The sequence below is a fragment of the Haliotis rufescens genome, unplaced genomic scaffold, assembly GCF_023055435.1.
Source record: "Haliotis rufescens isolate VD_foot unplaced genomic scaffold, xgHalRufe1.0.p SCAF_14, whole genome shotgun sequence".
Classification (NCBI taxonomy): Eukaryota; Metazoa; Mollusca; class Gastropoda; order Lepetellida; family Haliotidae; genus Haliotis; species Haliotis rufescens.
The window spans coordinates 12,752,325-12,896,503 of NW_025963824.1; the positions used below are offsets into that span (position 1 = coordinate 12,752,325).

At 40.0% G+C, this 144,179-nt stretch overlaps 1 protein-coding gene across 1 annotated transcript; it reads right to left on the minus strand.

Annotated features, from left to right (window-relative positions):
- Window positions 1-10,638: 10,638 nt before the first annotated feature.
- Window positions 10,639-117,803, minus strand: LOC125371666. Its single transcript, XM_048395421.1, has 4 exons — window positions 117,410-117,803; window positions 116,470-117,318; window positions 115,937-116,013; window positions 10,639-11,262 (listed from the first exon to the last, which is right to left on the minus strand). Exons 1-4 carry the CDS (start codon window positions 117,777-117,779, stop codon window positions 10,639-10,641), a joined length of 1,920 nt encoding a protein of 639 aa, XP_048251378.1. The 5' UTR covers window positions 117,780-117,803.
- Between the last annotated feature and the right edge of the window lie 26,376 nt (window positions 117,804-144,179).

Consider the following 144,179-nt stretch of genomic DNA (forward strand, 5'->3'; position numbering starts at 1 on the left):
GTCTATTTTAATTTGATTTGTGTTCAAGCATATTCTGTGTAGAAACTTTTACATCCGCTTAATAAATATCCTTATTTTTTAACTATGCGTTTCTTTTTTTTTGAAGTGTGTATATCAACTCGCTAGGTGGGTGGGTGGGTGGGTGAGTGCGTGAGTGAGTGAGTGAGTGGGTGAGTGAGTGAGTGAGTGAGTGAAGGACCGATCGTCTACAGGTCTACAGTCCATTGTCAGTAGTTGTTAACACATGAGTTCCTAAGCACCATCGCATGGTGTATAAACATTGACATGGCTAGCTTTCAGATATTGTAAACAGAGGACATAAAAAACTTTAAAGTAAGATTTTATGAAAAAAACTGTCGATTACTCATTTTACCTAAATTATTCGAAAACTGAACCGAAATTCTATTCATCCTAAATTGCCTTTCAGTACATTGTGCACACATTCTCAATTATTTTTGAATGTTCAAATATCTCCAAAACTCAGTCAAAATGCTCTATGCGAGCTTCACTGAATTATGCTCTGTATTAACTTTAAGATATGTCCACATTCATGTCTCCTAATGCTGATTGGTCAGATGAAGCAATTAACGGTACACTCAAGATTCTGGAAGTAGAATCAACCATGATATGGTTGATATATATTAATAACCAATTTATATGCATAATGACAGACTAGTGAAGATCCGGGGTAGAATAGGTCTTCAGCAACCCATGCTTGCCGTAAAAGGCGACAATACTTGTCGTAAGAGGCGGCTAATGGGATCGGGTGGTCAGGCTCGCTGACGTGTTTGATGCATATCATCGATCCCAATTGCGTGGATCGATGCGCACGATGTCAATCGCTGGAATGTCTGGTCCAGACTCGATTATTTAGAGACCGCCGTCATATAGCTGTAATATTGCTGAGTGCAAACAAACAAACAAAACAAACAAACAAAACAAACACTCCACAATGTTACGCCTAATATTTGACGTCATTCATGGACACGTAACCAATCCAAGAGAAGGTCAATGAATTCATGGTCATTTACTGTAGAGGAGCAAACATTGTCATTTCCTCAACTGTAGACGGTCTCATATCCATGTACAGAGCTAGAATTAGAGGTGACATGAACAAATCTTGTAAGTCCATTTGCCTTGAGACAGATCAGTAATTCCTCTTAGCTTGGCGAGTACAGCACAGGTACTCAGTGAGGGACATCATGCCTGTCTGTATACGGAATTACTCATCTCCGTAGGGCCTACTATTGACAGTGAACTTATATGTTTTAGACTAATGAATTATATTATCCTACAACTAATATTAGCTAGAGTAGGCGACGGACCTGACGAAACACTGACCCTACACTTATGTGACACAGTGTGCTTACGCCCCCACGCCCCCACGCCCCTACGCTCCTACGCCCCCTACGCCCCCACGCTCCTACGCCCCCACGCTCCTACGCCCCCACGCTCCTACGCCCCCACGCTCCTACGCCCCTACGCTCCTACGCCCAAACGCTCCTATGCCCCCACGCTCCTACGCCCCTACGCCCCTACGCCCCAACGCTCCTACGCCCCCACGCTCCTACGCCCCAACGCTCCTATGCCCCTACGCTCCTACGCCCCAACGCCACCACGCCCCCACGCCTCTACGCCCCTACGCCCCTACGCCCCAACGCCCCTACGCCCCTACCTCCGTAGTCGTTATGTTGTCCAAGAAGAAGCAGAGGTTAAATCAGTCTGTTTGTAACACAGTAATTTATCATATAAAGACTTGTGTTATTGATGGGACCGCCTCCGTGGTCTAGTGGTAGAGCGTCCGCCCGGAGAGTGGAAGGTCCGGTGTTTGATCCCCTGCCGCGTCATACCAAAAGACGTTAAAATATGGTATTTGTTGTTACCCTGTCTGGCGCTCGGCATAAATGGGCTAAAACAAGGACTAGTCGGCTCGGAGTCAGACAAATATTCATGGGGTATTCATGTTAAACTGTGGCATTGTATCTTAGTTGGCTAGCACTATAAAAATCGCCATTATTACGAACTATTACAAGCAGCCACACATACACACACACGCACACACGCACGCACACACACACACGCACACACACACACACACACACGTGCATGCACGTCGCTATAAAAATGTTATGATCTTGAACACGACGTTAAACCCCATTTCACCTCCATTTCCACCGTGTTATTGATGGGAAAACCAATGCCTTAAACTTAATTTCCGATCCGTTGTATAATGAAATGAGATCGCCTGTGGCTCTATACATCAATGCACCGCCTTTTTTCTCATTAAACTATTGACCAACGTTCCTAATACGCTTCGATAGAGCTTCACAAATGTGTAACCAAACTATGGTGCCAAACATGGCTGCAAGCCATTGTCATCCGCGACCAACTCCGGGACAAGCCGATTAACCACTCGTGCCGCTCTTATGGCCATTTTCTGCAACTGATGTCCGTCTAAGCGAAAACGGGCATAGCTGAAAGAATTGTCAACTCGTTGCGTAATGATTCACGTATATATTTCCCCATGCTACCTAAAACACAACGGGACTTACGGTAATATACAGCACGTCTGAACGCATTTAACCTTAAGTTGGGTATATTGTTAGAAGCAAGTCATAAATTATTCCTGAAGGATTTTTTGACTGAAGTACTTGAAGTCATACGCGCAGTCTGATTGGTTTGTCGTATGTTCGCACATAACATTCATCGATAGGGGCCGAGTCTTCTTGCAGGTTACGGAAAGGGGCGAGTGATGACGAATGAAGTCATTGTGTTATAAATTGGGCGGTTCACTCAACAATTGTAATCAAGCGCGGTTTCTGAAGCTACAGCATTGAGTAACATTACGTTTTAAACATCCATTATTTTTGGAATGACACAAGACAAAGAGATTAGTAGATTAGTATCCTCGTGTGTTTCCGAATCATAGATACCATATGTTAAATGTGTGTGTGTGTGTGTGTGTGTGTGTGTGTGTGTGTGTGTGTGTGTGTGTGTGTGTGTGTGTGTGTGTGTGTGTGTGGGTGTGCGTGCGTGTGTGTGTGTGCGCGCGTGGGTGTGTGTGTAGGGGATAAATTTTTGTTACCAAGGGCTCGCATAATACAATTTGTATTCCTAACATACATATATAGCAAAAATTGAAGGTAGATCCAAATTCAAATGATGCGATTAACTTAAGGAATCTAATTAATTCAATCTGTCTTTTTCAGGCAATATGTGTGTTGACTGACAATTGCAGTCAACATGTACATTGCCTGAGTGGATTAGTCAATATCCATATCGGCGGATTATAGACATTGACTGTGACATATACGTATGTGTGCAGACACAGCAGTGTGGAACAACTTGAAGTAAACTTGCTATGACTTAACGCTGCACTCGGCAATATTCCAAGTATGTGATGATCGCCTGTATACAATTAAGTTTGGACAAGACAATATATTGATTGGTATTGCGAGCAACGATCCACGATTAACGATAGCACGCAATCAACCAATTCATCGAGCCTGACAACCAATCCAGTCGGTCGCCTCGAATTGTCACCGTCAATCAAATTTGCTTATGTCACGTTCTTGTGCCGCTCTGTTCCCCGGCTTTATTTCCGGCACCGCTCGGCAAAATCCGTCGGTCGTCGTGATACTGTGTCAGAATATTTTGTTTATGAGATTTGGTGTCCCGACTATTTCATTCTCTTGTGATCTAATGACAGTCTCAAACCATGTATAGACTGGATGTATGCCATCTCTTATATGTTCGCTGCTTTATTCTTGTATTGAAAATGTTTATGTAATTATGATTTGCAATTTACATGTACATTTACAAATTTAGGATGTACAGTAAACTACGTTTATGACGAACACGCTTATAACGAACTGACGGATATAACGAACTTATTTTTAGTCCCGACCATTTGTTGTATATATGATGTATGTATGCTTTTAACGAACTACGGTTATTACGAACTAAAATTATTGGTCCCCTCGAGTTCGTTATAACCGTAGTTTACTGTATTTATGAAACTTGTTCCTCCTCAATAATTGTACAGAGCTTGTTGTATGCCATTATCAGTTGGATAGTTTATGTTCTGCGCTTTATTTTGGTACTTACGTCCTCAGTATGGATATAGCAGTTAGTTTGATGTCAGTGTTTTCCCCGTGTGTCAAAACGCACGCTGGTTTGGCGCCCTAGTCAGTTGTATTCCCGAAGAGATTGCGCGCTGTATATCTAAAGTCCTTCTAGACCTTGTGCCTTCACCCTCCAGGTTCCGTTACATCGTTCACGATTGTCTCGCTACTAAGGTTTCGTTAGCAAGTGGTTATCGGGACATAATTCGGATCTGGATTCTGACTTAGTCTGTTGTACTGAACCAAACTTAGTTACTAGGGTTTGTAATACATACTCTGTCTTGCTGGCTTTCCGTGGATAACCAACCTTCCCGTGATTGTCTAGGTACTTAGTGACTTGTGTTTCCAATACTCCGTTTTTCTTGTAATCCGTGGATAACCAACCTTGCCGTGATTGTCTAGGTACTTAGTGACTTGTGTTTCCAATACTCCGTTTTTCTTGTAATCCGTGGATAACCAACCTTCCCGTGATTGTCTAGGTACTTAGTAACTTGTGTTTCCAATACTCCGTTTTTCTAGTAATCCGTGGATAACCAACCTTCCCGTGATTGTCTAGGTACTTAGTGACTTGTGTTTCCAATACTCCGTTTTTCTTGTAATCCGTGGATAACCAACCTTCCCGTGATTGTCTAGGTACTAAGTGACTTGTGTTTCCAATACTCCGTTTTTCTTGTAATCCGTGGATAACCAACCTTCCCGTGATTGTCTAGGTACTTAATAACTTGTGTTTCCAATACTCCGTTTTTCTAGTAATCCGTGGATAACCAACCTTCCCGTGATTGTCTAGGTAAATAGTGACTTGTGTTTCCAATACTCCGTTTTTCTTGTAATCCGTGGATAACCAATCTTCCCGTGATTGTCTAGGTACTTAGTAACTTGTGTTTCCAATACTCCGTTTTTCTAGTAATCCGTGGATAACCAACCTTCCCGTGATTGTCTAGGTACTTAGTAACTTGTGTTTCCAATACTCCGTTTTTCTAGTAATCCGTGGACAACCAACCTTCCCGTGATTGTCTAGGTACTAAGTAACTTGCGTTTCCAATACTCCGTTTTTCTAGTAATCCGTGGATAACCAACCTTCCCGTGATTGTCTAGGTAAATAGTGACTTGTGTTTCCAGTTCTCCGTTTTTCTAGTAATCCGTGGATAACCAACCTTCCCGTGATTGTCTAGGTACTAAGTGACTTGTGTTTCCAATACTCCGTTTTTCTTGTAATCCGTGGATAACCAACCTTCCCGTGATTGTCTAGGTACTTAGTGACTTGTGTTTCAATACTCCGTTTTTCTTGTAATCCGTGGATAACCAACCTTCCCGTGATTGTCTAGGTACTTAATAACTTGTGTTTCCAATACTCCGTTTTTCTAGTAATCTGTGGATAACCAACCTTCCCGTGATTGTCTAGGTACTTAGTAACTTTTGTTTCCAATACTCCGTTTTTCTAGTAATCCGTGGATAACCAACCTTCCCGTGATTGTCTAGGTACTAAATAACTTGTGTTTCCAATACTCCGTTTTTCTAGTAATCCGTGGATAACCAACCTTCCCGTGATTGTCTAGGTACTAAGTAACTTGCGTTTCCAATACTCCGTTTTTCTAGTAATCCGTGGATAACCAACCTTCCCGTGATTGTCTAGGTACTTAGTAACTTTTGTTTCCAATACTCCGTTTTTCTAGTAATCCGTGGATAACCAACCTTCCCGTGATTGTCTAGGTACTTAATAACTTGTGTTTCCAATACTCCGTTTTTCTAGTAATCCGTGGATAACCAACCTTCCCGTGATTGTCTAGGTACTTAGTAACTTTTGTTTCCAATACTCCGTTTTTCTAGTAATCCGTGGATAACCAACCTTCCCGTGATTGTCTAGGTACTTAATAACTTGTGTTTCCAATACTCCGTTTTTCTAGTAATCCGTGGATAACCAACCTTCCCGTGATTGTCTAGGTACTAAGTAACTTGCGTTTCCAATACTCCGTTTTTCTAGTAATCCGTGGATAACCAACCTTCCCGTGATTGTCTAGGTACTTAGTAACTTTTGTTTCCAATACTCCGTTTTTCTAGTAATCCGTGGATAACCAACCTTCCCGTGATTGTCTAGGTACTTAATAACTTGTGTTTCCAATACTCCGTTTTTCTAGTAATCCGTGGATAACCAACCTTCCCGTGATTGTCTAGGTACTAAGTAACTTGCGTTTCCAATACTCCGTTTTTCTAGTAATCCGTGGATATCCAACCTTCCCGTGATTGTCTAGGTACTTAGTAACTTGCGTTTCCAATACTCCGTTTTTCTAGTAATCCGTGGATATCCAACCTTCCCGTGATTGTCTAGGTACTTAGTAACTTGTGTTTCCAATACTCCGTTTTTCTAGTAATCCGTGGATAACCAACCTTCCCGTGATTGTCTAGGTACTAAGTAACTTGTGTTTCCAATACTCCGTTTTTCTAGTAATCCGTGGATAACCAACCTTCCCGTGATTGTCTAGGTACTAAGTAACTTGCGTTTCCAATACTCCGTTTTTCTAGTAATCCGTGGATATCCAACCTTCCCCTTGGAATTTTAGCATTTCCTTGTTCCTTTAAAGTGACTGAAACTATATTCGATTATGCCTTGTTTATATTCAGACATAATCGTCTATTTTTATAGTCCAAGTGACTTATTTTTACGGATAGGCCCTCGGTGTTTATTTTCCGTTATAGCCGAGGTTATTAGCTCAGTAGAGTGTTGAGTTAATTGACCCAGGTGTCAATTGATCGCATCCGACGTAATTGACTGTCTACGGATCAGGTCTATATCTTGTGAAAGTGATGTTGTAGCTACTCATTTTATTACTGTAATACAATTGCTTAGTCAAGTTGCGCTGATGTAATTAATCAGTGATCCTTGTTTGCGCTGACTGTGTTTATCTCATCCTCTACAGTCATCTACCAGTACAATTAGCCGTTATCAATAAACCTGTGAACCTTTTACCACGTTTTCATTATTAGTTTATTCTTATTTAATGACACCCCTGATTATTTGAGCACAGCTCCGTGATAGTATTTCAAGCATTAATTGCAAAGAACTAATTCAAACCAGGGTTCTCTGCTGGAGTGTAGAATGGTTCGAGTCTTTGGTATTCATTCATCCGGGACAGATACTATCTTATTCTTCCAAATACTCAATAACCAGATATTTACATTAAGAAATAATATCAAGAAAAACAAGAATGCGGAACTCGAAAGAATCCTTCGTATTCTTGATAGTGTATCATGATGTAACGTCATATGTGACACGCCAACGTATAGCGGTTGGTTTATTTCCAATTACCTGTTAGATTCACTTTAGTTCGCATGATTAGGTTTCGCTGAGTGCTAAAACTCGATCTCTAAATTATAGTCAGCGTATCGTATCCATCGGAGCAGATACGACGATTTGAAATTTGAACCCTTCTTATCTGAAGGAACCTTGGCACAAGCTTTTGGTTTCTTAAAGTTTTAGGATTATTTCGCAAATTAAAGTTGTAAGGTGAGTGTGACCCTCAGCAAGTACATATTTGTTTGTTTGTTGTTTAACGCCGCACTCAGTGATATTCCAGCTATATGATGGCGGTCTGTAAATCATAGAGTCAATAAACCAGACAATCCAGTGATTGATGTCATGAGCATGGATCCACGCAGTTAGGATCAATGACATACAACAACGAAGTCAGCGAGCCTGACCACCCGATCCCGTTGTCGCCTCTTACGACAAGCTGAAATGACTCTTGTGATTTGAATATAGGTGACATTCCTACGAGTAACAAGCCGACACACGTGGAAATCACGGGAAGTTTAGTTCGTGAGTCTTTTAATACTGTGTTTCCACCTAACCCCTTATACCAGAATATAATACAGACTCATTTCCAAGAGCAATGCTAACAATACATTAGTCCCCAGCTTCTACAACTTGCCAGGATGCAACGACGGTTATCCCAACGCGACTTAACTCAATCGACAAAAGACTGACAAAACTTGATTCGATAACATGTGAGGCAAAATGTGATGTCACATCGCCATTATTTCAGCCATACAGCCACGTGAACAAGTTGTTATATACACAATTGAGCCATGAATACAGAGTTATAATTAAAAACAAACTTGTCAAACATATTTTATCATAACATTATGATTTACAACCACCCACAACTAAAGGTAGGCCACCTCGCTGGGGATCGATCATTGGGACTTACAGCGTCTCAGCTTCATGCACGATATACCAGCAGGATTTCGTCATCACTTTAAAAAGGTTGGTTGGTTTGGTTTGTTGTTTAACGCCTCACTCAGCAATATTCCAGCTATATGACGGCGGTGTGCAAATAATCGAGTCTGGACCAGACAATCCAGTGATTAATATAATGAATCGATCCACGCAATTGGGATCGATGACATGCATCAACCAAGTCAGCGAGCATGACCACCCGATCCCGTTAGTCGCCTTTTTACGACAAGCATAGTCACCTTTTACGGCAAGCACGGGTTGCTGAAGACCTATTCTACCCCGGAATCTTCACGGGTCTTAGAAAAGGTGACATTATAAGTCAGCATTTCGAATCAGGAACTGAAAGTCAAGTCAGTAGATGATTTAAAAGATAGCGTTATTGCACCTGAAGCCAATGATTTATCAGTAACAGTTTGGGCGAGTGGGAAAACGGTATGAAAACAATGGAAGGAGGCCTGCAATCCAAGAAACAAATGATGGGTGAGTTGAAAGCCATTAAAGAAGAAACATTGGAACTGAGAGAAATACTAATTGACCAAAGAGCTCGCTCTACGAGAGACAGTCTTATATTTACAAACATCAAAGGCCTAAGCGACTAGACAGGGATGGTGAAATTTGGGAAGAAACTGAAAATCTGCTCAGAAGGTTCATTCAGGATGAACTGAAATTTGAAAGTTATAAATTACACTTTACATCTGTACAGAAAATAGGAAAGAACAAGCAACAACCCCGAGGGGTGAGGATCAGTGACCCCGCCCTATCATCGCTAAGTGTATATACACTCGTGAGAGGGACGCTGTCAAACGTTGTGGAAAGAGTTGAAAGGGATTACAGTTCCCAGAAGAGATAGCCGCCTGCAGGAGAGACGTGCTCAGAGAAGCTATGCCTGGGGGAAAAAGGTCAACATGGTTGTTGACAAGCTTTACATAAATAATGCTCTCCACAAACCTGATATACCCTGTCACCATCCTTGGATCCAGCTATAAATACAGATTTGTAAGTATCATGTTCGTTCTTAACTGATTATGTTCTCGTTGATATTGTAGTTGATTTGTCTCAGATTTCTTTAGTTCAGATAAGGTAAGATCCACCTGTGACTTTATCAACTGCAAGGAGAAGAAAGGAGGCGGAAAGGAGATATATTTTCAAGGTCAATATTTGCCGCAGAGATGAATGGTCTTATCCTAGAGGTGGAATAAAAGAAGATTGTTAAGATCTTCATAAAGATGATTAAAAACGCAGTTGTAAGCTCGATTTGACTCATTGGAATATATGGTATGAATTGTAGAGATGATATTATTCGGCGTTGTTTAAGAAATGGTTCCTCAGCTCAATGTCAGACTGTCAATAGGCGAATTTCTGAAGGATCCAAGACATAGTCTTAGACCTTGATGGTGGGTAGAATCCACTTGCTTAAGATTTCTTTTGCATTTCCAAACTTTACACTCAAATCCTGCACGAGACAAATGGTGCATGTCGAGTCTATGACGTCACATGTGATGTGTTCATTAGCGTCGGTTCACACAACATAACAGTATGTTCGTTTGTGCATCGAACCAATCTAATTATCTCTTAAATATGAATACGTCTTCATATATTAAACCAACATGTATGGTGTTCGCGTTTCTTTTGTCGATGAGTATATTTATTAAACGGGGCAAACAGTTGTACTTTGACACACGTGAAGGTTCACGTACTGATAACATGTCAGTTTCATTGATTGAAACATATTTATTCACAAGGAGTGAACGGGATTGGGGGACAAGTTCTTCCAACTTTGAATGCCCTCTCCCTGGTATTTACAGAAAAAAATCACAATTCAAATTCAATATATATGCATACAGCACTATAGAGAAGACATAAGAGAGAGAGAGAGAGAAAGAGAGAGAGAGAGACAGAGAGAGAGAGAGAGAGAGAGAGATGCATTGTTTAATGAACAGTTCTTTAATCCTCTAAAAGCGTAGGCCAATGGGAGGACAACGGCAGATGGGGTAGGCGATGTGGCAGATGGGGGTAGGCGATGTGGCAGATGGGGTAGGCGATGTGGTAGATGGGGGTAGGCGATGTGGCAGGTGGGGGTAGGCGGTGTGGCAGATGGGGGTAGGCGATGTGGCAGATTGGGGTAAGCGATGTGGCAAATGGGGGTAGGCGATGTGGCAGGTGGGGGTCAGCGATGTGGCAGGTGGGGGTAGGCGATGTGGCAGATGGGGTAGGCGATGTGGCAGATGGGGGTAGGCTATGTGGCAGGTGGGGGTAAGCGATGTGGCAGATGGGGGTAGGCTATGTGGCAGGTGGGGGTAAGCGATGTGGCAGATGGGGGTAGGCTATGTGGCAGATTGGGCTAAGCGATGTGGCAGATGGGGTAGGCGATGTGGCAGATTGGGTAGGCGATGTGGCAGGTGGGGGTAAGCGATGTGGCAGATGGTGGTAGGCGATGTGGCAGGTGGGAGTAAGCGATGTGGCAGATGGGGTAGGCGATGTGGTAGGTGGGGGTAGGAGATGTGGCAGATTGGGTAGGCGATGTGGCAGGTGGGGGTAAGCGATGTGGCAGATGGGGTAGGCGATGTGGCAGGTGGGGGTAAGCGATGTGGCAGATGGGGCTAAGCGATGTGGCAGATTGGGTAGGCGACGTGGCAGACGGGGGTAGGCGATGTGGCAGATGGGGGTAGGCGATGTGGCAGGTGGGGATAAGCGATGTGGCAGATGGGGGTAGGCGATGTAGCAGATGGGGCTAAGCGATGTGACAGATGGGGTAGGCAATGTGGCAGATGGTGGTAGGCGATGTGGCAGGTGGGGGTAGGCGATTTGGCAGATTGGGTAGGCGATGTGGCAGGTGGGGGTAAGCGATGTGGCAGATGGGGTAGGCGATGTGGCAGGTGGGGGTAAGCGATGTGGCAGATGGGGCTAAGCGATGTGGCAGGTGGGGTTAGGCGATGTGGCAGGTGGGGGTAGGCGATGTGGCAGATTGGGTAGGCGATGTGGCAGGTGGGGGTAAGCGATGTGGCAGATGGGGGTAGGCGATGTGGCAGATGGGGGTAAGCGATGTGGCAGATGGGGTAGGCGATGTGGCAGACGGGGGTAGGCGATGTGGCAGATGGTGGTAGGCTATGTGGCAGATTGGGTAGGCGATGTGGCAGGTGGGGGTAAGCGATGTGGCAGATCGGGGTAGGCGATGTGGCAGGTGGGGGTAAGCGATTTGGCAGATGGGGTAAGCGATGTGGCAAGATGGGGTTAGCGATTTGGCAGGTGGGGTAAGCGATGTGGCAGATGGGGGTAAGCTATGTGGCAGGTGGGGTAAGCGATGTGGCAGGTGGGGTGAGCGATGTGGCAAGATTGGGTAAGCGATGTGGCAAGATGGGGTAAGCGATGTGGCAGATGGGGTAGGCTATGTGGCAGATTGGGTAAGCGATGTGGCAGGTGGGGTAAGCGATTTGGCAGGTGGGGTAAGCGATGTGGCAGATGGGGTAAGCGATTTGGCAGATGGGGTAAGCGATGTGGCAAGATGGGGTAAGCGATTTGGCAGATGGGGTAACCGATGTGGCAGATGGGGTTAGCGATTTGGCAGGTGGGGTAAGCGATTTGGCAGGTGGGGTAAGCGATGTGGCAGATGGGGGTAAGCGATTTGGCAGGTGGGGTAAGCGATGTGGCAGATGGGGTAAGCGATGTGGCAGATTGGGTAAGCGAGGCACACATTTACTCTGATATCTGGGACACACTCCTCACGAGGAACTAACAGCTTACACACAGGGCTCCATTGAGATTCCGTGTTAGACGATGTCCCAAGCACCGTTTTCTTGTCATGCGAGGCGACTTCAGTCAGTTTGGCTCCAAATGAAAACGATAGATTGCAAAATAACTTAAAATCGGTAATAGCCTATTAAATGTCAATATTGTACACCGCATGAATACCCTTTATCATCCAAAACTGGCTCCCACAGGAGATATCGCTTGGATTAGAGGTACAACGGTAAAAGGAACCAGCACAACACGTACTGCACGTGCCACATGGCATGCGTCGTTGTTGACTGACAACATGCGCTACTCAGCTGATGTGAAACAGTTGATTTTTAAGGTATATGATTTCTTTCAGTGCGTACCTGAATAAAAAACAGGTATCTATTACATTGTGTCTACTTTGTCATCCGTCAACTTCTAAAATCAATAACGCCGCCTCGTGAAGATCCGGGGTAGAATAGGTCTTCAGCAACCCATACTTGCCGCAAGAGACGACTATGCTTGTCGTAAGAGGAGACTAACGGGATCGGGTGCTCAGGCTCGCTGAATTGGTTGATGCATGTCATCCTATCCCATTTGCGTTGATCGATGCCCGTGCGATCAATCACTGGATTGTCTGGTCCAGACTATGTACAGACCGCCGTTATTTGGCCGGAAAATAGCCGAGTGTTGCGTAAAACAACAAACAAACAAACAAACGGGTCTCAACTTATGAGAAATGTCTTTCAAACAATATTTTGAAAGTACTTAGAGTTGTTCGCCTTGAAGTGCCCCCAGTAAATGCTGCTAAGTCGGTGTTTTGTGTGAAGGCGACATAGTATGTTTTTTTAATGAGAGAACACTTATCCACAAGAACATTTGTACAATTATCTACTCGACACGTTATGCTATCGTTACTAGGGATATAAAACTACATTAGTGTTGCCTTTGAAATTGGACAATGTCTTATTTTCCTGCGAGACAAGTTCATTGATTATTCATTTTGTATCTTTTTTTTAAACATTATATTGCCTCACGCTAATGTGCAGCGTAAAATGAACGAAAAAGGCTCCTCTTAATGGAGAATTAGACATAATAACCCAAACTAGTTTCCCTTCAAAGCGTTGCGAGGTATTGTGCAAATGCATGCGTGTGTAAGTGCATGGAAATGCATGGCTTTGTTTGTGTTTGTGACGGGTGCCACCAGTGGGGCAGGATACGTTCACCTTTTCGCGAACACCTGGTATCATCACCAAATGAAAGGTTTTCGACCCGTAAAGATCCGGGGTAGAATAAGTCTTCAGCAACCCATGCTTGCCGTAACAGGCGACTATGCTTGTCGTAAAAGGCGACTAACGGGATCGGGTGGTCAGGCTCGCTGACTTGGTTGATATTTACAGACCGCCGTCATATAGCTGGAATATTGCTGAGTGTGGCGTAAAACAACAACCAAACCAAAACCAATTGCGTGGATCGATGCTCATGATGTCAATCACTGGATTTTGTCTGGTCCCGACTTGATTATTTACAGACCGCCGTCATATAGCTGGAATATTGCTGCGTGCGGCGTTAAACAACAAAAAAACAAACAAATGAAAGGTTTTCATAAACACAATGCCATACTTTTTGTGTAGTCGGAATCGTACCGTGGACTAGTAGCAGGGCGGGAAATTACCCTTTACACGAACACCAAGTTTCAACATTGATTATCAGCGATCCATTCACCACTGTTTTGCCTAGAACACCCAGTGGAATCTGCTGAAGCGGATAATCGAGACTGGTTATTTTATGGCGTTGATGTGCTATGGTTACGATGGTGAGTGAATGGGCACGTGGTGGGTGACATGGTCACCATTTGCATGTTCTAAGTCTGTTTCATCAGTTGCATAGACTAACCTAGAACTATAACGGGGATTCGAACCCACAATCATAGGTTTCTGGCGTGCCCAAGGGACGCAACTCTGCACAGCGAATAGCGGTGCCTGAGATGATTGGGCCACGTGTGTCACCTATGATTGTAGTTAGCAGTTACATATTTATTCATGTTCAGTTAAGAAATACGTACAGTTTGTTTTTGAGGGGTAGAGAAATCTAAATTACTTTTCTGAGAGTGAGTGAGTGAGTTGGGTTTAACGTCGCTTTTACCACTATTCCACTTATATCACGGTGTCAGCTTAATGTGGGAGGAAAGCCCGAAGTGATGCAGGTCTCAGATGTTTACCACTTCGGTGAAACCCACGAGCATGGGTATGGTGCTGACAAACCTAGAAACATAATCGGGGCGAACCGGGATTCGAACCCATGTGATTAAAGGAATGGTTTTTCACTTTTTGCTCATGCACTGAAGGTATATCAGTCTGGCCTATAGCCATATTGTTTGGTGAAGGATCCGAAGATGAAATCCAAAGTCAAATTAAGCCTCTTGCTGCCTCCACTAGAAAATGTGCGTTTACTTTTATGTACTTTCTGCCGACATACGGACAACCTAACCGCTGGTAAGGACAGCGTGGAACGTCTATCATGTTTTTTACAACAGGTTTGCCTGGCCAAGACTAGATTATTTCCATACCAGCAAGAGCAAGCTGGAAACATCGAAATGATCAAAGCTTTATTAGGTCCCAAGGGAACAAAAAAACTATAACTCTTAAAAAAATAGAGGATATTCGTAAAAAAAGGGTGGTTACAGATGGTTACAGAAATACATAAAAGGTATCGAGCGATGGTAATGGATGTATAAGAAAAAGGAAGAACTAGGTGTTACATAACAATAAAAAAAAATGAAGGTTGTTCGATAATTATTGTCAAACATTCCTTTATTCGGCGTGGCTTGGTCCGAATCAATCGCCCAATTTCAATTTGAGGGAGTCTTGTCCACTCCTCTTTGACGTCGGCGTACACGTCTCCTGATCATGTCCCAGACGTGCCCTATAGGGGGAAGGTCTGACTGGCCATTGCATCCTTGTGATGAGTTGCTGCTGGAGGTATAAGTCTTAAAAGACAAAATGTGGATCAGCATGCCGCGCAAACGGTAAAGCTATTGTCCCAGCATGGTGTCTTGTAGTGCTGTCTAGTGCCTCGTGTCTAGTGTCTAGTGTCTGTGGACAATATGTAGTGACGTACTGAAAGTCACAGTGGCCCAACCCCATTTCTGTATGGTTGTCAAAGCCTATCCGGAAAGTCCAGAGCGAATAATTTGTTTTTTGTTTGTTTGTTGTTTAACGCCGCACTCAGCAATTTTCCAGCTATATGACGTCGGTCTGTAAAATTATCGAGTCTGGACCAGACAATCCAGTGACTGACATCATGAGCATCGATCAACGCAGTTGGGATCGATGACATGTATCAACAAAATCAGCGAGCCTGACCACCCGATCCCATTAGTCGCCTTTTACGACAAGCATAGTCGCCTTTTAAGGCTATCAAAAGTGAACATCGATCTTAATGGCTGTTTGAGTTCAAGTCTTTGAAATGCATTTAGAAGTGAAACACATAAGGATGAGAATATATGGATGTCAAATTCTTTATTATGAGGAACTAAACTTTTCGGAGTATAATCTTACTCCTTCATCCAATTCATTCACCTGATGAAGGAGTAAACAAATTGACTGGCTGGCTTCAGAAAAACGTATGTGTGATGAAGCCGCAAAATCTATCAGTGATTTCAGAAGTTGAGCCAGGATTTAAAACAGTTAATTATTATCGTCGTGATATTATCCACCGATATCATACATCTATTTTGAACGATCAATATAATGTCAGACCCGGAGAGCGGAAGGTCCGGGGTTCGATCCCCGGCCGCGTCATACCAAAAGACGTTAAAAGATGGTACTTGTTGTTACCCTGTCTGGCGCTCGGCATTAAGGGGCTAAAACAAAGACTGGTCGGCTCGGAGTCAGTATACTGTGTCTGAGTGGGGTATTCATGTCAAACTGCGGCATGGTATCTCAGTGGGCTAGCACTATAAATCGGCATCAGTCCGGACTAGTACAAGCAGCCACACACACACGTGCATGCACGTCGCTATATAAGTGCAATAATCTTGGAGGCGACGTTAAACCCAATTTCACCTCACCTCACCTAATGTCAGAAATTATGTGTGTGAATGACAAGACATATTATAGTGACTATCTCTACAACACCAGGGTCAGGACTGGCCCCAAGCAACGTTTGCTGGTTGTAAGAGGCGACTAAATAGAACGGGTGGTCAAACGACGGTTGTGTTCATGATATCAATCACTGGATTGTCTGGTCTTGAACCATGCTGTGAGCGGCGTTAGCCAGCGAAGCAACAAACAAAGATATCTGCGCTGTTCTCGACCTTTCAAGTTACAGCAATGCGATTGTGACAACGTTGTCTCCCTCAAAATTAATTAAATTTTGAATTTATATTTGTAACCATAATTATACGATCTTACACCGGCAAATGTCACGGGTTGAGGTCTATCGCTTTCTTTGTAAGGCACAGGTATGGTAAAATCTTCAGCTGAGCAAGGCGCTAAACATTATCTATAAATAACACGTGAGGATGACGTCAATGCATAGGGTATTATTTTGGTTTTCATATTTTTGGTCTTGGTTGCAGTATACGGATACGTCAGTTTCATACGTCAGGAAATATAGATTCTTCATGTCAATGTGCCTACCAAATGGTTGTTTAACGCCGCACTCAGCAATATATCTAGCTATATGACGGCGGTCTGTAAATAACCGATTCTGGACCAGACAATCCAGTGATTAATATCATGAGCTTGGATCGACGAAATTGGGATCGATGATATGCATCAACCAAGTCAGCGAGCCTGACCACCCGATCCCGTTAGTCGCCTCTTACGAGCAGCATAGTCACCTTTTACGGCAAGCATGGGTTGCTGAAGACCTATTCTACCCCGGATGTTCGTATTCGTATTGTAAAAAGCAATGACATGATGGTGTGATACGTACATGCCATACTCCTGCAACTCCAACCCTTGGTGTCTACATTTCACTACTTATGAGGTAACATCGAACAAGCTCTTTCTACTCTGAGGTAACATCGAACAAGCTCTTTCTACTCTGAGGTAACATCGAACATACTCTTTCTACTCTGAGGTAACATCGAACATGTCTTTCTACTCTGAGGTAACATCGAACATGTCTTTCTACTCTGAGGTAACATCGAACAAGCTCCTTCTACTCTGAGGTAACATCGAACATGTCTTTCTACTCTGAGGTAACATCGAACATGTCTTTCTACTCTGAGGTAACATCGAACATACTCTTTCTACTCTGAGGTAACATCGAACATGTCTTTCTACTCTGAGGTAACATCGAACATGTCTTTCTACTCTGAGGTAACATCGAACATGTCTTTCTACTCTGAGGCAACATCGAAGAAGTTCTTTCTACTCTGAGGTAACATCGAACATGTCTTTCTACTCTGAGGTAACATCGAACATGTCTTTCTACTCTGAGGTAACATCGAACAAGCTCCTTCTACTCTGAGGTCACATCGAACATGTCTTTCTACTCTGAGGTAACATCGAACATGTCTTTCTACTCTGAGGTAACATCGAACAAGCTCTTTCTACTCTGAGGTCACATGGAACATGTCTTTCTACTCTGAGGTAACATCGAACAAGCTCTTTCTACTCTGAGGTAACATCGAACATGCTCTTTCTTCTCTGAGGTAACATCGAACATGTCTTTCTACTCTGAGGTAACATCGAACATGTCTTTCTACTCTGAGGTAACATCGAACATGTCTTTCTACTCCGAGGTAACATCGAACATGTCTTTCTACTCTGAGGTAACATCGAACATGTCTTTCTACTCTGAGGTAACATCGAAGAAGTTCTTTCTACTCTGAGGTAACATCGAACATGTCTTTCTACTCTGAGGTAACATCGAACATGTCTTTCTACTCTGAGGTAACATCGAACAAGCTCCTTCTACTCTGAGTTCACATCGAACATGTCTTTCTACTCTGAGGTAACATCGAACATGTCTTTCTACTCTGAGGTAACATCGAACATGTCTTTCTTCTCTGAGGTAACATCGAACATGTCTTTCTACTCTGAGGTCACATCGAACATGTCTTTCTTCTCTGAGGTAACATCGAACATGTCTTTCTACTCTGAGGTCACATCGAACATGTCTTTCTTCTCTGAGGTAACATCGAAGATGTCTTTCTACTCTGAGGTCACATCGAACATGTCTTTCTACTCTGAGGTAACATCGAACATGTCTTTCTACTCTAGGTAACATCGAGCATGTCTTTCTACTCTGAGGTCACATCGAACATGTCTTTCTACTCTGAGGTAACATCGAACATGTCTTTCTACTCTGAGGTAATATCGAACATGTCTTTCTACTCTGAGGTAACATCGAACATGTCTTTCTACTCTGAGGTAACATCGAACATGCTCTTTCTTCTCTGAGGTAACATCGAACATGTCTTTCTACTCTGAGGTAACATCGAACATGTCTTTCTACTCTGAGGTAACATCGAACATACTCTTTCTACTCTGAGGTAACATCGAACATGTCTTTCTACTCTGAGGTAACATCGAACATGTCTTTCTACTCTGAGGTAACATCGAACATGTCTTTCTACTCTGAGGCAACATCGAAGAAGTTCTTTCTACTCTGAGGTAACATCGAACATGTCTTTCTACTCTGAGGTAACATCGAACATGTCTTTCTACTCTGAGGTAACATCGAACAAGCTCCTTCTACTCTGAGGTCACATCGAACATGTCTTTCTACTCTGAGGTAACATCGAACATGTCTTTCTACTCTGAGGTAACATCGAACAAGCTCTTTCTACTCTGAGGTCACATGGAACATGTCTTTCTACTCTGAGGTAACATCGAACAAGCTCTTTCTACTCTGAGGTAACATCGAACATGTCTTTCTTCTCTGAGGTAACATCGAACATGTCTTTCTACTCTGAGGTAACATCGAACATGTCTTTCTACTCTGAGGTCACATCGAACATGTCTTTCTACTCTGAGGTAACATCGAACATGTCTTTCTACTCTGAGGTAACATCGAACATGTCTTTCTACTCTGAGGTAACATCGAAGAAGTTCTTTCTACTCTGAGGTAACATCGAACATGTCTTTCTACTCTGAGGTAACATCGAACATGTCTTTCTACTCTGAGGTAACATCGAACAAGCTCCTTCTACTCTGAGGTCACATCGAACATGTCTTTCTACTCTGAGGTAACATCGAACATGTCTTTCTACTCTGAGGTAACATCGAACATGTCTTTCTTCTCTGAGGTAACATCGAACATGTCTTTCTACTCTGAGGTCACATCGAACATGTCTTTCTTCTCTGAGGTAACATCGAACATGTCTTTCTACTCTGAGGTCACATCGAACATGTCTTTCTTCTCTGAGGTAACATCGAACATGTCTTTCTACTCTGAGGTCACATCGAACATGTCTTTCTACTCTGAGGTAACATCGAACATGTCTTTCTACTCTAGGTAACATCGAGCATGTCTTTCTACTCTGAGGTCACATCGAACATGTCTTTCTACTCTGAGGTAACATCGAACATGTCTTTCTACTCTGAGGTAATATCGAACATGTCTTTCTACTCTGAGGTAACATCGAACATGTCTTTCTACTCTGAGGTAACATCGAACATGCTCTTTCTTCTCTGAGGTAACATCGAACATGTCTTTCTACTCTGAGGTAACATCGAACATGTCTTTCTACTCTGAGGTAACATCGAGCATGTCTTTCTACTCTGAGGTCACATCGAACATGTCTTTCTACTCTGAGGTAACATCGAACATGTCTTTCTACTCTGAGGTAATATCGAACATGTCTTTCTACTCTGAGGTCACATCGAACATGTCTTTCTACTCTGAGGTAACATCGAACATGTCTTTCTACTCTGAGGTAACATCGAACATGCTCTTTCTAGTCTGAGGTAACATCCAACATGTCTTTCTACTCTGAGGTAACATCGAACATGTCTTTCTACTCTGAGGTAACATCGAACAAGCTCCTTCTACTCTGAGGTAACATCGAACATGTCTTTCTACTCTGAGGTAACATCGAACATGTCTTTCTACTCTGAGGTAACATCGAACATACTCTTTCTACTCTGAGGTCACATCGAACATGTCTTTCTACTCTGAGGTAACATCGAACAAGCTCTTTCTACTCTGAGGTAACATCGAACATGTCTTTCTACTCTGAGGTAACATCGAACATGTCTTTCTACTCTGAGGTAACATCGAACATGTCTTTCTACTCTGAGGTAACATCGAACATGTCTTTCTTCTCTGAGGTAACATCGAACATGTCTTTCTACTCTGAGGTAACATCGAACATGTCTTTCTACTCTGAGGTAACATCGAACAAGCTCCTTCTACTCTGAGGTCACATCGAACATGTCTTTCTACTCTGAGGTAACATCGAACATGTCTTTCTACTCTGAGGTAACATCGAACATGTCTTTCTTCTCTGAGGTAACATCGAACATGTCTTTCTACTCTGAGGTCACATCGAACATGTCTTTCTTCTCTGAGGTAACATCGAACATGTCTTTCTACTCTGAGGTCACATCGAACATGTCTTTCTTCTCTGAGGTAACATCGAACATGTCTTTCTACTCTGAGGTCACATCGAACATGTCTTTCTACTCTGAGGTAACATCGAACATGTCTTTCTACTCTAGGTAACATCGAGCATGTCTTTCTACTCTGAGGTCACATCGAACATGTCTTTCTACTCTGAGGTAACATCGAACATGTCTTTCTACTCTGAGGTAATATCGAACATGTCTTTCTACTCTGAGGTAACATCGAACATGTCTTTCTACTCTGAGGTAACATCGAACATGCTCTTTCTTCTCTGAGGTAACATCGAACATGTCTTTCTACTCTGAGGTAACATCGAACATGTCTTTCTACTCTGAGGTAACATCGAGCATGTCTTTCTACTCTGAGGTCACATCGAACATGTCTTTCTACTCTGAGGTAACATCGAACATGTCTTTCTACTCTGAGGTAATATCGAACATGTCTTTCTACTCTGAGGTCACATCGAACATGTCTTTCTACTCTGAGGTAACATCGAACATGTCTTTCTACTCTGAGGTAACATCGAACATGCTCTTTCTACTCTGAGGTAACATCCAACATGTCTTTCTACTCTGAGGTAACATCGAACATGTCTTTCTACTCTGAGGTAACATCGAACAAGCTCCTTCTACTCTGAGGTAACATCGAACATGTCTTTCTACTCTGAGGTAACATCGAACATGTCTTTCTACTCTGAGGTAACATCGAACATACTCTTTCTACTCTGAGGTCACATCGAACATGTCTTTCTACTCTGAGGTCACATCGAACATGTCTTTCTTCTCTGAGGTAACATCGAACATGTCTTTCTACTCTGAGGTCACATCGAACATGTCTTTCTACTCTGAGGTAACATCGAACATGTCTTTCTACTCTAGGTAACATCGAGGATGTCTTTCTACTCTGAGGTCACATCGAACATGTCTTTCTACTCTGAGGTAACATCGAACATGTCTTTCTACTCTGAGGTAATATCGAACATGTCTTTCTACTCTGAGGTAACATCGAACATGTCTTTCTACTCTGAGGTAACATCGAACATGCTCTTTCTTCTCTGAGGTAACATCGAACATGTCTTTCTACTCTGAGGTAACATCGAACATGTCTTTCTACTCTGAGGTAACATCGAGCATGTCTTTCTACTCTGAGGTCACATCGAACATGTCTTTCTACTCTGAGGTAACATCGAACATGTCTTTCTACTCTGAGGTAATATCGAACATGTCTTTCTACTCTGAGGTCACATCGAACATGTCTTTCTACTCTGAGGTAACATCGAACATGTCTTTCTACTCTGAGGTAACATCGAACATGCTCTTTCTACTCTGAGGTAACATCCAACATGTCTTTCTACTCTGAGGTAACATCGAACATGTCTTTCTACTCTGAGGTAACATCGAACAAGCTCCTTCTACTCTGAGGTAACATCGAACATGTCTTTCTACTCTGAGGTAACATCGAACATGTCTTTCTACTCTGAGGTAACATCGAACATACTCTTTCTACTCTGAGGTCACATCGAACATGTCTTTCTACTCTGAGGTAACATCGAACAAGCTCTTTCTACTCTGAGGTAACATCGAACATGTCTTTCTACTCTGAGGTAACATCGAACATGTCTTTCTACTCTGAGGTAACATCGAACATGTCTTTCTACTCTGAGGTAACATCGAACATGTCTTTCTACTCTGAGGTAACATCGAACATGTCTTTCTACTCTGAGGTAACATCGAACATGTCTTTCTACTCTGAGGTAACATCGAAGAAGTTCTTTCTACTCTGAGGTAACATCGAACATGTCTTTCTACTCTGAGGTAACATCGAACATGTCTTTCTACTCTGAGGTAACATCGAACAAGCTCCTTCTACTCTGAGGTCACATCGAACATGTCTTTCTACTCTGAGGTAACATCGAACATGTCTTTCTACTCTGAGGTAACATCGAACATACTCTTTCTACTCTGAGGTCACATGGAACATGTCTTTCTACTCTGAGGTCACATCGAACATGTCTTTCTACTCTGAGGTCACATCGAACATGTCTTTCTACTCTGAGGTAACATCGAACATACTCTTTCTACTCTGAGGTCACATCGAACATACTCTTTCTACTCTGAGGTCACATCGAACATGTCTTTCTACTCTGAGGTCACATGGAACAAGCTCTTTCTACTCTGAGGTCACATCGAACATACTCTTTCTACTCTGAGGTCACATCGAACATGTCTTTCTACTCTGAGGTAACATCGAACATGTCTTTCTTCTCTGAGGTAACATCGAACATGTCTTTCTACTCTGAGGTAACATCGAACATGTCTTTCTACTCTAGGTAACATCGAGCATGTCTTTCTACTCTGAGGTCACATCGAACATGTCTTTCTACTCTGAGGTAACATCGAACATGTCTTTCTACTCTGAGGTAATATCGAACATGTCTTTCTACTCTGAGGTAACATCGAACATGTCTTTCTACTCTGAGGTAACATCGAACATGCTCTTTCTTCTCTGAGGTAACATCGAACATGTCTTTCTACTCTGAGGTAACATCGAACATGTCTTTCTACTCTCAGGTAACATCGAGCATGTCTTTCTACTCTGAGGTCACATGGAACATGTCTTTCTACTCTGAGGTAACATCGAACATGTCTTTCTACTCTGAGGTAACATCGAACATGTCTTTCTTCTCTGAGGTAACATCGAACATGTCTTTCTACTCTGAGGTAACATCGAGCATGTCTTTCTACTCTGAGGTCACATGGAACATGTCTTTCTACTCTGAGGTAACATCGAACATGTCTTTCTACTCTGAGGTAACATCGAACATGTCTTTCTACTCTGAGGTAACATCGAACATGTCTTTCTTCTCTGAAGTAACATCGAACATGTCTTTCTACTCTGAGGTAACATCGAACATGTCTTTCTACTCTAGGTAACATCGAGCATGTCTTTCTACTCTGAGGTCACATCGAACATGTCTTTCTACTCTGAGGTAACATCGAACATGTCTTTCTACTCTGAGGTAACATCGAACATGTCTTTCTACTCTGAGGTAACATCGAACATGTCTTTCTACTCTGAGGTAACATCGAACATGCTCTTTCTTCTCTGAGGTAACATCGAACATGTCTTTCTACTCTGAGGTAACATCGAACATGTCTTTCTACTCTCAGGTAACATCGAGCATGTCTTTCTACTCTGAGGTCACATGGAACATGTCTTTCTACTCTGAGGTAACATCGAACATGTCTTTCTACTCTGAGGTAATATCGAACATGTCTTTCTACTCTGAGGTCACATCGAACATGTCTTTCTACTCTGAGGTAACATCGAACATGTCTTTCTACTCTGAGGTAACATCGAACATGCTCTTTCTACTCTGAGGTAACATCCAACATGTCTTTCTACTCTGAGGTAACATCGAACATGCTCTTTCTATTCTGAGGTAACATCGAACATGCTCTTTCTACTCTGAGGTAACATCGAAGAAGTTCTTTCTACTCTGAGGTAACATCGAACAAGCTCTTTCTACTCTGAGGTAACATCGAACATGTCTTTCTACTCTAGGTAACATCGAGCATGTCTTTCTACTCTGAGGTCACATCGAACATGTCTTTCTACTCTGAGGTAACATCGAACATGTCTATCTACTCTGAGGTAACATCGAACATGTCTTTCTACTCTGAGGTAACATCGAACATGTCTTTCTACTCTGAGGTAACATCGAACATGTCTTTCTACTCTGAGGTAACATCGAACATGCTCTTTCTACTCTGAGGTAACATCGAACATGTCTTTCTACTCTGAGGTAACATCGAACATGCTCTTTCTACTCTGAGGTAACATCGAACATGCTCTTTCTACTCTGAGGTAACATCGAACAAGCTCTTTCTACTCTGAGGTAACATTGAACAAGCTCTTTCTACTCTGAGGTAACATCGAAGATGCTCCTTCTACTCTGAGGTAACATCGAACATGCTCCTTCTACTCTGAGGTAACATTGAACATGCTCCTTCTACTCTGAGGTAACATCGAACATGTCTTTCCACCAGACCCGTGAAGATCCGGGGTAGAATAGGTCTTCAGCAACCCATGCTTGCCGTTAAAGGCGACTATGCTTGTCGTAAGGGGCGACTAACGGGATCGGGTGGTCAGGCTCGCTGACTTTATTGATGCACGTCATCGATCCCAATTGCGTGGATCGATGCTCATGATATTAATCACTGGATTGTCTGGTCCAGACTCGATTATTTACAGACCGCCGTCATATAGCTGGAAGTCCGACGTTAAACAAACAACAAATGCTTTAATTTTATTGCAAGTGTTTGAAAATAATTATTTGGCCTTTCTTTCAATTATTATGATTGGCATAATGAACCTTCATATAATATAATTTAGAAATATATTTAGTATTTAGCATTTTTACAATTATAATAATAATAAAATTAACCTACTTACAACTATTTTAGAAAATATAACAGCAACTGTTTCAAAATGGGTTGACGTGTAACAAAATCGATATCAAATGCAAACGGATAAAACAAAAAAATACTTTCCAACAATTTTAATACTTTTGGGGATAATGGAAGTCCATTCTCTGGTGCAACTCTACTCGGCCGTAATGCAAGAACTGTCTTTATTGGTTCCATTAACTTTTGACACAATGCATCAAACATGTCTGAGACATCATAAAACGAAAGTAGGACAGAGACGTCTTTCCCCATCTCGATAAGCTTATTTATACGTTTTCATTTGATAAACAGCCCCTGGTCATGCATAGTTGCTTTCCGTTAGCCAAAGCAGGATTAGTTTTGTTTCGATTAATTCCAGCAGACATTAATGATTTCAGTCGCTTGTTCTCAGGTAGATACATATCCGCTTTTAGAATAAGCTGTTTGTTTTGTTTGTTTGTTGTTTAACGCCGCACTCAGCAATATTCCAGCTTTATATCGGCGCTCTGTAAATAATCGAGTCTGGACCAGACAATCAAGTGGTTGATATCATGTGCATCGATCCACGCAATTGGGATTCGATGACAAGCATACCATTATACCACTGGACAAAGTATATGGAAGTCAGTACATTGTGAATACCATCAAAGATAAGACTATGCAGCAATTTAAAGAAAATTGGAGGAACGAGGTTTCACATCAGGAAGGAAAGAGAGGAATCGGCGGAAATAAGCTAAGAACTTACAACAGTTTCAAGGAAGGTTACGAAACGGAGTATTATGTTCGAACCCCTATGCCGAGGAGATACAGGTCGGCTTTAGCCAAGTTCAATAGTGGGGTGGCGCCCCTCAAAGTAGAGACTGGATGCCACACAAACACGCCCCTAGATGAAAGAATATGTCCATTTTGTGCTGTTGGTATAGAAGAAGAAGAGCACGTATTACTAAGATGTCCTAACTATGAAACCGAAAGAGAAGAACTGTTAAGAAAATGTTGCGATGTAGAAGACCATTTCAAGAATTTCGATGATCCGAGAAAAGCCAGTTTTATCCGGTCTTCCCAAGATGTGATATATTTAAGTGCCAAAACCTGCTTTAACATTTTATCTAAAAGATATGATTGCCTTTATTCTTAATTCATGGTTTTACTTTTATATGCGTTGTAGTTTATGTACCTTTTATTTATATTTTAATATGCTCTTTTTATGAAAAGTCTCTCGTAACCCTGTATGGGGTAGCTCGTTACATTTTATACTTGTATACTTTTACATATGATTTGTATTTGAGATATAAATTTGTGTATTTTAAAAGTATGTATAAATCATTGTCATGAGGTGAGACTATACAAGTCAGCGAGCCTGACCACCCGACCCCGTTAGTCGCCTCTTACGACAAGCATAGTCGCCTTTTACGGCAAGCATGGCTGAAGACCTATTCTACCCCGGATTTTCACGGGTTTTTAGAATAAGCAAAGATAGCGCAGTAATTTTGAGGGTATGAGTGAGAAACGGTGAGTTGGATTGAAGGCTGCTTTGAACAGTATTGTAGAAATATGAGAGTTTGGCCTCTCAGCTTGGTATGAGGGGAAAGCTTGAAGAGGTGCTGGTCCCAGCACTTTTTGATAGTGGTTCTACTAAGATGCTCTGCCAGTAGATCAAAGGAGCCGACAGTGCAATAAAGTAGATCTGTTTAGCTACGTCACAATTGGTTGACGTCATACCCTGTTCAGATTACGTACCCGTGACCTAACGTATCCTTGGTAACATTATTTTCTCATTCCTGTCAACCAGTGGTTGATATTATGAGCATGACCTATGACAGCAGGATACGTTGACATGTCCATTAAGTCCCCGAGTATGACCACCCAATCCATGTTGGATCCTAATTATAAGCCCAGGATAGTGAGTGAGTGAGTGAGTGAGTATGGTTTTACGCCGCTTTTAGCAATATTCCAGCAATATCACGGCGGGGGACACCAGAAATGGGCTTCACGCATTGTACCCCTGTCGGGAATCGAACCCGGGTCTTCGGCGTGACGAGCAAACGCTTTAACCACTAGGCTACCCGACTGCCCCTCCTATCAATCAAGATGGCGCATCGAAGCACACGAACATCCCACACGGCCCGTGAAGATCGGAGTGGAATAGATCTTCAGCAACCCATGCTTGTCGTAAAAGTCGTCTATGCCTGTCGTAAAAGACGACTAACGGGGATTCCATCAAAACTTGGTCAGTGTTAAATTCGCCTTCTTAGAAAGGTGGGGGCACGGGTGGCCCAGTCGTCTAAGGCGCCGCGATTCGCTGTGCAGAGTTTTGTCCCTTGGGCACGCCAGAATCCTATGATTGTTGGTCCGAATCCCGGTTCGCCCCGATTATGTTTCTAGGTTTGTCAGCACTATACCCGTGCTCGTGGGTTCACCGAAGTGGTAAACGTCTGAGACCTGCATCACTTCAGGCTTTCCCCCCACATTAAGCTGACACGCTGCGATATAACTGGAATATTGTTAAAAGCGGCGTTAAACCCAACTCACTCACTCACTCTCAGAAAAGTAATTTAGATTTCTCTACCCCTCAACAACAAACTGTACGTATTTCTTAACTGAACATGAATAAATATGTAACTGCTAACTACAATCATAGGTGACACAGGTGGCCCAATCATCTAAGGCACCGCTATTCGCTGTGCAGAGTTGCGTCCCTTGGGCACGCCAGATACCTATGATTGTGGGTTCGAATCCCGGTTCGCTCCGATTATAGTTCTAGGTTAGTCTATGCAACTGATGAAACAAACTTAGAACATGCAAATGGTGACCATCTCACCCACCACGTGTCCAGGAAGCAGATTTCCCATTACTTGAGGGCTATACTGAAATTTCAACGTTCACATTATGAGCAAATTACAGCATATTCAGAGTAGACGATAGTTGTCAGGCGAGTGCCACGATGTGAATTTTTAGACATAAAGTTTCAACTTGAGAGCCAGGGTACCGCGCTTTCCAAAGGATGTCTGGCGGTATGAATTTATTTAAAAATTAATAAAACCTTCAAAATGACACAAAAGCCAAAAAATATTTTCAGTTTATTTAGCGAAGACGACATTTGCTAGTTAACAATGCAGAAATGTGTCAGTTTCATTTAATATGTCAGCTTGAGAGGCAGGGTAGAGCATAGACTTGTACATGACCTCTCACGTAAACATACACGCTTACTCGTCCTAGAGCTCCAACTTGTGGGACACGTGGAGGTCCGGGGTAGAATAGGTCTTCAGCAACCCATGCTTGCCGTAACAGGCGACTATGCTTGTCGAAAGAGGCGACTAACGGGATCGGGTAGTCAGGCTCGCTGACGGTTGATGCATGTCACCGTATCCGAAGTGCATAAATCGATGCTCATGATGTCAATCACTGTATTGTCTGGTCCAGACTCGATTATGTACAGACCGCCGTCATATAGCTTGAATGTTGCTGGTTGCGGCGTTAAACAACAACAAAGAAAACTGCCTTGTGAATCGTCTCTTCATTAAATAAATGTCAGTGCATCTCTAAATAACACGCATACCCTTCTCGGAGCATTCAAACAATTGTCAACTCGTTGCGTAGTGGTTCACATATATTTCCCCGTATATTATATATATTTCAGATGCAATTTAAAGCACATCTGGACATGCGGAATTATACAGTATGATTGAACTCTGTCTTGGGTATATTTTTAAATGCAAGACATGTGTAAATCAAATATTATTTCTGAGGGATTCTTTGACGAAGAACTTGAAATCATACGCGCATTCTAATTGGTTTGTCGTATTTTCGCACATAACATTCATCGATATGAGGACGAGTCTTCTTGCAGGTTACAAAAAGGTGCGAGTGGTGACGAATGTTCTCGGAGCTCTGACTGGTCCATCGTTTCATTCATTAACTTACTGCACGTGTATTAATTAACTTACTGCACGTGTATTCATTAACTTACTGCACGTGTATTCATTATCTTACTGCACGTGTATTCATTAACTTACTGCACGTGTATTCATTATCTTACTGCATGTGTATTCATTAACTTACTGCACGTGTATTCATTAACTTACTGCATGTGTATTCATTAACTTACTGCACGTGTATTCATTATCTTACTGCACGTGTATTCATTAACTTACTGCACGTGTATTCATTAACTTACTGCACGTGTATTCATTAACTTACGGCACGTGTATCTCTCTAACAAGCTTACACGTCTTGGAGCTCTGACTTGAGAATAATATCTCACAATAATCTCAGCACGTATAACGAATCTCAGAGGTCTGAGTGAAATACGTTTTCTTTGTTGTTAAACAACCCCTACATGTGTTACCCAAATGTAATCCTCAATTTTTAATGCGTCACAATCCCCGTCAGCAGACAGTTCCACCACGGAATCTCATCATATAATGATGAACCAACATCCTTTCAAATGGAAGAGTGAAAACAATCGATACGTATTTCAGTTCAGCCTGAGAGAAAACGTGCGGAAAAATACACGTTTAAAAAACAAACAAAACAGATACACTGGAACAAAGAACAAGTTCTCGTTTCATGTTCTTATATAATGACATGACCTCAAAGATGTTCACGATAACAAAGAAGATATGGTATGGGCCTGAGGTGACAAAACGGCTAACTGTTCTGTTATTCGTGCAACTATTGATCATCCATTTCATATTACCAGTAACACAGTAAATTTAAAGTCACTGAATCCGTTTCACAAGGCTGTAGCGCTAAGATTAACTTACCTCTCATATTTTAACATAGTAACATAAACATATGATAGGCTTAGTGCTATGATCCCTTTGTGAAACGGGCCCTGATAAGACTATAGGTCCCAGCAACTCATGGTCTCTTAATGGCGACTAACTGGATCAGGTGGTTAGGCTCAGTTACGTATTTGATAGCTGGCCATCGTATCCTAGTTGCGTGAAGCCATGCTCATGATGTCAATCCCTGTGTTGTCTGGTCCATGCTACTTAATTACATACCACCGTCTGGAATATTGCAGAGTTAAACAAGAAAAACAACAACATATCTAATTTTAGATTGTGTACCAATGATGTTAAACGAATAGATTTCCAGTACAAATTCATAAATAGAGCTCAAATACCAAAAAAAGGATTTTTTGAAAATGAAGTTAATGTATGATGATATATGCTCATTTTGTGTCTCTGAATCTGAAAACCTATACCATGTGTATGTAGAATGTATATTTGTAAAGGGATTTTGGTTAGAAATTGAAGTGTACCTAAACTAGAAACTTGCATATGATATTCATATTACCATTCTGGATAAGTTTTTTTTGCTACAACAAAAACAACTACCTTTTCAACCACATAATTCTTCTTGCAAAAAATACATTCACCACTCAAGCATTAAGAAAACTCCATTATGCTTTCCTTTTTTCATAAAAGTATTAAAAGATGTATGTAAAATAGAAAAAAAATCATCGCGTTGAAAATAGGAGTATTAAGAGATTCCACAGAAAATGGAAGGAATTATCAGCCTACTTATTATAATTTCTCAGTCAATCAATAACTGATCATGTTTTTAGTTTCTATGAATTGCTACACATATATACCTCATGTACCAATGTTACATTTATTTCAAACTGAATTGAAATGAATATATTAAAAAAACAAAAAACAACAACATATTTTTGTACAACTATATGCAACCGGTCATTCACATGTTGTTGCTTTTTTGTTGCGTTTATATAAACCACCTCCGTAGTCTAGTGGTAGAGCGTCCGCCCGGAGAGCGGAAAGTCCGGGGTTCGATCCGCGGCTGCCTCATACCAAAAGACGTTAAAAGATGGTACTTGTTGTTACCCTGTCTGGAGCTCGGCATTAAGGGGCTAAAACAAGGACTGGTCGGCTCGGATTCAGTATACTGTGTCTAAGTGGGGTATTCATGTTAAACTGCGGCATGGTATCTTAGTGGGCTCGCACTATAAAATCGGTATCAGTCTTGACTAGTATACAAGCAGCTTCACGCTTATAAGTGCAATAATCTTGGACGCGACGTTAAACCCCCTTCCAACTCACCTCGTTTACACAAAATGAAAATAGTGTACATGCAGTTGCTTCAAAGCTTGCCTGACAAGATTTAAGATGTTCAACACTATGATAGTTTTTTCCAGTATGATCCAGCATGGATTAAAGGAGTGCTCAGCTCCGGCAAAGCGGGCTGCGTGGGCAGGGGTGTTCCTGATTTGCCACCACCAATTGTTTAAAGAAAAGAGTGCAGCCAAGTAAGGCACTTGGTAGAACAATGAGTGAATGAGTGAGTATGGTTTTACGCCGCTTTTAGCAATATTCCAGCAATATCACGGCGGGGGACACCAGAAATGGGCTTCACACATTGTACCCAATTCGGGAATCGAACCCGGGTCTTCGGCGTGACGAGCGAACGCTTTAACCGCTAGGCTACCCGATCAAGATGGCGCATCCACGTCAAAATTAACGATAGGTGAAATAGTTTCTGACAAAGATTCTGACAAGATATATAATTCCGTTGAACAATGAGAAAAGGTTGATGGTTGTTTTGGACTGATAGTTGTGTATTTGCCTTTGGGTTGTGCTGAGGCCATTGGAAGTGTTAATGGTAACTGGGTAAGCGGGGACACAACATCCAAGTGAATATCGGTGTCTCTTCCTCTCGTGATTCTGAACTTCCAGCCCTGATATACAGTTAAAAGTCCTCACCCCCCCCCCCCCCCCCACCCCCCCCCATCAGCGGTAACCCGCCTCAGTTGATCTCACCCCACTAGCTTGTATACCACCTTGACTTATGAGATGCCCCCTCTGCTTGTACGCGATTACCGTTAATCTTGATGAACATGGTGGCAAACGACGGACAAACCTGCGGGAAAGTTTGATTCAAGAGTTCAAACAGCTCTGCCAGCTCCAAATGTGTCACTCCTCACTCAACGCTCATTGCAACATTCAATGTATATTTTTTAAGTTATCGTGCTGATATTTCTAGGATTACATCTGTGATTTTGTGTGTGTAAACGAATGCTATTTTACACCACAGAGTGACATATTGAAGTTGCGCCCCTTTCTGGGTCGTCTTCATACTCATAAAACGCAACACATGTTATATTTGAAATAACAAACTTCCTTAGTAAAGTACAAAACATAGTCCTTTTGGGGGGTTGAGTCCAATCAGGGATTCGAACCCACACTGCCAAAGTGAGGCACCTTAGTGCCAGCATACAAAGTCAGCGATCTAACCATCTCAGCCACCGATGCTTCCGACAAAAGTCCGACAATTGGTAGTCTACTCATTGTGTACCGCTCTAATAAGTGACGATTGGAACCGCTCCCATGGCCGAAAGCTATGAATACATTTAGACAGTGGTCAAGGGTAACAACTGTTATGGGTGGTGTATGGTATGATATATACAATCATTAAATGGTATGGCCTTCCGATGCCCTCTCAGGGGACAATATGTTGAAATACTCAACCCTCCCCCCCCCCCCCCATCGAGGGCGTAGCCACGAGTAATTATAGTATATAAATGATTGATATAATTATCCCTACAGCTGACAAATCTTGCAACACAGTCTGGGCGAGACTTGGATTCGAACCCAGCACCATAGGTTTCCGTGCACCACCACCCCCCCCCCCCCCCCCCCCCACACACACACACACACGCACGCACGCACGCACGCACGCACGCACGCACACACACACACACACACACACACACACACACACACACACACACACACACACACACACACACACACACACACACACACACACACACACACACACACACACACAACCCACAACTCACAACCCTCAGTAATTTAGTGACAAACCTTCAGGACTATAGTTATGTTCATTAAAAACAATACGCATACTCTTCAGCACATCTTTAGTTCATATTTCAGTTATTTGATGACAGGAATGGAATAATACTTAAATCTTTGAAATGATACATTGGAGAAATAAATTGAAGACAACTACACACATTAGTACGAGACAGAGATATGTAAACGAGATTAAAAGAACATCGGAATAAGTATTCCATCTTCGAACAAAGATCTCGAAGATAAGGTAAACGACACGAAGTATCGTGATTGCTGAGATTTGATACGATCTGTATGAATTATAATTATTGTAATCTTAAACTCAGACATCCAGAGATAAAACGTGAAGATATACACGAGAATAGATAATTACCGAGATACTATGTATAATTTAAGCAGTATCGCTCAGGAACATCCATCACAAGCAGATAGGTTTTATTCCTTCGTTCGGGTTTACAGTTGACCTGCCTGTGCATGTGTTTGTGACGGATGTTACCTGTGGTCAGGATACGCTCACCCTTTCGCGAACACTTTGTATTTTGACTATTTGATAGCGATTCATGGCCACACGCTTATTATTAGTGTCCGAATTGTATTAATGAGTGTTCTATTAGCAGATAAGTTTTATGAATATGGAAGGGGTTTTGTCGCATTTATGATAAAATCTCAGCGTTGCAAAATTGAACATGTGGGACTTCAGCTCGTATAATAACATTCATTATCCAAAACTGATTTCCACAGGAGAAATCGTTTGCGTGAGATGAAGCGATATCTCCTAGAACATATCGTTGCAATGTGATAGCATCACAATTCTTTGCAGATCACAATCAAAAGGCATCATTAACCGCTCGGGCACTGAACCTGGGTAGCTATATATCTTACATCCAAGGCAGTGGTTATTGATGTTCAAACTGAAAAGATGGACGAATAGCTTTCGAATGGAAGCCTCAGAGCTTGAAACTTTTATCAACTCAAATTTTCCAAAATACTCACGTGTGATTCTTTATAACTTGTCATATATCTAAATATCAATATGCGCGCATACATACGCACACGCACACGCACACGCACCAGCACGCACGCACGCACACACACAATGATGCGTAGTGTATAGATGCTACCGGTAGGGTCGGACTGGTTACCCTTTTCGCGAATACCTGGTGTCATCACTGATTTTCATTAAGCCATTCAAATTAATACGCTATAATACCTTTTGTCATCAAATGAACCTGTTTCGATGGATAATCGAGACTGTTTTCTCTGGCGTTGACGTTTTATATTCGTAAAATCGTCCGATAATGACAAATAACTTAAAGCGGTCACGATTTTGCTGAATTTCTGCAAATCCCGGAAATGATCTATTCCCTTAGGATACATGTATATATCACTGAAATACAAAAAAATCGTAACCTGCCTTTTTCCAAAAAAAGGTATTCGATTCGCATCACGGACAACGGACGACGCGCAAAAGGAACTGAAATAATAATAAGTACCCGTTGCTTACATCGACGTTTGTAGGTCATTTAAAGACATGTGTGTGTGTGGTTTTCTTTTTAAACTACAGAATACATCAGCTTTACAAATAGATGGAAACATTAAGTTGCCGCTGAGTTGGCCTGAGTATATATCTTACGGAGCCCAATCGTGTTATGACTGGGACAGTACTAACAGTGGCGTTAAAGTGTATTCACTCAAGGAACGGTTACGTAATGTGAAATTTGTTTCTGAAATTATTCTTTATTGTACATCGACAAACAAACAAACAAACTGTATAAATGAAAAAATAAATAAAATAAAATAAGTACTCTCACATCTGTTTTCGACATACTTTAACATCACCTGCAAATGCTATTGCATTTAGAGGGGCGGTGGGGTAGTCTACTGGTTAAAGCGTTCCCGTCACACCGAAGCCCCAGGTTCGATTCCCGACATGGGTTTAATGTGTGGAGCCCATTTCTTGTGTCCCCCGCCGTGCTTTTGCTGGAATTGCTAAAAGCGGCGTAATTTGGTTTACTTTACAATTAAACTTTTACATCCGTAGGTTCGCAAATACATAAATAGGGTTATATATTATCATCTGCAGTATTTTATGGTTAACTAACATCCCCATCAATATAACATAATGTATAAAATTGAAAGTCTATCCCCAAAATGACCTTGTCAAGTAACCGAGTGTTAATATGATTTACCTGAGAAAATTATCGAAATAAAAATACATATTCACAATATTCTAACATAAAAATGCATTGTCAAATCCAACTGTAATTAAAACAGAAAATTAGATCACGAATAGGAGATTCCAAATGACTAACCTCATACAAGAGACCACACACGGAGATCTTCCATCAGTATAAAATCCATACAAGAAGTAGGGTGATCTAGTCCTCATGTAGAACTACCAGGAACTGCGTTGGCAGCAGACCGAGTTCTTCTACCGGCACCTGGTCGTGCCTTACTGTGACTGGCGGGCCGTCAGTGCCGCAAGGAACGGTTCTTGCGAAGCAGCGTTTCCCGTCTAATCAGGGGGATGCTATAGACTTGTACTGAGTGGAGAAGAAAGATAGATAACGCTTGTTTAGTACTGCAGGTGCAGAGATCGGAATGTCCACTGCCGGGTATTGATGGAAATGGGATGTGACATTTATTGGTCGTGTGAGACAATAACGAAAGATGCTGGAGTTGAGGATTATTAGCAAGCTGTTGGGCTGATGCTATTTTGACCAAGTGCATTTGCACCCGTTACTTATGGTAGACTTAGTTAAATGAAAGTAAGATGGGGCAGGATGTATTTCGTATGATCGAACTCAGTATCAAGACCTCATCATGTTATACTCAGACCATATTTCAGTTCAATAGGTGTAACTGATTGTGCCAATGTTAAATCATTCATGATCGACTTTCGATTTGTTTAAGATTTGTTTCTTTGTTGTTAAACGCCGCACTCAGCAATGTTCCAGCTATATGACGGCGGTCTGTAAATAAATCGAATCTGGACTAGAACATCCAGTGATTGACATCATGACATAGATCTACACATTTGGGATACGATGACATGCATCAACCAAGTCAGCGAGCCTGACCACCCGATCCCATTTAGTCGCCTCTTACGACAAGCATAGTCGCCTTTTACGGCAAGCATGGGTTGCTGAAAACTTATTCTACCCCGGATCTTCAGTTGTCGATTTGATTTGTTCTTTTTGGTTTCATTTTGTTTTCTGAGATAACTGTTATCTGAATAGCGTAAATAAGCATGATGACAGTGTAAATAATTGATATACTGTCTAAAATGAAAATGCTTTTCCATAATACCAAACCTGAGACTACTGGTAAACGTATCATCAAATTTTAAACACGGTGACACAAGAGGGAGGGGAACGGACATGCGTGTATCCATGACTTGGGACTACTTGTTTTTGTGCTTGGTTGTTTCATATGTTGTTTTACGCCGTATTTAACAATATTTAAGCTATAGGATGGCGGTATGTAAATAACAGCGTCTGGACCAGACAATCCAGTGATTGACATCAATTGAAATACGATGACATGACCAACCAAGTCAGTGAGCCTGACCACCCGATCCCGTTAGTCGCCTCTTAAGCACTGTGTGGTACTTGGCTACATCCGTACAACGTTAAAGGTCCTCTGTAGAAAATGCAAGTTAGAAGTGGTCCCCGTACACTATTATAGACAAGTTTAGGACAGTGTTTACATCCTAAACGGAATACAAATTTGGTTTGTTTATATAAACACGCAATCTCATCTAAATCAGACCTCAGTTGTCGCTGATCTGAGGACATCCCATTAGGGATCATGTCAGAACGACCTTTCATCCGACCAATCAGAGCATCGCTTACCAGATTATGAAACTGACACTCGGAATGTGATTTCTAATCATGCAACCTCGAAAACTTTAACTCCGAACGATAGTTACGGGTTCAACGACTGAATCCATACAATCTAGACTATCTATTAGCCATTCCAGAATGTTCTTTTGTTTAGGTTTCAAATTTGTAATCGAGAATTTGTCAAAAAATGTTTCGAAGCGTAGTCGCCAATTTGAAAATAGTGCCGTAAAGCACAAGAAAGCTGTCTTCTGATTGGTCATTCCATTAGTCGGTCAAAGTTCGCGCAAGGTCGGTCTGACGTGGCCCGTAATGGAATGTCGTCAGATCTTTGTTTAGCGGTAGCGAGAACTAAAATCTGATTTTAATGAGATTGTAAAAACACGTTTCGGGTCTGAACACATGAAATGAGATATCGTCTCACAGCCTCAAACCACACACACACAACAACCCCATAATCGAAACATGTTTAAGATTTTTGATTGCTTACGACAGTCTAAAGGTGTTTAAATAAAGTGCATATCATTGGGCATTAAGTAAAATATGGGACAGATGTATGATACAGTGTATATTGAAAATAGATATATTGAAATTAGATGTGCAATCAGATTCACTTGCATTGTCATAAATTATAAACGACCAGGACGTACAGCTTAGTACAATATCAACATAGTCGTGTATAAATAAACCAAGATAAGATAATCATGACTACAACAAAATGGCATTCGTGAAGTCCACAGTCTCCGTAACATAGGTGGTAGTTTATAAAAGTAGCTCATAAAGGAAACGGATACTGACAACGAAACTACGACTGATTCCTACGATAGACGTTCACTTTTCAACGTTACATGCCCCCACAATGTCTCTACCACTATAGGGGGCACGGGTGGCCCAGTCGTCTAAGGCGCCGCGATTCGCTGTGCAGAGTTGCGTCACCTGGGGACGCCAGAAACCTATGATTGTGGATTCGAATCCCGGTTCGCCCCGATTATGTTTCTAGGTTTGTCAGCACCATACCCGTGCTCGTGGGTTTCACCGAAGTGGTAAACATCTGAGACCTGCATCACTTCGGGCTTTCCTCCCACATTAAGCTGACACGCCGTGATATAACTGGAATACTGTTAAAAGCGGCGTTTAACCGAACTCACTCACTCACTCTCTACCACTATAAAACGTATAAAAGACCAAAAATATAGAAAGCACCAAGTATTTGTGTATGGGTCGCTTCCATCTTTAGAACCTAAACACGATTAGTTGTTAAACACAATCCAGAATTATCGGACAAGTAACGGACTTGCCTTTGTCTTTAGGATTTAAACATTTATTTTACAGTGGGCCGTTCCTGATTAACAGTCCCGTCGTCAATGGTCAAACTCAATCACCATGCTGTCCATCGAAGTTTTGAGTGATCCATACTCAATTCCCGATATATATTCGTGATACATGAAGATTAATTAGTGCTGACTGCGGCGTAGAACAATATTAACTCATCAATTCCCTCAGTTGATTCTCACATCAGTCACCGCCCGTGTCCATTACGTTTTCATGTCGCTGTAATTTGATTGGCTCTTACGATTCAGTTCGTCGAGTAAATGGTCGAAATTAAAATGCATTGCCAGAACTGTAAAACCCTCACTCAAAGACGCTCAAGTGTGTACACGGATAACGACAGACACCAGTCAATAAACACGTGTGTTTATTATTGATTTGAATCACCAACAACGTATATTCACGGAGCAGCATAGGTCAAAGCTGGATCATTAGGTGTACATGCCAGTATTTCTGTCGACGAGGAACATTTTATAGTATTTTATAGGACTGTGTAAAACTTGAGTTATACAACTTGAGTTGTATATGGTGCGGAATATCGCGCGGCTTCTCGTTTTCACTGATGGACGTCGCTACTATCTACAAATGGGATTTTATGATCCAGTACTTGGCTCGACTAAGTCACATTTCTGACGTTTTCAATGAAATTCAGCTGGAAGCTTGAACTGCCAAAAGAGAAGCTTTGTTGCGGAATAAATGGGGTCTCAGAAATGATATTTAAGTCATGCACACCCATCTTTGCTGCTTAGAGACCGACTGATATTCGAGATGGGGACGGGGTGGGGTAGGCTAGGATAGTGTATTGAGGCCAGATAATATGTTCAACTACAGCTGCCAAACCAAATATGTCATGTAACACAACTAGGAGCCAAACTAGTTTTGTCCAAATCAATGTAATATCTGAAGCAAACAATTCTTATTTCAATATGAAGCATTTTTTAAAAGAATGTTCAGGAACATCGATAAAATCCAAGCTCCCCCCCCCCGATTTTTTTTTTATAAACAAAATTAATATAAAAAAAAAAATGATAAAAAAAAAAAAAAAAAAAAAAAAAATAATAATAATTAAAAAAAATATAATTTCATTTGTTTTTATCAAATGGTCGGTTATTAACATGTTCATATATAACACTATAACATATGCGTATAACCCTCAATACACAGGAATCACTATCATGGTTTTAAAGTAGTCTCTTGCATTGGCAATTTATAATTACATAAAAAAATCCGGGTCAGGCCAGGCGATTAAAGCATTCGCTCCATACGTCAAAGAGCCGGGTTCAAATCCCAAAAATAAGTACAATATGCGAAGCCCATTTTTGACATCGCTTGAATGTTTGCTAAAAACGGCGTAAACCTATACTCACATACTCATCATTTGGATGGTATTGTCAGGAACTTATTCATACATAAATAATAATTCTTTGATCCTTTAGATCTTAAGTAGCATTTAAAACTTATTGTTGTCACATGATGGTGTTTTGTTCATATTCGTACGATTTATATAGACAATAAATTCATACCCAAAAGATTTGAGAAATCTCGCGCATCAGATGGGTGTTCAATGCGTCAAGCATGTCGTATAATTCAGAGCATAAACATATAAAACTAACACCTGTTCTGGATAAGCCATGCAAATATATGAGCAATTGATATCAATATATCTGCTACATTCTTTATTTTTAGAAGCCGAATTATTGAATCGTTTGTAAAAGAAACGTGAAATAATGATCCAGCTCCGCAATAACCGCGCCACTGACGGATATGTTTTTCAAACATTTGACCCGTGAAGATTCCGGGGTAGAATAGGTCTTCAGCAACCCATGCTTGCCGTAAAAGGCGACTATGCTTGTCGTAAGAGGCGACTAACGGGATCGGGTGGTCAGGCTCTGCTGACTTGGTTGATGCATGTCATCGATCCCAATTGCGTGGATCGATGCTCATGATATCAATCACTGGATTGTCTGCTCCAGACTCGATTATTTACAGACCGCCGTCATATAGCTGGAATATAAACAACAAACAAACTAACCAAAATCTTTCAACATTTTATTGTCATGATGTTGTCATCTACACATACATGAGACAAAATCAGAAAATATTCAACCTCGATTATCGGCCAAACTTAATTATTCCATACTGTACAAGAGACTCAGTGATGACACGGGTGATCGCGAAAAGGGTAAGCATGGCCTGCTCTAACGGTAGAACCCGCCTCTCACACAATGTTCAAATAAAACGTGTTTGCTTGTTACCACCGATTCTCCAAGAAATACCCCTACAATAGCTTCTGAGAAGAATGATAGATGAAAATTGCAAATATCAACACCTTAAATATCTCCGATTCATATATTCCTCTCAGATTAAATATATAATTCGTTTTTCACGCATTTAGTTTGTGAAGATTTGTTCTAATGTAATTAACAACGCTCGGAAAGTATTATCAACCATCCCTTATGACCATGAATTAATGATAACAGTAATCATATTACGGATGAATATTTTAATGAATAGTTGGTGGCGTACTAGAAATGGTTTAGACTTCATATTAAAAGACATTTTAAACCGCCAGCAAATTAGTTTCGCACTGTCGTTGAGTATTCATTTTTGTATCGTAACTATCTCAATTACTTGAAATATATATCGTTGGCATTTGGAAAGGAATACTATGTTATAGATACAGAAACAAAGAAAGACACTGTAACAATTGGGAAGTGTACCTGCTGTGTTGTCAATTGAGAAGTTCTTTCTTTCGCGACAGATTTGACAAAGTTTAATAAACAAGTCTCGTATTGGAGTCAATTCAAAATGATGAAATTCACGCAGACTCTGATAGTGGCACATGCGATGATCAATATATCCTTCTACCAGGGTATGTCTCAAGCGCATTCAAAGCTCATGTGCACAGAGACTAAGAGGTTATGAGGAAAGAAACATTCACCAGTATGCTACTTTCAGTTCAGTTCATGAGAGGACGTCGACCGGAGAACATAATCCCGTGACATACTACCATGGGATGCCCCAAAAGTGGACAACAAAGAAAAGCCTCTGAATCTAAACTGAGAAACTTGACACCCCTTCAGTCCGGATGTCAGAGACTCTAAATGCGTCTTATCTATTGATAGGTAAGATGTCTTACAAGCAACAGAGAATCCTTTAAAGATGTCTGTGTGTCAGTGTTGACCTGATGAAGAAAGAAGTCACTACCATAATGTATACGATGTACACATGTAATCCAAATGTAACACAATACACAGCGGACCATGTAAGTCTTCTGGATCCAGTCGCTGTGTGATATTTTCTACTCTGGTTGTGTATGTTGATTTAACACAGGGCGACTAGGCATAATTTATGGCTAACACACGACTTGTATCCGAGATTTGCGGCGGTATTAGATAGAAAAAATCCGAAATTAGGGGATCGCTGCACCCGTCACAAACACATGCAAAGGCAAGTCAAGTCATAACAAAGAAAAGAATCTGTGACTTGTGTTCTATAAATTATGCGTGTATGTATGTGTGGGGTGTGTGTGTGTGTGTGCGTGCGTGTGCGTGTGTGTGCGCGCATATTGCTATTTAGAATTATGATCAGGAAATTCACTGTTATTATACGAGCTGTGTGTGTGTGTGTTTGTGTGTGTGTGTATGTATGTGTGTGTTTGTGTGTGTGTGTGTGTGTGTGTGTGTGTGTGTGTGTGTGTGTGTGTGTGTGTGTGTGTGTGTGAGTATGAGTATGTGTGAGTGTGTGTGTGAGTATGTGAGTGAGTGTGTTTGTTTTTGTATGTGTATGTGTGAGTATGTGTGCGTGTGTGTTTGTGTGCGTGTGTGTGTGAGTGAGTGTGTTTGTTTTTGTATGTGTATGTGTGTGTATGTGTGCGTGTGTGTTTGTGTGTGAGTGTGTGTATATGTGCGTGTGTGTTTGTGTGTGTGTATGTGTGAGTATGTGTGCGTGTGTGTGTGGGTGTGTGTGTGTGAGTGAGTGTGTTTGTTTTTGTATGTGTATGTGTGTGTATGTGTGCGTGTGTGTTTGTGTGTGAGTGTGTGTATATGTGCGTGTGTGTTTGTGTGTGTGTGTGTATGTGTGAGTGCGTGCGTGCGTGGGCGTGTGTGTCAATAAACAGCTATATACAAGCAATCGAATCTGGCCCAGGCTGCAAAGTACCAAAGCAACGGAGAAACGTAGACGCAATAAGCTGGAGAGAATGATATAATACTGGACATGAATAGGAAATTAATTATTGGCAAATCGAAAGCATCCCTGTTGTCCCACATCAGTTGGCTGTCCCGTGACGTCCCATTACGACATATTTGTACATTTTGTGTTATTCCAGGTATATGCCATAACATTTGCCTTTGATGTTAATGAATTATGGTGACTGTAGCAATAATAATGAGTATATGATAGATATTCACAAACAAAGGTCAAAAGCGTTCCTGCCATCCTGCCAACACATCAGTGTTTTTTCAAACAGCATCCTCGTCTGAAACTGTCTGGCATCATAGTGATTGGTGTTTGAACAAGTAATGGCGTCCCGGGAAAAAGATAGATATATGTTTCTTTTCAATGCATTTACTGTTATGAAACAACACAGTGATGACAGCGAGAACACATATAGCGATATAAGGATATATTTTTGTTGGAGACAGTGTTGATTTATGGATTTCCCCTTCTTTACCCTAAACTTGTATTGAAAGAATAAAAAAGGTGAAATCCATACCTCAAGCCTAACTTCGTTGATACAACATCTCCTAAAATGCCACTTAAAGACGTCATGTTTTTGATGTCGAGCGTTTAATTGATAAGTAAATATATAACGGCAGCGCCTGAGAATATACGGTCCCGATTTTTATTGAACAAAAATCCATTTAGCGGAAAAGGCAAAAGAGCGTTGTAAGGTATATTAATGGATCACTGAAAATCAGTTATGACACCAAATGTTTCAGGTACCGGTAAGTGAGCCCCGCCCTACGAGTAGCACCGACCAGTATCATAACGTGCATTTCAATACCCATGGAGTGAGTGAAGTCATTTAGATATGGCAAAACATAACACACATGCGTGACACGAGGGAGTGATTTGATTAATAATAATAATAATAATAATAATAATAATAATAATAATAATATAAAAAAAATGCAGCAAAGAGGGTTTAGGTGATCCTGGCACAGTCAGGCTGGTTAGGCTCATCATCAGCTCAGGGCCCTTGCCCCCTCTACACGCAGCCCAGACAGCGAATGGGACTTCTCCCAGGAAGCGCTGCCTAGTCAAACCCACTCAGAACTTTTCGGAGAATGTTAAGACTCCCCAATACTGCAGCCTTTTGCATTACCCAGATTGTCAGTAAGGGCTGTATTCCTGGTAGCAACCCCGGGTCTTATCCTGATGTCAGTCAACAGATTGGGAGGTACCAAACCTAATGCACCGAGAACAATGGGGAGTCGGACAACTTGGTACTTGCGACGCAAGCGTGACACTTCGAAAGCGAGGTCTCCATATTTGCCATGTTTTTCTCGAATCTTGTCAATCACATTACTGTCACAAGAGACAGAAAATTCAATGACATAAATGGTTTTATTGGATTTATCCCAAAGGGCGAGATCAGGTCTGAGGCTGTATTCGGGCCTATTCCAAAGAAGTTTGTTTAATATCATTTTCCATGACGCCCTCTACATATTCTTGATCGTACTGTGGATCGACAAAACCACAGGCATTGCAAAGACGGTAATAAAACGATCGAGCCAATCCATCATGTCGCTTAAGATACTGTGTTTGTGCAAAAGCTGGGATCCACTGACAATGGTTTGGACAGTTTAATTAAATTCATGTCATAATCTACATTTCATATTCATATTTTGATGCAAAATCACACACTGACGGTTTCGAGTGGGTAGTGACTGGTACTGATCAGCAAACAGAAAGCCTTCTGTTTCACAATTCAGGCTAGCTGACTTCATCCAAGAGAAGGACACTGCAGGGTTGCTGATCTTCTCTACACACTGCACATAGGCTCGACACAGTGGTCGTTCAGATAGCCTCTCCTGGCAAAACTGAGCCTAGGCCGACATGATATGGCACTTCACTTGGTTGACACTCATTTCTGTACCGTCCATCAGTACAGAACCATCAACAGAATAAACACCGACATTGAGATTTTGTCCCACGTCCTTGGCTGTATAATGTTGACATGTTTACAAAAGGATCATCAGACAAATAAATGTAGGCAAAAGTGCACAATAAAATTCTATCACCTCTTTAATCGAACCACGCCCTCCCACTATGTCAAATTATTATTATCATCATCATCATCATCATCTTCATCATCGTCGTCGTCGTCGTCGTCGTCGTCACCACCATCATCATCATCATCATTATTATTATTATAATTATTGTTGTTGTTTTGTTTTTGTTTTTATTATTATTCACAGGGATTATGAACCCATTTCAGTAAGGACAGAGGTGTTTATGCCTTGGAATCAATTTGCACTCAGTCTACATGTGGAGATTGTAACAAACTCAGTCGATGACAACCGCATCTGTTTCGGGCTAATGATGCTTACAGACCAGCATCATGGCGCATTAAACAGATCCGCGACAAACCCTCTGTCGTAGCGAACATTTCTAAAGTTTCAAACGATAACCTTTTCATGTGTAGTCTAGCTTAACTTACGCAACACCTGCAAAATGTAGAAAAAAACTTCTTTCTTCATGTCTGATTTGTAGAATCTCACGGATTACGATATATCCTGCCTGAGTATGGTTTATCGCCCCCTTGAACAGTCTTCCTTGAGGATTACGACATGTCAGTTCGAAGTGTCAGCTTGATGTCCAAGGAAAGCCCTAGGTGATAACACTGCAAACACGAAAACGTCGTTTTTCTCCGAATATGGTCATTTGGACGCTTTCGATGAAAAACCACGAAACATAATCTTGGCGATCCTAGATTCCTGGAACAACTAAGGGAGACAACTCTGCACAAGCTTTGCACAGCGAATTCCGGCGGTTCAGAAAGAATTAGAATCGAGTAAGCCAGGTAATCTGTATAAAGAGTTGCAATCAAGGATGAAACGTTATAGAACATCTACACTGAATTTTTGTTACCTTGTCTAAATATGCACATTCAATTTTTAGTATTTTAATATATTATGAGGATACAATTGCTAATGTCTGCACAGCTAATTATGGCAATCTAGACGATTGGGCAAATCGGGATCAAGTAGGATATACAGTGAATGTAAAGAAAGCGATAAAACTCTTTCCATAATCAAAAGATTTCTTTGCTGAAAGCGCACGCCATTGTACGCGTCCAACTACATAATGAATAAGTGTTTATGAGTCATTATCAAATAGTGAAAATACCAGGACGTTATATCCATTAAGGCTAAAATGTCGTTAAGGTCTGGGGCAGAATACGTCTTCAGCAACCCATTCTTGCTATAAAATGCGAATATGCTTGTCGTAAGAGGCGACTAAAGGGATCGGGTGGTCAGGCTCGCTGACTTGGTTGAAACATGTTATCGTATCCCAATTGCGTGGATCGATACTCATGATGTCGATCACGGGATTGTCTGGTACAGAATCGATTATTTAAAGACCGCCATCATATAGCTTGAATGGTGCTGAATGTGGCGTTAAACAACAAACAAACGTTATCAACATTAGCAGCTGAATTATATTTTTGGCTGTTCTGAATAATACTGACAAATGAAACAAAACGCATCTTTCATAGACTTGTTGTAACGTCACTTGCGTGGTTGTCTCTCTTTGTGTTCGGGGTTGGCGGGTAGCCTAGTGGTTAAAGCGTTCGCTCGTCACGCCGAAGACCCGGGTTCGATTCCCGACATGGGTACAATGTGTGAAGCCCATTACTGGTGTCCCCCGCCGTGATATTGCTGCAATATTGCTAAAAGCTGCGTTAAACCATACTCACTCACTCGCTCTCTGTATTCAACAGAAACAGTCGGACAAAGCATAGTAACATTTTCATACCGTTTATAATTGTTTTGTCAAATCTATATTTCAAGAATATATACTTTCTTCGACCATGCACTTTATTTGACAAGAAACGTTTTTACCGCTCTGTAAGCCTTTAGAGGTAGGCATCAATCACGCACGGTGTGTGTGTAGCCGTGTCTGGATGTATAGTTCTGAGATGGTTTTCTACAGGGAATAACATTACGATCAGATTATCGTAAATCTGTCTCTGAAGACGGGTTCGTGACATTCTACGGAATTTCACTTTTCTCAAACACGATGTAATATAGTCTGACGTTTTCGAAAAAAACGTGTTACGCACATAACTGGACGAACAGCCGGCTAGTTTTCAGAGATTGGGACAGTTATTGATATCGATTGACAACTTGAAGAAAATATTACATCTTCTTTTACGATTGCAGGTTAATGGAGATGTTTCTGGTTCATATATTAGTCTTTTTTGTCATGCTCCTGTATGTCAATGTATATGTATCTTGTTGACACGTGACGATCCGGGATAGAATAGATCTTCAGCAACCCATGCTTGTCGTAAAAGACGACTATGCTTGTCGTAAGAGGCGACTAACGGGATCGGGTGGTCAGGCTCGCTGACTTGGTTGATGCATGTCATCGATCCCAGTTGCGTGGATCGATGCTCATGATGTCAATTACTTGATTGTCTGGCCCATACTCGATTATTTACAGACCGCCGTCATATAGCTGTACTATTGCTGAGTGCGGTGTTAACAAACAAACAAACAAAATTGTATGCAACCTCTTTGCATTGGAAGCTATGAATAAAGAAGGTGTTTTCGTTAAAGTGAAAGAGAGTTTTTATTTATACGTATTAATACGTAACGTACGTAGTATATATACTATCGGACAAGAACATTTGGGAGACGTATTGGACACTTGAAAGCATATATGTTTATATCATTTGATATTACAATTACTTGTGTGACGCCTTTATGTAAAATGGCTTGATTTGTTTGTTTGCTGTTTAACGCCCCACTTATCAATATGTCCGTTATGTGACGATTGCCGGTAAATAATCCAGTTCGAACCAGATAATCCAGTGATTGATATTTTAAACAACGATTTTCGCCCTCATGTTACAATGACACGGAATTAACGACGTCACGAGCCCTTGGCCACGTCATAATAAAAGATGTTAAAAGATGGTACTTGTTGTTACCCTGTCTGGCGTTCGGCATTAAGGGGCTAAAACAAGGACAGGTCGGCTCGGAGTCAGTATACTGTGTCTGAGTGGGGTATTCATGTTAAACTGCGGCATGGTATCTCAGTGGGCTAGCACTATAAATCGGCATCAGTCCGGACTAGTACAGCCACACACACGTACGGATGCACGTCGCAAAATAAGTGTAGGGGTGGATCTTGAACTTTAAAAGACATTTCATGATCACCTTCAGTGTAGTTTACTATGGACATCAACTGTACATGTCATGGACATGATGCAAATCCTGACCATTCTCTGTGCAGAGTTGCGTCCCTTAGGCTCGCCAGAATCCTATGATTGTGGGTTCGCCCCGATTATGTTTCTAGGTTTGTGAGCACCATACCCGTGCTCGTGGGTTTCACCGAACTGGTAAACGTCTGAGACCTGCATCACTTCGGGCTTTCCTCCCACATTAAACTGGCACGCCGTGATATAACTCGAATAATGTTAAAATCGGCGTTAAACCCAACTCACTCACTCACGATAATCCTGAATTTAAAAGACGTAAGTGAAGTTGTTCTGCAACTAAGCTATAAAATTATACAACCAAGACCACGGGTAGTGTGACATGACACCGACATATTACGTTATCAGCAGCATCAATGTTTTAAGAGCCAACTTGTTATTTTTCAATCTATTTTGAAATTGAAATTTATAAAATGACAGGAATCATGGCACTTCGTATCCGTAGCTCATGCGTGCCATCAGTGATACAATATTCGCGTTTGCTACATCTGTCCATATCTGCATCTCTTCATAAACGCAGAGATGGGGAGAGATGAAATGAGGTTTAACGTCGCGTTCAGATTATTGCTCTTGTGTGTGTGTCTGTGTGTTGGGGCGTGTGTGGGTGTGTGGGTGTGTGTGTGTGTGTGTGGGGGGGGGGGGGGGGGGGGGGCGTGTGTGGGCGCGTGTGTGTGTGAGTGTGTGTGTGCAACTGCTTGTACTAGTACGTACTTGTGCTTGTTTTATAGTGCTAGCCCACTGAGATATCACGCCACGGTTTAACATGACTATTCACTCAGATACAGTACACTGACTCCGAGCCGACCAGACCTGGTCTTATCAACATGATACTGAGCGTCAGCAGGGTAATAACAAATACCATTTTAACGTCTTCTGGTGTGACGTGGCTCAAACCGCCGAACCATTGCATTAAGGGCAGATGCTGCATCAACGCAAAGATCACCGACACCCTGCTGCCCTAGAAAGTCATCTTCGTCGAAGGAACACATCAATATAGAGCCACGCCCCTGGTCCTATCTATTGCTCCCTGTCGGGACCCTGGCTAGGAGGTGTCCCACCACTCTGTTGCTAGTCGTAAGAGGCGACTAACTTGGGAACGTGTGAATTTCGGATAGGAATATGTCCCTAGCAGCTGGTCGTCAGAGTAGACATAGACTCGGTGACTTGCTTGTTGGCGTGGCAACGTACCCCGAAGGCGTGGATCGCTGCACACTTCGGCACAGTGGTGACTCAGCATAACACCACTGCCACAGGCTAATTTGCATATCACATGACCGGACTTTTCTCTTGTTTGTAAACAAACGCGCTTTTTCAGAAATCAGTATAGAACGGACTAATGCAAGTAGTTAGGGGCGCTTTACATATTGTTTTGCATAACTATATAGATATGCTACTACAACTGCGACAGTGAGTTGCATGACAATATATATTTATACAGCAAAGTGATCGTATCGCAAGCTCCGTTGGGCTTCGATGACAGCACGTGGAGCCGTACAACCAATGTAAACAAAGGATAACTGCGCAAAAACAAGTAGATTTTCACGTATTTGTATACTTTCTTAATGAACCGTAACCATTCTTTGGTATAAGTTTATGAAAATGTGTAGACTTGTCAAACATGAAACGGATGAAAAGCATGTGCAATATCTTGAATGGACTGTGAAAGATGTGACGAGTCGTCACATGGCGCTGGCCTGTGGCAGAGGTACTATGCTGGCTGGCTGCCGGCCGCATGGAACTCTGGGTAGGAGAGTGATCGCTGTGCATAATAATAGTCACTGGATCCTGACAATTATAACAGGCCGTCGCCATATAGATGAGATATTGTCGGGTCAAGAGTTAAATAATTCTCTCTCTCTCTCTCTCTCTCTCTCTCTCTCTCTCTCTCTCTCTCTCTCTCTCTCTCTCTCTCTCACTCTCTCTCTAAGACACACTCTCTCTCTCTCAGGTAGCTTAGTGGTTAAAGCGTTAGCTCGTCACGCCAAAGACTCCGGTGCTAAAAGCGGCGTAAAACCATACTCACACACTCATCTATTACTAACTTTGGGACAATATAGGTATAACTGTATCACGTCGTGACGTCGTGAAAACGTGAAGAACCCATGACCCACAATGCAAGGTGGCATGTACCTGCACGCCTGACTAGTTAGATTTTCAAGTAGTTGTCGGAGCGAGAAGAGTTACCGTGGCCTTTGTCCATTACAGAGTTCATATATCACAAATGTTCTCCACACGGGATCAGATTGCCTATGCTTTCTGTCTGAAATGTCAGGCCAGATTCAGGCATGGAGACTTTCACCCGAGTGTCTTCCGAGATCAAGGCATGGTGACTTTCACCCGAGTGTCTTCCGAGATTCAGGCATTGAGATTTTCACCCGAGTGTCTTCCGAGATTCAGGCATGGAGACTTTCCCCCGAGTGTCTTCCGAGATTCAGGCATGGAGACTTTCACCCGAGTGTCTTCCGAGATTCTACATACAAAGACGGATTGATGGACGTTTCAAATATCCGTTATTTTAACTTTTATCAATTGATTATATTTGCGCTTGGAAGAAACGAGGAGGAGATTCTATCGTTCAAAATCATTCTTCAAACTTGTTTCGTTTTGAGTGTAAAAAGTACAAACACACATACACACAAACACATAATCAGACATACACACACACAAACACACAGACACAGACACAGACACAGACACACACTAACACACGCAAAAAACCACAACAGCAACACACATACTGGATTAACAAGGATGTGTTTGTATTGCCAAACTTAAATTTGGTGAAAGGCGTCCGAGCCACAGCTGTGGCAGCTAACATAAAACAAAAACATTCAGACACATTTAATTTGTCGTGATGGCAGCCCACTGTTGTTTTATGGTCGCCATTGGAAACTTATCAACATTGATGTATTTCTCCTGTTTGAGAAAACAATAAAATTTAATTAATGAGTGTGGTTCGTGACAGGTAACATACATCCACACAACTCAAAGGTGAAGGTCAACAGAGACATACATCTCTTTAACAAATGTGGACATCGTGAAACATATACCATCTGTCAGAAGAGAGAAATACAATATACTTCAGGGATTACTGAGTATTTTGTTGAAATGCTGTGAATGTTTTTTTTTAGTTTCGTGTTTCTCGCCCAATCGGATCAAACGCTATAAATTTCATTGACCCTGGCGTACTCTCTATTGCTTACAACAGAAAAAAGTCAAGCAAGATGAGTTGCGTTATTTAATGTCCGTTGAGGAAATGGCGTGTACATATGCGTCCTTACCTTCGACTTACCTTTAAACCTTTCTTTTTTAATTGATTTAAGTGTCTTATGTGTAAATTTAATTTCATGCATTTTTAGTTTTACCAGATGTGGGGCCACTGGTGGCCCAGTCGTCTAATGCGCCGCGATTCGTTGTGCAGAGTTGCATCCCTTGGGCACGCAAGAAACCTATGATTGTGGGTTCAAATCCCGGTTCGCCCCGATTATGTTTCTAGGTTTGTCAGCACCAAACCCGTGCTCGTAGGTTTCACCGAAGTGGTAAACGTCTGAGACCTGCATCACTTCGGGCTTTCCTCCCAATTAAGCTGACACGCCGTGATATAACTGGAATATTGTTAAAAGCGGCGTTAAACCCAACTCACTCACTCACTTTACCAGATGTGTGAACGACTGCTGGCAATATGAGATAAAACGTCAACGCCAGAGAATAGGTCTTGATTATCTGCCGAAACACATTCCACTGGGTGTACAAGGCACAATTGCATTGAACCGTATATACATGGAAATGAAATGATGACACCAGGTGTTAGCGAAAAAGGTAAGCATATCCTACTCTACCGTTAGCACCCGTCACTCACAAGGGTTGCATTACAAACTTAGCAAGTAAATAAGTCGAAAATGGAACCACTTTTGATAAATTATTTATATAATCCTCGTTCTACAGTTCTGAAAAATGACCAAAAGATTCCGAGTAAGACTTCAGCTTGATTTTACTTTTTACCTACATGTCGCCTTGTGGTCATCTCATTTACAAACATCCAGGCACATCTGCGAGGTCCGCCATGATGGAAGATCCTGGCCAATTGGAAGATCCTGGCCAATTTGACCAGTCATGGTATTGGTGTGTGTTCTTGTTTTTGTTCTTCTAGCGACGATGCTTAAAAAGTTGACTTGAGGGACCTGGTAGGTCATTAATATGACAAATTACCTATTTCAATGAAAATTTAAGGAAATGTCTGAAACATATTTTGAAGCGATGATTGAAAACATATTCCATCGCCAATACAAGACCCATTTCAAGTGGTTAAACATATCGGTGCACATGCTTTTTGTACAATGTATGGATACTACTTTTCAGTCGGGGTCAGTCGGGTAGCTTAGTGGTTAAAGTGTTCTCTCGTCACGCCGATGATCCGGGTTCAATTCCCGACACGGGTACAATATGTGAGCCCATTTCTGGTGTCCCCGCCGTGATATTGCTGGAATATTTCCAAAAGCGTCGTAAACAATACTCACTCACTTGTCAGTCGGGGGCACGGGTCGTTGGTTGGAATCCTGGTTCGCCCCGATGATATTTCTAGGTTTGTCATCACCATACCCGTGCTCGTGGGTTTCACCAAAGTGGTAAACGTCTGAGACTTGCATCACTTGGGGCCATCCTGCCTTACAAGCTGACACGCCGTGATAAAACTGGAATAATGTTTTTTAAGGCGTTACACTCACTCGCTCACTCACTTATCAGATAATTTGGGCATTTGTCTGTTAATTGTTAATGATGAGCTGGAGGAACACCTCTATTGTCCCGTGGACAGAATGCCTGTCCAGAGAGCAGAAGGTTCGACCCTTGCTATTGCTACCCGTGGGGCGCTCGGCATAAAGGGGATGAAACACTTAAGGGCCGGTCGGTGTACTGTTTCTAAGTTGGGTATCTATCTTATACTGTGGGCTAGCACTATAAAACCGGCATTAGAGTAAAAGGTACTGTTTGACATTTGTGAATGGTACTTCAATAAATGGATTGTTTCGCTTCTGTCTCGACTAGTTTCTGCTCTAGCTGAGATGTGTATAAATCTAAGTTACGAGTAAATACATGATGGCGTGAAATTAACTTTATGATAAACTACTTTCCCCAGTCCATGATGCATCGTCGCATCCAACTAGATTCAGGAGAGACACGGAGGACTTGTAGACAAGGTCAGACAAGGTCAGACAGAGAAGTCACGGTTGTTAGCTTCTATGTATTGTTATGTGTCGTTCAACGCGCACTCGGCAGTATTCCAGCTATACCATATGGCCTGCACATTATCGTGTTTGTTCCACACAATCCAGTGATTGACATCATGAGCATCGAACCAGTCAATTGGGATACGATGACATGCATCAACCAAGTCACCTAGCCAGACAGCTCGAATTCACTTAGACGTGGTTGGGATGCGTACATTGACCAAGTATGGTTCTAGTAAAGACAGGCGACATTGACATACTATAAATCTGCTCAAAATGTGAGCGGAAGGCCCGGTGTTCGATCCCCAGCCGCGTCATACCAAAAGACGTTACAAAATTGTACTTGTTGTTACCCTGTCTGGCGCTCGGCATGAACGGGCTAAAACAAGGACTGGTCGGCTAGGAGTCAGTATACTGTGTCTGAGTGGGGTATTCATGTTAAACTGCGGCTTGGTATCTCAGTGTGCTAGCACTATAAATCGGCATCAGTCCGGACTAGTACAAGCAGCCACACACACGCACGCACGCACGCACGCACGCACGCACGCACGCACGCACGCACGCTATAGAAGTGCAGTAATCTTGGACGCGACGTTAATCCCCATTACACCTCACTTCACCTCAAAATGTGAGTAAATGAGATGGAATATTTATACAATCCTTGGTCTCATCTTATTGCTGATGACGCAGTGTTGTTTCTGAGTAATTCTGCAGCCTGCTTTCAATGTAGTTGCTATCACCCGAGTCTGGATCGGACAACCCAGTGATTGACATCATGAGCACCAATCCACTCCAATCCACTGCGATCAACCAAGTCCCTGAGCCTGACCAACCGATCCATTTAGTTGCCTCTTACAAACATGACCTATATTCTTACCCGGAATCCACAAGGATATTGTCCAAGGACTGACCATTGTCAGGTCATTTGTTTCTGGGTCCACGACATATACTTGTAAGATAACTTTTAAGTAACAGTTTCAGATACGAACATCACCAAAAATGCAAATCACACACACGAGGTATCTGAAGAAGCAGATTAATTACAATTTAGCGACACCTCCCTTGATGATAAAATGGCTGATCAATTTAATTTGTATTTTTTCAATACTCAAACATCTTCACATGTTTAAAAAATGAAAGCAGGAAAAATTACCAACCATCACAGAAAAGGTCGCCTCTACTTGTCCTGTTTGAAGACGTTTGCCTGATATGTCGTGGGCCTTTATATTTAAATCGAATTATTTGATTTGATTGTCGTTTGTCCAACACGGCCATCTGTAGTCAATAACCATGATAACCATTGATGGTGTGCCTCAGGGGAAATATTGATGTTTGTCATTGAAGTGCATTTATTGATGGTATCTCTTAAGAAATGTATCTTTGAAATATGCTATGCTGGTGTTCCTCTCGTTTACCACAGGCCTTGAGATAATGGTAAGCCCCGGGGAGCATGGTTTACAATGCGGCCGCCAGACCTCCCACATACCGGGGTTCGCAAGAAATGAACCACAGCGTCCCAGCTTGAAGGAATACATGGTTGTGGACTGTTTGGAGCCCCTGCAAGTCTGCAAATTGTATCTGTTAATCACCTATTATGGTGTTGATCAATGTATGAGTTATATTTGTTTGTAGATTGTTTTGTACACATTTGCTTGGTTGATGCATGTCATCGTATCATAAATGTGTGGTTCGATGTCCATGATGCAAATCAATGGATTGTCTGGTCCAGACTCGGTTATGTACAGACCGCCGCCATGTAGCTGGAATAATTTGGAGTGCGGCGTTAAACAACATGCATGTTCTGCATACTTCACAGGGAGCTACGAATGAAAATCGGTTGCAGACTGAACCATTGACCAGAAAAAAATAATAATGTAGCACCATGAGAAGCTACTACTACTACTACTACGTACTACTACTACTACTATAACTACTACTACTACTACTACTACTACTACTACTATAACTACTACTACTACTACCGCTCCCACTGATGTTACTGCAAGTACTACTATTACTAATACTACTAATACTGCTCCTTCTGCTATAACTATTATGACTACTACTACTACTACTACTAATATTATTACTACTACTACTACTACGTACTACTACTACTACTACTACTACGTACTACTACTACTACTACTACTACTACTACTACCACCACTACTACTGATGTTACTTCAACTACTACTATTACTAACACTACTACTACTGCTACTTCTGCTACTACTACTACTACTACTACTACTACTACTACTTCTACGTACAACTACTACTACTACTACTACTGCTACTTCTGCTTTAACTACTACTACTTCTACTACTACTACTACGCACTCCTACTACTACTACTATAACTACTACTACTACTACCGCCCCCACTGATGTTACTGCAAGTACTACTATTACTAATACTACTAATACTGCTACTTCTGCTATAACTATTATGACTACTACTACTACTACTACTACTACAGCTACTGCTACTACTACTACTACTACTACGTAATACTACTACTCCAACTGATGTTACTGCATGTACTATTATTACAACTACTACTACTACTACTACTACTACTTCTGCTTTAACTACTACTACTACAACTACTACTACGACTACTACTACTACGTACTACTACTACTACAACTACTACGTACTACTACTACTACTACTACTACTACTACTACTACGTACTACTACTACTACAACTACTACGTACTACTACTACTACTACTACTATTACTACTACTACTACTACGTACTACTACTACTACTACTACTACTCCTACTACTACTACTACTACCACTCCCACTGATGTTACTGCAACTACTACTATTACTAACACTACTACTACTCCTACTTCTGCTACTACTACTACTACTACTACTACTACTACTACTACTACGTACTACTACTACTACAACTACTACGTACTACTACTACTACTACTACTACTACGTACAACAACTACTACTACCACTACTACTACTTCTGCTTTAACTACTACTACTACTACTACTACTTCTACTACTATTACGTACTACTACTACTACTACTACTACTACGTACTACTACTACTACTACTACCACTCCCACTGATGTTACTGCAACTACTACTATTACTAACACTACTACTACTGCTACTTCTGCTACTACTACTACTACTACTACTACTACGTCGTCGTACAACTACTACTACTACTACCGCTCCAACTAGTGTTACTGCAAGTACTACTATTACAACTACTACTACTACTACTACTACTACTGCTACTTCTGCTTTAACTATTACTACTACTACTACTACTGCTACTACTACTACTGCTACTACTACTACTACTACTATAACTACTACCGCTCCCACTGATGTTACTGCGACTACTACTAATACTAATACTACTACTTCTGCTATAACTACTACTACTTCTTCTACTACTGCTACTACTACTACTCCCGAAATCAATACCGCTACTACTACAACTACTGCTGCTACTAGTGTACTACTACTGCTTCTGCTACTACCACTGCTACCACCACTACCACTACTACTACTACTGCCACCGCTACTACTACTAATGCTATAATAAAACCTCATCCTAAAACATTCGGCTTGTGTACATGTATACAATGCCGAATTCCCAACGTTGAATAATAATAATAATAATAATAATAATAATAATAATAATTATCATCATCATCATCATAATGGTGATAATAATAATGATGCTGATGATGATGATGATGATGATGATGATGATGATGATGATGATGATGATGATGATGTTAACAATAATAATTCTTATTTTACGTATACATGTGAAATCTCCCCCTTTGCACGACATTAGTTACTTTAGCCGTTAATGGCATGTGACATTGTGGCTGATCCCCTCTGGACTCGTCTGTGATCATTTCTAACTCTCTCCTTTCTTATAGTTCTCACGTCAAGAATAACATTGTCTTCAAAGTTTCAAGATAAAAAAAGGTTTTCTGTGTCAACCTCGGGTGAAAACTTTCAAAGCGACCTTCTGTTTTTAAGCCATGTGAACATTTAAGTCAACAGAAGTAGATTCACTGGATTTAATACTGTTGCGCGTTTTACTCAAGGTCTGTCATGTCAATGGATGTATCTAGCGAAAAAAGTGTTACAATATGTATCTAACACTATATAAACCTATTTAGCATCATTGATGTACATGTAGGCTGCGTTTGATCTTCAGATACTGCCAAGCAAAATAAATGAAACAAAGAAGAAATGATTATTCGATGGTGATGTGTATGGGTATCTTAGCTATGCTTGGCATTCTAAGATTACAGAGTTGCGGCAATGTTCTGAGCCTAGTAACGTTTAGATACCGTTTGTAATCGTTTGGTTAAATCCAATTTTTAAGTGTATATTTTATTTTACCCCCCAGTTTATAACGTAAACGAGACGAATCATGTGTTGTTTGTTGTGACTAAAACAACATATTACTGTAGCACTGCACGTCCTTCAGCAAATATTGAATAGACCAACAGCCACTACCTTCATCACATTTTGACCAAAAGACGTTAAAAGATGGTATTTGTTGTTACCCTGTCTGGCGCTCGGCTTGAAGGGGCTAAAGCAAGGACTGGTCGGCTAGGAGTCAGTATACTATGTCTGAGTGGGGTATTTATGTTAAACTGCGGCATGGTATCTCAGTGAGCTAGCACTATAAATCAGTATCAGTCCGGACTAGTACAAGCAGACACAGACAAACATGTGCATGCAGGTCGCTATATAAGTGCAATAATCTTTGACGCAACGTAAAACCCCATTTCACCTCATCTTTTCAAATGTGTACTTGCATATTATTTGCTGTAGCTATGAGCATTACCATATTCTTGTTTTGTACATGTCATTAAGTTTTGTCAAACGATCCAAAAATCGAAGAAAGCGTTGTCTGCCATAATCAGTACACGTGTATCTGTCAACACTACCATCTTATAACATAATGTTTATTCAGCTCTTCACTAACACATTTCCAGCAAAAAGCCCTTAATTGGCACGGCTTAGGTCAATATCAAGTTTACATAAGGAGTATGTTAATTTTATTTTCAAAAGTACTCACCCTCTCCTCATGTAATTGCTGGTACATCATGTACAGAGAACTTGGTCAACACTAATTATTACAAGATGTCTACAGAAGGACGTAAATATTCCTATATTATCTCAAATTACAGAAATCGTGTTTTTACAGACCTACAAGGTTAGGTGTGGTTGGCAATGAGTATTGTATGTCGTTAAAGTGCACTGCAATATTCAAGCTACATGACGTCGGCCTTAATGAACTCGACAAACAGATTGTCATAACCACAAAAGTCCATTGTGTAATTATGACTCAGATAGTGATCAAATCAGGTGTTCCCGAAAAGGTGAGCGTATCCGTTCCCACCGGTGGTGACTGTCACAAACACATGCAAAGGCAAGTAAATTATTCACCATGATACAAACTCCTCTTGGGAAATAGTAGCATCATCGGCAATCTAGTGATTTTGCAATTCGTACATGGATCCAAGCTATTGGGATAAGATGATTCGCAAACAAGCAAGTTACTGAGCACCCGACAAACATAAGTTTCTGGGAACGGCTGTTCTTACCTGGAATCTCACTATCATTAATCACGTCGTTTCGGTGCCCTTTTATATCACTCTTAAAAACGTTCAAATAGAAAATTCTAACTTGCACGGCAATTAAAATAAAACAAGATTGTATCAACTATTTATTAGTGAGTGAGATTTTATGCCACTTTTGCAATATTCCAGCACTATCACGGTGGGTAACGATTTGTTAAAACACTTGAGTATAGTTGTGTCTTTGATAGGCATTTAGAAGATTGGAGAACAAGAATGCTGATGAAGAAGAAAGCCGTAGCTCTGAAGCGCCGTGACAAAGAATAAAAAAGCTGCTGCCCATAAAAAGTGTCATGTGCTGAGAAAAGTTGCCCTAACAGACCGGTAGTCTGGGTGTGTATTCGCTATGGTCCCACACACCGAAAGTGATGGAGATTGTTGACTCACGGTACGCGGACACGAAAGCATCTATTGCTTTTTGAAAGTAGAATCGGGCCTACTCCATTTACAATGCTAATTGTATTCATATATTCTTGACATAAGAGCCATTTTCTTAATATTTGCTGTACAGCTAATATATAGTTATATTATACGTGTCTCTTGGGAGCTCTTCAGCTGGTGTATTTACGTAAACTTGACACCCTTTGTCAAGCTTTGAAACCCTAGTCACACAAGAGGCGGAATGAGTCGCAATGCCGTCGGAATGAAAATCGGAGGTGAATTCGTACAGCATTCGAGGCATTCGAGCTTCCTTCCAACCGGCCTTCCGGTGGTATTCAGGCAGCACTTGAACTGCACTTTTGGCATATATTCTGGCTGCATTCGAGCTGCATTCGAGAGCTAATACACCCTGAATGTGTAAGAATCATTCGAGGCGGGTTCGGAGCGCATTCTAAGTATTCAAACGGCATTTTTACAAAGCTTGGTCAGTTTGAAATTCCCTCCCGAATGTGGCACGAATTTTGAAAATTCTTCATTCGGGCTGGTTCTGCTTTAATCCTGCTGTTTCCGAATAAGTGTGACGGGGGCATTACCGAGCACGAGAAACGTGACTGGGTAGCCTGTTTAGTGTATGAGTGAGTGATTTGGGATTAACGCATTTCAGTATTCCAGTTATATCACGGCGTGTAAGCTAAATGTTAGAGGAAAGCCCGAAGTGATGCAGGTCTCAGATGGTTACCACTTTTGTTGAAACTCAGAACACGGGTATGCTGCTGTCAAACCTAGAAACATAATCGGGGCGAACCGGGATTCAAACCCCTATCATAGGTTTCTGGCGTGCCGACGGGAATATAACTCTGCCCAAGAGAATTCCGGCACCGTAGTCTTCTAGGCCACCCGTGCCCCCACCTCTGTTTAGACTTTGCTTGGCCTGAATAGTGAGTGAGTGAGTTAAGTTTAACGCCGCTTTTAACAGTATTCCAGGTATATCGCGGTGTGTTAGCTTAATATGGGAGGAAAGCCCGAAGTGATGCAGGCCTCAGACGTTTACCACTTCTCGTTGAAACCCACGAGCACGGGTATTGTGCTGACAAACCTAGAAACATAATCGGGGCGAACCGGGGTTCGAACCCACGATCATAGGTTTCTGGCGTGTCCAAGGGACGCAACTCTGCAGAGCAAATCGCGGCGCTTCAGACGACTGAGACACCCGTGCCCCCTTGGCCTGAATAAGTCATGTGGACGTTGTTGCCTCTACTGGTGAAACAAGCTTCGCTTTTGTTTGGGTAACGTTTTGGATAAATTTATTTGAGAATATTTTTAGATCAGTTTTGTATACATATTAGATTAATATATTGTACCTAACCGAGTCCCTTGGCCGGGTAACTGTTCAACTGTAAAGTGAGCGCTGACAGAAAAGGGAAAATAGGATTAAAGGTCGAGTCCAAGATTGCACTAATATCGCGACGTGTATGCACGTGTGTGTGGCTGATGTTTTAGTCAGGACTAAAAGCAATTGTATAGTGCTAGCCCACAGATCATGAGATACCATTCCGCAGTTTAACATGGATAGCCCACTCAGACACAATATGCAGACTCCGAGCCGACCAGTCCTTGTTTTCACCCCTTAAAGCCGAGCGCCAGGCAGGGTAACAACAAATACCATCGTTTGGTATGACGCCTGCAGAGGATCCAACTACATTCGTCACCTCTCGCCTTTTTCCGTAACCTGCAAGAAGACTCGTCCCACTATCGATGAATGTTATGTGCGAAAATACGACAAACCAATCAGAATGCACGTATGACTTCAAGTTCTTCGTCAAAGAATCCCTCAGAAATATTTTTTGATTTTACATATGTCTTGCATCTAGAAATATACCCAAGACACAGTTAAATGTGACCGATGTGCTTTTAATTGCATCTGAAATATATATAATATGTGGGGAAATATATGTGAACCATTACGCAACGAGTTGACAATTGTTTCAGGTGTGCCCGTTTGCGCTAAGATCGAACCAGGTCGCACAAATGGCCATGAGAGGGATACGAGTCGCTATTCGGCTTGTCCCGGAATAACACGAGACGGTCACGAATGGGTTCAACTACTTACCCCGGCTCTCCGCACAGACGCTCTAACCACTACACCACGATGGCTTTCCTAACGCATTTGTAAGCAGACACGCGGGGAAACTAACATAAACTGCAGGCCAAAAACCATGTACACCTGTGCTTCAGTGAGTGATTATGGTTTTACGCCGCTTTTAGCAATATTACAGCAATATCAATGCGGGGGACACCAGAAATGGGCTTCACACATTATACCTTTGTCGGGAATCGAACCCGGGTCTTCGGCGTGACGAGCGAACGCTTTAACCACCAGGCTACCCGACCGCCTACCTGTGCTTGAAGGTAGCATAATATGAAACAAAACAAGTAGTGATTCGATGGTGATGTTCCTTACACGCGTATTATAGTTTGTATAGTTCATCAAATGTTTCGGCCTAGTACCGTTTTGATGACGTATGTAAATTTTGGGCAAATCCAGTTTAAAGTGTATGCTTTCTTTTGCTCTGTGGTTTATGCCACCTGTCGTCAGAAGCAACTGTATGGATGTAAGTGTTAACGTTTGTTTGTTGTCTAACCTCAACAATATTTCAGCTGTATGACGACGGTCTGTAAGTAATCGAGTCTGGACCAGGCAATCCAGTGATTGACATCATAGGCATCGATCCACGCAATTGGGATACGGTGACATGCAACCACCAAGTCAGCGAGTCTGATCACCCGATCCCGTTGGTCGCCTCTTACAACATGCATTGTCGCCTTTTACAGCAAGAATGGGTTGCTGAAGACTATTCTACCCCGGATCTTCACGGGTCGGGATCTATCGTAATCCTGAACCGCAATGGGTATTAATAATATTAATGTGTGTACTTGTATTGCGCTAGCCTCCACACACAAGGTGCATTGTCAAAGCGCTAATATTATCACCCCGGTCAATGGATGAGGGTGCACTCGATTTTCTTTCTCATCTCCCTGGGGAGTATACAGCCTAAGCTGCCTTGTCAGGCGTTTGAAGGTTAACAGTCATATATTACCATCTCCAACAAACTAGTGAGTGATAGTATGAGCAACGACCCAGGCTGATGTGACGTAGACGTAAACCTCTTTAATAAAAACAACGGACACATGGAGGTGACTTTCCACATGAAATAATCGGGGCTATTTTTTGGATTCCTTCCAAGACCAGCGAAGTTAAAGAACGAAATGTGTTTCTGTAGCATGTAATATGTTTGGGTACATCGCATTGTCGCTCTCCGCTTTCTCCGATTTTACGTTTTCTCTCATCCTTCAATCCTACATTCGCTGACGTTTAGTCATACCTTTCTCGCAACCGTTGATAGACCTATCTTATAGCTTCGCAAACTTTAGACATTCGATGAAAATGTAAGTAGTCATTTCGATCAAAGACCGCATCCATGGTCTAGTAGATACAGCGACTACCTGGATGACGGTATGTCGGTGATTCGATCCCCTGGCCGCGTCATGCAAATTCTTTTTTTTAAGGCACTACCTTGCCTGGTGCTCGGCATTAAGATGATGAAGATGAGGATGAAACAAGGACAGGTCGGCTCGGAGACAGTGGGATTATATACTTCGGCAAGGCTAGCATTATACAACTTCCGAACTTCCGAACACACAGACACAGACACAGACACAGACACAGACAGACACAGACACAGACAGACACAGACACACACACACAGACACACACACACACACACACACACACACACACACACACACACACACACACACACACACACACACACACACACACACACACAAACACACACACACACACACACACACACACACACACACACACACCCGTGGCTGCACATCGCTATGTGAGATCAATAATCTTGAACGCGACGTTCAACCCTGCCTCACGATAATAATCAAGAATGAACAATGTGTATAAAGACGATTCTCTTTGACCATCTACATTGACCTTCCTACCAAGCATTTATTGTTGGTCAATGGCCTCTTAATGGATTGATCGTCAGGACAATAAGGAGATGGCTACAGTGTCATCTGCGTATGACCTCCGGCGATACTTCCTTCATGTCTCCATTGAAGGGGTGATCAAATGGTGATGGATCGTTAATTGATACAAATTCATTCACGTCTCTATTGTCACCACAGGCTACTTTTATCAATAGTAATTCAGTAACTGGAAAGAAACATCTCTAAATACTTCCACCATTAACACACCACTACACCAATATAAGAAATATAATATGTATCTAATCAATGTATATAGTGTGCTGATTTAAATACAGAATTCAACAATTATTCGCCCTCGTTTCGGTTCTACATACATTTATGTATTTCAGGTGATTTATTTTATGGCCTTTCAGCGCTTGAGATGGTCCCTGTATGTCGACACGCGTTTAATGGAGGGTGAGGTATATATAGAACCATGAATCCCGTAAGGGGGGGGGGGGGGGGGGGGGGTCCTGTCTCGATTCCTGTGTGTGTATGTATGGCGTTCAGCGACCATCCTTAGCCATCAACACTAATAGTCATCATCATTAGCCATCATCGTTAGTCGTCATCGATAGTCACCATCATTGTTGATTTGTCTTCACCATCATTAGTCATCAACATCAACGTTAGCTATCATCGTTAGTCATCATCGTTAGCCATCAACTTTACCATTAACCTTCATAAGTCATCACCGTTAGTCATCATCGTTAGCCATCAACATTATCATGAGTCACCATCGTTAGTCATCATCATCATCATCAGTTATCAACATCACTAGTGATCAACATCAATAGTCAACAACATCAATAGTTATGAACATCAGTCAACAACGTCAATAGTTATGAACATCAGTCAACAACATCAATAGTTATGAACATCAGTCAACAACGTCAATAGTTATGAACATCAGTCAACAGCATCAATAGTTATGAACATCAGTCTATAGCATCAATAGTTATGAACATCAGTCAACAACGTCAAAAATTATGAACATCAGGAAACAACATCAATAGTTATGAACATCAGTCAACAACATCAATAGTTATGAACATCAGTCAACAACATCAATAGATATGAACATCAGTCAACAGCATCAATAGTTATGAACATCAGTCTATAGCATCAATAGTTATGAACATCAGTCAACAACGTCAAAAATTATGAACATCAGTAAACAACATCAATAGTTATGAACATCAGTCAACAACATCAATAGTTATGAACATCAGTCTATAGCATCAATAGTTATGAACATCAGTCAACAACGTCAAAAATTATGAACATCAGTAAACAACATCAATAGATATGAACATCAGTCAACAACGTCAATAGTCATCAACATCAGTCAACAACGACAATAGTTATGAACATCAGTCAACAATCTCAATAGTCATCAACATCAATAGTTATGAACATCAGTCAACAACATCAATAGTTATCAACATCAGTCAACAACATCAATAGTTATCAACATCAGTCAACAACATCAATAGTTATGAACATCAGTCAACAACGACAATAGTTATGAACATCAGTCAACAACGTCAATAGTCATCAACATCAGTAAACAACGTCAATAGTCATCAACATCAGTCAACAACGTCAATAGTCATCAACATCAATAGTTATCAACATCAATAGTCATCAACATCAGTCAACAACATCAATAGTCATCAACATCAGTCAACAACATCAATAATCATGAACATCAGTCAACAACATCAATAGTCATCAACATCAGTCAACAACATCAATAGTTATGAACATCAGTCAACAACGTCAATAGTCAACAATGTCAATAGTCAACAACGTCAATAGTCAACAACGTCAATAGTCAACAACGTCAATAGTCAACAACGTCAATAGCTATGAACATCAGTCAACAACGTCAATAGCTATGAATATCAGTCAACAACATCAATAGTTATGAACATCAGTCAACAACGTCAATAGTCAACAACGTCAATAGTTATCAACATCAGTCAGTGATGGAGATGTACCTTCATGCTTCAAAGCATCGTCACCTGCATCAACTTTGGCCATTGTTGAAAATATTTAAATCGCAGAAATTGATTTACCGAATGCGATGATACCTTACATGAATGTTTATTGCCCTAATGATAGCCGTTAGTGTGCAAAGAACATAACACTTAGACCACACTGTCCCTTCACATCAAACAGATCACATTACACTTCCAATTAGCAGACACTCACTGAGCCAAAAAAATCAGATCTGACATTCAGCTCACTTTGAATGTGCCTTGGTGCTTTTTCTGTTCCTGTAGAATTCAGCTAAATGGCAAATAATAATGCCAACGCCGTGTATAAATCAGTATCTTCTGAAACAGATTCCAAAGTGCGTCCAATGGAAAATAGTGATGGAAGCTATACAGGCAGATCACAGAAGAACGCGGAGATTCCTGGCAAGAATATTGGACCAAAGGACATGGTTGTCTTCAGGGGAGAATAGTCTGATTGTCAGGCTCGTGACTTGGTTGGTGTGTGTCATCGTATCCCATTGTGTCGACCGATGCTCAAGTCAATCACTGGATTGTCTATCAAATCATCTCATCACACACTGGCTGCTTCACTAGGATACTGCTAAACCTCATCCGCTCATAAACCACTAAGAGGCGAGTAAAAAAGGTCTCTGGTCAGGTTCGGTGAGTCGGTTGATTTGCATGTTCTTTCCTAATTGCGTAGATTGATGAACAAATACACAAGCTGATTAGCTCAGCAACAGTACCATAGCTATTTCAAAAGATAGCTAAGTAAACGCTCTGACAAGACAATCGACAAGATGCGTGGATAGTCAATTAAGTCGGCGGTAACCAATTCACACCTGTGAATGAATTAATCAACACTCTAATGACTGAATAACCTTGACTTGTTTAGATAGGCTGAAATAAGGTTCTGGGATCATTAAGATAGACGAAAACGCCTGATTAACAATGCATCATATACTTCATTGTGAAAGGGGGCGGTCAGGTAGCCCAGTGGTTAAAGCGTTCGCTCGTCACGCGGAAGACCTGGGTTCGATTCCCGACATGGGTACAATGCGTGAAGCCCATTTCTGGTGTCCCCCGCTGTGACATTGCTGGAATATTGACCATAAAACCATACTCACTCACTCACTCACTCATTTACACTGCAACCACAAAAAAGTCGTTTTTTCGTATATGGTCATTTGTCGGAAAAACGACGTTTTTTTACGCTTTCAAACCATCGTTTTTCCGTACAAATAACGTCGTTATTGGTCATCGGAATTTACTGGGAGAGAACGATATCTTCAAGCTCATCCCTTTCTTGATTGGCATTTACGGCATGTACTTCTCATTAACTAATGCAATGATAACGGTTAGAATTTTATTCAAAAGAATAAGGAAAGCGCAAGACTAAGGAGAGGCTAAATATAGGAAAACGATTTAATACTTTCGCAAGTTATATACTCATGAAATACGCAAACTATTATCAAACTGAACCTGCATAACTTGCTGGCTTTCAAAACTTATTTTTGTGGAAGGTGACCTTGGTGTATACAGCCTGATATTATATTCATATCTTTTTTTTCTGATATTGCTTTGATTTGAGGAATCTATGTATATTAGTACAAAATCCTCCGCTCTCTAATTGTCGGGATTCCACTTTCATTAAGCAGTCATCTGCATAATTTTCCAATGTAGTCGACAATGTTCTTTCGAGTTACTCGCCCCTAAATTGAGAAGACGTGGTTACGACGCTCATCCATATTAGCCGAACATACCTTTATTGTGCTTTCTTGCATCAGATAAACATTCACGGACAAGTTAACGTTTGTTAACAATTTCGACATTAACTGTAAATCATGCTCGTGCTTTGGAAGACGCGGGTGTCACAGCCGGGTGTACATGCGTCGGTACTGTTAACTTCTGCGAGCCTTCAGCTGCTTAAAAACATAAAAAAACAGATGTACGTGGAATTGAACATTCTACTTATAGTTGCGGGGCAGGTAATATTGATCGCAGAAATTAACACAATGAGGAACTCTTTCACTGACAAATTAGCAGAAAATAAGGCCAACGTGACAAAAGAATAGCAGTGTTGAAACAAGAAACTGCAAACATGAGAAAGGAGAACGTCCGACAACTACAACATTCCCATACAACATCAGCTGACAATCATTCAAAGAGGCTGGAAGCTGTTACAAGCCATTATTGAGTATTACCTTTGCGGATGGTGGGAAAAATACCAGTGATAGTGACTTAGATCGGAGTATGGTCGTTCGAAATTTGCCTGTCGACATTCGAGAATCAAACGATAAAAACGTTTCAATCCACGTTGTCAACAAACTATTTCGAGACGGCTTGATATTTGTCGATGTGCGGGCGGCAAGTGCAAAGCGGATGACACGTACGGATAATAAGCCAGGGATTGTTTTGGTGACACTAGAGGCAGTCGAACACAAGAGAAACATGATGTTGAATAAGAAGAATCAGCACGCCAGAAAGGCTATTCAAGGATGTATCTGGATCACACACTCTCAAGACAGGACTTAACGTCAAGGTGGAATATACAAACAATAATTATCGAACTTGGACAAGGTAAAAAGTTCGTTTTCACGGAAAACGTCTCAAGGCAACCAAGGAATAAGGGTCTGTGCGGCTTGGATACTAGAACTGGATGGTCACAGCGGAAATACTCGAACAAAGAATTTAGAGAATATGATTTGAACGATCTTGAATGTGACATATTCGGTGTGTGAAACGTTTCTGCGAAAGAACGACGCCCTTAATGTTGACGGTTTTACTTGGATAGGCAATAATAGGAATATCACTGATCTCGCGTGTTGACCGCGGGTCAGGTGGGGTATGGTGGGTGTTGGGTTTTTTATTCTTTTTTTAAAGAATTTTAATGTTTAGTTTTTAGACAATGACAAAGATGACAATATTTGGTTCAAGGTAGCGTCGTGCGAAGATCCAGATTTTGTGCTTGTTTTCTGTGTTTGCTATCTTCTGCTTGCTTGTTCCAGTAGGGGGAACGGCGATGAGAAGTTTTTAAGTGACCAAAGAACAGCTCTACTTCTACCTAAACCTAGGTTCTGTTCGTATCTGTGGTGATTTTAATTTTCGAATTGGCTCTGAAAAGAATTACATAGGAGTGTAGACACAATAACACAGATAAAAGTTATCTTCTCTAACGAAAAAACATATGGTCATGTTTTCATTGACATTTTGGTGAACTGTAACCTCTTTATATTAAACGGCCGCATCGGTTCACAAAACTTTTTGTCTCAGAATGACATGGTTGATTATATTAATTACCTAAACTGTTGTATCAATATTGATTGGTAATCTAGTATGTTGTTATATGCCGAAAACATCGTATTGATCGCTGCAGGTGAAGACTCACTTCTGCGTATGCTTAATTGTCGGCAAACTGGTGCAAAGAAAGGCTTTCGAGCATAAATGTCAAGACCTAAATCGGCTTTTGGAGGAGAGTATATTCTGTTCCGTCTTATCATATCATTAGTTCTATTAAAACTTGGTCCTTGTGACAATGATACTGTAAATCTTGGGAGAATGGTGTTCTACAGATACCACATATTATACATTATTGTTCGTTCCCTGAAATTAAAGAAAAACTAATTAAGATTGGTAACTTCTCATTTTGCCTACATCTCAGACTGCCTACACATTTTTGTAGGCAGACTGAGTATAAATTAGTAATTAGTGTAATTCGTGTAATTAGTGTAGGCAGACTTACCTGGTGAAAAATGGAATGGTCCACAATGTAACAGCGAGAGAAAAGGAAGATGAATAAAAGGTGTGTGTAAAACTTTGGAGACAGTGTTATGATGGCTGCGTTACAGAAAGTTGAGTTCATCACTTTTTTCAGGCTGGAGGACAGCAAGTCTTGTTTGGAGGCTTCAGGTATAGCCTGAACAACCGCCGACAGACTGCAACTCACTGGAAGTGCTTCTTGGCTAACTGTCTTGGCAAAATTAGCACAGTTAGTGAATTTGTTCGTGAACTAAGATAACGATGTGAACTATTGAAAGGTCCGGGCCCAATGTCTCAACACAAAGTTTTTGCAATTAAATAACATTAAATATTACACATTCTTTTTTGATTGTCCAACAGTCTGGACACATTTTTTATTGAAATAGGGGTGTTCTCATTGTGTCTACACTTTCATTTACAGTGTAGGCAGACTGAGAGTGAACCTTACGATTGTTCACGAAATGGGTCTTAGGGGTGACAGAGGCTTAGTTAACGGTAATAAGCTAAGGACATACAGGCAGTTTAAAACTACTCTCTGCCTCTGTGTAGAGCCCCACGTTCGCACTGTCATGTGCAGATCCCAACGTAGTATATTAGCTAAATTCAGATGTGGAACGTTTCCATTGGAATTTGAGATTACTAGATCCGTAACACCTTTGGAAAATTATATATGTAAATACTGTAACGGTCAAACTGATGAGGATGAAGTATTGCAGGCTGTGATCTTTTTCAGACATTAGATATTCTCATGGGGATCTGAAATAGACGTTTATCTTAATATTCCGCAACTATCACCTGCTGATCAGTTTAGTTGCGTAATGCGCTCTGACTAAGACGGAGGAAATCTATTGTGGTATAAAAATCTCCGTTTCCCGATGAAGCTATTCATAGCTCGAATAAGAATGCCGAATTGTTCATCGTCCGATGTCAATACATCGACGATAAGTGAGGATATCATATAGTTCTCGTTGATGCCGCGCAACACTTTAACATAAATTAAAATCAAATTGAATATTATCAAATTACTACACTGAACATGTACATGATCATGCACTTCCTAATATCAAATACCAATATTTCATTGTGTGGTAAATTTAACTGGATCAGTAAAACATGTGATATTAATTTCCCATCAATATCTTTTCTGGTTTGCCTTTAAATTTCTACAAAATTAAAAGAAAAGATTTAAAAAGGAGTACAGAACAATTGTTAATTTCAGGCTAGAACTGAGGCAATCTGGACCTCCAAATCTTTCTAGACTTGAGTTGGACTCCTTTTCAATTTTTTTCTCTTGGGTCTTGAGGACAGCCAACGTCACAGTTCATACCACGCTACAACAAATCCACTTTGGTCCCCCGCCTGGGCTCCCGTCCGTAAATAGCAGCTGGGTAGCTTGGTTTTGGTTATATAATCTATCATGCCTGTGTTCTAGTCCACAAGAACCTTTTCAGTTAGGGGCCTTTATCATCCTTATTCGACTGCTTGTACAAATTGATATCTCACCTCGCAGCTGGTGAAATATATTTTCGGCGGAATATTCGGAACAAAGTGAGTTGGTACTACATACATATCATTGCTCATTGAAATATGAACCTTAATAGAGTGGGAGCCAAACAGTGTAAGAATGCCATCGCTTGCTTCGACGTCGCGTGAGCTCATTAGAATATGAACCATCACAGAGTGAGGCGCTAACGGGATAAACGTCGGAGCTTGCTTGGGGAAACCCCAGGGAATCTGGACGTAGTCCGTCAGTGTTTACGTCATTTCAAGTCTCATGAAAAACGTATGAACGTCAAAATTTGTCGACTTATGAACTTCAATTTCGCGGTCATGTGACCAACCTATCGTCCAATGGAAATGCCGACTATCGTAAACTTCACATTGAAAAAGTTATTTACTGTTACAGCCCATTGTCCGATCGAGGTAACTGTACATAGCGGAGGGATATGTTATCCCAATAAACTTGCTAACATGGTTAAGTTTGAATTCTTGCCGCGTGTCTGAATTTCATTGACACGGTTCATATCCTAAAACTGACTGATCACCAAATCTCACTGCACTGTCCGCGACAGATACTAGATCAAGGCATGCCAGAAATACAAAACCTACTGCTCTCTAAAGGAAGCCTTTGGCATCAGGTGCGTCAGGGGACCAGTGCCACCTGATTGGCCGTTAACGGTTGTCCAAGGCGGAGAAAAAAAGTCGTTTTTCCGTCCTTTTTACGCTTGAAAGACTCGACGCTTTTCAAGACACTTTCTAGACGCTCACTAATTAATCAATTTTAATGAATTTTTGGTCGTTTTTCCGTCGAATGACCATATACGGAAAAACACGACGTTTTCGTGTTTTCAGTGAATATTGCTTCTGACCGTTTGTTATCCTCTGCAAAATGTTTCGTTATTAACTGCAAATTTCTCATTTAAATCGCCAATCGAGACTTGTCGTTTCGCAAAGCTTGACCATATCAGTAACTTGATCAGCATGTATTCCTTCGATTCCAACACCGTTCTCATAGCTTACAAGAATATTTTGTTTGTATATAATCATATCCAAATATATGATAAAGAATTTTAGCAACCTCAAATCTGTTTTACATTAATTTATATTTTTTTAAGATTTTGCAAACTCGGAGCTACTTTTTTAAGTCGGAATCACAAGAGGTGGTGAAACGTCACTGTTAGGTAGGGAGAATTTACGGACATCGGTGGAAGAACAAGTGTGGTGTAGGTCAGACATGGACTTAGAAACAAAGTGCTGTTGTTTCATTCAGAGCTGTAACCATCTATGAAATATTTTGTCGTGCGGAATATCGAGAGCCTAATTTAGGATGAAGTATGTGAAGAAATAGTTAAGTAAAATACGGGGAATGGTTTGCTGTTTAACGCCGTACCAAAAAATATACCAGATATTCGTGTCGGCGAGTATGTGTCACTAATAAAATCTGGGCGAGACAACCCAGTAGTTGACTTAATGAGCAGCGATTCTCGCTGTCGGCAGTTGAGGGTTCATCCCAATTCAAGTTACTTTTTTGTGAGAAGAATATTTCCAGATATCATATCAATTTACGTTGGAGTGTCCAATGTGGTCTGCAATAATGTCTATGATGTCAGAATTAGATAAATCATAATTGAAATTTGTTTTTGTTTGAATAAGAGTAGCGTTATAGTAGATAGTAAAGGTTGAAATGTTAAGGTCGAGTATCACAAAGGGCCAGAAGCAGATGCTTGGCCAGAGAAGACATTTTATTAGCTGCTAAATGTCTATTCAGTTTCGAAGTCTTCTCAAAAGATAAAGCGTGGTATTTAAAGAGACCTATTGCTTTTTTAAACTGAACCGGCTCCTGTGAAATAAATACCATTGATACCGATAGCTAGCTAATTGGTTAAATGTGTTTGTTGTTTGTGGCTGCAATATGAATCGATACAACAGCGGTCTACGACAAGCTAATAATGCTGTTGACTGGTCTAATCCAGAAACCACACGCGGGCTCGTCAAGCGGCCTCACAGACAAACCCTATACCGCTTTCAGGACTTGTGGACTCTTGGAGTGTCTCATGTAATGTTCGTTGAAAATCACAAAAACTTCAGATTACAAATATTAACAATTTATTTTGATACCTGAGCACTTCTCTTTCAGTTAGGGAGTATATCCACAGCTTCCATGGTGTACGCAAAGTTCATCTAGCCATCTTACTCATTTACTTATCTCATTCGAATTAACGTTATTAGACTAATGCTATTTGTAATGCAATATATACAGCGGTAAAGTATATGTCATATCAGACACACTCCTGGTACCGAACAAGAAAACATGCCAAATTCACGCCGTTAATAAAACAGTGTCCGGACACTGTGGCTCACCTGGATATGCAGTGAACAGGTTACACAATCGGTCTTTCTTTCTATCTTGTTTCTGTCCGAGGTACATGTATATTTCCACACATCACTTGTATATTGCAGTAACAGCAACTTTGTATTATGTAACCAATAATTGTACTTTATTATTTAAAAATACCTGTAAAATGACTGTAAAAGAAGTACACTTTTATAAATATTACTTTCTGCAGTGGTGTGGGCGTCAAATCGGCTGTTTCAACCAGTGTGTTTACATGAATGTTTTTTGTGATTCGAGACCTTTGACCGTGTGTGTGTGTGAGTGTGTGTGTGAGTGTGTGTGAGTGTGTGTGTGAGTGTGTGTGAGTGTGTGTGTGAGTGTGTGTGAGTGTGTGTGTGTGTGTGTGTGTGTGTGTGTGTGTGTGTGTGTGTGTGAAATTATCAATCAACTCAATAAGGAATTAAACAATGGAATGCATGTTGATGAATATATGCACGAAAATAAAAGCAGTGAGTGAGTTGTGTTTAACGCTGCCTTGACCAGCATCCCAGATCATATGACGCCATGTCAGCTTAATGTGGGAGGAAAGCCCGAAATGACGCAGGTCCCAGATGTTTACGTCTTTGGTGAGACCCATGAGCACGGTATGATGCTTACAATTCCATAAACAAAAACAAACAAACAATAACAACAACAATAATAATAATAATAATTATAATAATACTAACAACAACAACAACAACAAACACAGCAAAAACAGTAGTGGTAATAATAATAATAACAACAACAACAATAATATAATAATAATAATAATAATAGGGAAAAATTCATACATTTTTCAGTTATATGGCATTGCGTGATGTTAACTTAAATTGTTATTATATAAAGCAAGATTATTCATAATCGTGCGTTGATTCCCATTATTGCAACGGGAATACAAGCGCTAACATTAAAACATGACGTACAAATATAACACTATCGGCTATGAGTGCACGCGCGTCTGCAGATGATTTAACTGTTCAACAAATTCGGCAATAAAATGCAAATTGGATGGGTTATCTCGACAATACATCTTACCAATCACATTATTTCCTCTTATTTAACGGAAATGTTGAATTAAGATTGCTCAATGCCAGTGCGAATTTCACATACATTCTTTCAAAATGTGACATTGGCATTCCCAGGAGTGGTATTATGATGCCACTCTCATCCCGGAGTGGTATGCGTATTTTGATTTTCTGGGTAAGGTTGTATTTACGACTAAATCCAAACTTTAACGTTCAAAATAATTCACAAACTACGAGATGAAAATTTGACGTGGGTACTTTGTTGTCCATCGTGCGATTTGACTCTGTCAAGCATATTGGTGAGGTGTATGTATATCCTGATTATGCGTACAGCAAACTACGGTTATAACGAACTGAAAGGGACCACTAATTTTAGTTCGTAATAACCGTAGTTCGTTATAAGCATATATACAACATATATACAACACATGACCGGGTTTTAAATATAAGTTCGTTATATCGGTCAGTTCGTTATAAGCGTGTTCGTTATAAACGTAGTTTACCGTATATGATACTATGAATAGATAACAACATTAATCGTGGGTTAAAAACAAAACAAAATCAGTTTTGTGTACTTATGTTTATTGATAACATTTCAATCTCTGGAATAACAATGATCTTCTCATATTGTACTTATGAACCTTAGAAATATGCTTTGAAATGTCTATGGAATCTTGTTTTTTATATTTGAATTCGGTTCTATCACAGTAACGGTTGTTCACTATTGCGTTCACATACTATTCAAAACGTTGGTATATTCCTTACTCACAGTAACAGTTTAACTTTGTGTCGCGTGAAGATTCCGGGATAGAATTGGTCTTCAGCAACCTATGCTTGTCGTAAGAGGCGACTAACGGGATTGGGTGGTCGGACTCGCTGACACGATTGATGCATGTCATTATATGACAATTGATCATGATGTCAATCACTGGATTGTCTGGTCCAGATTCAATTATTTACAGGCCACCGCCATATAGCTAGAATACTGCTGTGTGCGGCGTTAAACAACAAACAAATAAACAAAACTTTAAATTTGCTTGTTTATCGCCCTGCTCAGAAATATTCGAGCCATTTGACGACACTCTGTAAATAATCGAGCCTAGACTAGACGACCTAGTGATTGACATCATCATCAATCTTCATAATTGGGATGCGACGACATTCAAATCAACCGGCTCACCGAGTCTGACCATCAGATCCATTTAGTTGCATCTGACAAGTATAGGTTGCTGGGGATTGGGGAGTGAATTAGGGGTGTTAGTAATCAAGTTACATCAGGATAAATCAGTTGTGATTTGATGAACTCACCTTCTCAGGAACAGACCTCAAGACAAGCGTGTGATTCAACCCTGGCATCAAGATGCAGTGAAATAAATGATTGAGCCAGTACCGTATTCTTATATAATGTAATTATTCTATAAACAAGTGTGTCTCTGAGTGTGTCCAACCTCATTCAATCCACATCAAACACTGTTAAATCTGTTGGCTATTGATGATTGGATGTGACTCTTCGATTATGTCGGAACAGTTTAGCAAGTGCGCGACAACATGCAGTTAAAAGAGTATTTCTAATGTTGATGGTTCTGTGTCCATCTTAAACAACAGTGGCCGCTTTACCAAAGTCTGAACTAACAAGATTCCATCATTTGGATGCTTTCTTGTCCATACATCCTATAACAATTGCAAACTACTTTCAAATAGAATTACTCTTATCCCACACAAACTGTACATATCAATCTATATGACACTTTCAGGGACGTTAGTATCATATTCTTAATGGTATTTACAAAGCACCTGATGCTATCGATCATGGCTAGACATATGCAAACAGTACAGCTGTCATTCTGTTTTATCTTCCTGTAACAAAGTGATTTGAAGTTGACCTAACAACCAAAGCTTACAATAGAACCATCTGGTTACACTGCGCCTAATGCCTTCAACCTATAGTATATATAATTCACGTCTCTCTTAATATCTATTTCCAAAATACCTCTTAAAAGGAGTTATTCCTTATTATTTAGCTTAATTTTCATTTGAGATACACGCGCGCAGCTGCGTGGAAGAATAAACCCATTTGATCGACGATATAGTTAGACAGCTCCTTTCAGACCGAGGGTTGTTTTGTCTGGCGATGACGTCAGTGTCAAGTGTTGTTATAAAGTTACAGATGGGTTTGAGTGTTTTAACAGTTACTGCAGGTGTTTTTGTTCTGTGAAGACGATATCGTATTCTAATATCACAAAGTTTTTCAACACGATAAAGATATTAATGGATCGTTTAACTATAAAAGATGTACTACTTGGAAGCTCTGTGAAATAGGAATGCGTGGTAGTACGTTGGCGTTCTTGAAGGAAAGATCAACGTTTTGAATTCTTGTGTTAAACGTTTGAATAACTATGTCATATTAATGCTCCGACTTTAATATATATATATATATACTACTCAAAAGAAGATAAGGATCACCTGATTCTTTCATATGACAATAGTTAATCTCTCATGCCATGACAGATTAACATTACCAATATGAAAGAATCGGGTGATCCTTAACTTCTTTTGAGTAGTATATCTATAAACATGTAGATACCTTCTTTGAAGCCAGGCCGATTCGTCATTGTGTCTTAATTGGAAAAAAATAAGGGTAGGATATTTATCGTATCCTAAATGTTATATTTGATAAATTAGTAAAACCTGGTCAACAAAACAATACATAATTTGTAAGACAAATACCTTATTTGCAATTTAACGGTTGCTGTCAGACATATTCATTATTTTAGATTACCCATAGGTTGGAATTGTTTTCATATATTTCACTTATCACAAGAATTTGTCATTTGATTTAATCGTTTTATGGAGAGGCACAAAAGCAAGGTGACGTCATATGATGGTATGTCACGTCTCCTAAGGCATACTTAAGTGATTTTAACTACCTGGGGTACACCGTTGTGCTAGCTGGTTGTTTTGGGTGCACTTAGCGGCAACATTTAAGTAAAGGAGAAGGAATGTGTCATTGGGATCAGTGACAGATTAGTTGTGGAGAATGCAAACCATATCACTGTTCTCTTAAAACACAGAGGATATGCCATGTCGGAACTGTCTCATCAGTGTCAAGCAATGAAGCAGAATGTGGTCGCAAGACATTTTTTACTGGGGAATAATTTCCTCAGAGTCGTTTCTAATAATACGGCCATTTATTGATGGATTGCAATTCATGTAAGGCAAGTGGCCAAAAATATTCCACTAAAATGGTACTGCTGTAAGTGTTGTAATTACCATTGCCATTGGTACCCAAAAATCATGGAAATATATAAAGGTTTGCTGGTACTATAGAATGTTTATTGCATACTAAAACTGAATATGAAGTAATGTTGCTAATATTTCCGGTGAATGGCACAAAACACTGTTGATTCAAATAAACTCAATGCACATAATATGTTTAACTCATTTCAAAACTATTGTAATATATCAATGTATCAAAAGCAAACATTCTAGAACCAAGAGTGATTATAGAACTGCATTTTGAATTTGAGATTTCTGTTCTAAAACTAATAACTGTTATACAAATATGTGGTTGAGCTTAATTACAACACTAAGTTGGTTACAGATCAAGAACAGTTATTCTTAAAATGATGGACTACTTCCACATTTTCTGGGGAACCCCTGGGAATTCCCTTCTATGAATTAATACAGAAGCGTTGTTTCTGATAATTTGAGAAGCTACTTTATTTCACGATACATCTGGGTTTGGTATCGCTGTCAGTGTGAACATGAAGTCACACGTATTAAATGGAATTGTGTATACACCAACTAAGATATAAAATAGTGATATATGAATCATATGAACTGACACTGAGTTCATAGAATAAAGGCTAAATATTTTATGAACGTCGTCGCAACTTGTAACATCCATTCTGCTAGGCCTTCACTCTACGGGGTTGATTTGCCAATGAAGTCCCACAAAGTGAAAATCAATTCTTCAATAAGGTACCATTGCCAGAACAAAGGGCTCAACGCATATGCTCTTTTTGGCTACATTTTTTACATTTTAATTGTATTTAACCTTTCCATTTTGACAGTGTTCAAAAACCGTCTCAAAATACATTTCCTCATTTCCCCAAAGTAGACATATTAAAATATGCTATTTTTGATAATTATGAGGCATGTTTTTGCGCAAAATATAAGGAATTTTTTATGTGTTATGCTGGTTGTTGCATAATTGCTGGTATATTTTGTTTGCAATATCTAAAATTTGACCTTATTTTGACCATGTTCCTAATGGACTCAAAATGTACATTGGCTCTGCACACTTCTCTTCCGAAGTTGTAAAGTATGGACGTTTTGAACGTGTGTGTGTGTGTGTGTGTGTGTGTGTGTGTGTGTGTGTGTGTGTGTGTGTGTGTGTGTGTGTGTGTCTATGCATGTATTCATGCAGAATTGTCACATATGTTTCTCCTTATGATGTCAAATCATGTTGTTCAATTCAAGAAATATTAGTGTAACACTATAGTATTTACGCAGGAATCATTTGAATACTAACGCTGACTGGAACATTTGTTCAGTGATTGTGGTTGTTGTTTTCAAACTGTTGATGAGATGCCTGCGTTGTCTAATGTGCCGTGACTCTATTAAGGACAGCAATACATGGCCACTGACTGTAGTTTTATCAAGCAGGATGAGGTAAACACATTTTTACCCATCTCCACGTTTAGTCAGGTAAACGTTTGTGTTTTGTCTAAAAACATTAAACCAATCGTTCGATCACACATACAATTTGTTATTAGAAGCGATGTCTGTAGATTTTACATCAATACATCTGATGAAATCATACTCTTAGTATTGCCTGGACTAAAACGTCCATACTTAGCATTTCTTTTATTTCTACATGATATTGTTATCCTATCCAAGCAATCCGATTAGTTCTATCAAGTATTTCTTTCCTGATACCCTGGCAAAGAAAGTATTATAGCTTAAATATGTCTGGGGAACAATGAAGGAGTCCCTACGAGAGTCTTCTATTGGGTTATTTGATATCAATATGTCTACGTTGGTAAATTTGAATTAGATCATCTACATTGTCTTTTTATGTTTTTATGTTTAAATTAAAAAAGTCCATTACCTACTGAAAGCTTTCCCCCAGAGAAATATTGATAAGTGTCCGCTGAAGTTATGGATGATATCATATAACTGGATTGTATGGCTTAATTGTTTCACAGTGGCCCGGGGATAGTCTGGTGATTGTTCAATACTCGGCACTCTCAAATCGCGGTCAATACGAAAGCATACGTCAAGCAACTGTAAAGGACACATAATGCCATGTCATTACCTTGGTTGTTTATTTCCATGCTGATTAATAATAAAGGTTAACAGATGACTACCAGGTTTCAATCTGAAATAACTTACCTATCTGGAATTATTGTCTATGATGTGAACTTTCCGTCGATGGTAGTGATCGTACTTTGTGGAGTTTTGCACACTAAAAAGTAGATAATAATTTGTTGTTGAACTCTCATGAATGAAGAAATTGATGTCAAATGTCTATGCCTGTCCACATTTCCTCCATTAAGTATGACAGTTACGATACCAAAACGTGATACTTGAAGACATCTGAATAACAAGCTTACTTCAGCGTGAAAAATCCAATTTGATTTTTCAGCCGGAGCGAAATGATTATGTCCATCAAGTAACACCAATACAGCTTGTCTAATCAGGTACACCAGGTTTCCCCGTTGTGGATATTACACAGTTTCGCAATATATCGTGTCCAGTGTGTTTCTGGTTTTCATGATGGTCAATATTTTGTTTAAACTGTCACTAGCTGTTGTGTATATTAAATTACGAGACATCGTGTGTGAACCGTTAGGCACCGACTCACCGTTATTTACACCAACCTCGATCACATCAATGCTTTTGGTGCCCTGAAACAAACCTTAGTGGTCAGAGAATGAGCAAACATATATAATCCGTGTCATTATCTGACTCACAATATTTGGTTTCGCAAGTGAAGCCGAGTGATGTCAGCTTGGCTCTATATTTGTGATTCCTGTTTCATATTTCTCAAACACTGACTCAAACTATTCCATACGTAAAACTATTATTGTTAATACGTAGATTTAGAAGCAGCCAAATAACAAACTGGCGTCATCTTATTTTACTTGTACATATACAGGTTCAGATTTAATTAATTCCTTCTGATCACTGCGTAAATAAAATGTTCACAGTCATGTCAAGTGAGTGAGTGAGTGAGTTTGATTTTACGCCGCTTTTAGCATTATTCCAGCAATATCACGGCGGGGGACACCAGAAATGGGCTTCAAACATTGTACCCATGTCGGGAATCGAACCCGGGTCTTCGGCGTGACGAGCGAACGCTTTAACCACTAGGCTACCCGACCGCCCCTCATGTCAAGTGATATGTTATCGGAAATAGATACCGTCCAAAGACGTATCGGTCCATAAAATAATAATGTTGTCAGCTTTTTAAAATGACTTCAATAGACAGAGCGTCAAATAGCTCTGAGCCACTGGTATTGTAGAAACATGCACTCCCTCTTATCTTGCTTTAACGTAGTATTTGTGACCAACGTAATGTACACTCGAGGGCTATTGGCATGATTTCAAATGGTAGAACTCATCGATAGGTAGCCACTGTGCTTAATGTGTCCCAGTCTGCGATTTGCAGACATTTGAACATGTTTCTGCAGCAACCAGATATCAATGGTCGGCCCCGCACATGGCGCCTAAGTCCTGGATCGATTAATCGATCGAGACCAAACAACCAAACATTTGCAAACCAATGACAGTTTGCCTGTTTATTATGTAATCATATGAAATTATTATAATAATTGGCAAACTGGTAAAAGCAGCAATACGCAACATTTAACCGCATTTCACCCCACCTCATACATATACATGTTTTGTAAGTTTGTTTGATGCCCTTAAACACACAAAAAACAACAACAACGGTATGATCACATAAAATAAATAGCGTTCATTTACAACAATTAAACTGTTTTAATCTATTCAAACTGGAATGAAGTTATTCCAGATATTGCTATTTTATTTGAAACAGAATGATTCATGAAGACAGCATACACACTTTGGAAAGACTACACATTCCACAGCAATACAAAGCAACCCAGTTCAATACCAATAAGCATGTTAAACACATTGATATTCTTAAAGGAGTGATTGATCGTAAAGGGGATCCAAGGGCTAAGGATAGAGTTTGGGGTAACCTACCCAAACACTGGCGACATTTGTATGTGTTCGGCGCCATGATAATATCCCTAATAAACTGCATTCTTGTGCACAATAATGAAAATTAATTAACCGAAAAATAATATATGTATATTAATTCCAATTTATAACAATTTTAGCTACTTGAATTACGAGAAAAACGAAGTAAAAAATAAATACAAAATAAACAAGCGCTTGCTATAAAATGCGTCGCCGCAGGCCATATTTAGTGAACAAAAGTGAGTGAGGCGTAAAACAACCAACCAACCAATAACCAATCATTCAACTCCTTATATAAGTAATTCTTTAAGTTGAGTGAGCGTGTGGGTTTGGGATTTGAACAATAGTCACGATATATAACGACCTGTGAGCATGATGTGTGATTTGATAAATGTTTCGACATCATTCGAACCCGACACCAGTGTATGCGACGGAGATGTATCGGCTACTTGGCAACTCGCAGAACACATGTGGAACACACGTAGAACACATGTAGAACACACGTACAACACATGTAGAAAACATGTAGAACACACGTACAACACACGTACAACACAAGTAGAACACACGTACAACACATGTAGAATACATGCAGAACACACGTACAACACACGTACAACACACGTACAACACATGTAGAACACATGTAGAACACACGTACAACACAAGTACAACACAAGTAGAACACACGTACAACACATGTAGAACACATGCAGAACACACGTACAACACACGTACAACACACGTACAACACACGTACAACACATGTAGAACACATGTACAACACATGTAGAACACATGTAGAACACATGTAGAACACACGTACAACACAAGTACAACACAAGTAGAACACACGTACAACACATGTAGAACACATGCAGAACACACGTACAACACACGTACAACACATGTAGAACACACGTACAACAAATGTTGAACACATGTAGAACACACGTAGAACACATGTAGTACACATGTAGAACACACGTATAACACACGTAGAACACACGTAGGACACATGAGGAACACACGTAGAACACACGTAGAACACACGTAGAACACATGTAGAACACACGTAGAACACACGTAGAACACATGTAGAACACACGTAGAACACACGTAAAACACATGTAGAACACACGTAGAACACATGTAGAACACATGTAGTACACGTGTAGTACACACGTAGAACACACGTAGAACACATGTAGTACACACGTAGAACACATGTAGAACACACGTAATACACATGTAGAACACACGTAGAACACCTGAGACCGTGGTTGTTCATGGCACAAGTTTCACCAAACTTGCGTCACATCAGGAGGAAGTGTAAGGAGGCTGTACCAGCAGACCTTGTCAAGTCAAACAAGGGCAACAAGTTTCATGTGTGGGGCAAGCCCTTTAACTACGTTGTTAATATTTCTTTCTAAACTGAACTATATCCTAAGATGTTACATTACAATTCACTGTGGTTAATATCGTGTTTTATAAGTATTGAAATGGTGTAAGTGTATCCATCTTTTGAGTAGTGAGTTTAGGACGGCGCTTTCTCGATTTCCTTGTAGCTCACATGATCTATTTATTGAAACAGGCATATATGTAGGTATTGCAAGAGAGCAAAGACGTTGTAGGATTTGTAAATCTGATTGTATTAAAAACGAAAAAACTTTTTGTGTGTGTGTACAGTGTATAATGATTAAAGAGCACAATATCTAAACAACTATTTCTACCGTAACCCAAATGGTAACACATTTTGTAAATTAATGACATGTGATTGTACAGAAACTATTAGAAATTCATCTATGTCCATCTATCAGACATAAAACTAAGAACATGTATGAAGTTGTAACAGGCCCGAGACAATTTTACTCTAGGCCTTTGGTCTCATCAATGGCCCAGTCGTCTAAGGCGCCGTGATTCGCTGTGCAGAGTTGCGTCCCGTGGACACGCCAGAAACCTATGATTGTGGGTTCGAATCCCGGTTCGCCCTGATTATGTTTCTAGGTTTGTCAGCACCATACCCGTGCTCGTGGGTTTCACCGAAGTGGTAAACGTCCTAGACCTGCATCACTTGGGGCTTTCCTCCCACATTAAACTGACACGCCGCGATATAACTTGAATACTGTTCAAAGCGGCGTTAAACCCAGCTCACTCACTCACTGACCTCATCAATGCCATGAATAAAGATTGGTTGAGCAGAGGAGATTTACTGTGCTACCAAATTCTAAACGTGATGCAGGATGTACAAGAACTGAAATACAATCTTTTTTTTTTAATCATGAGGTCTTTGAAAGCGTTTAGAAGTGATACACACAAGGAGGAGAATTTATGGATATCATAACTTCTTTATTATGAGGAACACAACGTTTCGGAGTATGGACTCACTCCTTCATCAGGTGACATACCCTACAGGACTATTAAAGGTCAACTAATCTGTGTTATGTGAAATTTAAGCTGTGTGATCGCGTCGATGGTGTTTCTTGAATGCAGCATAAGTACTACAGTAGTATTATGTGGTAAGTGATGCGCACAAACCAATCTCCATGGCGTATCGTTTATTGGCAACCCTTTTCTATTTTACTGAACTGTGGGGCAGTATTTTAATGATGTTACCTGATCTTTAATGACACAAGCACATAGGAATTGTTTTGGATTTCCAAATAAGCAATTTCTCGAAACAATACAATTATGGACTGGTGTATTCTATATTACCATCCAGGTGGTAATTGAAAAATTGTTAAGGGAAATAAATTCACGAAATCAATGTGCACTACATTAAACTACGATGCATGCATAGTAAATAACTTAAGGCAATCCACAGTTCAACAGCAATCGTTGTTACCACTGTTGGATGAATGCCGATTGAAAGGAGCTTGGCAGAATGTCGTCATGTAACAGCAGTCTCTGCAACATCTTTTATATGTATGGTTCTGTATCGATCGCAGAGTACTCGTTAAAGATGGGGTATGTACCAAAATTTCATCATTTCATCATATGGATGCAATTTTATGTCTGCACATGTTATTGAATATTAAACAGTTATCCTACAGAAAGTGTACATGGTTAGACCCATATATACTTTCACTGATTGTCATTTGAGATACACCATGACGCCTGTACTGAGGTGAGGTGAAATTGAGTTTAACGTCGCGTTCAAGATTGTTGCGCTTGTGTGCATGTGTGTGTGTGACTGCTTGTACTAGTCCGGACTGATGCCGATTTATAGTGGTGGATTTATACTATGCCGCAGTTTAACATGAATACCCCACTCAGACACAGTATACTGACTCCGAGCCGACCAGTCCTTGTTTTAGCCCCTTAATGCCCAGCGCCAGACAGGGTAACAACAAGTACCATCTTTTAACATGACGCGGCCGGGGATCGAACCCCGAACACGCCCGTACTGAAGAGTAAAACTTTTTGCGGTTAGGTGAAATTGGGTTTAACGTCGCGTTCAAGATTGTTGGGCTTAGATAGCGACGTGCATGCACACGTGTGTGTGTGTGTGTGTGTGTGTGTGTGTGTGTGTGTGTGTGTGTGTGTGTGTGTGTGTGTGTGTGTGTGTGCTTGTCAGGCCTAATGCTGGTTTGATAATGCTAGCCCACTAAGATACCATGCCGCAGTTTATCATGAATACCCCAATCAGACACAGTATACTGACTCCTAGCCAACCCATCCTTGTTTTAGCCCCTTAATGCCGAGTGCCAGACAGGTTTACAACAATTACCTCCCTTTGACGTGTTTCGATATATTGCGGCCGGGGATCGAACCCACGACCTTCCACTCCCAAGACAGTTGCTCTACCACTAGACCACAGAAGGAGTTACAACATTTTGAAAACTCCAAGAAGATCAGCTTATTTGTTATTCAGGTATTGTTCTGTCAGGTGACGTCATCAATGTCAGGTGTTTTCATCAGTAAATAAATGTTTCAGAAAATAATCCGGGTGAGTTTTCTGTTAAGGCGATATCCGTGCTTAATATTAAGTAACCGTTCTTAAAAGAAAGATTGAAGAGTGTATTTCTTGTTTTAAATATTTGGAGACAGATCTCAGTTTAATTTACCAAAGTTTATGTATAAATAAACCTGTACACACATCATGTGACGCCATGTCAATTTATCGCGTGACTTCATGGAGAAATAGAAGGATAGGACATTTATCTTATCCTATGACTAATATACAGTCAAACACACTTTGGTTGAACTTTGATGTGTCGAAAAAACTAACGGTTGTATCGAAACAAAAGATATTTACGTAGGTCCCTTCAACCTCGACAAAACGGTGTTTGACTGTACTAAAGTCTGGTCAACCCAATATAATAGGCGATCAAATATCAAATGTTAGGGTTTTGATAAAGACAATGTACATATTAATTCAAGTAAACAATAAAATGAAACATTAATTAGGTAAACACCCTTGTCTAAGCTTAAATAAGTTTTGTTCTTTGTTGAGCAAATATTTTTCAACACTGTGACTTCAATCCAGTGGTGTAGAAGTGACGACACGAAATCGATCCCTTGAACCGGACATCACAGTGACCAGAATTCAATTGCAGTAGACTGCGATTATAACAAATTCGAAGGGACCACTTATTTTAGTTCGTAATAACCGCAGTTCGTTGTAAATCCCAGATTGGTTGCTACAACGTTGTGCGTGAACCAGAATACAACCAAATCAAGACGTTATCACAAAGTCCATTTTTTACATTGCTACAACGTTTAACCAAAACGTCGCGACAACGTATGTGTCGCATACATATGGTGACACTACAGCCATTGCAGGACGTTGTTGCAATGTCCATGTAGATTAACGCCTGTATATTCCCCAATACCTCCCAACCAGCCTGAAATGTTTGTACCAATCTAGTTAAGACATCAGGTACAAAGCAATGCATTCTGCAAACAGAATTCACTTTAACCCTATCCATGTAACAGCAAGTCAATGAAATGCACTCTCTTTTGGCAGAGTACATCAGCATAGTTTGAAATACGGCCAAGAAAAAAATCTAATTGTTTTTAATTACATGTATAATTTGGTTATATAATATTTAATTTCCAAACCAATTTTCAAGGCTAATGCAAATTGTTCACAAATGTTTCAACACAATTAAAAGACATTTGATTTTCCCACGTATTTGCAAATTAAAAACCATCATACAATAAGCCCTGCACAAATTGAAACATTTATATTTTCTTGGCTTTACCCAATACATTCAGCATTGAGAGCAACACTGAGACAAGCAAATTAGTCTTTGTATCTGATGTCCTAAGATCCATTTCCTTGATCCATTACAAAATATGATGACAGCAACGAAATGACAACAGAATTCTGGTTGAGGTGACCATTATTTATTTGTTAAATGTCAAGTCAGAACTTAGGCTGAGTGGCTGAGGAGCCTTTTCAGTCCTCAAATGTCAGAAGAGTCAGAAGAACTTATCACAGGGATGATCTTCAAATGTATCAATTGTCTCTCCTTATGCCTTGGTAACTGCATAAAACAAATGCCACAAATGTAATAAAATGACAAGGCAGGGGAGATAGTTTTGACATAGATATCTAACAAAATAATGGTTGCATTCCCCAAATAATATTTTGATGTCTGATGTCAGTCATTAAACTGTTAAAAACTGCTGAAGGTGCGAAGAAGGCATTGACAGTAATACCATGATGCTCTTGGATCATACATAGGCGAAAAGCTTTTAGCATTGAATTGAACAAGGCAAAAAGTTAGCACAGTTCACTAATACCCCAACCTCCACTCCATCATATTTCTAAGTTCAAACCTAAAAAAGGCAATATTTTCTCAGGAAATCCACTAATCGAAATCACACTTTGCCTTGTACCTCTCCTAAAAGTATAGAAAGGGGTCCATAGATTTGAAAATAATCCATATACAATACATATCTGTATCACATACACAACGTTCACACAACGTAAATATGCAACGTTTGTATTACGTTGTGAAATAACGTTAAACAGAGACGTAATAATAACGTCGTGACAACGTTATATCACAACGTTACCAATCTACAACCTTACCACAACGTTGTGAAGACGTAGTGTGTTAGCTGGGAGACGTGTCGTGTGATGAACTGAATATAGCTGCTCACTTCAGTTGAAATGGCAGTGCATAATAAGACAACGTTCTCTCTTATACAACAATACACGGGATATGACCCATTACCCAGCCAGACTAGGCTTTGTTTTTTTTCATGAACATTTTAACAATTCCACTTGACCAAAAATCAAGTTAGTATTACTACTACTCCTTGAAACGGAAACCGAATCCATTTGTGAAAGCATCTGTAGCGGTGGAAAACAAAACATCCAAAGAAAAAATCAAATTATTATGGCCAGAATTGAAACTGCCATGCTACCCATGTTGTTCCACTGCTTCATAACAATCTTATTGACATACACAAGACAAACAAAAGAATCAATGTAATGTAGACATCCCAACGTCAGTCTTCTATTGAATTGCTTGATGTTATTAGATATATGCATGTGTGTGGCTGTTTATATGAATTAAATATCTCTCTGAGTTAATTTGTCATGTGATATGTCGTACTGCTGTTTAAATTCAATAAATCAATTTAAACACTAACCTCAACCTTCTCTCTGAAATCTAAATGCAGTAAACATTTAAACATATGACAACGTTAACGGAATGTTTTAAGCTGACAAGCTAGTAATTCATCTGGAGGAATTGTTGAAAGTCAGGACCACCCGATTCCGACACGGCTCTACACAGACTACTGGGATTCCGACCACTGGGACACCCATACTTTATCTCACATGGAAGATAAGCCAACGACAAATACATCTTACCTCATTATTTTTCATTAACCACAATTTGATGGAAACTGTTTTTGGCCAGATGGCTCCACATCCCGTAATATAACGTCAATAGTGATAACAATACGCGACCGGAGCTTGACGTGCTTTGACTCTGGCTTTTCCAGTCATTAATTGCTTTTAAGGGGGGTACATTGAAATTTACCAAAACGTCATTGGCCAAACAATCCCCAAGTATTTCAGATGTTAGGTGAGGTACGATAATGTATTTTATCTTGTCTATAAAGTGAACCTTCGTCGATCCAGAGGATCCAACTCACATTATTTGATTGAGCAAATCATGTGTATGTTCCCAACAATCAATATTGTCCAAAAGTGGCTGTGCTACCAAAGACTCAAATGTGATACAGAATATGCAAGAGAAAACGTAACAACTCTAAACTGTGAAGCAATTATGTGGAAGACAGTGGAAGTTTTTTGTGTTACAAGTGGACATATATATATTTTCGCGTTTTGCATTGCTTTTGAAATCGGTATTCCTTATAATACGTATAAGTTTCAAGTTATTGAACCAGGATGATCTGCCTGGTTCTGGTCGAATCTTCTGTTGCTGAACAAACCATATTTTATATATTTTCAATGTAATATCAGTGACGCAGCTTACATTCAGTCTACGGCGCCAAGACTAGTGGTATCCAACCGAAATCAAATCAGATAAACAAACATGCGTTACTTGACATTAGGTACACAAAAAGGAAAAGAGCACTTGTGGGTAGCATTTTGCTGACATATGAGCTTTTGAGAAGCAGCTTGATATTTTGATATCGTTTTATATCATAAAGGTCCATTTATAATACATTATATGTGTTCGGTGAAACTTAAGTTTCGGTAATGGAGGCTGGCCAATGCAAACAATCTGATGTCAATTGCGACAGGCCCGTTCATGAGGCATACGCATTTTAAGGTGGGAAATACGTTTTACCATTACAATGTTTATATGCTGTAGGAAACAACAGCAATGCATTATGCAACAGGCAATTTATTTTAATATCGGAATGAATTTTATTGTTTTGGCATCCATGTGGAGCTTTTGAAATTGGGACTGACATCTCCATTACGATCTAGAGGAAACATTCTTGTAGATCTAATCAGAAAACCAATTTTAACATAACACAAAATATCACAAAGTGTATATATCAAATTAAAGTCAGTATCATATGGACCGTTACTTTTTTTAAATTCAGAAAGCACCTGCCGGCTGCACAATCAATCATGTCTGCTCATAAACAAACAATGCAGCTGACGTTTTGTTTTATCTTCCTCTTGCAAAGTGACCTGAAGTTCACCTTCCAACCAAAGCTAACAATATGCTTACACAAAGCTAATATATTCCAGCTAATATGGACATTCTGACTGAAAAAGACTTTCAACAGAACATTTGCTACCATCAGCCATTCCTTTACATTCAACGTAAAGTTCGAGTTACATTGACATACAAAAGGACACCTACCCTGAAAAATATAATCATGTCAGCCGATGGTATTGTTTTATCTATCGACGATGTCAGTGTCAACTGTCATAATCAAATAACAGATGGATTTGAGTGTTTTAACAATTAATACAGGGAGGTTTTCCATGAGATTAAAATCATGTTCAGATGTCACCATTTTCTTGAGCATACGTAAAATGGATCGTTTGACCATAAAAACACATTCCACCGAGAAGATATATGAAACGAAACAAAATAGTAATATGTCGGCGTTGTCGCAAGAAAGATCGAAGTATTGATGTGTTGTGTTTGCGATCGTGCCGATCCATCAGTGTGATTTCTTTGGGGATGATAAAGATAAGACATTTATCTACCCAAACATTGATATATGTTAACATGATCAAACATGGGCAAGATACAGTTCTAAAAGGCAATCGATTATCGAATGTAACTTTTCCCTTAAAAACGATGTATATAATTGCAGTTGCAAATAAGGCGAAACATTCATTAAGACAAATACCAAAGCGTTGTCCTAATTAATTATAGCTGTCATCTACTTACGTGTCAATTTACTTCACAGAAATTGACGCTTTCAAGAAAACATCATTAGGTTAAAGACGAATCAGCATTTCGATTAATTGGTAGAGATGATTATGTAGGGTCGTTTATAGTAAACTCAGATGAACGAATATATAAATAAACGACTCGGGAGTTTAAGACTCTTTGTATGTATATGATTTTAACAGTAATTGTCCTGTAGTGGGGGCAACTTTTTGCGGACACCTGGGCTCATCCCTATTTGATAGTCACTCATAAACACATGCTTATGACATAAACGGACTCTGCTCTTAGTAGAGATTTCTTAGGAATATGCACAGGTGTTTTTTTGCTTCTGTATCTTGACTAAGGGGATATCGGAGTTTATCATATAATGGGTAGGTTTCTCGGCAGGATAAGCCAAAGGATAAAAACGATATCCGTTGGGGTCATATGCGGATAAGTGCAAATATCAAAGGTCAAGTAGGGACTACTTTCACTGTTATAAACAAACATGGCGTCGCCCTCGTCATTCGGCGATCGAGTCAGAATTAACCATCGGGAATCTGGATAAACAACAGGGATAATTGCTATCATTATAAAAAGAACAGTCTAATATACTGAAAATCAGTGTCTAACTGTGACGTAGCTAAGGCATTTTTATAAGTTTTGGCCAAGGCTCGTTAAATACAATGTGTATTCCTAATGCAGGATATTTACCATCCCAAAACACACTCGCGTGATAACCTCTATGTCGCTGTACTGTGTGTCTCGCTGATCGAGCAAACATTACCTTGTGCACGGTGTACCAATAGGCGATGAAGGCTTCCTCAAGTGATGCTCACTTGGTTTGTTCTTTGTCATGCTGTGTGGTAGTTTCCAGGACACGTAACATGTAATCTCCACGTAAGGAGAAACAGATCAATGACAACACTTGTGCATTCCGCGAACCATATCAGTGTAAGGTTCTTTGAATGCACTAACAATATTGTCCTTGAGGCCTAACATATGAGTTTCAATCAGTGAAAACATATGAAATTGAAGAATGTTTAAGTTAACTAATGTGACCAACGAAGGACACTGTTTAGATCTCTAACTTTTAAACATTAATGAGTTGTATTTATTTTAAAACCACAAGAGACACTAGAAAGATATCCACAACTTAATATAAATAAGAGGAGTAATGTTGACGTCCCTATTACAGTCCCCTCTTTCATATTATTTGATATTCACGTGTGTTGGTCGTTTATATGAATTTAATTATGTACTCTATGTATGTATGTTTCATGTTCAACATTTCTATGTAAATTCAATAATTGCATTAGCTATAGCTTTCCTCCAGCGAAATATTGAAAAATGTCAGTTCAAGTTCACTTACTGGTGATATCGAAAAAAATGGATTGGGGGAAAAATAAAAGGTAGGGATTCATCCGTGTCAGGATGGCCTGGGGATAGTGTAAGATCGTTCAATACCCCCAGGTACTCTCGGATAGCGGCCCATACAAAGGTACATGTTGACCTGTCGATACATAAACCCATGATATAGGTCGTTTACTCTTAATGCTCATACAAACACGAATGTTAACAGATGAGTTAAAATTTACCTTGAAGAGCATAGAGCTAAAAGGGGGACTTTGGCCCTTTTTACATATTATTGCATAAATAAAATCTATGAGTTCTTGTCTACCTGTAGAAAAAATATTGTATGTTTTCATTGATGCGTTTTTGAAATATAGCTACTTAAAAGTCTATAAAAGGGCCAAAGTCAAGTTTCAAAAGGGCCAAAGTCACTTTGTTAGATTTTGGCCCTTTTAGCTCTCATTTCCGTGTGTGGTTGAGACTGGTTGTCTGAGAGAGATTTTGAAAGTTTGGAAACTTATTATCATATTTCAACTATTTCAACAAAGTTAGCATTAGTTTAAATCATTTAAAAGTACTTCAATAGCATGTGTTTGTACTTTTAGTAGTTTATCAATCTCACATGTTAAATCTCATGCAAATGCCTGAGGGTCAAAAAGGGCCAAAATACAGACATTGGCCCTTTCCACCCTTACACAAATAAAAAACATCAGTTTATTTCCTTTTTGAATGTTTTTATAACAACATTTATATCTCTGCTGTCAGAATGCGTTAATGTCTAGGAATTTATCGGTGAAAAAAAAGGTCATTAACATGCATAATATTATGTGTTTTCATCACTTTTCTCAAAACAGACTCCACATGACATTGGCCCTCATGGCTAAGCTCGTCAGTTCCCTTTGAAAAAATAAAGTATTAGGTACTACATAATGCTTTTGTTTCGATCATTCATTTGGACAATAACGCATGGGAGGTTTTAACCATAACTTCAGTGCATGTCACAGCAGGGTGAGGGTATACTAATGTGTTAAAAATGTACTCTTCACGATGCGTAAAAAAATAGTTTGTGATGTTCGTTCATAGTATGGCAGGATACATGTATACATGTGTACATGTATGGCAGGACTCAAAGCGCCATAAAAGCATATGTAATCTCTATTTATATTTATTTTAATAGTGTTTCTTTATGTTGTCGGTCTATAATAGTTTTGAATAACACATTTCTGATATAAAGTTCACATGATTTAATTTCAATTTTGTTCCATAAATAGTGGTTGGTTGACAGTATGTGATGTGTAATTCAGCAGGTTCACAATAACCTGCGCAAGCAGTCAATACCAAGGCATTCACACGACAAACGTTCAAAGACACAGAAAAACATGTCACAATCTGACATCGTATTCTAACTGAAGTCAAATGTTGGGAATAAATGTAACATATCCATCAGCAAATACCTGTCTATTTTAAGTCTGTTTGTTTGTTGTTTAACGCCACAATCAGCAATATTCCAGCTATATGACGGCGGTCTTTACATAATCGAGTCTGAAATAGACAATCCACTGTTTGACATCATGATCATCGATCCACGCAATTGGGATATGATGACATGCATCAACAAAGTCAGCGATCCCGTTAGTCATCTCTTACGAAAAACATAGTCGCCTGTTACGGCAAGCATGGGTTGCTGATGATCTATATCTACCCTGGACCTTCATGATTGTCTATTTGACCGCTGGTAGCATTTACTCTGGAGTGAATGTAAATTAAATGGCATTAAATACATGTTCACAATACTGATTTTTCTCGGCTGTGTATTGTTTATCTAAATGCTGATTGCACATTGTGGACGATGACTCATTCTTAACACATCAACGAAGTTAAAGAAGGTCACGAGGAGCAGAACAAACCTAAAACTCGTACTTTTCTTGTAAGATCAAAAGCAACTGGATAGAAAAGGTAGAAAAAAGCTAGTTAGTATTTACTGATATTGAAGGCAAGACATTATTTAAATAAATCTCTTTTATAACTGGAAACTGATAATTGTTCAGGTTTGCGAGGATCCAATTTTAGAAGAAACACATATTACTGTAGGAAGTTTTACCAAAGTGAGGACTGTCTTTACGTAAATTTCCATGAAAATATAGATGAGTGAGTGAGTGAGTATGGTTTTACGTCGCTTATAGCAACATTCCAGCAATATGACGGCGGGGGACACCAGAAATGGTTGTGAATCGAACCCGGGTCTTCGGCGTGACGAGCGATCGCTTTAACCACTAGGCTACGCGACCGAGATAGAGATGCCAATAGATAGGATGCGAATCAGAATGTGACAAAGTGTTATGAATATATGTTGAACGAATTAAATACATTATTGATTCATTCTCTATATCGCGGATATATATATGTGAACCAGAAGATTATATATCCCAAATATTCATAAAAATTAGTGACCAAATTCGTTACTTGATACTTATTATTAACAGATCGATACAAGTCACTTTACACGCCACATTAGTTGAACTATTTCCTACATAAAATTGTTGCTGGAGTTCAAAGTAAAACTTGTTGTGTAGACGAAAAAGGCTGGAGCTGCTGGAATATTACTCGAAATTTTAGGGAAGACTGGATATTGGTGAAGTCATCCCTCTTGTCGTACAGTCTTGTGGGTATGTTTTGTGACTGAATCGTTATGCATAGATCAAACTATGTTTCTTTGTTTGTTGTTTAACGCCGCACTCAGAAATAGTCCAGCTATATGACAGCGTAATCGAGTCTTGACCAGACAATCCAGTGATTAACATCACGAGCATCGATCCAAGCAATTGGGATACGATGACATGTATCAACCAAGTCAGCGAGCCTGACCACCCGATCCCGTTAGTCACCTCTAACGACAAGCATAGTCGCCTTTAAGGTAAGCATGGGTTTGCTGAAGACCTATTCTACCCCTGATCTTCCCGGGTCTAACTATAAAAAAGATAAGGCAGATAATAAGCTTGTACCCGGATAAAAAAAAAGGAGAATTAAGGAATATAAAATTGGCAGAATAGCTCACACAATTTGTGGCCCATGTGTCTGATTAACATAAATGCTGTCGATTCATTATGATACAAACTCCACATGATTTACTTTCAATTTTGTTTCAAAATACAGGTTGTTTGAGAACAACGAACATTCAACTGCTAATGCATGCCACAACACATGTAATGATTGCTGGGCCGAGGTGATCAATACCATGTACTTAGAACGCTCTTTTGCCACTTCAGAATTAATGGAATAATGAATCATAATTGATGAACTCTTTGCAAGACAAGTATTTTGGCGGTACTACGTGCATGTGTTATTCCTACCTGCATCAATGCACATGCATCTGCATATTGTGCAATGCATAAAGGGAGTGTGTACCTATTTAACTATACTGATTGTAAAGTGTGACAGCTGCGATGCAAAGACGAGACAGGTGAACGATTATCAATTGATGAGCTTTCGTCAAGGCACGTTCAGTAACCACAAATACATCTCCTTCTGTATCAGTAATATCTCTAGTAGAGATATGTGATCGATTGTGTGATCGATTGCATCCCTAACTATATTGAGCATTAATACTTGTTATTTATTAATAGTAAGAGGGTTTCAGAGCTACAGTGACATTTTACATTACATAGTTAACACCATCCATGTTCATAAAAGCGACTAAACCTTTTCCATAATAATAAGGAAACGATCCTATAAGTCGAATCCAATGTACGAGTTTGACTATATCATAAGCATGTGTTTATGAATGAGTATGAAAATATGGTACCGGGGCTTGATGATAAGGTGAGCGTATCCTGCCCACCGGTAGTCACAAACACATAAAAGAAAAACAGGTGTACCTATGTTACAAGTCAAAATAGGGAATTGCATCATACATAATTTTTGTCACAAAGGCTATGTCTGGGAATGTCCCCCACATGTCTAACATGGAACTTTTTAAAGGTACTAAGGAATGATACTTCATTGCGACATCCCATTGATACTTGTTCACTAACGTAATTTGGCGCTTCTTCTTCCAGACATTGAATAATTCATTTTTTGAAGAAATAATACACTTCATTCTAAGTTATGAGAGGCAGTTTTAAGAAATGATCCCCCGTCGACATCCTGGGTTAGAATATATCCCCAGCAAGCTATCCTAGCCACTAGAGGCGACTTAATGAATCAGGTTATCACACCCGGAGATTTAGCTGATGACGTGTCATTGTACCCCAACGGCGTGGGACGATGCTCATGATATCACTCACTGGTTTGTCGGGCTCAGACTCGATTAAATAAATATCTGTGCCATTGCTGCGGTTGGTGTAGAAAAACCCAACTAATTTCGAGCGGTAGATAAACTAGTTCAAGGTATAACGGTTTGTGTGTGTGAAGCTAGCCATACAAGACAGAGATACAGCTAGTCCTGCAGGAATCTCACTGTGACATTCATGGAGAGCCACTGGTGAACATAACAGAAGCAGAATTCTATTACCATACTACATTCACCTGGGTGGTACATAGGTTTGTTGGATCATCATAACCAATATTGTGGAAACACCGTTCAAACCATGACAAATGTCACAGGTGAGGTGATATGGGGTTTAACGTCGCGTCCAAGATTATTGCACTTATATAGCGACGTGTGTGTGTGTGTGTGTGTGTGTGTGTGTGTGTGTGTGTGTGTGTGTGTGTGTGTGTGTGTGTGTTTGTGGCTGCTTGTCCGGACTGATGCCGATTTATAGTGCTAACCCACTGAGATACCATGCCGCAGTTTAACATGAATACCCCACTCAGACACAGTATACTGACTCCGAGCCGACCAGTCCTTGTTTTAGCCCCTTAATGCCGAGCGCCAGACAGGGTAACAAGAAGTACCATCATTTAACATCTTTTGGTATGACGCGGCCGGGGATCGAACCCCGGACCTTCCGCTCTCCGGGCGGACGCTCTACCACTAGACCACGGAGGCGGTCGACAAATGTTACATATGGGATAACACTTTCTAAGTAAAGTACAGATTATGTTCCTATGGGTTCGAATCCCTAAATACTAGAATCTGTACTTTACTGAGAAAGCGTTGGGACCCGTGCCAATTTACACTTGTCAGAGGGGTACACAAAGTACCTGATCAAGACTACCAGTTGTCGGACTTTCATATTGTGGAAGCCTTGGTGGCTGAGTGGGATAGATCGCTGACTTTGTGTGCCGGCGATTAGGTGCCTCACTCTGGCAGTGAGGGCTCGAATCCCCGATGGAACTCAACCACAATAAAGTACGAGAATCTGTACCTTACTAAGAAATTGTTATCCAAAATATATCATTTCTTACATTTGTCCACTTTCTAAATTGCATTGCGTGTTCATACCTTTCAAACCAGTCTGAATTCACAAGTCATTAACCTTCTCAAATGATGGTGTCATTGCTTTTTTCACGCATTCCATTTATTAAGCGGGATCCAAAACCAATCGAAAGTCATGTGGTATACATGTAATTGTTCTGAACGTTTTCCCCTTCATATAATGATATGCTATGTAAAGCATCTTCATTGTATATAGGAAAACATGGTTATGATGTAACAGTGCGTTGCTGAAGACAAGTTATGCCAAGCTTATCGTACTCTTCTTGATCATCAAGAATACCATCACAGGGAACATGTGCCTTTGCATGTGTTTGTGACGGGTGCCACCGGTGGGGCAGGATACGCTCATCTTCTCACGAACACATGGCGTCATTACTGTTTGATAGTGATTTATAAACATAGTCGGAATTGTACAATCGACTCTGCTTTATGCAGATATTTCTATTGGGTATGGAAAGGGTTTTGTCGATTTATATTCAAAAAAGGTATTTGCAATTAGCTTTTATAATTGGAATTTGATTCTCAGCACTTTTAGTAAATTTTGCAGTGCAAAACGGTTTCGAGTCAAACTACAAACTGATGCTGTAATTATGTTGTCACTAATGCAATATTTTTGCTTGGCTGTAATTGCAAGATCCAATTCAAATTTACAATAAAAATTATTACTTATATGTGAACCTATGGTATCTTACCTTAGAATGACAACGGATAATTATGTCTTGATATTCTATCATTCCTTGCCAAATTTCATATTGTAGCGTTTTACATCGTAGTGTAATATGTTTAAATAACTCATATGTTCGTACAGCAAAGATTAGATTACACATTGTGTCATGTTTAAATGATTAGAGCTTCACATTGTATAGAGAACTTAAGTAGCCACTGATCTCAGTTTGTTTACTTATCTGCAGTTTCTGTACGTGTATTGTTTCATACAGTAAACTTCGGTTATAACGAACCCAAAGGGACCACAATTTTTAATTCGTAATAACCGTAATTCGTATAGGCATAAAAAAACAGCATTTATACAACAAATGGCCGGGACTTAGGTCCATTATATCGGTCAGTTCGTTATAAGCGTATTCGTTACAAACGTAGTCTACTGTAGTTGAACAATCAAGGAAATTATGTTGTTTGATCAAGCTGGCTACTAGGTATCGTATCATTACTGTGTTGTACGTTAGGTAAGTTATACAGATTATTAGGACGATTCTAGTGAATGATCAAATGTGTGCCACTTGAGTTTATATCAGAGGCCCACATTGTACCCATGTGGGGAATCAAACCCGGGTCTTCGGCGTGACGAGCGAACGCTTACAGCACGAGGCTACCCCACCGCCCTCCTATCTTGTATAAATGTCACAGGAACAACAAAGTTCGTGCACTGGGCTGATGTTTTATTTGATAATGAAGAGTCCTGTAAATATAACAAAATGAAATGTTATGTGGCTTGGTGGTCCGGCATGGTGTGTGCTGGGTTCCTAACACATGCAGTCTTTATAGAGGACAGTCATGTGATCTGCCTCTACATCATTTGCAGGGACTGCATGTGCCAGGGCCCAGGATGTACCTCACAGACCACAGTGAATATTAGATATGGAAAAATGTGGGTGACATAATTGATTAACAGATTAGTAAAATTTAACCTGCGACATAAACACAACAGTATGTATATCAGTATGTATGTACCAAAACGAGTACTCAGTATTCACCATTAAAGTTTCATGACTATGTTCTTCCAACTTCTAGATACCCTTCAAAGACTTGATCACAATACCCTTAAGAAACGCTACCAAGGTTTCGTGAAAAGGTGTGCATAGCCCACTTCACCGGCAGCACCCGCCACAAGCATATGCACCTAAAATTAACACGGGAACATATGACACAAGTCAAAATAGGAAATTCCGCTTGTCATGGATGCTCAAATTTGAAATGCCCACCACCTTTCTAACACAAGATGCTTGAAAACCTTATTAATAATGTACCTTGAACAAACTATTACAGAGCAAGAGTGTTATGATAGCTTGCTGTCAAGAACATGCCCGATTGTACCTCAAAAGTCGGGAAATGTACACACAAAGGCTGGAGATGCTGGGCGATTTCTGGTCATAAAGAGAAAGTTGACTATTGGAAAATTGAAACACCCTGTTGTCATACATTCTTGTGGATAGTTCATTGGAACTCTTGATATGAAGGAGATGAGATGGGTTCATTGGTTGCTTTCAATTTTAGTCAAATGCGTAAATTAGTCGAAGGGCTTTGACCATTTCATAATTACTGAAATATATCAGAGCATCGATACACCTTAAGTTAAACTTTCAAACCAAATTCTTTTGTTTCCATTTTGGCAATCTGACGTTTCTCCTCGTATGCAAATAGGAACATACCAGCATGGAGTGGCACCCTTGGATATGCCTCCATATGTGCTTCTTGCGTAAATATTCTATTCCAAATTTCACATTGATGTCATCTTGGAATAAGTCCTCAGATATTTCACATATCATTTTCTCAGTCAAATGTTGCTATTATGTTTGACAAATTGCCCTGAAACTTTGAAGGTGATATAACTTCATCTATGGTCACCACGTTTTGTAACAAACGCTCTGTGGATCAAGAAGTGAAGTTTTCCCTGAGGTTTGTCATCGATTGTAGTGTATACAGTTGAAAAATCAAATGTTTTAATATGACTGAACCTGCAAAAAGTCGAGCAAGAGCAAATCCTTAAAAGTTTTGAGAATTCACTTTTCTCAAACATTTTCTGTGAATATGAAGAAAGGACTTGTATTAATAGTGGTGGTCGGTCCTCGAGACGGGGGTTTGCAGGTAAATTACCTAGACCCAGCATTATGTATCTGTACGGATGTACATTAGAGCTTCGGATTTCAGAACATAGTATGTACAAGTCTTAAGGTTTTAGAATCAAGCCAACAGTTTACACCACTGATGTGTGGTATTTGCAGATATCTTCCACAGTTAACAAACAGGCTTATATGTATCATTATTTTGCATGACGACTTTACCAAATACTTTGACAATCAATGTACTGAAGCGTCATGTAATGGTCATGTTATTTGATACCTCGTCAGTGTGAACAACTACAATGTGTCATTTGAGGCAGCCAGACTTAAAAGAAGAGGAAATTTCAGTTTGACGTTTTCTCTCCATTGTAGTGTCCCTTTCCGATGGAAACAAATAAGAAATAAGAAACAGATTGCACCACACTTTGATATTTGAATAGTGAACCGACCATTCTTGTAAGTAATCGGAACAAAACATATAACACTAACTACACAATACAAATGTACAAAGGTAAGACTACTATTAGTAAGTAATGCACACAGTGGTCTCCTTTTCTGGTTAGTGAAAATCCAATGTAGGCAACCCGACTAGCTTTGTTTTTTGTCTATAATAATGTTATTCATCTGTTGAAGATAATATGTCGAAATTGTAAATATATTTTAAAAGGCTGATTATTCCTTTTAAGTGATGTAACTTTTTTTGTGTGCTTGTTATTTTCACTTATAAATAGTTCTGCAAGAGACAGAAACCTGTTAGATATTGACTCAGATTGAACTTCTAACCTTGTTGAAAATTAAAAACAATTTTGTCTCTCTGCAACCAGATTTCTCCTTACTTGGTAGTGTATAAAACAACAAGCCACGACTTATTCTAAAATTGGCTAGTAAAGAATATCGATCTAGCTCAAATAGCCAGTGCTGTGGAAAACTTATTTCACACACAGAATGTGCATAAATGACTTTAATGCTACCATGATCGGATTGGACCTGACCCGGGTGACGCTCTGGCACACCAGCGGCAATAATGCTTACACACAACGCCATGTACCCACTTGGTATACATTAATATGTATTTTCCAACCTAATGATATATATTATCACATGTGACCTGAAATGCAATTATTCTTATTGGCGTATAGGGAAGCACGAGTGTTGAGTGAGTGAGGGTTGACCGGATAATTATAGAATAAACACGAAACATATATCTAAGATAGTTATAGAATAAGAAAATACGAGCTTAACAGGTGATGTGAGGTGAAATTGGGTTTAACGTCGCGTCCAAGATTATTGCACTTATATAGCGACGTGCATGCACGTATGTGTGTGTGTGTTTGTGTGACTGCTTGTACTAGTCCGGACTGATGCCGATTTATAGTGCTAGCCCACTGAGATACCATGCCGCAGTTTAACAGTATACTGACTCCGAGCCGACCAGTCCTTGTTTTAGCCCCTTAATGCCGAGCGCCAGACAGGGTAACAACAAGTACCATCTTTTAACGTCTTTTGGTATGACGCGGCCGGGGATCGAACCCCGGATCTTCCGCTCTCCGGGCGGACGCTCTACCACAAGACCACGGAGGCGGTCAACGAGCTTAACAGTCCATGTGTAACAATGGTGTTACAGCATTAACAATTCGACTGCATAAATCAATATCAGACAAACAAGTCGGATGTATTTCTAGAATATTATAATTACTAAGAAATTATTCATCGATTTAGACATCAGACCATTCTTCTACCTATCGTTCTATTTAACTATCCGTATGCATCCGTGCGATTTCCTTACACCCGTGACGAATGTGGATGAAGGACGCGGGCTAAGATATCAACCAATACATACAGATAGGCATTTGGTTCGGGGACCACCAGAGAGGAATATGTTTCAGTCAACTGGCCATGTTGAAGCGTTACTGAAAAATGAAAACACCCGTGACCCGTGACCTCATCCGATGTACTGGTGGCTGCGGTCTATTGCAACAACCTACACCCACGGGGACTCCGGCTCCGACTAGGTCCCACGGAACCCGTGATTGCTGTACAAGGCAACCAAATCGACCGGAGGGTCAGGCTCGTTGATTTGGTTCATTTTGTGCATGTGCCTGAATGGTAGCTCATATTATTATAACTCACTGGTTTTTTTTTCCAGACTTGATTATTTACACACCGCTATCTTAAAGCTGGCATATTAGTGATCGCGGTAACCAACAACAACAAACATAAAAATGATGAGAAGCTTAAGGGTCGAATCCAAACCAATTAGGACTAAATCAAAATAGAAACGTATTGCAAGGCTTGGAGATAATCGCCATGTAAGTTAACCTATTATTAATACAACTTTGAAATCAACGGGATAGTGTTACAATAGTGGGACGGGGACTTGTAAACTCTGGTGTAAGAGCATCCTTGTTAAGTATTTACAACCTAGCTGACATACCAAATGTTCACAGAAAGCCTTTTATCACTACATGAGCCCAAATTGCCACGTCGCAACGCCATTGTCAAAAGTGGGTGTTTTATATTACTACAGTCAACGGATGACCTTAAAAAGCTTACGGTAACTCGGATGCGCCAACATTACTGCGTCGGCTACAAATTGTTCATTATTCTATTTCCATTTAGGAAACGTGTGCGAAAGTTTGTAAGCGATTTATTTTTTCCGATCGGAAAGAGGTGAGACTTTTAATATCACCTTAAAGAAATATTTTTATCTACGTTGCCATGGAAACTTTGTAACTGGACTGTCTGTTCCCAAGACCAGCCAGTTATATCCGGTTGGAAGCAATCTGAAAAGCCAAAGTTACTTTAGCCTTATCTTTGACAGTAAATAAGTATGTAGCATTCCAAAAAAAGTATACCTGAAGTAAAGGATTGGTAGGAGAGATAACGGTAAGCTGACGTTATCAGGTCCCTCGTCACGACGTTTTTTTTTCCGGGGCATAACTCAAAACAACATTCAATATTTCTTAATCAAACTTTGCACATACATCAGCCCAGTCATAAAGTGGAGCCTTATCCTACTTAGGAGCTTTTGAATGTTGTATATGTTTCCACGACAACATATTGAACATATGTTGAAAAGAGGACAAAGATTGATAATAATTGATCAAAATTTGCCCAGATTTCAGAAGTGCTTTTTACTGTTTGTCAATTGGGATTTCTTTCCGGTTTCCATGACAACAAATTGGGTTTATTTCATGACCACAACTCAAAGACCGTCAATATGTCTTTATAAAATTAGTGCGATATGAGTTTAGACATTAACTGAACAAAACGTAATTTATTTACGTCCGTGCTGATGGAATTCTTTATCTTTCACTACTTTTTCCAATACCATCCAAAACAAATAGAAAGCCCTTGAGTCTCCAATGATAACCACTGCTCTCAGTGATCTTCTCATGGTTACACAATCACACTGAGATAGCAGCATATTAAGTCTTGCACTGTTCTAGTTTAGACATCCTGCCTAGTGGAGCATCTTCACGCTGGGTTAAAAAATATTTGCTAGATACAGTTGCCTTATCAAACATGAACTATATGCCCAGTATCTCAACGTGTTAGCGAAAAGAGTAGCATGTCCTGCTATGCCGGTAGGACTCGCTACTCACACAATTTCAATAAAAGCATAAGTGTTTCTTGCCCAGTGCGGCACAGCAATACCCCTGCCAACTGCCAACTGCCAACTGAAGAAGGCATGTAAAAAGCCGAGTCGTGACACTTGTACATCAAGATAATCAAGTTCCCCGAAATGTTATAACGTCCCCACGTTCTAGTTCATACTCTAACCCATAATTCCCACGGGGTATCAGTTAAAACTACCTCTCATCATATAGAATGAAGTATATTAATTAGCTTAAACATTTCCCTTTGAGTTTCGACTCTTCACAAATAACGTCTGAAACCTCTGATGATCCAATTTAATAAGAGCTTGCAGAAAATCCCTGGTATCCAACGCAACAAATTACGTAATTGATCAGGTTTTCATAAGACATAAAAATATGTGATCTATGTTCAGTGCCATTCCTCAGACACAGTCTTGGGATCTAATGGTTTAAATTGTAGATTTTTAATGTACTCGATGGAATCCCGTCAAAATGTCTCTAACCATTGCAACATGTTTCGGTTAAGCCAAATTGTACTCTTTGGTCTGACGACATATGACTACGGAGCTCAGCCCCGTGGGCATTCTTGATTAGAAGAGGTCCCCTGCAACCTATAGGTGATTCAATGTATCGGGTCCCAACAGCGTTGTTCGTTTCTCATAATATCAATCACTGGGTTGTCCCAGCAACCTATAAGCGACTCAATGTATCGGGTTCCGACGGCATGGTTCGTTGCTCATAATATCATTCACTGGGTTGTCCCAGCAGCCAAAAGCCGATTGAATGTATTGAATCCAAAAAGCGTTGTTCGTTTCTCATAATATCAATCACTGAGATGTCCCAGCAATCTATAAGCGACTCAATGTATCGTGTTCCGACGGCATGGTTCGTTGCTCATAGTATAAATCACTGTTCTATCTGGTTCCGATTCGATGTTTTCACAGGCTGACGTCATACATCTGTAACATGGCTGAAGAGCAGTGTTATACAACGAACTAACAAATAAAACACTGTTCAGATGACTGATTAACAACGATGCAGGAACTCTATCTGCAACTGATATCATCATGTGTATTTCAGTGTTGTAAACTTCAATCAGCCATGTTCCGTCTCTATCACTGCCGATATATACATAGTATTCGTCACAAGACAAGTAACTGTCATTAGAATCAACGTCCCCCGCCATCGAGGAACGGGGAACCATGACACCGATCTTGAATACTCCACCCCACTGAATGACGGCTTGTGAGAAGAGGAACGGTGGGGATTTCTTCTGATCCAGGCTTCCTGCAGGTGACAAAAACCGTAATAGCACATGCATCAACTACGTCAAATAGTACAGTCACTGGTACACGATGATCCTTGCATATAAAAGAGACAGAAACATTCCCCCAATCTTTTAAGATACCTACCTACATACCTACCTACGAATCACACTATATCATAAGCATGTGGTTATGAATCGTTATCAAAGGCAACCATTTCCTGCCGAACATGTGGCATCCCTCACAAGAACAATCAATGGCAAGTCAATTGCTCACTCGACAAAAAATTTAAACAGGGAATTGCATCGGGCATAATTTCTGTCACGAATGCATCAAATTTGGCAATGTGCCTCACATGTCTTGCACAAAACTTTCTGAAAGCTTCGTCAAGGCCTTGATTGCAACTTCTATAACTGGTAAAAAAACACGAATCACGTACACAACCGTTAAGTAATTGCTTAATGTTCCAGCTGATCAAATTAATTCTTCCATCAAAGTCCGGGTCCTCTTAAGTAAGATGTGCGGAGGAAAACAAAGGAACAACAGTTTGTCGCCCTCTTTCTTCCCAATCTGTGCACATGGAGAAATTTCAATTAATTGATTAATGTTAATTCAACAATTACTGTTTCTCAGGGGAGATGTGTTGTGCATTCGTCCTTTGATAACGGTTTTTCTCTGTCGTATCTCCATATTGGTATCGACCACATGTCACAGAGGAGGTGTATGTGTCTCATTTCAAGAGATTCGGGAATAAAAAGACATGGGATCTGCACCATTCTGATGCAACTACAGCAATATTAATTTAACGCCAATGGAAACATACTTCTAATTGGTTTCAAGAGGACGCCATGATCGTGAGCTGTGTAGGTTTGGAATCAATTCCTCAATAAAATATATTTGATTTCATCAAGTCACTGTCGCGCTGTCTACTCACACATGTCTGTCCTTCTTTACGTCAGCGATCGCCTCAGTTGTGAAGTGGACAAACGACCATCGACCGACCAGAAAGCGGAAGGTCCTCTGGTCATCATTCCGCAAGAGGTTTGAAAAAATTGTTCTTGTTGCTACCTTACAGGGCGCCAAGCATTAAAGGGATAAAACAAAAACAAGTTGGGTCGAAATCAGACTAATACGTCTAAGAAGGGTATTCGTGTTAAACTGCGGCATGGTGTCTCATTGGGTTAGCAATACCGACACGAGAAATGTCCGGACCTTTACAAGCAGCCACACACACGTGCATGATACATGAATAAAATTATATTGAACGCGTTACTAAACCCAATTCGATATCATCTCACCTTTAAGTAAGTACTGTTGTAGACGGGAATATAAGAAAATAGGCGTTAAATGTCTTTAGAAGATGAAGACAATTCTGTGGAACACTGCTGTCTTTCAGCTTCAATTATGCGCTTTTATTACTTCTAACAATATTAAATGCCCACATTCCATGATGGCATACGCAAACGTTAAAAGTGATAACTTGTCGTGGTGTAAACACGAGTTCGAATTTAAATAGAAATCCTCGTGTGCTTCATGTACGTTTCAACTTTCAATTAATGTCTTTTTAAAAGTATTTCCCAGATATGTCTTAATGTCCCGGGAAAAGATCAGCGATTCAGTGTGTGAGCGAATGCAGTTTTGTACCGCAGAGTGACCTATTCGACTCACGTAGGCGTCATAATTCGATTAGTAGAGTTCCGCCCATTATTCTTAGAAACATTTGTTCGCCGTGATTGTTTCTAGGTCGGCATCATACCCGTGCTGGGTGGTTACACATGATGGGTCAACATGACTACTTCGGGCTATTTGCCAACACTCACTCCCCTCTCCCTCCCTCACTCACTCACTGACGCTTGAATTACTTTAAGAGCAGAGTTAGACCAATCTCACTCACTCACTCACAGCCACCCTCTCTCACACCCACCCACCCAATCGGTGTCCAATACCACACTGGCAAATTACCCAATATCAACAACAGTTCCAATTTCACTCAATTTGACTTGCTGTCGCTGGGGTCAATTTGACCGAGAACAAGTATTTTGGGGAGTCGCAACAGAACAGATCAGACAGCCGCTTCCTAAACCTCTTCCTAAACTATGCCTGTTCTGCTTTCTTCTCAGCGCTGTATTTAAAGGCTTCAAGGTCACCATGATATTGTTGAATCTAAAACAATAATAACAGAACCAATTGTTTCTACAATCGTCATGTGTACATCACACGTCTCATTAATCCACGCCAGTGTGCTTCACTTGTTGTTTTACAGTTCCCCAGTGATTGTATCTAAGGATAAGTTACCTGTTTGTGATAGCTATCTCTCAATCAGCCTATCTTTGATGTAGCCCATTGACACAAGTTGTAACCGATCAATAGAAGCAGATCACATGTTCAGTTTCCGCTCTGACCTTCTTAAATTCATAAAAGTAGAAGTACAGTGCCTAATTGGAGGTGTTAACACGTTCTTGAAGGAACAAAGTAAATTATTTCTGAATTAGGAAAGGGCACCGGAGCATGCTGCATTTAATGTTTTCTAAATTAAAATTTGAATGTGTCGCAATCGTCCTTCAGCTACCTTTTTATATTGTGATGTTCTCGGTGTTTAATAAGTTGTACCTCTGCACATAGGTTTATTTAACAGTCATTGAGCTTCAAATCACGTGACTGGTATACGCTCAGGGGCGTAAGAGATTTTGATATTTTTGATGGCATTGAGTATTTGAGTTTTGAGTAAATGTGATTTGTAACTCAGGGCCAAGCCAAATGTTTATAGATTTTTATAAATTCCGTCTGACATGAAGTTTGTCTGGAATACTGTGACGTCATGATACTACGGATGACGTCATATCCTTCCAAGAAATCTGTATCCGCCTTGCTGACAGAAAGCAAAGAAAGAACAACCTTGTTGATTTTCTTTCGTTCTGATAGGTATTTATCAAAAACACAAAAATACGATTGGTGCAGTATTCGTGTTGAGTGCAGCGTTGATCAAATGTGTGCTGTGATACTTATCATGAATTCATACACAGAACATGCCGGGCTTGGAATACTATTAAACCACGTTTCTGAAAAAAATCAGTAGACACTCGTTTCACAATCACCGATAAAATGTATGTTATCATCATGTCCTGAAGATATTAACAAACATTTGTATCGATACAAAAACAATATTTAGTATCAGTGCAGCAAATCAAAGCGTGTAGTACGTTTCAAGTTCTGAACTGTGGATTCGGTCTGTGGTCACTACCGAGAGGGTAAACTGTCATATATATATGTTCAATCCTTCTGTATATACTCGAAAACCCTGGAAATTGTACAGTTAAATATATTACTGGTGTCCTAAGTAGTAATGTATCAACTGAAAGATGAGTCAGAGGAACTTTGCATTGTATATTTTCCATAATCAAGATCAATAATCCAAAGTAGAAAAGATGTAACTCACCGTTATTTCCCAGGGTCAGTGCCATAAAACCTTTACAAGGTCACGTTCCTTCCGACGCATTGACTATTTCTTGCTGTTGACATCAGGTGGCCCTTTTGAGTGTTCATACATAAAAGCGACAGGTAAAGTTATAATTACACACAAAAAGACCATCTAATTTACAGTAAACAAAACCTCGACGAACTAAGCTGATATACGTGGATGACTGATCTAAAGTGTACAATATCAATATTTTCCTTTTTAAATCCGTTTAAATCCGAAAATGTGAGTCATCTATTTATAACTTTTTAATATGAAATTTCATCGAGATATTGCTTTTCCATTGGAATAGAAGCCGGTCACATGACCGCGAAACTGACGTTCATAACCTTATGAACAACACAATTTGATGTCATCTACAAAACAGCGGAAGGAAAGTCTTAAAGCTCGTACAAAAACGTGGACCTATGTGACGTCATTAACATCTCGGTCTGGAATCACAGTCACTCTCTTACTCCACTGATGTCTGACTATGATTATTGGAATTTCGTTCCTTAAGAGAGCACTTGATTCTATGACTCAATGCTGTCACTTCGAATGGTTGTAAAAATCGCCCAATTCGATTAACTGTAAATACGACAGAGCGACGAGATCGGATCCTTCATCGTCTGCAGCGTAGATAACGTAGTCCCACTTCCATTTGGGGCAAACCTACATTAAAATACTTCATCAATTAATAGCAGTGCATTTCCAACATCCAAGATGGGTTTAGGAGATAGCGACAAAACATAGCTACGTAAGTGATGTGCGTCACATCCGCAGTTATTGATGATAAATAATGGGGTACGCGTACACAAAGTTTTCTTTTCTGCCTGAAGGAACGTATTCAATTACCCACACCTTGTAAGAACAATTGCATCCGTGGACAAAAACATATCACGTGATTAAGCTAAACGACAAAGTGGGATTGGAGTTTCAAAAAGATATTTTGCACATGTACAGCATTAGCTGTATTTTTCAGATACTGTTTCAATTTACATTTGGCATCACTTGCCTCGTACTTCTTTCACAAAAGTGACCGAAAATGTTAATTGTCAAACACAAATTACAGAAGTACAGAAAGGGAACAACATATGTGTGTTTAATGTAACATCCAACATTACGTAATATCCTGTTGGGAACACTTTATGGAATAGAACTTCTATGCTATAAGTGAACGATTTAGTCACTAGGCAGTCCATGTTACTAGTAGTTTGAATTATTAACACTGGAATAGAGAAGAGGCAACATATGATATTTGTCAACATATGATATTTGTCAGTGGCTTAAATATCCTTAATATCTGGGGTGTGGTAAAATAAGGTTTTGACTAACTGCTCAGATTATGAACCAAATATGTGATCACCGTTTCTTCAGTGGTTAGACTAGATGCCATGTGATATGAAATAGAACTCACTCGTGTAATTCTGAAACGAAAGAAATAGCGAGTAACTGTTGAGTCAGGTTACATCACATGACACCGATGATGAAGTAGACGAGTCGTGTGAAAGGTGAAAAGTTGTGTGAAGTTGTGACGAGCGTACCACACATATACATGTAGCTACAGTCGGATTACGTGGTTGCTGGACAAGCCAAGCTAGATGGAATGCGACGAGCCATATCGATATATGGCACTTTGCCGACCTCGGAAAAATGGCCCCGGATTTGTGCCTAAAGCTGAAATTCAATTAGTTTAGTTTCATCTCACTCTTGAAGAGAAACTCTATCTTGGACAATCTTTAAAATATCTTTAAAATATTGTTCATGATTATGTTGGCTAATTCGGCTCTGTGTACTATGAACCAGCGTCTTCTAGTGTGCCACGCTCCCCGCGTCCTGAATGATTCCACTGCCCCATCCGACGCTATCCTTATGTACCAGCGTCTTCTAGTGTGCAACACTCCCCGCATCCTGTATGATTCCACTGCCCCTTCCGACGCTACCCTATGTACCAGCGTCTTCTAGTGTGCCACGCTCCCCGCATCCTGTATGATTCCACTTCCCCTTCCGACGCTATCCCTATGTACCAGCGTCTTCGAGACTGCCACGCTCCCCGCATCTTGTATGACTCCACCGCCCCATCTGACGCTATCCCTATGTAGCAGCGTCTTCGAGTGTGCATCCCTTGGGTTCTCAGCATCCCCACATCCCTACCGGCTCAACCCCCATTACCCGTCCCTTCTATACCATGCATGCGCCATAACCAACGTATATATAGCTATCTCGAGATGTCCTGGAAACAGTTGGTCTTTGTACTCTAGAGGTTGATAGTATGAGCATCGACCAGCTGATCGTAGATTCCATTTGGATGTATTCTTCAGAGACATTTTGTCAGTCGTTATGGAAATGGTGCATGAGTGTTTCATACTTACGTGTAAAATACTTTCGGATTGCACTATAAACATTTCCACTATAAGCGGTTATGCCGTGGACACCCCAAATGGTTTCACATACTTTGTACCAATGCTGGGTATTGGATCAAGGTGAGACATATCATCGAAGAGTCTTTGTTGTAATGAAGTCTTCAATCACGAGATTGTGTCATATTCTTCAATAACGACCGAAAGTTCGAAATAATTAATATAATCATCAAGGAGTAATTTTGAGTGTGGAAAGAATTAGTGAATACAGTTCAGGGGACTTTCCTAATTCCAAGTTGTGCGTGTTTGTGATGGATGCCACCAATAGGGTGAGCTACTCTCACCTTTTCGGGGAGACCTGGTGTCATCACTTGTGATTCATAACCACATACTTGTATTTCATGAAACATATCAATGAGACACTGTTATTTTCGGTTTTCTCCCATTAGCTACACGGCCAATTAGTCACACACCTCTATATTCCCAGTTGTTCAACAGCCTGTTACAAACCAGAAGCAAATCACATCACAATTCACCAAAGTCTGAATTTCCTGTTAGTACTGTAAGATGCACCGTATGTTATGATAACCGACGTGTAGCCCTTCCAAATCAATTTGATCGAAAGTATGAAAATAATTTTCAAATATCATATATAAACACAGGAACATGGTCTGAATTTATTCCAATTAATTTGAGACAAAAAGACATTAACGTTAACACAATTAACTCTTGCATGAATACATACAGGACACTCAGAGAAGGATGTTTTCATGCGATACGTTAGTGTCCGACGAAGCTAACGTTTCTATATAAGGGCATTCTGGGGAGACTGTTGATAACAAGAATTGGTTAAAAAGACGAATTTTAATCAACACCCTTGAGAGGCTATTGACAAAAAGAATATATCTTTGAATAAGGTGTTTTTTTGGATAAAATAAAAGAACAGAAGGAGAGTTGATAAAAAATATGTTTGTAGGGCAGGAGGCGGCCAACGTTAAACTGTATAGAAATACAATAAAGAGTGTCCTTACATACTCGAGATTCCTGATCGTGTCTCCCTGAGGACCGTCTGACCGTAAGATGTTGTAAAGGATTATTTGTATTGACGTATAGAGGCTGGAAGAAGTTTTCGTGGCGAACGCGTGTTCAATGCACTTGGGTACAAGTCCGGGTGTTACGAGGTCGTTAATGTTCGACTATGATACAGTTGTACTATGTTAAAAGCATGAACCTATTGACTTTCCGATGACATCGGTGGTGACGTCAGATTGGAAGCTGTTGAGAAAACATATTTAGAACCTTACAATTACATGTATGTTTCATATTGCACTCGTCACTTACACAGTTTGCATACTAGAATAACTGCTGCCTAAAGCTGCGCAGTTCTCCTGACATATGAAGGCCTATAAACGATCGAGTTACTCACATTATATTAAGATACTCAAGTTTGATACCTTCCGTAAAATACTGACACGTTGGACTTTCTGAGGGACATGTTTACCACACCCCACATTCTAGTTCCAATCATGACTGGATTAAAATTGGGTCTGAATGTAAAGAAAGTAGATACCCCGTGAATGGTTTCCAGGGATACGAGAACTGACGAATAATGGTGTAATTACTCATTTCTATAACCATCCTATGTCAGCATTGTGAAACAGCATGTAGGTTAAATGTTGAAGACATTTCCCAACAGTCTTAAAATGTGATCAATTGAAACATATATCCAGACGTTATGTAGAAGCACTTAAAGAGTTGTATGGAGGTCGCGTTGTACTTGACCATATTAAGTTCCAGAAGATCACTGTTAAGCAATGTCATATTATCTTAATCGTTTCGTATCAACTGGAGTTGATCGGTACATAAATAAACCTATTATAAATAAGCTTTGAAATCAACGGGATAGTGTTACAATACAGTGACAGAGACTTTTAAAATGTAGTTCAAGGGCATTCTTGTTGAATAGTTACAACCTAGCTAGCTGACTTATTCATACCAAATGTGGCTAACAGAAAGCCTTTTATCACTACATGAGCCCAAATTGCCACGTCGCGACGCCATTGTCAAAAGGTGGTGTTTTATATTACTACAGTCAACGGGTGACCTTAAAAAGCTTGCGGTAACTCAGATACGCCAACATTACTGCGTCGGCTACAAATTGTTCATTATTCAGTTTCGACTTGGGAAACGTGTGCGAATGTTTGTGAGCAATTTATTATTTCCGTTCGGAAAGAGGTGAGACTTTTAATATCACCTTGAAGAAATCTTTTAATCTACGTTTCTGTGGAAACCGTGTAACGGGACTGTCTGTTCCCAAGACCAGCCAGTTATATCCGGTTGGAAGCAATCTGATGAGTCAAAGTTACTTAAGCCTATCTTTGACAGTTAATAAGTATGTAGCGTTCCTAAAAAAGAATAACTAAAGGATAAAGGATTGGTAGGAGAGATAACGGTAAGCTGACGTTATCAGGTCCCTCGTCATGACTTGATTTGTTTCCGGAGCATAACTCAAAACAACATTCAATATTTCTTAATCAAACTTTGCACATACATCAGCCCAGCCATGAGGTGGAGCCTTATCTTGCTTAGTAATTTTTGAATGTTGTATTTGTTTCTATGACAACATATTGAGCATTGAAAAGAGGACAGGGTTACTTTCCAGACTATAACACAAAGACCCTTCAATAATTGATCAAAATCTGCCCAGAATCCAGTAGTGCCTTTTATTTTTTGTAAACGAGGATTTTGTCGGGTTTCCATGACAACAAATTGGACTCTGATTCAAATAAGGGGGCAGGTGAGGGTTTATTTCATGACCACAACTCACCGACCCTTCAATATTTCTTGATAAAATTGGTGCGATATGAGTTTAGCCATTAACTGAACCATAATGATTCTATTTACTTCTGTGCTGATGGAATTCTTTATCTTTCCCTTCTTTTTCTAATACCATCCAAACAAATAGAAAGTGCTTGTGTCTCCAATAATAACCACTGCTCTCAGTGATCTTCTCATGGTAACATCGCCCTACTGAGATATCAGTTTATTAATCAAGTATTGCACTCAATAGAACCATTGGAGGTGTTATTATCCTCAATGCTTGTTCTAGTTTACACATCCTGCCCTGTGGAACATCTTCACGTTGGGTTCAAACAACTTTGCTAGATTCATTTGCCTTATCAAACATGCAGGATATCGATGTCTCGGAACACAGCCAAGTATCTCAACGTCTCACAGATCAATATCTCAACGTGTTCCCGAAAAGGATAGCATTTCCTGCTATGCCGGTAGCACCCGCTACTCACACAATTTCAATAAAAGCATAAGTGTTTCTTGCCCCATGCGAAAAGCAATACCCCTGCCAACTGAAGAAGGCATGTAAAAAGTCGAGTCGTGACACTTGTAAGTTACATTACATTAAGATAATCAAGTTTAACACCTTTACCGAAATGTTATAACGTTCCCACGTTCTAGTTCATACTCTGACCCATAATTCCCAACGGGGTATCAGTTAAAACTTCTTATGTTCTAATTCACTATGTTCAACCGAACATAAAACATTTACTATGACAACATACTCCACTCATGGGTAATGCCTACCGCTGTTAACAGGCGAGCGGGTTTATTTACAAAATCATACATGTAGACACGCGACTGTCGTGTTATATTCCATTCCAAACACCGACACTCCATATTCTCTAAGGTATTCTTTCTGTAACAAAAACGTACATTTTAATATTTTTGGCACATAAAACCGTTACGAAATACTGCAATATCCTTGTAATATCGCGCTTGAACACTTTATAAATTACTGCGAAATTAACTTTTTGAAAATATAAAGATAACTTATCTGGACGGTGGGTCTTCTTGTGTATACAAATCCATGTCCGGACTCCTGAATCACCTCTCTGTGGGATCACTCACTGAAAGAAAGCAACACCCTTCTCCGTGCTAAACAGCACTCAATGCCCTGCGGCAATTTTTCCCATACGGTTTTACCTGCCATTCGGCAACACTGCAATAACAGGCCGTCCAACACAGACAAGCATTACACTAAAAATCTGATTACCTTTATGTGTATATTTTTAACAAACAAAGAAGACAACAGCTCGCCTGTGTGACGCGAAGGCCTCGAGTGGTGTTTCTTGCCCTCTCCTCTGCACCTTAAGCACGTGACGCCACCGCTTTCACGTGCACAGCCTTCTTCAAATCACATTCGTTACCGTATTTACCCCATAGTAAATACATTTATGTTCTAATTCACTATGTTCAACCGAACATAAAACATTTACTATGACAACATACTCCACTCATGGGTAATGCCTACCGCTGCTCGAATTAAAAGAACGGGTCCATGCAGCAGATTTATTTCGACTTATTTACAATCCCAACATTGATGACACACTCAACAGTTCAGAAACATTGTCTTTGATATAACCGTCTTTGGCCTTATCTGACGCCCAGCGTCCGTGTCTCTTGAACAGTCTGTCTGTTACTCCGGCGTTAGCTGCAGCAGTCGCCCCTCCTGACCGAAAACTGTGAAGACCCACTTTTTTGACATCTTCACCAATTAGTTTGAATTTCTCAATAAAGATTTCCCTCGCTCTGGTATATGATAAAGGTTTCTGACCTTTAAGTACATACTTTTGTACAGATTTACAGAAGGAAAGTTGACGAAAAATATATTAATTGGAAGTTTCAGCAACATTTCCAGCAATCAGGTACCTGTTTAGCATATTTACTGGACATAGATCTGAGCCTGTAGCAGCGATCAAAACATGACGCCCATCCCTATAAACGTCAGTTTTACTGTTCTCAACAAAAATACTCATGAAGCCATCCTTGAATTTAATGTTTGACCGTCTGATATTCACTACTTCAGAAAATCTGAAAAACCCAGCAAAAGATAAAAGTGACATTGTTAAAAACCTTAAATCAAGTAGAGAGGGAGTTTTCCCAGATATACTAACCAATTTCTTTAACGTGTCACAAGTAACAGGTTCTTTTTTCTTGACTGGAGTACTACACGTTCTTAATGCCGCTTCTCTGATGTTCACAATCAAATCATGTTTACAAGGATCTGGCAGACATGCAAGCTTGTGCGCCCAACTAATACCGTAAATAGCTTCCATGACAGATGGAGCTTTCTTACCTCCCTGAACAAGTGATGTAAGATACAAAGCAACATGAAATGGATGAGCAGGCAAACATGTAATCTCCTTAAATTTTGAACTCCATTTTTTCCAACTATTATAAGATCTTTCATACTTATAGACTGTCGCTGGGGCCTTAGACTTGAGAACTAAATCTGGCATATGTCCTGCTAGATCAATAAGGTCTGTATGAACTAAATTGTTCTTCAGCTTCCAGATACCGGAGGAGGACATGTCTGAAACAACAACATTGATCTCATGGAATAATTCTAACTGCTAATGCGTAGCCATCGAATTTGTCAAACAAGGATTTCTTGCTGCCGTTTGAAAATGCAATACTTCCATTTAATTGCAAACTATCAGCGATATAATGTTTGAACTTTCCGTCATCAAAAAGTGAAGTCCAGAACACAGCTGATTGCCACCTAGGCACTACTAAAGTTATGCTAGCTTCACTTTGAAGAGCATATCTAACAGCCTTTGTTACCAAATGCACAGGGGGGACAACCCAGTTGTTATCATATTGCCATGACTGTGTAAAAGCATCTACTGCTTCTGTGCCAGGGCACCAAGATCTGGAATTGAATCTACACAACTTAGCATTATAATGACTAGCAAATCTATCAACAGTATGTGGACCCCACTTCTGGTTTAGCAACTTGAAGACAGCATCAGTAACAATCCAGTCATCAGCATCTTTAAATTTACTTAACGCATCTGCTCTGTCGTTCTCTGAACGTGGAATCCAGCTAAACTTTATCCTGATGTTATACATCCTAACCACGGTGAACACGGACATAGCAAGCTCCTGTAAGGATGAATTGAAACTACCAAAAGAAACAATTTGACAGCAAGCCTTGCTATCTGAGAACCACTTAACAGTCTGATTAGACAGAACCTCTCTGAAAACGTTCAAAGATAATTCAACAGCTTTCAACTCCCGCCAAGTTGAACTCTTGCCCACTTGATCCTCGTCCCATAAACACTGAAATATCCGGTCAGAATTCTGTATATAAGCAGCACAGCCCTTGGAACTAGCATCTGAGAAAACGGTCAAAACAGGAGCAAAAGTTTCATAAAATCTTCTGCTATTAAAAGTTTAAACATTATCTCTCCAGAATATAAGTTCAAATACACACAGGGGGTCAACTAGACTTTGCTTTCTATCCCAACTTGAAGCTCTTTGTATTACTGAATACATGCGTCTAGTCAAAAGTCTGCAGACATCCCCATAAACTGGTGAAAGAGAGATAATTTGTCCTGTTAAACTAGCCAGGTTACGTGCTGTGAATTGCGGTAAACCTGCCAAAACTCCTGCGCATGTGTTTCTCACATTATCTAATCTCCTAGAAGGAATAGATATCACACCTATATCAAGATTCCAATTCAGCCCGAGCCATTCAAGGTGTCTTGTGGGTTCCCAAACTGACTTCTGATCGTTACAAACAAAGCCTGCTCTGCACAAAGAAGATTTAACAAAACCAGATCGCTCCTTGCCTAAGGCTTCAGACGAAGCAAACCCAAATCCATCATCTAAGTAAATTACAACATCTACAGAATGTTTTCTCCAGTATCTAACTAATGGCCTAAAACACTTAGTAAATATATAAGGGGCCGAGGTTAGACCAAAAGGTAAAACTGTGAAACAATAAAAACGCTGTACACCTTTAACTGACCAAGAAAAGCCCAAAAACGTGTGTTGACTAGGGTGAATATCTATGTGGTGATACCCAGACTTAAGATCAAACTTGTACATGTATCCACAAGGTCTAACGAAATCCAAAGCAATCTTGTAATCCTCAAAGACTATCTTTTCTTTCCAAACATATTTGTTTACCACTCTTAGGTCTAAAATCAACCTTTTCTTACCAGAGCTATTAATAGAAACTGATAGGGGATTTACAACCTGAGGTAAGTCTACGACTTCAACAATACAGTTGTTTAACAGGAGATCCTGGATAGCCTCAGAGACAAAGTCGCTATGTTTTACAGCAGAAGCGTTGTTCTTACTAATAGACAAGGGAGGCGACTCCACAAAGGGGATGATGTAACCTTCCATAATAGTTCTAATGATGAATTCTGGAGCTTCTATATCCTTCCAAAATGAGATGTGCCTCTTAAGATTTTCCTTAATGTTATGCTTACTCGCTGACGTATCTGTTCTGTCAAGATAACTAGGTACAGGTACAAAATCAGTACTAATACCTCTGGTTTCAGGTTTGACTTTGTCTATGGGTGAAACATCAAGCTGTGACCTACTACTAGGCTGTTCTGATATTGAACGGGAGACCTGTGGCAAATCCATGTTAGTTTTTCTTTTAATACTTCTGCTTGAGTTCTGATCCCCTGAAACATATGTAATACGATCTCAATCAAGATAGTAACGCATTAGCCACTCAAATATATATGTCATATCTCAAAAGTGGTTTTGATTTACCTGAATAATCACTGCTTTTTGCAGGCCTCTGTAGGCTGAAGTCCTTGTGGTGGGTTGAAATTACTTGACTGTGATGACCTCTGGGCGGCTGCAAGGGGACATGTGGCTCTCCAGTGCCCAAAGGCTCCGCAAAAGTAGCATTGTTGGTTTGGAAGTGGTGTTTTCCTGGGTTGAAAACGAAAGGGCTGGTTCTGCTGAACCTGAGGGGCCTGTTTGGGTAATTCGCTGTTAGGATTGGGGAAAGTTGCAGAAGGATAAGGACTATAACCTCTACCACGGGAATTGAAAGAAGTAGGGCGCTTTCTGCGCTGTGCCTTACTTTCTGCTCTCTCGAAACGTCTCTCTTCATCCGAGTTTGAAGCCAACTCATCCCCTTCCAACTCCGAGACTACTGCCCAACAGGCTGTAGATCTATCTGCAAGTCCTTCAACAGAATCCTGTGCTTTGTTAGGTTGACCAGGAATGTGTAGTTCTTCAACGGAGTCAAGATTTTCCTGCTGTGGTGAATCCATTCCGAACAAAGAAGACAACAGCTCGCCTGTGTGACGCGAAGGCCTCGAGTGGTGTTTCTTGCCCTCTCCTCTGCACCTTAAGCACGTGACGCCACCGCTTTCACGTGCACAGCCTTCTTCAAATCACATTCGTTACCGTATTTACCCCATAGTAAATACATTTCTAATCATTTACAATGAAGTATTTTATTTGGCTTAAACATCTCCGTTTAAAACCTCTGATGATCGAATTTAATAAGAGCTTGCAGAAAATCCCTGGTATCCGACGCAACAAATTACGTAATTGTTCATAAAAATGTGAGCTACGTTCAGTGCCATTCCTCAGACACATTCTTGGGATCAAATGCTTTAAATTGTAGCTGTTTAATGAACTCGATGGAATCCCGTCAAAATGTCTCTAACCATTGCAACATGTTTCGTTTAAGCCAAATTTTACGCTTAGGTGTGAGGACATATGACTGCGGAGATCAGCCCCGTTGGAATTTCTTGATTAAAAGAGGTTCCAAGCAGCCTATAGGCGACTCAATGTATCGGGTTCCGACGATATGGCTCGCTGCTCATAATATCAATCACTAGGTTGTCTCGTTCCGGGTCGATGAATTCACAGGCTGACGTCATACATCTGGAACATAAGTGCAGCGTTTTACAACGAACTAACAAATAAAACACTCTTCAGATGATTGATTGTATGATTAACTATGATGGGCCCTGCAGGAACTCTAACTACCACTGATATCACTCATTTTCATTTCAGTGTTGAAAACCACAATCTGACATGTTCCGTCTCTTTCACTGCTGACTATAAACATATTATTCGTCAACAGACAAGCAGCTGACATAAGAATCAACATCTTCCGCCATCGAGGATCTTGACTACTCCACCCAATTAAATGACAGCTTGTGAGAAGAAATGGGGCGGTGAGGATTTTTTTCTGATCCAGGCTTCCTACAGGTGCTACCATAACCGTAATAGCACATGCATCAACTACGTCAAATCGGTATTAAATACTGCTGATGCAAGGCGCTCGTGAATAGCCATATCCTGCCCAACCTGTGGCATCCCTCAGAAGAACAATCAAAGGGTAGTCAACTGCTCAATCCACGAAATACATGTGAACACATGACACAAGTTAAAATGGGAATTGCATCGGACATAATTTCTGTCACGAATGCGTTAAAAATGTGCCTCACATGTCTAGCTTAAAACTTTCTGAACGCTCCGCGAAGGCCTTGAATGCAACTTCTTTAACTGGTAAGAAAGCACAAATCACGTACACAACCGTTAAGTAATTGCCTAATGTTCCAGCTATTCAAATCAATTCTTCCATCAAAGCCAAGTACTCTTATGTAAGATACGAAGAGGAAAACAAAGGAACAACAGTTTGTCACCCTCTTTCTTCCCAATCTGTGCACATGGAGAATTTTAAATGAATTGATTATTGTTAATTCAACAATTACTGTTTCTCAGGGGAGATGATAACGATTTTCTTCTGTCGTATCTCCATATTGGTATCGACCACATGTCACAGAGTACATGTAGGTGTATGTGTCTCATTTCAAGAGGTTCGGGAAGAAAAAGACACTGGATCTGCACCATTCTGATGCAACTACAGCAATATTAATTTAAAGCCAAACGAAACATACTTCTAATTGGTTACAAGAGGACGCCATGATCGTGAGCTGTGTAGGTTTAGAATTAAATTCCTCAATAAAATATATTTGATTTCATCAAGTCACTGTCACGCTGTCTACTCACACATGTCTGTCCTTCTTTACGTCAGCGATCGCCTCCGTTGTGAAGTGGACAAACGACCACCGACCCACCAGATGGTGGAAGGTCTGTAGATCGATCCTCTGGTCGAGACATATCGCAAGACGTTTGAAAAATTGTCCTTGTTGCTACCTTGCATGGCGCTAAGCATTAAAGGGATAAAACAAAAACAAGTTGGGTCGAAATCAGACCAATACGTCTAAGAAGGGTATTCGTGTTAAACTGCGGCATGGTGTCTGATTGGGTTAGCATTACCAACACGGCAAATGTCCGGACCTGTACAAGCAGCCACACACACGTGCATGATACATGAATAAAATTATATTGAACGCGTTGCTAAACCCAATTTGATATCATCTCACCTTTAAGTAAGTACTGTTGTAGACGGGAATATAAGAAAATAGGCATTAAATGTCTTTAGAAGATGAAGACAATTCTGTTGAACACTGCTGTCTTTCAGCTTCAATTATGCATTTTTATTACTTCTAACAATATTAAATGCTCACATTCTATGATGGCATACGCAAACGTTAAAAGTGATAACTTGTCGTGGTGTAAACACGAGTTCGAATTTAAATAAAAATCCTCGTCTGCTTCATGTACGTTTCAACTTTCAATTAATGTATTTTTAAAGTATTTCCCAGATATGTCTTAATGTCCCGGGAAAAGATCAGCGATTCAGTGTGTGAGCGAATGCAGTTTTGTACCGCAGAGTGACCTATTCGACTCACGTAGGCGTCATAATTCCCTTAGTAGAGTTCCGCCCATTATTCTTAGAAACATTTGTTCGCCGTGATTGTTTCTAGGTCGGCATCATACCCGTGCTGGGTGGTTACACATGATGGGTCAACATGACTACTTCGGGCTATTTGCCAACATTCACGCCCCTCTCCCTCCCTCACTCACTCACTCACTGACGCTTGAATTACTTTAAGAGCAGAGTTAGACCAATCTCACTCACTCACTCACAGCCACCCTCTCTTACACCCACCCACCCAATCGGTGTCCAATACCACACTGGCAAATTACCCAATATCAACAACAGTTCCATTTTCACTCAATTTGACTTGCTGTCGCTGGGGTCAATTTGACCGAGAACAAGTATTTGGGGGAGTCGCAACAGAACAGATCAGATCTAGACAGCCGCTTCTTAAACCTCTTCCTAAACCATGCCTGTTCTGCTTTCTTCTCAGCGCCGTATTTAAAGGCTTCAAGGTCACCATGATATTGTTGAATCTAAAACAATAATAACAGAACCAATTGTTTCTTCAATCGTCATGTGTACATCACACGTCTCATTAATCCACGCCAGTGTGCTTCACTTGTTGTTTTACCGTTCCCCAGTGATTATATCTGAGGATAAGTTACCTGTTTGTGACAGCTATCTCTCAATCAGCCTATCTTTGATGTAGCCCATTGACACAAGTTGTAACCGATCAATAGAAGCAGATCACATGTTTAGTTTCCGCTCTGACCTTCTTAAATTCATAAAAGTAGAAGTACAGTGCCTAATTGGAGGTGTTAACACGTTCTTGAAGGAACAAAGTAAATTATTTCTGAATTAGGAAAGGGCACCGGAGCATGCTGCATTTAATGTTTTCTAAATTAAAATTTGAATGTGTCGCAATCGTCCTTCAGCTACCTTTTTATATTGTGATGTTATCGGTGTTTAATAAGTTTTACCTCTGCACATAGGTTTATTTAACAGTCATTGAGCTTAAAATCACGTGACTGGTATACGCTCAGGGGCGTAAGAGATTTTGATATTTTTGATGGCATTGAGTATTTGAGTTTTGAGTAAATGTGATTTGTAACTCAGGGCCAAGCCAAATGTTTATAGGTTTTTATAAATTCCGTCTGACATGAAGTTTGTCTGGAATACTGTGACGTCATGATACTACGGATGACGTCATATCCTTCCAAGAAATCTGTATCCGCCTTGCTGACAGAAACCAAAAAAAGAACAACCTTGTTGATTTTCTTTCGTTCTGATAGGTATTTATCAAAAACAGAATATACGATTGGTGCAGTATTCGTGTTGAGTGCAGCGTTGATCAAATGTGTGCTGTGATACTTATCATGAATTCATACACAGAACATGCCGTGTTTGGAATACTATTAAACAACGTTTCTGAAAAAAATCAGTAGACACTCGTTTCACAATCACCGATAAAATGTATGTTATCATCATGTCCTGAAGATATTAACAAAAATTTGTATCGATACAAAAACAATATTTAGTATCAGTGCAGCAAATCAAAGCGTGTAGTACGTATTTCAAGTTCTGAACTGTGGATTCGGTCTGTGGTCCCTACCGAGAGGGTAAACTGTCATATATATATGTTCAATCCTTATGTATATACTCGAAAACCCTGGAAATTGTACAGTTAAATATATTACTGGTGTCCTAAGTTGTAATGTATCAACTGAAAGATGAGTCAGAGGAACTTTGCATTGTATATTTTCCATAATCAAGATCAATAATCCAAAGTAGAAAAGATGTAACTCACCGTTATTTCCCAGGGTCAGTCCCATAAAAACCTTTACAAGGTCACGTTCCTTCCGACGCATTGACTTTTTCTTGCTGTTGACATCAGGTGGCCCTTTTGAGTGTTCATACATAAAAGCGACAGGTAAAGTTATAATTACACACAAAAAGACCATCTAATTTACAGTAAACAAAACCTCGACGAACTAAGCTGATATACGTGGATGACTGATCTAAAGTGTACAATATCAATATTTTCCTTTTTAAATCCGTTTAAATCCGAAAATGTGAGTCATCTATTTATAACTTTTTAATATGAAATTTCATCGAGATATTGCTTTTCCATTGGAATAGAAGCCGGTCACATGACCGCGAAACTGACGTTCATAACCTTATGAACGACACAATTTGATGTCATCTATAAAACAGCGGAAGGAAAGTCTTAAAGCTCGTACAAAAACTTGGACCTATGTGACGTCATTAACATCTCGGTCTGGAATCACATTCACTCTCTTACTCCACTGATGTCTGACTATGATTATTGGAATTTCTTTCCTTAAGAGAGCACTTGATTCTATGACTCAATGCTGTCACTTCGAATGGTTGTAAAAATCGCCCAATTCGATTAACTGTAAATACGACAGAGCGACGAGATCGGATCCTTCATCGTCTGCAGCGTAGATAACGTAGTCCCACTTCCATTTGGGTCAAACCTACATTAAAATACTTCATCAATTAATAACAATGCATTTCCAACATCCAAGATGGGTTTAGGAGATAGCGACAAAACATAGCTACGTAAGTGATGTGCGTCACATCCGCAGTTATTGATGATAAATAATGGGGAACGCGTAGACAAAGTTTTCTTTTCTGCCTGAAGGAACGTAATCAATTACCTTCTCCTTGTAAGAACAATTTCATCCGTGGACAAAAACATATCACGTGATTAAGCTGAAGGGCAAAGTGGAATTGGAGTTTCAAAAAGATATTTTGCACATGTACAGCATTAGCTGTATTTTTCGATACTGTTTCAATTTACATTTGGCATCGCTTGCCTCGTACTTCTTTCACAAAAGTGACCCAAAATGTTAATTGTCAAACACAAAATACAGAAGTACAGAAAGGGAACAACATATGTGTGTTTAATGTAACATCCAACATTACGAAATATCCTGTTGGGAACACTTTATGGAACAGAACTTCTATGCTATAAGTGAACGATTTAGTCACTAGGCAGTCCATGTTACTAGTCGTTTGAATTATTAGCACTGGAATAAAGAAGAGGCAACATATGATATCTGTCAGTGGCTTAAATATCCTTAATATCTGGGTTGTGGTCAAATAAGGTTTTGACTAACTGCTCAGATTATGAACCAAATATGTGATCACCGTTTCATCAGTGGTTAGACTAGATGCCATGTGATATGAAATAGAACTCACTCGTGTAATTTTGAAACGAAAGAAATAGCGAGTAACTGTTGAGTCAGGTTACATCACATGACACCGATAATGAAGTAGACGAGTCGTGTGAAAGGTGAAAAGTTGTGTGAAGTTGTGACGAGCGTGCCACACATGTACATGTAGCTACAGTCGGATTACGTGGCAGCGGGACAAGATAAGCTGGATCGAATGCGACGAGCCATATCGATATATGGCACTTAGCTGACCTCTGAATAAATGACCCGGATTTGTGCCTAAAGCTGAAAATCAATTAGTTTAGTTTCATCTCACTCTTGTCGAGAACATCTGTATTGGATATTTTCAAATATTGTTCATGTTCATGTTCTCTAACTCGGCCCTGTGTACTATGAACCAGCGTCTTCGAGTGTGCTACGTTCCCGCGTCCTGTATGACTCCACCGCCCCATCTGACGCTATCCCTATGTACCAGCGTCTTCGAGTGTGCATCCCTTGGGTTCTCAGCATCCCCACATCCCTACCGGCTCAACCCCCATTACCCGTCCCCTCTATACCATGCATGCGTCATAACCAACGTATATATAGCTATCTCGAGATGTCCTGGAAACAGTTGGTCTTTGTACTCTAGAGGTTGATAGTATGAACATCGACCAGCTGACCGTAGATTCCATTTGGATGTATTCTTCAGAGACATTTTGTCAGTCGTTATGGAAATGGTGCATGAGTGTTTCATACTTACGTGTAAAATACTTTCCGATTGCACTATAAACATTTCCACTATAAGCAGTTATGCCGTGGACACCCCAAATGGTTTCACATACTTTGTACCAATGCTGGGTATTGGATCAAGGTGAGACATATCATGGAAGAGTCTTTGATGTAATGAAGTCTTCAATCACGAGATTGTGTCATATTCTTCAATAACGACCGAAATTCTAAATAATTAATATAAACATCAAGGAGTAATTTTGAGTGTGGAAAGAATTAATGAATACAGTTCAGGGCACTTTCCTAATTCCAAGTTGCGTGTGTTTGTGATGGATGCCACCAATGGGGTGAGCTACTCTCACCTTTTCGGGGAGACCTGGTGTCATCACTTGTGATTCATAACCACATACTTGTATTTCATGAAACATATCAATGAGACACTGTTATTTCTGGTTTTCTCCCATTAGCTACACGGCCCATTAGTCACACACCTCAATATTCCCAGTTGTTCCACAGCCTGTTACAAACCTGAAGCAAATCACATCACAATTCACCAAAGTCTGAATTTCCTGTTAGTATTGTAAGATGCACCGTATGTTATGATAACGGACGTGTAGCCCTTCAAAATCAATTTGATCGAAAGTATGAAAATTAGTTTTTAAATATCATTTTGAAACACAGGAACATGGTCTGAATTTATTTCAATTAATTTGAGACAAAAAGACATTAACGTTAACACAATTAACTCTTGCATGAATACATACAGGAGACTCACAGAAGATGTTTTGATGCGATGCGTTAGTGTCAGACGAAGCTAACGTGTCTATATAAGGGCATTCTGGGGAGACTGTTGATAACAAGAATTGGTTAAAAAGACGAATTTCAATCAACACCCTTGAGAGGTTATTGACAAAAACAATATATCTTTGTGTAAGGTGTTTTTTTTATAAAATAAAAGAACAGAAGGAGAGTTGATGAAAAAATATGTTTGTAGTGCAGGAGGCGGCCAACGTAAAACGGTATAGAAATACAATAAAGAGTGTCCTTACATACTCGAGATTCCTGATCGTGTCTCCTTGAGGACCGTCTGACCGTAAGATGTTGTAAAGGATTATTTGTATTGACGTATAGAGGCTGGAAGAAGTTTTCGTGGCGAACGCGTGTTCAATGCACTTGGGTACAGTTCCGGGTGTTACGAGGTCGTTAATGTTCGACTATGATACAGTTGTACTATGTTAAAAGCATGAACCTATTGACTTTCCGATGACATCGGTGGTGACGTCAGATTGGAAGCTGTTGAGAAAACATATTTAGAACCTTACAATTACATGTATGTTTCATATTGCACTCGTCACTTACACAGTTTGCATACTAGAATAACTGCTGCCTAAAGCTGCGCAGTTCTCCTGACATATGAAGGCCTATAAACGATCGAGTTACTCACGTTATATCAAGATACTCAAGTTTGATACCTTCCGTAAAATACTGACACGTTGGACTTTCTGATGGACATGTTTACCACACCCCACATTCTAGTTCCAATCATGACTGGATTAAAATTGGGTCTGAATGTAAAGAAAGTAAATACCCCGTGAATGGTTTCCAGGGATACGAGAACTGACGAATAATGGTGTAATTACTCATTTCTATAACCATCCTATGTCAGCATTGTGAAACAGCATGTAGGTTAAATGTTGAAGACATTTCCAAACAGTCTTAAAATGTGATCAATGGAAACATATATCCAGACGTTATGTAGAAGCACTTAAAGAGTTGGATGGAGGCCGCGTTGTACTTGACCATATTAGGTTCCAGAAGATCACTGTTAAGCAATGTCATATTATCTTAATCCTTTCGTATCAACTGGAGTTGATCGGTACATAAATAAATCTATTATAAATAAGCTTTGAAATCAACGGGATAGTGTTACAATACAGTGACAGAGACTTCGGAAACGTGTGCGAATGTTTGTGAGCGATTTATTATTTCCGTTCGGAGGGGTGAGACTTTTAATATCACCTGAAAGAAATCTTTTAATCTACGTTTCTATGGCAACTGTGTAACGGGACTGTCTGTTCCCAAGACCAGCCAGTTATATCCGGTTCGAAGCAATCTGAAAAGCTAAAGTTATTTAAGCCTATCTTTGACAGTAAATAAGTATGTAGCATTCCCAAAAAAGTATACCTTAAGGATAAAGGATTGGTAGGAGAGATAACGGTAAGCTGACGTTATCAGGTCCCTCGTCATGAAGTGGTTTTTTTCCGGAGGATAACTCAAAACAACATTCAATATTTCTTAATCAAACTTTGCACATACATCAGCCCAGCCATGAGGTGGAGCCTTATCTTGCTTAGTAATTTTTGAATGTTGTATTTGTTTCCATGACAACATATTGAGCATTGAAAAGAGGACAGGGTTACTTTCCAGACTATAACACAAGGACCCTTCAATAATTGATCAAAATCTGCCCAGATTCCAGTAGTGCCTTTTATTTTTTTGTAAACGAGGATTTTGTCGGGTTTCCATGACAACAAATTGGACTTTGATTCAAATAAGGGGCAGGTGAGGGCTTATTTCATGACCACAACTCACCGACCCTTCAATATTTCTTGATAAAATTGGTGCGATATGAGTTTAGCCATTAACTGAACCATAATGATTCTATTTACTTCTGTGCTGATGGAATTCTTTATCTTTCGCTTCTTTTTCTAATACCATCGAAACAAATAGAAAGTGCTTGTGTCTCCAATAATAACCACTGATCTCAGTGATCTTCTCATGGTAACATCGCCCTACTGAGATATCAGTATATTAATCAAGTATTGCACTCAATAGAACCATTGGAGGTGTTATTATCCTCAATGCTTGTTCTTGTTTACACATCCTGCCCTTTGGAACATCTTCACGTTTGGTTCAAACAACTTTGCTAGATTCATTTGCCTTATCAAACATGCAGTATATCGATGTCTCGGAACACAGCCTAGTATCTCAACGTCTCACAGATCAATATCTCAACGTGTTCGCGAAAAGAGTAGTATGTCCTGCTATGCCGGTAGCATCCACTACTCACAGTTTCAACAAAAGCATAAGTGTTACTTGCCCAGTACGGCACAGCAGTACCCCTGCTGAAGAATGCATGTAAAAAGTCGAGTCGTGACACTTGTAAGTCACGTTACATCAAGATAATCAAGTTTTACACCTTCCCCGAAATGTTATAACGTTCCCACGTTCTAGTTCACACTCTAACCCATAATTCCCTACGGGTATCAGTTAAAACTACCTCTCATCATTCAGAATGAAGTATATTATTTAACTCAAACATTTCCGTTTAAAACCTCTTATGATCGAGTTTGATAAGAGCTTGCAGAAAATCCCTGGTATCCGACGCAACAAATTCCGTAATTGTTCATAAAAATAGCTACGTTCAGTGTCATTCCTCAGATTGTAGCTGTTTAATGAACTCGATGGAATCCCGTCAAAATGTCTCTACCCATTGCAACATGTTTCGGTTAAGCCAGGTGTGACGACATATGACTGCGGAGATCAGCCCCGTTGGATTACTAGGTTAAAAAGAGGTCCCAAGCAACCTATAGGCGACTCAGTGTATCGGGTTCCGACGGTATGGCTCCCTGCTCATAATATCAATCACTGGCTTGTCCCAGCAACCTATAGGCGATTCAATATATCGGGTTCCGACGGCATGGTTCGTTGCTCACAATATCAATCACTTGGTTGTCTCGATCCGGGTCGATGTTTTCACAGGCTGACGTCATACATCTGGAACATGGCTTGAGTGCAGCGTTATACAACGAACTAACAAATAAAACACTCTTCAGATGATTGATTGTATGATTAACTACAATGGGCCCTGCAGGAACTCTAACTACCACTGATATCACTCATTTTCATTTCAGTGTTTCAAACCACAATCTGCCATGTTCCGTCTCTTTCACTGCTGATTAGAAACATATTATTCGTCAACAGGCATGTAGCTGACATAAGAATCACCATCTTCCGCCATCGAGGATCTTGACTACTCCACTCCATTGAATGACCGCTTGTGAGAAGAAATGGGGCGGTGAGGATTTCTTCTGATCCAGGCTTCCTGCAGGTGAGACAAAAAGCGTAATAGCACATGCATCAACTACGTCAAATAGTACAGCAACTGGTACACGATGATCCTTGCATATACAAGCGACAGAAACATTCCGATAACCTTTAAAGATACCTACTAAAACAGAGTTCATTGTTCGAGTCAGACTTTATCCTGAGCATGTGTTTATGAATCGGTATCAAATACTGATGATGGCAGGCGCACGTGAATAGCCGACCATATCCTGCCCAACCTGTTGCATCCCCCACAAGAACAATCAAAGGCAAGTCAACTGCTCACTCCACAAAATACATGTGAACACATGGCACAAGTTTAAAAGGGAATTGCATCGGGCATAATTTCTGTAACGAATGCTTCAGATTTGGAAATGTGCCTCACATGTCTGGGTTAAAACTTTCTGAAAGCTTTGCCAAGGCCTTGATTGCAACTTCGAGAACTTGTAAGAAACCACGAATCACGTACACAACCGTTAAGTAATTGCTTAATGTTCCAGCTAATCAAGTTAATTCTTCCATCAAAGTCCAGTACTCTAAAGTAAGATGCGCGGAGGAAAACAAAGGAACAACAGTTTGTCACCCTCTTTCTTCCCAATCTGTGCACATGGAGAAATGTCAATGAATTGATTATTGTTAATTCAACAATTACTGTTTCTCAGGGGAGATATGTTGTGCATTCGTCCTTTGATAACAGTTTTTTCCTGTTTCATCTCCATATTGGTATCGACCACATGTCACAGAGGAGGTGTATGTGTCTCATTTCAAGAGATTCGGGAATAAACAGATACGGGATCTGCACCATTGTGATGCAACCACAGCAATATTAATGAAACGCCAAACGAAACATACTTCTAATTGGTTACAAAGGAACGCCATGATCGTGAGCTGTGTAGGTTTTGAGTTAAATTGTTCAATAAAAGAAATTTGAATTTATCAAGTCACTGTCACGCTGTCGATCTTTACGTCAGCGATCGCCTCTGTTGTGAAGGGGACAAACGACCACCGACCAGAAAGTCTGGTCGAGTCATACCGCAAGAGGTTTGAAAACTTGTCCTTGTTGCTACCTTGCAGGGTGCTAAGCATTAAAGGTATAAAACAAAACAAGTATCTTTAAGTTGGGTCGAAATCGGACTAATACGTCTGAGAAGGGTATTCGTGTTAAACTGCGGCATGGTGTCTGATTGGGTTAGCAATACCAACACGACAAATGTCCGGACCTGTTCAAGCAGCCACACACACGTGCATGATATATGAATGAAATTATATTGAACGCGATGTTAAACCCATTTGATATCATCTCACCTTTAAGTAAGTAATGAAGTTGTAGACGGGAATATAAGAAAATAGGCAATAAATGTCTTTAGAAGATGAAGACAATTCTGTTGAACACTGCTGTCTTTCAGCTTCAATTATGCGTTTTTATTACTTCTAACAATATTAAATTCTCACATTCCATGACGGCATATGCAAACGTTAAAATTGATAACTTGTCGTGGTGTTAACAGGAGTTCGAATTTTAATACAAATCCTTGTGTGCTTCATGTACGTTTCAACTTTCAAATAATGTTTTTTTAAGTATTTTCCAGATATGTCTTAATGTTTCTATGGGATAATATCAGCGATTCAGCGTGTTGGTGAATGCAGTTTTGTACCGCAGAGGGACCTATTCGACTCACGTAGGCGTCATAATTCGCATAGTAGAGTTCCACCCATTATTCTTAGAAACATTTGTTCGCCGTGATTGTTTCTAGGTCGGCATCATACCCGTGCTGGGTGGCTACACATGATGGGTCAACATGACTACTTCGGGCTATTTGCCAACACTCACTCCCCTCTCCCTCCCTCCCTCACTCACTCACTCACTGACGCTTGAATAACTTTAAGAGCAGAGTTAGACCAATCTCACTCACTCACTCACTGCCACCCTCCCTCACACCCACCCAGCCGGTGTACAATACCACACTGGCAGATCATCCAATATCAATAAGAGTTCCCATTGCACTCAATTTGACTTGCTGTCGCTGGCGTCAATTTGACCGAGAACAAGTATTTAGGGGAGTTGCAACAGAACAGATCAGATGGCCGCTTCCTAAACCTCTTCCTAAACCATGCCTGTTCTGCTTTCCACTCAGCGCCATATTTAAAGGCATCAAGGTCACCATGATATTGTTGAAGATATTAAATAAAAAAAATACTAACAGAACCAATTGTTTCTTCAATCGTCATGTGTACATCACACGTCTCATTAATCCACGCCAGTGTGCTTCACTTGTTGTTTTACCGTTCCCCAGTGATTATATCTGAGGATAAGTTACCTGTTTGTGACAGACTATCTCTCAATCAGCCTATCTTTGATGTAGCCAATTGACACAAGTTGTAACCGATCAATAGAAGCAGATCACATGTTTAGTTTCCGCTCTGACCTTCATAAACTCATTAAAGCAGAAGTACAGTGCCTTATTGGAGGTGATGAAAAGTTATTGAAGGAACAAAGTAAATTATTTCTGAATCAGGAAAGGGCAGCGGAGCATGCTACATTGAATGTTTTCTAAATTAAAATTTGAATGTGTCGCAATCGCCGTTAAGCTTTCTTTTTAAATTGTAATGTTCATTCAACTTAAAAAACACGTGACTGGTATACGCTGAGGGGCGTAAGATATTTTGATATTTTCGATGGCATTGAGTATTTGAGTTTTGAGTAAATGTGATTTGTAACTCAGTGCCAAGCCAAATGTTTACAGGTTTTTTTATAAATTCCGTCTGACATGAAGTCTGTCTGGAATACTGTGACGTCATGATACGACGGATGACGTCATATCCTTCCAAGATATCTGCATCCGCCTTGCTGACAGAAAGCAAAGAAAGAACAACCTTGTTGATTTTCTTTCGTTCTGATAGGTATTTACCAAAAACACAATATACGATTGATGCAGTATTCGTGTTGAGTGCAGCGTTGATCAAATGTGGGCTGTGATACTTATCATGAATTCATACACAGAACATGCCCGGGCTTGGAATACTATTAAAGAAACGTTTCTGAAAAAATCTGTGGACACTCGTTTCACAATCACCGATAAAATGATGATCATGTCCTGAAGATATTATCAAACATATGTATCGATGCAGAAACAATATTTAGCATCATGAGTGCAGCAAATCAAAGCGTGTAGTACGTATTTCAAGTTCTGAACTGTGGATTCGGTCTGCTGTTACTACTGAGAGGGTAAACTCTCATGTATATGTTCACCCCTTCTGTATATACTCGAAAAACCCTGGAAATGTTACAGTTACAAATATTACTTGTGTCCTAAGTTGCATGTCTCATCTTAAAGATTAGTTAGAGGAACTTTGCATTGTATATTTTCCATAATTAAAACCAATAATCCAAAGTGGAAAAGATGTAACTCATCGTTATTTTCAGGGGTCAGTCCCATAAAACCTTTACAAGATCACGTTCCTTACGACGCATTGACTATTTCTTGCAGTTGTCATCAGGTGGCCCTTTTGAGTGTTCATTCATTAAAGCGACAGGTAAAGTTATAATAACACACAAAAAGACCATCCAATTTACAGTAAACAAAACCTTGACGAACTAAGCTGAAATACGTAGATGACTGATCTAAAGTGTACAATATCATTATTTTCCTTTTAAATCCGTTTTTGATTTTATTTCACTCTCAGTTCGGGAATCTTACTTGCTGCGGAATCGATAAGTGCGCATGCCCATGTCCTTTGCGACCGAGATTAGCTAAAGAGGTTTTATGTACAGTGGTTATATTCACCTTAATGTAACTTTCCATTTGCAGACCACCGATGGCGGTAGGAGGATAAATGAAAGATTGGTGTAGCCATGGATGATTGGGCTGGCCCACTGGGATTGTTACCCTGTCTTCAAATAATATAACGTCTGTTCATTGTACTGGGACAATGCAGTGAACAGTTCTTTGAACCCGTCTCTATTCTTTTTATCTTGTATCTGTTCGTGTCAACAGTGTCTCTCAGCTATCAACGTGTGTATACATACACATTCACACAATGAGCTGTAGAGAGCATTGTAGGTATCGATGTGAAATGTCATTATCGGCAGTTTCTGAAAAGCCCGTTGAGCTGATTCCTTTGAAATGAAGACAATCGACACATTATGCTATTTTCTTTAATGTAGGAATGTTCAATAAATATTTCCTTTCCTTTGTACACAGTTCGTGGTTACTAATCCGCGTGATATGAATTGTATTGTCTTTTCTTCTGAACTCGTCAGTGAAATATCGGTATGGTTTTACATCAATATTGTTTTCATGAGTGAATTAACAAACGAAGAGACAGTTTTCAATTATTAGCAGGTAGGTGAGTTGAGTTTTATACTAATTCATGGTGTTTAATGTTAGGGTGATTCAGTCTATAGACATTTACCACGTTGGTGAAACCCACGAGCATGGGTACGCGGCTGACACATGTAGAGGTGAGGTGAAGTGGGGACATATTTTACCGTCTGAACCCCTGACCTTCTGCTCTCTGGGCGGACGCTCTGACACCTAACCCCAGAGGAGGTCTGACACATCTAGAGTGAGTATGGTTTTACGTCGCTTTTAGCAATATGCCAGCAATATCCCGGCGTGGGACATCAGAAATGGGCTTCACACATTGTGCCCATGTGAACGCTATAACCACAGGGCTACCCCGCCGACACGGCACATCTAAAAATATTTTTAACGCGTATTTGGGATTTAAAAGATCAATCAACGGATCTTGGCTGACATGAAGGACCTGTCCCTGTGCACTACGAATTATGGCGCCCTGGAAGACTGGATCACCCGTGTCTACTTTTAGCAGAACGTCTTGGGCAAATTGTGTGATGTCGTTAAACAAACTTATGTCAAAGGCAAGATGCTGTTTATGTTTCCTGAAGTGAAAAAAGTGTAATAGATATGCAACCTTTACAATCCATTAAGAATGTCAACAAATCAGAAAGTGGAGGCAATGATTGCAATTTCAGAACACTGTCTGTAACCTGATCTGAATCTTTTATCAAACAGATTGTGATGTATGCAATTCTTGTCTGTCAGTACATGTAACGTAATAGTACCTCTCCGTCGTATAAACAAGCTTGAGTCATATACAACCGATATGTATACATGTACACAAGGTACAATTCATGTATGCTTCTGCGAACGTAACAAAAAACATTAACTGCCGCAGAGACACCCGGAACTAAATGATTGACAAGTAGACACAGAAACGATACTTACGTTTGTCCAGCAGTATTGATTTAAAACAATATCAAAAGTTCTTACGCTTAGGAGATGATGTTATTGAGTATTTGTTATCTCGAGTATTAACAGTTTGAAGGGGCGGTCGGGTAGCCTAGTGGTTAAAGCGTTGGCTCGTCACTCCGAAGACCCGGGTTCGATTCCAAACAAGGGTACACTGTTTGAAGCCGATTTCTGGTGTCCCGAGCCGTGATATTGTTGGAATATTGCTAAAAAGCGGCGTAAAACCATACTCACTTACTCACTCACAGTTTGAAATTGCCTGCCTCTAACGCCTAACACCACATTCCTTTCTGCTATTGGACTTCCACAATAATCACTGAATGTAAATACGACTGGTAAATATTACTCACACTGAAAATAAAATGAATACCGTTTATGCCTCTCTTCCCTCCCCCCAATTCTGAAAACCTATTCTAAATAGGATCTTCACTTTGGCCTTCAAAGTGTAAGCATCAGAACCGACGGTGTCTGAGTGGTCTTAACGAAGTTAACTCAGCGTAATGTTTCCGTACATGTTTGTAAGGGTGATGGAAGGGTGATGACTTAGTGATAGACTAAGCTTACGATTCCATATAAAGGAAATCTCGCGAGACTTTGCAATCAATGGATACGGGAATTCAAAAGTTGTTATCAAAACCCTTGGAAGACTATTGGCAAAAACAATTTTCTTCATGGAAGACGATTGTTTTAACGATACAAAATCCAAATACAGAGTTAGTAGACACATATATTTAAGTATATCTACTTCACTTAATGCAGGATTTAAAGTGATGCGACTATACCAGAGAAACGTTTCCTTTTCTATTCTGGTTTAGATCAATTGTCTTATAAACGACTATCGGATATTTATGACATGTAATGATGCTTACAGAATGCAGACTGCTTAATAAAGGCGACAATTGAATGTGAAAATCATATTCTTAAATTTTGACGTGTTATGATATGAATGTACATGTAAATAACACTATACTAATGACTTTTGCCCATACCTACAGCTTGGCCATCATCCGCTGATCGTTGGTTTGCCTAGACTCAGCATGATCATCACAACGCTAACGTGGCAGACATGTGGTGGACATTGAATTTTCCTAACTTGACGCATAAGTGACGAAATTAATGTCCGATGCAATTCCCCATTATGACTTGCACCGTACGTTTTTTTCAGTTGTCTTTGCGTGTGTTTGTGACTGGTTTCACTGGCGGGACAGGATACACTTAACTTTCCGCAAACACCTGGTATCATCACTATATTATAATGAGTCATAACACATGCTCATGATATAGTCGGAATCATACATGCACAGTGGACTTCCCATCATCATATAAAGGGTTTCATCGCTTTTACAAAAAAAAATCCCTATACGATCACCTTTCGTTGTAGAAATCAGACTGTATTTTCTCACATCAGTACATATGTTTGCATTGGACGATTTGAGTGAGGGAGGTGTGATACATTATGCTTTGTCGGTCGTAATACATCCAGGACTACTTCCACATAATTTGGGAAATCCCTGGAAATGTTCTTGCACGAATACATACAGAAGCGTTCTTTCTAATCATTTAGATCCTTTAATTTGGAACATTGAAAACATCGGAGAGTTTGACTGCATGATCGTTCACAAATATCTTCGCTACGACCTATCCTAGTACACAATACGTAGAAATGCACATCCACTGTCGTAGTATCGACTCGGTCCGTATTCTAGACTAACAGATACAGTCTACAGCAATTTATCAATATGCCTAAGCTGATATTTGTCACACCTTTATGATCAGGTTGTCCTTAACACACCTGTTTCTCCCCATGATGATATTACTTGAATACATGTCTTGTAAACAATCTACAACAGTTGTTCCCCTTAAGCAAGTTGAGTATAAAAACGCTCATGTCACTCTCTTTTAGGGGAGCGTTACAGCTGGTTGTTTTATGACTATCGGTGTAAACATGAAGTCACACGTCTAGCGCTACATCCCCCGAGGTTTAAAATAGTGATATAAAATTTACTTTTACTTTGTGTGAGTTCAAATCTTAAGTGAATCAACTTCTTTTCATGTTTGGATATGTTGAAACTAATCACATCAATAAAAAAACATCTCTAAGAAGTATGAGATCTCACATATAACACGTAGAAGGAAATGTTTTTTATATGACTCTGATGAAAGTTAAAACAAAAGCAGAAAAGCGCAATAGGAGAAATATTTTGCATCGTGAGTATTACAAATGAAAGTCTTCAAGCTTGTATGAGACAAAAACGTGGTTGATGAGACGACTTATGTGACGTCATTACCATCTCGCTCTGGAATCACATTTACTCACTCACTCCACTGATTTCTTACGATCATTATTGGAATTTCGTTCATTAAGACAACACTTGAATCTGCGACTCAACGCTGTCACCTCGAATGTCGAATTTGGTTGTTATAATTGCCCAATTCGATTAACTGTAAATACATCAGAGCGACGAGATCGGTTCCTTCATCACCTACAGCGTAAATAATATAGTCCCAGTTCCATCTGGGGCAAACCTACATTAAATACTTCAACAACTAATAACAAAAGATTTCCAACATCCAAGATGGGTTTAGGAGATAGCTACAAAACATACTCTAACTGATCATGAATAAATAATACTTAAGTGATGGGCGTCACATTAGTTATCACGCCGCAGTTATTGATGATAAATAATTGGGAACGCGTGCACGAAGTTTTCTTTTCTGCCTGAAGGAATGTAATCAATTACCTACTCCTTGTAAGAACAATTGCATCCGTGGACAAAAACATATCACGTGATTAAGCTAAACGACAAAGTGGGATTGAAGTTTCCAAAAAACATTTTGCACATGTACAGCATTAGCTGTGCTTTTCATATACTGTTTCAATTTACTTTTGGCATCGCTCGCCTCGTACTTCTTTCACAAAAGTGACCGAAAATGTTAATTGTCAAACACAAAATACAGAAGTACAAAAAGGGAACAGCGTATGTGTGTTTAATGTAGCATCCAACATTACGTAATATCCTGTTGGGAACACTTTATGAAGTAGAGCTTCGACGCTATAATTGAGGGATTTTGTCACCAGGCAGTCCATGTTACTATTACTTTGAATTATTAGCACATCCGCAGTTATTGATGATAAATGATGAGGAAAGCTAACAAAGTTTTCGTTTCTGCCTGAAGGAACCTAATCAATTACCTACTCCTTGTAAGAACAATTGCATCCATGGACAAAAACATAATAGGTGGTTAAGCTAAACGACAAACTGTGATAAGTTTCAAAATAATGTTTTGAACGTGCACAATATCAGCTGTACTTTTCAGATACTGTTTCAATTTACATTTGGCATCGCTTGCCTAGTTGTTCTTTCACGAAAGTGAGAAAATGTTAATTCTCAAACGCAAATCATCTGTTTTGTTAAAAGTACAGGAGGAACAGCTTATGTTTGTTCATTGTTGCATCCATCATTACGTAATATTCAGTGGGGGTCACTTTATGGAATAGAGCTACGACGCAAAAAGGGAACGACTTAGTCACAGTTAGTTTGAATTATCAGCACTGAACACTACAAAAGAAGCAACATATGGTCTCTGTCAGTGGCTTCACTATCCTTAATATCTGGGGTGTGACCAATTTTGACTAATTGGGGTTTTGACTAATTGCTCAGATTGTGAATCAAATATGTGATCAACATTTCATGAGACGTTAGGCTATGTTCCGTGTAATATAAATTAGAATAAATTAGAATTCAGTCGTGTCACATCACATCGAATGTGCAGTGGACGAGTCGTGTTAAGGATTACGGCAGAGTGCTGAGGAGTTTGCCACACATGTACATGAAGCTACAATCGGATCACATTGTGGCGTCACAAGCCATGTTGAATCGAATGCGACGAGCCATATCGATGTGTGTTCACGCACTGACATCAAGCTGTGGCACATTGCTGCTCAGTGAGATGGCGCCTGATAAGTGACTAAAGGTGAAACTTGTTGGTTTAGTTACATCTCTTAGAGAAGAGAAACCCTGTTTTGGACATGTTCAGATATTGTCGTTGTGTTGATCAGACTGTCAATAGTTATACACCAAAGGAGGCTAAGTCGGCCCTGTGCACTATGCACCGGCGTCTTCGAGTGTGCCACGCTCCCCGGGTCCTGTATGGTTCAACTGCCCCTATCCGGGTATCCTTGAAGGGGGTTAAGCTACTGTGAGATTATTGTCCCCCTGAGAGGATACGTAAGTTCCACAGCATCCTCAGGGTTCCAGCATCCCCAGTTCTGAGCATGCCCACATCCTTGCCGACTCAATTCCCCCCTGTCCCTCGACGTACATATACAACGTATATATAGCTATCTTGAGATATCCTGGAAACTGTCGGGTTTTGTACTCTAGTGGTTGATAGTATGACGACCAACCAGCTGATCGAAGATTCATCAGCTCTTCCGAAAAGATTAGTATTCCGCACGTGTAAATCACTTACCGTTTGCACTATAAAAAGTTTCCTCAATAAACAGTTATGCCGTGGTCATATAACAGATGTGGACACCCCAAATATTTTTTACAAATTGTACCAATGCGGGATATAGAAGACAAAGTGCGACATGTCATGACAAAGTCTTTGATTAAGACATATCTTCCATAACAACCGAAAGATCAAAATATTAGTATAATCATCAAGGAACAATTTTGAGTCTGGAAAGAATTAATGAATACAGTTCCAGGCACGTTCAGCATTCCATGTTGCGTGTGTTTGTGATGGATGCCACCAATGGGGTGAGCTACTCTCACCTTTTCGCGGAGACCTGGTGTCATCACTTGTGATTCATAACCACATACTTGTATTTCATGAAACATATCAATAAGACACTGTTATGTCCGATTAGCTGCCATTAGCTACACGTGCCATCAGTCACACACCTCTATATTCCCAGTTGTATCACAGCCTGGTACAAACCAGAAGCAAATCACATCATAATTCACCAAGTCTGAATTTCCTGTTAGTACTGTAAGATGCACCGTACCTGTATGTTATATTAACGGACATGTAGCCCTTCCTAATCAATTTATTTCCGAGTATCTTCCGCTGCAGGTCCACATATATATTCCCAGTTGTTACAGAAAAAAAGAAGAAAGAAGAAAATTGTTTTATTTAAGTGTCACCCGGCGTTACACATCCTGGGAGGAGGCAAGACAACACCTATTGAGTAACCTTCCAAATAAACATCCGACCAGACGCAAATCACTTCCTAAATCAATTTTATCGAAAGTATGAACATAGTTTTAAAATATCATTTTGAGACACAGGAACATAGTTTAAATTTATTTCAAATAATTTAGAGAAAAAACCCATTTACATTAACACAATAAACTCACCGTAATGAATATGCACTTTTCACTTATTATAGGATCTTTTTGTGCGATGTGTTAGTGTCAGACTAAGCTAACGTTTCAATATAAGGGCATTCTTTGGAGACTGTTGATAACAAGAATTGGTTAAAAAGACGCATTTTAATCAATATCCTTGAGAGGCTATCGACAACAAGAATATATCTTTGTGTAGGGTGATTTTTGAAAAAAATAAACGAACAGAAGGAGAGTTGATAAAAAAAAATATGTTTGTAGTGCAGGAGGCGGCCTACGTAAAACGGTATAGAAATACAATAAAGAGTGTCCTTCCATACTCGAGATTCCTGATCGTGTCTCCCTGAGGACCGTCTGACCGTAAGATGTTGTAAAGGATTATTTGTATTGACGTAAAGAGGCTTGGAAGAAGGTTTCGTGGGCAACGCGTGTTCAATGCACTTGGGTGTCACGAGGTCGTTTATGTTCCACTATGATACAGTTGTGTGAAACTATTGACTTTCCGATGACATCGGTGGTGGCGTTAGAATGGAAGTGGTTTAGAAAATATGTTTAGAACCTTACATGTATATTTTATATCCACACTTTCGTCTTTGAAATAATAACATAATAATAAATAATAAATGTCTATCAGATGTACTACATCTCTATCGTGATGACGCAAACGTGTTTACTTTTTACAAACAATATTGCAGGGGCTGAATATAATTCGAAAATAATGGAAATTTGTAAAAGTTTTTCTTAGGTGTGATAGTATGCATGTACAATTCACTACTTTTACGCCTTCGAATACAATGTCTTAACATGTGTACCTTAAAATTGTAAGCGGAAAGGCATCATACTACCTCAAGCTTATCCCTCAGTTGCTTTGGGCTTGTCGATATCATCTTAAGTGATATGTTTCTAAATAAATCTCGACGCCAGAGAATAATCAGTCCTATGGGCGTAAATTAAAATAGTGGAAAGTGCTTACTTAAAATATGTAATGAAACAAGGTGTTCGAGGCAGATTTTGCATGTCCTGCTCCTCCGTAGCACTCGCACCTCACACAGTTTGCATACTAGAATAACTGCTGCCTTACGCTGTGCAGTACTCCTGACATACGAAAGCCTATAAACGATTGAGTTACTCAAATTACATCAATATACTCAAGTTTGACACCTTCCTTGAAATTCTAAATCGTTGGATTTTCTGTTGACATGTTTACCATACCCCATGTCCTAGTTCCAACCATAACTAAATCAAAACTGGGTCTGGACGTGAAGAAATCAAATACTGAGAACTGACGATTAATTAATTATTGCCCATTTCTATAACCAGCTCATGTCAGAATTATGAATTGAAGACATTTTTACAACAGTTCCTAAAACGTGATCAATGTAAACATATCCCAAGATATTATGTGGAAGCATGTAACGTATTGTATTGGTGGCATTGTATGTGAGTGAGTGGATGAGGATTTGCGCCGCTTTTAGCAATATTCCAGCAACATCATGGCGGGTAACCCCACAAATGGGCTTCACACATTGTAACCATGTCGGAAATCGAACCCGGGTTTTCGGCGTTTAACCACTCAGCTACCCGAACGCCCCGCATTGTACTTCACCAACATATAACATTGCTTATCAGTGACCTTCTGGAACTTACGTTTGCATTGTACTTGACCAAACATACGTTCCTGAAGGTCACTCTTTAGCAATGTTATATCGTCTGAATCTTTTCGTATCAACTGGATGACGCGTAACTCTAGGCCAGCAATGTATCTATTTGCAACAATATCATATATCTAGTTAAGATTTCAAAAACACTTAGAAACCATCAAATGTTTATTGTTTAAATATATACCCTAATTGGATTTTAACTGACTGATTTTTTTTAATACGGTTTTAACAGTAAACTACCGAACATATTCACATCTGCGTCAAAAAGTTTTTTTATAAGTATATAGCACTGGAAATAACACACTTCAAGTCACTAACTATCAAACCTGTTTCAAACATGAAATTACCATGAAAAATGTAAAGAATGTTTTCATTTATTAATATTATCCTAACTGTCGTGGATTGCACCGCCAGACACAATCATTGGAAACTTAAGAAATGAAATAAATTCCAAGGGATATTATCGTGGAGGTTACTGAAGTTTAGGATGTCCATTAGTGCAACAGTCATCCTGTCAGTATACCTTGGTAAACGTTTAAGAATAGGCCCACACATGAGTGGTTCAGATGGTCATATTCATTGACATGATTCCCTGTGTGAGTCATCGTACCAAAATAATACAGGACGATCCTCATAATCTCAACCAAACGTTTTTTTGGCCCAGACGCTCTTTTTTTACATAAATGTGTGATGTAGCTGAAATAATGATCCTCTTTAAGATTATAGATCAGTATATCACGTAGATACTCCAATGCACAAATACGTCTAGTTATCCAGATATACGAAGACACGTATGTGAATCAAGACTTTCTACTTTGGTGACACAGGTACCTGATTCATCCTCTTCGTACAAAATGTATGGCGACACCTACTTTGACTATTCCAAAGACTCATCGCTTGAACTAATTATCAAGATATATAGAATGGGTATTGATGCGTGACGATGTTTACTGGTGGTTTTGTAAACCTCTCAACAAGATGAGACACTTTTAGTTTCCCTTTGGTGCTTGTTGTTCAACGCTGCACACAGTTATGGCGCCATGAAAAAAACCATTGATATTGTGAGCAACGATTCACGTCTCCGAGCCTGACCACCTCAGTGCCTCTTACAACGAGCATTGGTTGCTTTGGACCCATCGGGCGAAGAGTTGTTAAAACTACTTTATAATTATTGATGAAGTGTATCTCTTAGTTTTAAAATATTTCCCTCTGAGTAGCGGCTCCTTGATCCGCGGTCATGACAAGGGCTGAAGCGTCTGGAGGTTTGATCTTGACGAAACTTGGTAGCCGATACCAAAAGTAACGTAATTGACCAGGCTTCAATGGGATATCAAAATAGGTGATCTCCGTTCTCTACCATTCCTTTGGCACGTACTTGGGATCAATTGCTTTAAATGGTCGACGCAGTTTGAACTCTATGATGGAATGGCGTCAAAATGTCTCTAACCATTGCAACATGCTTTGTTACGCAGAAGGGTCAGATTGTACTAGGGAGGTCGTATATGACGGGAGATTACCCCTGGAGCTGCTAGATTAGAAGAGGTCCCTAGCAACTTATGCTGGTTGTTAGACGTGACTTAAGAAAGCGGCTGGAATTGTACACGTGTCCCGATGGGGTGGTACATTGCTCACAATATTAGTCACTGGTTTGTCTTGTTCCAGAGTCGATACGTCACAGGCTTGCGTAATACAACTGGAACATGGCTGGGATGCAGTACAAACGAACAAAAACAAAAAGGACTATTCAGATCTCAGATTGATTGTATTGATATATCACTACAGAGGGCCAAGAAACATGTTCATTTCAGTTTTTCACCCCGGAAGATACATTTTCTTTTACAAAATTCCGACGATTCCATTGTACGATTCCGCCTAAATCATAAGCATGGATTATGATTCACTATCAAGGAGGCGACCATATCCTGTTCAAAATGTGCAGTCACAACACATTCAAGGGCATGTCAGTTGCTTACCTGATAAAGTACACGGAAACACGTGGCACAAATCAAAATTGAGAATTGCATCGGACGTAATTTCTGTTACTAATGTGTCATATTGGGAAATGTCTACATATCATACAAAACATCTGACAGCTTTGCTGAGGCCTTGAGTGCAACTTCTTTTGCTGCTGTGAAACCACCACTCACGTGCACAGAGAATCGCCTAATGTTCCACCTAATCAAATCAAGTCTTCCATCAAAGTCAAGTTCTCTAAAGTAAGCTGCGCTAAGGAAAACAAGAGAACAGTTTGTCGCCCTCTTTCTTCCCAATCTGTGCACATGGAGTAGTTTCAGTGAATTTGTTATTGTTAAATGATCAATTACTGTTTTTCATGGGAGAAGCATTTTTCCTTTGATAGCGAGTTTTACCATGATCGGGAAGTGTGCAGGTTTTAAAGTAAATTCCTAAAGAAAATGAATTCTCTGTTCATCTTCAACTGAGCGATCACCCCGTCGCTAAGTGCACAGAACCTTTGTTTCTTTTGCATGACACTTGATATAAAGGGTGTAAAACAAGACATGGTTGAATCGGAATAGTCTAATGTGTTCTAGTCGTGTATCCTTGTTACACTGCGGCATGGCAGCGGGATAGCATGGCGTAACCAGCAAGTCCGGACCAGTACGAAGAGCAACACACATACACCTACATGCACATCGCAAACTGAGTGAACTAATCTTAAACCCAATATAATATAATTTAACCTTAAATATACAGATCATATCATCGGATTGCCATAATCTTACTGAACGCAGCATTTGTTCAGCCTCATTACGCTCACGTATTGCTTCAACCAATATTAAATATCCCTATTCGATGATTGATCATGCATAAAATAAGGTGTAAGTTTGAAGATTTTAGTCATTTGGCTGGCATCTGTCGATATTTCTAGAGGATTACATCTGTGATTTCGTATGCGTTATTTGCCCCTCTTAGTGTCAGAAACCTTTAATCGCCGTTATTGTGTGACGGTGAGCATCATCTCTGTGTTGGATGGTTGCACCAGAGTGGTCAGCAGGAAAGACGGCTATTACTTCTGACATTCTGCTCATAGAAAATAAGACGCTGTCTGGAGCCGTGTTAAGCGAAACTCACTCGTTGACTCATTAACTAACTCACTCACTCACAAACTCACGCACAAACACACGCACAAACTCACTCACTAACTCGTGTGGCTTTTCAATTTTCATTTCTGCCAAAGCTCTTCCGAGTAGTCCAAACTTGCATATTCTTATCTGCAGCTGTATCTACTTTATTCAGATTGTCTTCAAATATATGGAATATCATTTGCTGGATCAGCTGATGGCTGATAGCATGAACATCGATTCGAGCACACTGTAAGGTCACACTACATATTCACTCAGTTCCCATTTCTGATGATTTGACCGAGAACAAGTCTTTAAAAGAACTGCAGAAAAAAGAGATGGGAACATCTTCCTAAATGATGCCTGTTCCTCTATCTTGTCATTGCCGTATTAAG

What these genes read in the sequence shown, in the direction of transcription:
- LOC125371666 (XM_048395421.1), bottom strand. Translation starts at nt 117,779, where the DNA reads ATGAGTTGGCTTCAAACTCGGATGAAGAGAGACGTTTCGAGAGAGCAG. An exon ending in TGCTTCGTCTGAAGCCTTAG is followed by an intron (nt 116,014 to 116,469) that starts GCAAGGAGCGAT and finishes CCGTTTTCTCAG; the next exon opens with ATGCTAGTTCCAAGGGCTGT. An exon ending in GTTTATGGGACGAGGATCAA is followed by an intron (nt 11,263 to 115,936) that starts GTGGGCAAGAGT and finishes CACATCGCTTAG; the next exon opens with CCCCATCTGCCACATCGCTT.